At 41.6% G+C, this 144,179-nt stretch overlaps 5 protein-coding genes, 2 long non-coding RNA genes and 1 pseudogene across 11 annotated transcripts; 6 read left to right on the top strand and 2 right to left on the bottom strand.

Moving 5' to 3' along the window:
- The first annotated feature begins 5,690 nt into the window (after positions 1–5,690).
- On the top strand, positions 5,691–10,461 carry LOC148372841 (protein S100-A11-like). Of its 2 annotated transcripts, XM_088327423.1 has the most exons (3): positions 5,691–5,822; positions 9,956–10,080; positions 10,158–10,461. In XM_088327423.1, the coding sequence occupies exons 2-3, from the start codon at positions 9,973–9,975 to the stop codon at positions 10,314–10,316; spliced, it is 267 nt and encodes an 88-aa protein (XP_088183549.1). In that variant the 5' UTR covers positions 5,691–5,822; positions 9,956–9,972; the 3' UTR covers positions 10,317–10,461. The 2 variants fall into 2 exon arrangements, with proteins under 2 accessions (XP_088183549.1, XP_088183550.1); XM_088327424.1 differs by lacking the exon at positions 5,691–5,822 and having other exon boundaries at positions 9,911–10,080.
- Positions 10,462–15,823: 5,362 nt separating this feature from the next.
- On the top strand, positions 15,824–49,457 carry LOC148372838 (uncharacterized). Its single transcript, XM_088327729.1, has 6 exons — positions 15,824–15,939; positions 21,842–21,988; positions 22,065–22,207; positions 26,463–26,475; positions 45,854–46,012; positions 49,110–49,457. The coding sequence occupies exons 2-6, from the start codon at positions 21,872–21,874 to the stop codon at positions 49,455–49,457; spliced, it is 780 nt and encodes a 259-aa protein (XP_088183855.1). The 5' UTR covers positions 15,824–15,939; positions 21,842–21,871.
- On the top strand, positions 26,657–27,326 carry LOC148372840 (uncharacterized). The gene is made up of 3 exons (XR_015849571.1): positions 26,657–26,784; positions 26,853–27,019; positions 27,102–27,326. It is a non-coding gene; the product is annotated as an uncharacterized LOC148372840 (long non-coding RNA).
- LOC148372839 (uncharacterized) lies at positions 36,385–36,946 on the top strand. The gene is made up of 3 exons (XR_015849572.1): positions 36,385–36,468; positions 36,576–36,733; positions 36,796–36,946. It is a non-coding gene; the product is annotated as an uncharacterized LOC148372839 (long non-coding RNA).
- Positions 49,458–63,176: 13,719 nt separating the features above from the next.
- Positions 63,177–82,573, top strand: snx27b (sorting nexin 27b). 2 transcript variants are annotated; one of them, XM_088327421.1, is made up of 13 exons: positions 63,177–63,625; positions 68,832–69,063; positions 70,022–70,214; positions 70,309–70,373; positions 70,467–70,571; positions 70,654–70,732; positions 72,602–72,765; positions 72,863–72,952; positions 74,282–74,431; positions 76,993–77,121; positions 77,213–77,272; positions 79,443–79,491; positions 79,563–82,573. In XM_088327421.1, the coding sequence occupies exons 1-13, from the start codon at positions 63,300–63,302 to the stop codon at positions 79,709–79,711; spliced, it is 1,791 nt and encodes a 596-aa protein (XP_088183547.1). In that variant the 5' UTR covers positions 63,177–63,299; the 3' UTR covers positions 79,712–82,573. The 2 variants fall into 2 exon arrangements, with proteins under 2 accessions (XP_088183547.1, XP_088183548.1); XM_088327422.1 differs by having other exon boundaries at positions 79,443–79,504; positions 79,598–82,573.
- Positions 82,574–90,506: 7,933 nt separating this feature from the next.
- On the bottom strand, positions 90,507–116,114 carry LOC148372835 (neuronal acetylcholine receptor subunit alpha-7-like). Of its 2 annotated transcripts, none has more exons than XM_088328118.1 (10): positions 115,960–116,114; positions 111,130–111,269; positions 108,247–108,291; positions 106,562–106,671; positions 97,558–97,637; positions 97,307–97,474; positions 95,550–95,744; positions 92,069–92,155; positions 91,873–91,982; positions 90,507–91,488 (listed from the first exon to the last, which is right to left on the bottom strand). In XM_088328118.1, the coding sequence occupies exons 1-10, from the start codon at positions 116,009–116,011 to the stop codon at positions 90,685–90,687; spliced, it is 1,791 nt and encodes a 596-aa protein (XP_088184244.1). In that variant the 5' UTR covers positions 116,012–116,114; the 3' UTR covers positions 90,507–90,684. The 2 variants fall into 2 exon arrangements, with proteins under 2 accessions (XP_088184244.1, XP_088184245.1); XM_088328119.1 differs by having other exon boundaries at positions 106,562–106,668.
- On the bottom strand, positions 107,270–107,358 carry LOC148372836 (U2 spliceosomal RNA; annotated as a pseudogene).
- A 3,879-nt stretch (positions 116,115–119,993) lies between the features above and the next one.
- adar (adenosine deaminase RNA specific) lies at positions 119,994–143,728 on the top strand. 2 transcript variants are annotated; one of them, XM_088327418.1, is made up of 16 exons: positions 119,994–120,098; positions 124,093–125,487; positions 126,971–127,293; positions 127,422–127,617; positions 127,688–127,890; positions 129,116–129,251; positions 129,352–129,581; positions 129,667–129,823; positions 131,818–131,986; positions 133,823–133,916; positions 133,990–134,106; positions 136,433–136,560; positions 136,652–136,834; positions 138,339–138,451; positions 138,688–138,815; positions 140,998–143,728. In XM_088327418.1, the coding sequence occupies exons 2-16, from the start codon at positions 124,180–124,182 to the stop codon at positions 141,305–141,307; spliced, it is 3,795 nt and encodes a 1,264-aa protein (XP_088183544.1). In that variant the 5' UTR covers positions 119,994–120,098; positions 124,093–124,179; the 3' UTR covers positions 141,308–143,728. The 2 variants fall into 2 exon arrangements, with proteins under 2 accessions (XP_088183544.1, XP_088183545.1); XM_088327419.1 differs by lacking the exon at positions 119,994–120,098 and adding an exon at positions 120,928–121,199.
- The last annotated feature ends 451 nt before the right edge of the window (positions 143,729–144,179 follow it).

The raw sequence follows: 144,179 nt of genomic DNA, 5'->3' as shown, positions 1-144,179 counted from the left end.
GGGATGGGCTCCAGAATCCCCCCGACCCTACTGAGGATAAGCGGTGCAAATAATGGATGCATGGACTTTCAAACTTCAAATTTCCAAGTGAAATCTGGAAACATTGTTTGTAAAAAAATATCTGGATGGATGAATCCGCTCGGTATATTTCGAGATATGCTATAAATACAAATGGTAATTTTGAGATGAAAAAAAAACATGGACATAGGATGAACAGAGCTTGGATCAGGGATCGATACAGGAAACGGAATCAGAATCAAGATACAGGTAGCCGGGACAGGAGAACGGCGCTTGGATCGGGGATCGATATGGGAAACAGAATGAGGATACGGGTAGCCAGGACAGGAGAACAGAGCTTGGATCAGGGATTGATACAGGTAACAGAATAAGGATACGGGTAGCCGGGACAGGAGAACAGAGCTAGGATCAGGGATTGATACAGGAAACAGAATCAGGATACGGGTAGCCGAGACAGGAGAACAGAGCTTGGATCAGGTATTGATATAGGAAACAGAATAAGGATACGGGTAGCCTGGACAGGAGAACAGAGCTTGGATCAGGGATTGATACAGGAAACAGAATCAGGATACGGGTAGCCGGGACAGGAGAACAGAGCTTGGATCAGGGATTGATACAGAAAACAGAATAAGGATACGGGTAGCCGGGACAGGAGAACAGAGCTTGGATCAGGGATTGATACAGGAAACAGAATCAGGATACGGGAAGCCGGGAAAGGAGAACAGAGCTTGGATCAGGAATTGATACAGGAAACAGAATCAGGATACGGGTAGCCGGGACAGGAGAACAGAGCTTGGATCAGGGATTGATACAGGAAACAGAATCAGGATACGGGTAGCCGAGACAGGAGAACAGAGCTTGTATCAGGTATTGATATAGGAAACAGAATAAGGATACGGGTAGCCGGAACAGGAGAACAGAGCTTGGATCAGGGATTGATACAGGAAACAGAATCAGGATACGGGAAGCCGGGAAAGGAGAACAGAGCTTGGATCAGGTATTGATACAGGAAACAGAATAAGGATACGGGTAGCCGGGACAGGAGAACAGAGCTTGGATCAGGGATTGATACAGGAAACAGAATCAGGATACGGGTAGCCGGGGCAGGAGAACAGAGCTTGGATCAGGGATTGATACAGGAAACAGAATAAGGATACGGGTAGCCGGGACAGGAGAACAGAGCTTGGATCAGGGATTGATACAGGAAACAGAATAAGGATACGGGTAGCCGGGACAGGAGAACAGAGCTTGGATCAGGGATTGATACAGGAAACAGAATCAGGATACGGGTAGCCGGGAAAGGAGAACAGAGCTTGGATCAGGTATTGATACAGGAAACAAAATAAGGATACGGGTAGCCGGGACAGGAGAACAGAGCTTGGATCAGGGATTGATACAGGAAACAGAATAAGGATACGGGTAGCCGGGACAGGAGAACAGAGCTTGGATCGGGGATCGATACAGGAAACGGGTCGGGATCAATACGGGAGCCAGAGTCAAAAGTGCTTGCCTTGCATGCGCTAAGGTTCGCAGAAGGATTGACCAGGAGTGAACGAGAATGATGTGTTTATATAGGAGGAGGACTAATTAGGGAACGAGTGGCAGTTGGGACTAAACGAGAGAGCGCAGGTGAGAGCAATTGGCAAATCATGACATCTAGCCTGATTTAGAGTACAAACAATAATATTACCATTTACAAGAAGAAAGTTTTTTGGCACCTGAGCTCACCAACGATTTGCAACTCATCACCTACCGTAATTGTAAAATAAATGGCAGCTAATAGGGCGTTGGATGCTGAGTCACACACATATGTGCTTGTTTGTGATCTGTATTTTTCTACTGTGGGAACTCATGTACATGAGAACTAATACACGGTTGAAACTATGCGGTTTCAAACCGTAATGTCCATCTTTCCAATGCACACGAACGCAGCATAAATCCAAGTTCTCACTCTCTTTGAAAGCAGCATTTTTTGCATTTTTCTTAGTTTTTAATTGACTCTTGAAAACCGCATACCAGTGGTTTGCTGCTTTTTCTAGTGAATCCATACAAATAATTGGGTAGGGTTACTTTAACTGGATTACTTTCAATTACTTTTGGATTACTCCAATACCAAATGTGCTAATAAAAGACGAAATAAACTAAATATGAATAAAATGACAACATTTTGTCCAGGCTTGGGGAGTAACGGAATACATGGAACGGCAAGATGATGTCGGCAAGCTGTTTGGATTTATTTTCATTTTGTTTCTGTCGCATTTTATGTTAGTTTTGCCGGAGATCAAAGAGATCAAAGCCAGGAGAGAAAGCCTACCACGTGTTGTGAGTCATCATTTCATTCATATTTATTTTCTTTTGTCTTTTATTAGCATATTTGGTATTGGAGTAATCCAAAAGTAATTGAAAGTAATCTAGTTTCAGTAACCATACCCAATCCTGGATATATATATATATATATATATATATATATATATATATATATATATATATAAACATCCAGGATTGGGTATGGTTTCTTTTTTTGTAGCTACTTTTCAATAACATTTTCAAATTTTTTTTTTTAAAAGAAACAAAACAAAATGGGGACGTTTGAAAAAAAGAAAAAAAAAACGGATTCATACGGGTTATTTTGTACATTCTAAATCCATCCATCCATCCATCCATCCATCCATTATCTGCACCGCTTATCCTCAGTAGGGTCGCGGGGGTGCTGGAGCCCATCCCAGCTATCTTCGGGCAGCGGGCAGGGGGCAGTGTCATATCGATATCAGCCAACTTCATGTACAATTGGATCAATACCAAAACTAACAGTACAATAATCCCTCGGTTCCTCACCCGCGAAAACTGAAAATCCGCGAAGTAGCGGCGCCCCTTCAAAAATGCTTAAAAAAACGTCTACAGGTATACAGTATACGCCCCCTGTATACAGTACACCAGATAGAATACTGGTAGAGAGAGAGAGAGTGAAATTCATGTTATACCAAAAAAAAAGTAAAATATGTTGTATGTACACTGAATAGGACTGCGACGAAACCACTACGAACCATTCAGTGTGATTGTATTAACCGCTCTCAACCACATGCAGCCATCGCAGTTTATTTTGCTTGTTAACACTACCGGTTACATACAGTATTGAAAATAAAAACAGTAAAAATGTGATATTTGATGAGTGTTTGTGAAGCGTTTTGGGAAACAACAGTTAAAAAAATGGTCTGTGTTCATTTTAATGAAATTGAAAGAGCTACCTTCTGACAATAACAACATACTTTAGGCAGCGGCATCGAACGGCTTTTACAACAAACAAACGAAACCACACACAATTAGCCGTGTTTAGGTAGTACAAACAACCGCTCGCTTTTGGTATAATAAATTCAAACTTGAGATGAAATGTGACAGAAGAGAATATACTTACGTCGCTTCGCCGAGTTCCTCCATGATAAACGAGCCCCACATAAGAAGGGGGTGGGGTGGGAGGAGTTGAAGGAGGGGGGGTAAGCAAAGCGACAATGTCTAAGCATTATGTCAGGGGCCTTCCCCTCCCCTTCACAATAAGAGTGTCCACACCGTGTCCTCAGTTGACATAAGCTCGCGCTCAATAGCATCAAGTCAATGAATGCTTTTATTGAGAAGGTAAGGTATATTTTTTTAGACCCGCAAAGCTCTGAACCCGCAAAAGTGGAACCGCAAACTAGCGAGGTTCCACTGTATTACCCACCCCTACCAACTACCATTTGGTAGATTACCCTCAAACACTGCTGTATGTACAAAGTTCGTGCAGCCCTCGTTGAAGTCACATTATTTTGCTGGGGAAGTTCAATTGTGTTAAAGAGCCACCAAACACGTTTTCTCAGGTGTGGCAAGAGCAACGTGATCTTTTTTTTATATAACTTTAAAAGGCGGTTATGTCGAACCCTCATAATTGAAAGCATAATTGAAATCCTTTGTCCTCATCTGTCAACCCACGCAAGTAGGTTAACTGTCAAATAGTAACCGGTCGTGGTGGAGACTGAAACTTTTCACCTAGATCAGGATCAAAATAGAATTTTGTTTGGGTGACTGATACTGGGATTGTTGGTATTGATAGGAAGAGTTTGGTAGGATTACTTTAACTTGATTACTTTCAATTACTTTTGGATTACTCCGATATCAAATATGCTAATAAAAGACAAAAGAAACTAAATATGAATGAAATGATGACTCACAACACGTGGTAAGCTTTCTCTCCTGGCTTTGATCTCTTTGATCTCCGGCAAAACGAACATAAAATGCGACAGAAACAAAATGAAAATAAATCCAAACAGCTTGCCGACATCATTTTTGCCGTTCCATATATTCCGTTACTCCCCAAGCCTGCACAAAATGTAGTCATCTTATTAATATTTAGTTTCTTTTGTCTTTTACTAGCATATTTGGTATTGGAGTAATCCAAAAGTAATTGAAAGTAATCCAGTTAAAGTAACCCGACCCAACCCTGTTGATAAGATCCAAGTAAATACAGGGTAGTATCGATTGATAACGATCCCATACTGATACTTATTGCCTGAAAATCTTATGAGTTGAATAAATGAGTATCAATGTTAAGACAATAGCATCGATCCGATGCAATTACTCGTTCAGTATTGATAACATTTATATTTCACTCAACCGCCCACAACTTAATGTTTGGAAATTCAAGATGCAATGAGCATTATACTCCTGTATTGGCCAACTTGCACTGGCTCCCAGTCCACTTAAGACGTGACTTTAAGGTTCTCTTATGAACATACAAATGTTTGCATGGACTTGCACCCTCTTATCTCTCTTATTTGATTTCCCCCTATGTTCCTGCACGGAGTCTGCGCTCGGAAAAGGCCGGTCTACTAGTGACTCCGAGAGCCAAGAAGTCTGCAGGCTCGAGAGAGTTCTCCATCCGGGCCCCGGTGCTATGGAATGCCCTGCCTCCGGAGATAAGATCTGCAACCTCAAGTTTTTAAATCGAGGCTTAAGACACACTCCTATTCCAAAGGTTATGATTGATGCCCACCTCATCTTCTGTATTGTCCTGTCTTTTTCCGACTGCCTGCCTGGTGGTGATACGAAGGAGAAGGACGATTGGAGATGAGTCAGCGGACCAGCATTTGACCTGAAGCATGTGAACTCCTGCATGGACCAGCTGGCAGAGATGGGAAGCTGCGTCGTGGCTGTCATGGACTTTCTGGACTAGTTTACAGGCTGGGGGCGTCGCTGCTGTCATGCACTTTCCGGACAAATTTTCAACATGTTACCTAGTGTTTACTATATTTGTGTATTGTAATGCTAAATGTAATTCACCCTGGTCATCCTGAAAGAGGGATACCCTTCTCAAGGTTTCTCTTTTTCCTCACGCTGAGGTTTTTGAGTTGTTCCTTGCCAGCATGTTGGTTTAAGATTAGGTAATTGTGTCATTGTAATCCTGTGCAGTCCTTTGAGATATGTTTTTGATTAAGGGCTATATGAATAAATTTGACTTGACTTGAAATTCATTTGGAAGTATGCCGCATGCATGTTTGGATATACAAAAAAAACATAAAATCAGGCTCAAGAGCATGTAATTAGTTCGCATGTGCAAAATTTTGACTCATGACAAGCATAACCTCTTGCCTACTCAACCCACAATAGTCATATCAAGGGTATGTCTGCTCTCTGGGTGAAACGCTACGCATGTCTCCTGACATTCCCGATGATTCAGGGCATGGCTATTAATCAGCCCTCTATAAAAGACCGGCTCCGTCAGTGCAGACAACAATCACCGGAGAAGACGAGAATTCAAACCTTTTAAACATACCGTGAGTACATTTGAGGGTTCGATGAGCAGTTGGGTTAAGAAGTTTTAGGTCATCAATGGTAGGTGCATATTGGGTAGGACTGTCGTTATGATTGATTGCATTGGAAAAATCAGAGCAAATGCCATTTACTATCTCAAAGGCAGGGTTGGGTAGGGTTACTTTAACCGGATTACTTTCAATTACTTTTGGATTACTCCAATACCAAATATGCTAATAAAGGACAAAAGAAACTAAATATGGATAAAATGACTCAATTTTGTGCAGGCTTGGGGAGTAACGGAATACAAGGAACGGCAAAAATGATGTTGGCAAGCTGTTTGGATTTATTTTCATTTTGTTTCTGTCGCATTTCTCATCTCATCTCATCAGCCGTACCGCTTATCCTCAGGAGGGTCGCGGGGGGCTGGAGCCCATCCCAGCAATCATCGGGCAGTGGGCAGGGGACACCCTGAACTGGTTGCCAGCCAATCGCAGGGCACACAGGGACAGACAACTCATTCGCTCATTCACACCTAGGGACAATTTGGACCGGCCAATTCACCTGAAATGCATGTCTTTGTAATGTGGGAGGAAACCGGAGTGCCCGGAGGAAACCCACGCAAGCACGGGGAGAACATACAAACTCCGCACAGAAAGTCCGGAGCTGGATTTGAACCCACGACAGGTTCCCATGACATGAACTGTGCCGCACAAGCGCTAACCACTGCGCCGCCGTGCTGCCCTCTGTCGCATTTGATGTTAGTTTTGCCGGAGATCAAAGAAATCAAAGCCAGGAGAGAAAGCTTACCACGTGTTGTAAGTCATTATTTTATTCAAATTTAGTTTCTTTTGTCTTTTATGAGCATATTTGGTATTGGAGTAATCCAAAAGTAATTGAAAGTAATCCAGTTAAAGTAACCCTACCCAACCCTGGTTAGCAGTAGCAGGGAAGCCTCCTGATCTGTCTTAGATACAACAGCTTCAACATATGGTTGCCGTTGTTGATGGTATAAAGCACAGGTGTCAAGCAGGCGGCCCGCGGGCCAGATCAGGCCCGCTAAGGGATTGAATCCAGCCTGCGAGACAACACTCAGAGAAGCGCAAGAGAAAAACAAGCTGCATGTTGAAATATGTCAACTTGATGTTGCCAAAGCCAGGTGCCTCTAACCAAGGCACTGTACTTGTATTTCTCTCTCTCTCTCTCTCTCTCTCTCTCTCTCTCTCTCTCTCTCTCTCTCTCTCTCTCTCTCTCTCTCTCTCTCTCACTCTCTTTCTCTCTCTCTTTCTTTTCCACCCCTTTTCTCCCACTCTGTCTCTGTCTCTTTCATTCTATGTGTCTCTCTTTTTCTCTTCCTTTGTTGCTCTTCGTCTCATTCTCTCTCTGTGTCTTTTTACCTCTTTTACTCTAACTTCCTTTTTTCCTTTTCTCTCTTTTCTCTTTCTCTCTTCATACCCTTTGCACTTTCTTTTCTCTTTTCTCTCTTTCTGTCTTTCCATTTCTCTTTGGATTTCTTTCTTCCTCTCTCTTTCTTTTCCCCCACTCTCATGACTTTTTATCTTTTGTTTCTCACGCTCTCTCCCTCTCTCTCTTTTTCTTTCTTTGTCCCACCCTCTCTCCTTTCCCTCCCTCTTTCTCTTGGTTCTTTATCTATTTTTCTTTCTCTTTAATCGTCCGGCCCCCAAGAGAATGTTTGTTCTATCGTGTGGCCCCCGGGTTAAAATGAGTTTGACACCGCCGGTGTAAAGGGTCCTTCAAAGATGAGTGTGACTATGTTGATTCCAGATTCTAAATCACGTAGGAAAAACTCTTAAGTTCTGAAATTTAGAGTATACCTGTTTTTTTTCATATTCACATCGTAAGGTAGGCATTGCATCACTTGTGAGTTTCATATTTCTTCTTGGAAATTTTTGTGGAACAATGACGTTAAAAGGCTCCAAGGCTCTTTGGCCAGTCAAGGACTTTATTACCAGGGCTGTCATTGGAATGGGGGTTAAATAGACTCAGTCAACTACAAATTGGATCATATAAACTTAATTATAAATCATTATTTGAGTGTGTATGTGTTCGTATGTGTCTTATAAGCTCCAAAACGGCTGCACCTATTTTCATGAAAATTTACACAGTCATATTTTAGGCCTCTGGGAGTGGTTTGGCTAAGTTTAGTGTCAAGGCACCTCCAATAAATACCAACAAACTCAAAAACATGCAGCCATGCTCCGCTTTGGCACTCCCACAGCCCCAACAACCTCGCCCAAGTAGAATGCCCGGCAACACCAAGCCCGGCAACATCGGGACATTATGCTTGTTTTACGATAAATCACAATGACCCAGCACAGTGAGCCATTTTTAGAACTGGTCCACGAGCTTCGCATCTGTCCCCAGGGTGCTACTTGGTGCCCGCGGGCACCACATTGGCGACCCCAAAAATAGAGTATATAATTTTCTTTCATAAAATAGAATGTGATAAAAGGTACAGGTAAATATATGTTTGAAAAGCAACTAAATTATAATAAAAAATTGTCACTTGTAGACAACCAAAAATTAAAGGGAGTAAATTCAAAAAATTAAGAATTTGTTTGATTTTTTTAAACATTTAATTTCCAAATTATTTTGGTAACTGTCAGAACCAGAACAGAGACGGGACGCACTTGCGATGCATTTCTCACAAGTTTTATTGAAAGAAAGAGAAAGGCAGCCCACGATCCGGTCTTCGCTGGACGCGGGAAGCAGGTCGCGATGATACTCGAATCGTACTCCAAACGTGGAAGTGGATCTTCCGTGGCGAGCGATGGCGGTGTCGGAAACGGAAAAACGCGTCAGGAGAGCAAAAACGTGGTCGGGGTTGGAAGCGAGTCGTAAGCCAAAATAGGAGAGAAGACGTAGTCGGGGACAAAAGAGGTCGAGAGCCGGGACGGGCAGACGTGGTCAGGATCAAAAACGGGTTGAAGCAGGGGAACGACAGGAGCAAAAAACAGGACAGGAGAGAGTCAGGGTCGAAAAAGGCTTGCCTAGTGTTAACTGAGGTTCGCAGACAGACTGAAAAAAGGGGACAGACAGGACTGGGTACAAATACTGATTGGGAGCCAATCAGAACCCGCGGAAGTTGGCGCCAAAGGAGCGGGCACAGCTGAGTCACAACAGTAATCATGACAGGTAACCTCCTTAAACATTAACCCATTAAAATAATCCTCTGGTAGTTCTAAAAAGTTTAATTCATTTACTGCAGGCCCTCAGAAAAATGAATCTATAGCTGCCATGATTACCGATATGCATCACCTGTTCCGCTCCTTTGGCGCCAACTGCCCCAGACTCTGATTGGCTACCTGTCCCTATTCAAACCCACTCCTTTCTGTCCTCTTTTGTCAGTCCGTCTGCGAACCTCAGTTAACACTAGGCAAGCCTATTTCGACCCTGACTCTCACCTGTTTTTTACTCCCGTCTGTTCCCCGGCTTTGACCCGTTTTTGTCCCAGACCACGTCTACTCTCCTTTCCTGGCTTACGACTCGCTTACGACCCCGACCACGTTTTTGCTCTGCTGTCCCGGCTAGTGAACGGTTTTTACATTCCCGACACCGCCATCGCTCGCCACGGAAGACCTGCTTCCCGCGTCCAGGAATCACCGGATCGTGAGCGCAACCCTTTCTCTTTTTCCATTTAATCTTGTGAGAAAGGCAACACAAGTGGGTCCTGTCTCCGTTCTGGTCCTGACAATGGCAGTCTAATTGGAGTGAACGAGTCAACCCTAAAATCTTCAAATCAGTAATCTGAAACCAAACAATCCGGAAGATATTCGGATGTAAACTAGTTCAGGGATCCCAATCTGTGTGAGTTTGTGTTCGTATGTGACTTATAGGCTCTGAAACAGCTGAGTTGAGTTTCATGAAAATTAAAACTGGTGTACTTAAGGCTTCCACGAGTGTCTTTAGCTTGGTTTTGTGTCAAGGCACCCTCTAAAAATACCAATAAAATCAATCCAACATCCCATTTCGTGCTATCTGCTTTTGTGGGGTTCTATAACACCCTCTGGTGGCCAAATGGTGTATTGAAGCCCCGGGCCTTTGACCAACGACTACTCCTAGCAGCCGCCATTTGCTCGTTTTATCTAATTTAACTATATGTTCTGTATTTTTCTGTTATTTTTCTGAATATTAGGAGCTGACGTGAACAAGATGCAGTGCGCTGTGAAAAAACTGAGCGATTTCTTCGATGAGTATAAAGGCAAGGACGAGTTTCTGGACAGGGGCGAGTTCAAAACCTTCGTGGACAAAGAGTTCAAGGTATACAAATGATCACGTGGCGAGGCAAAAAAAATTGCTGATCGTTCCTTGAAAAAAAACAAAAACGTGTTCGACAGGGGGAACTGGCTCATGGAGATCTCGATAAGATCTTTGACCGTCTGGACAAGAACAACGACGGCAAGCTGGACATTGAAGAGTTCATGAAGATCCTGGGTATCGTGATGAAACATATCCGTTCAAAGAAGGGGGGCGGTTGCAAGGGAGGGCCTAAGTAAATGTGATAATAGCACGTCTAATTTTACTTCCCTCATTTAGGAGAAATCCGTCCTATTGTCTTTTATATTTCTCCTTATCTTAATTCATTGTCCACACAAAGTTGGCTCAAAAATCTAAATAAAGAAACATTGAGGAAAATACAAATGTGTTTTTTTTTCCTTTTTCTCAACATTGTCACTTGGAGTCTTATTGTAAAATTTATTAAAATAACATTCAACCCAAAATTTGAATTGCTATGTCACTGTCACTGTTGCCATGGCACCCAATTGGCCCCGCCCGTGTGGCACCAGCTGCAGATTGGCTCCCTGTCAGTATTTAAACTCTGTCCTGTCAGTCCCCTTTTGTCTGTCTGTCTGCGAATCTCTGTTTTTATACGGCACCTTTTTCGCCCGTGTTTTTGCTCCTGTTTGTCTCGATCTGTTTTGAGCTAGAACTCGTCTGCTCTCCCGTCCTGAATTACGACCTGTTTTGATCTCGACCACGTCTGTTCTCCCGCCCCGAATAACGATCTATTTTGTATCCTGACCACGTCTACTCTCCTCTCCTGGCTTCCGACTTGCTTCCGATTCCGATCACGTTTTTGCTCTTCTACTGACTCGTTTTTTCCGTTCCCGACACCGCCATCGCGGAAGTCCCACATCCCAGTCTGAGCAACCTACTCCCTGCGACCAGCGATCTTCGGATCGTGTGTGCACTCCTTTCCCTTCTTCCCAATAAAACTGTGAGAAACGTTACGCGAGTGGGTCCTGTTTCCGTTCTGGTCTTGACAGTCACATTCTATATACACGATGTCCCAACAATATATTGACTTTGACTTGAAATAGCCAAATTCCGTTCTTTTCCCAGATTTGTAAGAATGTCAAATAATGGGCTTATGCTAATGCAGAAAAAAATTGTCCTGGAAATATAAAAATTAGGCTGAAGTGCCAGACAAAAGACAAAAACCAGGACAAAATGGGAAACTGAAATGCATCTGTGTGTGGAACTCTTGGCAGTTCAGCTTTAATTTCACATTTCAGATCACTTTTTGTATGAATGTAAGCCCGGTATCCACCATTCTTAGTCCAAAATCATATCTGAATCAGAAAAATGTTTTAGTGGCTTTTTAATGTCAAAGTATGTATATATTCTTGGGGACACTCCGTATATTAATGAAGCAATATACTGTGATTGTAGAATATGAATCAAACCAAGTATTCTAGCTCAGCCTGTAGAGCATGAGACGCTTCATCTCAGGGTTGTAGGTTCGAGCCCCAAGTTGAGCGCCACTTATTTTGGAGAGACTGTTGTTGGGCGTCGCCCCAAAAATATGCAGAGAAAAGATATGACAAAAAGGGAACCCGCTTTATTGCATTCGGGACACGTTCAAAGTTCCAGTAGTTCGACATTGGCTTTTATAGTGTTCTCAAATAAAGTTAAGATATTATGTGAAGGTCGTCCGCCCCGGCTCCATCAGCATATCAGCTTGTGACCTCTTGCTACAACGTCGTCCCACGACCTTCACCAGATGCTACATACTTAACATTAGTTATTATCCACATTCCACAACACTCTTTTCCATCATTTGCTTTAGACCTCAAGAGACATTAAGTATTATTTGACCACCAGCTTTATGGTGTAGTGCAACTGAAAATTAAGTGCTATTAGCAAAAGGAAGAATGCAAACTATGGAGACTCAAAGTAACCAAAACTCACCATTTTACTTGGGAAAAAATGCCCAATCCTTTTGAGGTTTTTTGTCAAGACCAGAATAGGAGGAGGACCCAGATACGTAACATTTACTCACAAGTTTATTGAGAAAAAGAGGAAAAACAAGCGCTAGTGATCCGGTGCTCGCTGGACGAGGGAAGCAAGCCGTTCACAGGATCGGAGCGTGTTCGGAATGCGGAGGTGGAACTTCCGGAGCGGGAGATCGTAGCGTGGTCAAATGGGAAAAAACGGGTCGTTAGCCGGGACGGGGGATCAGAACGTGGTCTGGGCCAAAAAACGGGTCGTTAGCCGGGACGGAAGATCGGAATGTGGTCAGGGTCCAAAAACGGGTCGTGACCGGAGACAAACGGGGAAATCAGGAACAGACGTGTGGGAAACATGTGACAAAATGGGACAGACGAGAGTCAGAGTCAAAATGCTTGCCTTGTGTAAACAGAGGTGTACAGACAGACTGACAAAGGGAGAGTGAAAGCACTGAGCTTAAATAGGAGGTCAAAAGGAAAAAAACGGGTCGTTAGACTAGACGGGAGATCAGGTACCTGTAGCAGCAAAATGGCAAACAAGTGTGACAGCTCCCTTTAGGTGTGGCTCATGTCATTCTGTTTTTAATATTGGACAATTTCAAATAAGATTTCATATGATACCAGTTTCTCATTTTGCTGTCGACTTCAAGAGACAGTGGGTATTATTTGACCAGCTGATGTCGCTGTAGGTGTAGTGCAACCGGAAATGAGTGCTAAAATGCACAAGGAAGAATACAATTTATGGAGACTGAAGGTAACCAAAACTCACCACTCATTATTATACTCACCACTTTATTATATACTTATTATTTTTTTAATGACCAGCCATTTTGAGGTTTTTGAGTACCTGTAGCAGCAAAATGGCAAACATGTGTGTCAGCTCCTTTTATCATGCTAGTTCCTTATTTTCTACTGATTCACCTCAATCCAATTTCCTCACTGATAGACTGCCAGGGGCTCAGCCACATCCCCAGTACTAACCATCAACAGCGGGGTTCCACAGGGATGCGTTTTGAGCCCTTTCCTGTACACAATCTTCATCAATGAATGCTCCAAAATTTCTCTAAGGTTACAAATAAATTACATTTAATCTAATGTACACAATACAGCAACATCTAGTGGTCCAATATTTCACAGTTCCCCTTTAAATTTACATTATTGCTACTCATAAAACAACCAATCACAACTCAGCTTCAGAGAACGAGTTGTGATTGATCGTTTCCAGAGCCTTGTGCAACTGGATTTTATTGATTTTATTAAATCATTCTTTGTTGAAACTAATCCATATTTGCTCAGCAAGTATCGACAATAAAGTTTATGATAAAACAAAAAAAATGATGCAAAAAAAGGAAACAAAAAGATAAAAAATACTTCTAACTTATATTATTCTGATTCATACTTGATTGAGTGGTCAAGTCAAGTCACATTTATTTGCAGGGTTGGATAGGGTTACTTTAACTGGATTACTTTCAATTACTTTTGGATTACTCCAATACCAAATATGCTAATAAAAGACAAAAGAAACTAAATATGAATAAAATGACTACATTTAGTGCAGGCTTGGGGAGTAACGGAATACATGGAACGGCAAAAATGATGTTGGCAAGCTGTTTGGTATTTATTTTCATTTTATCTCATCTCATCTCATTAGCTACACCCCTCCTAGGGTCGCGGTGGTGCTGGAGCCCATCCCAGCAATCATCGGGCAGTGAGCAGGGGACACCCTGAACTGGTTGCCAGCCATTCGCAGGGCACACGGGGACAGACAACTCACTCGCTCATTCACACCTAGGGACAATTTGGACCGGCCAATTCAACTGAAATGTGTGTTTTTGGAATGTGGGAGGAAACCGGAGTGCCCGGAGGAAACCCACGCAAGCCCGGGGAGAACATACAAACTCCGCACAGGAAGTCTGGAGCTGGATTTGAACCCACGCAGGAGGTTCCCAAGACATGAACTGTGCCGCACATGCGCGAACCACTGCGCCGCCGTGCTGCCTTATTTTCATTTTATTTCTGTCGCATTTTATGTTAGTTTTGCCGGAGATCAAAGAGATCAAAGCCAGGAGAGAAAGCTTACCACGTGTTGTGAGTCATCATTTTATTCATATTTAGTTTCTTTTGTCTTTTATTAGCATATTTGGTATTGGAGTAATCCAAAAGTAATTGAAAGTAATCCAGTTAAAGTAACCCTACCCAACCCTGTTTATTTGTATAGACCTTGGTCACAAAATGTCTCAAGGGACTGCACAAACGTGGCGATCCCCACACAAGAGGCAATCCCAAGAGAGCCGGAAAAACCTGACTGTGCTCCTTTACTGTTTGTGGTGTACTTGCAATAGTCATACCATAGACAGGCTGTTCTTTCAGTGAACTGTTTTTCACATGACCGATGTCCAGGGTTGGGTAGGGTTACTTTAACTTGATTACTTTCAATGACTTTTGGATTACTCCAATACCAAATATGCTAATAAAAGACAAAAGAAACTAAATGTGAATAAAATGATGACTCACAACACGTGGTAAGCTTTCTCTCCTGGCTTTGATCTCTTTGATCTCCAGCAAAACTAACGAAAAATGCGACAGAAACAAAATGAAAATACATTTTGGATTTATTTTCAAAATAAACAGAGAGAGAAAGAGTCAAAGAGCAACAAAGGAAGATAAAAAGAGAGACACAGAGAGTGAAAGAGACAGAGACAGAGTAGGAGAAAAGTGGTGGAAAAGAAAGAGAGAGAGACAGAGTGTGTGAGAGAGAGAGAGAGAGAGAGAGAGAAATACAAGTACAGTGTCTTGGTGAGAGGCACCTGGCTTTGGCAACATCAAGTTGACATATTTCAACATGCAGCTTGTTTTTCTCTTGCGCTTCTCTGAGTGCTGTCTTGCAGGCTGGATTCAATCCCTCAGCGGGCCTGATCTGGCCCGCGGGCCGCCGGTTTGACACCTGTGCTTTACACCATCAACAACGGCAACCATATGTTGAAGCTGTTGTATCTAAGACAGATCAGGAGGCTTCCCTGCTACTGCTAACCAGGGTTGGGTAGGGTTACTTTAACTTGATTACTTTCAATTTCCAAATATGCTAATAAAAGACAAAAGAAACTAAATATGAATAAAATGATGACTCACAACACGTGGTAAGCTTTCTCTCCTGGCTTTGATCTCTTTGATCTCCGGCAAAACGAACATAAAATGTGAGAGAAACAAAATGAAAATAAATCCAAACAGCTTGCCAAAATCATTTTTGCCGTTCCATGTATTCCGTTATTCCCCAAGCCTGCACAAAATTGAGTCATTTTATTCATATTTAGTTCCTTTTGTCTTTTGTCAGCATATTTGGTATTGGAGTAATCCAAAAGTAATTGAAAGTAATCCAGTTAAAGTAACCCTACCCAACCCTGGTTATGTTTTATATTCCCTGAAACCGATGCATTATTATTATATAATCAGGGTTGGGTAGGGTTACTTAAACTTGATTACTTTCAATTACTTTGGATTACTCCAATACCAAATATGCTAATAAAAGACAAAAGAAACCAAATATGAATAAAATGATGACTCACAACACGTGGTAAGCTTTCTCTCCTGGCTTTGATCTCTTTGATCTCCGGCAAAACTAACATAAAATGTGACAGAAACAAAATGAAAATAAATCCAAACAGCTTGCCAACATCATTTTTGCCCTTCCATGTGTTGTTACTTAGTCATTTTATTCATATTTAGTTTATTTTGTCCAAAAGTAATTGAAAGTAATCCAGTTAAAGTAACCCTACCCAACCCTGCCGATGTCAGCACATGAATATTAAACAGGCCATTATAAAAGGCGGGCTCTTTCCTCGCACACTGCCATTGTTGGAGAACGCAAGAATCCACTTCATTTATACGCACTGTGAGTAAAATTGGGGTTTTAGTTCAAGGCTTAGAGTTTGTCGAGCGTTTTGAAGTTTACGAAATACGAGTAATGGTGAAGAGTCGTTGTTTTATTTCAAGATTATCAGAAGTTTTATATTGTCTTGCTTGAGCAAATACCATTCGCAATGTCGTCTGAATTGTTCTGATTTACTCTCATTTGGCGCACATTTATGGGAGAAAACATGTTTAATCTGTGGTCTGTCCGTTTTAACTTCAACAAACTTGATTGTCGAGTTTTTTTTACGTGTGGTTTTTAAAATACTTTTAAAAAAGTGGGCCACACCCTCTTTTCAAATGTTCAGGTATTCTTCCATGGTAGAACGGGACGAGTAATTTATATGGGAAAACATCGTTTCAGTTAATAAATTGATGAAAGTCAGTTCGAAGGAGTTGTTTGATTAAAAAAGGAAACGGTCATGATTACTGATGCGACTCAGCTGTGCCCGCCAACTGCCACGGGTTCTGATTGGCTCCTGATCAGTATTTGAACCCAGTCCTGTCCGTCCCCTTTTGTCAGTCCGTCTGCGAACTTCAGTGAACATGAGGCAAGTCTTTTTCGACCCTGACTCCCACTTGTCCTGTTTTTTAATCCCGTCTGTCCCTTGATCTTGACCACGTCTGCTCTCCCGTCTCAGCTTCCGACCTCTTTTTGTCCCCGACTACGTCTTCTCTTCTTTTCTGGCTTACGACTCGCTTCCGACCCCGACCACGTTTTTGCTCTCCTGTCCCGGCAATCGACCAGTTTTTCGGTCCATGACACCGCCATCGCTCGCTACGGAAGATCCACTTCCGCCTTCGGAACACAATCCGAGTAACAGAGCGACTTGCTTCCCGCGTCCGGCGATCGTGGGCTCAGCCCTTTCTCTTCCTTCCAATAAAAACTTGTGAGAAAGGAAACGCAAGTGGGTCCTGTCTCCCTTCTGGTCCTGACAGAAACAAGCGTTTTGATAGACAACATAGTTGAAACAATAAGTTTAAAAAATCAAAAGTTTAAAAGTTAAAATAATACAAATGAAATCTATGTAGAGGCCTAAAAAATGCAAAACGCATCATTCAACTGTAAGTAGTCGATGAAACAGTCGCATTGTCAAGTTTATTGTCAAATATGCTCTATGCACAACATACAGCACACTTTAAGTTATCTTCTTTCACCAAGCATGCAAACATGCAATAAATAAGACACAAAGATAGTGTCAGGACCAGAACGGAAACAAAACCCACTTGCGTAACGTTACTCACAGTTTTATTGGGAAGAAGGGAAAGGAGTGCACACACGATCCGGTGATCGCTGGTCGCGGGGAGCAGGTCACTCTGAATGCGGAAGTGGGACTCAGGGTTAGGGTTAGCTATGGCGGTGTCGGGAACGGAAAAAACGGGATAGAAGAGCAAAAAACGTGATCGGGATCGGAAACAAGTCGAAAGCCAGGAGAGGAGAGTAGACGTGGTCGAGATAAAAAACTGATCGTTATTCGGGAAGGGAGAACAGACGTGGTCGAGATCGAAACAGGTCGTAACAGGAGACAAACAGGAGCAAAAAACAAGGCATACGAAAAAAGGGCTTGCCGTGTATTAAACAGAGATTCGCAGACGGACCGACAATAGGTGACTGAGAGGACAGAGTTTGAATACTGACAGGGAGCCAATCTGTCAACAAGCTGCAGCGTTTCCCTTTTTGTCACATCTCTCATCCGCATATTTTTGGGGCGACGCCCAACGACGGTGTCTCCAAAACTCGCGGGGCCAATTGGGCGCCATGGAAACCGTGACACACGGGTGGAGCCGATTGGGCGCCATGGCAACCGTGACAGATAGATCATACATAAATAACAACAAGGTAAAAAAAGGTGAGCACATAACCTGTGAAAATATATAGAGTTTAGAATGAAAAATGTGCAAAGTATAAGTGCAAATACTGCAGTTTAGCATTGATTTGGCAGTGGGATGGGAGGGGAGTCTACGAGCCAGAACCAGAAGGCCCAAGGACAACAGGCTCATGACACTCAACTCTCTCCCTGTCCAACTCTTTGATGATTAGAATTTACTAAAGGAACATTTTAAAGGGACACTCCGTCATAATTGACAACTAGATGTGGCTGTATTATGTAGTGCGACCAAAAACGAGTGCTATAAAGAACAAGGAAGAATACAAACTAGGAAGAATCAAAGTGACCCAACTGCATATATCTTCTTCTCATTTTACAATGAATACAAATTTCTTGACCTATGATTATTTAAAAAGAGGCTGTTAGTTTATTATAGCTTTATTTTCAAATTACTAGTTTTTTTGTTAGTAGATGAATCATCTTACCACTAGGAAGTGCTAAATAATACACACTGCTTCCTAGTGTTAAAAAAAACCCAATCCATTAAAAAAAAAAACTTTTTTTGATATAACAATCAAAAATGCACAAACGTCCAGATAAACATTTATTTTCCAAAACTACTGGTAGGTTAAACAATTAGCATTTATTTGACACAACATGTGCCTGAGATAATTGTCCGCCATTTTGCTGCTACGGGTACCCAAAAACCTCAAAACAGCAGGCCAAAAAAATGAGAAGTACAATAGTGCGGTTCTGTCATTGTGAGTCTCCATAGATTTTATTCTTTCTTGTGGGTTTTTTTGCACTTATTTTCGGTTGCACTACACCACAGGTGTGTTAGGTTCAAGTCTCCAACATTTATAATAAAACGCTCTGAAATAAAAGACAAAGAGAATGGGTTCTTTAGAATTGGTTATTTTATTAATCATCATTATGAGAGCCGCGGAGACCAAGCTGTTAGAATCTCCTCCTCGCTCGCTCTGAAGACGTCTCCGAACTCTCCCTTCTAATATTAAGGTTCTTGGAGAAAAACAACTTGAGTTATGGCATGCACAGGTCAGGGTGCACCCACTGGAATGTGAAAGAGACAGAAACAAAAACTCATGGCCTTGAGAAACAGCTTAGGCTGAAAACTATACAAAAAGGGCTGAGAACACTTATAACATATTTGTGTCAACTGTAGGATAAATATACGTATATAATCCCAACAAGGTGTCAAACAGGTGGCCCGCGGGCCAGATCAGGCCCGCTAAGGGATTGGATCCAGCCCGCGAGACAACACTCAGAGAAGCGCGAGAGAAAAACAAGCAGCGGGTTGAAATATGTCAACTTGATGTTGCCAAAGCCAGGTGCCTCAAACAAAGACACTGTACTTGTATTTATTTCTCTCTCTCTCTCTCTCTCTCTCTCTCTCTCTCTCTCTCTCTCTCTCTCTCTCTCTCTCTCTCTCTCTCTCTCTTTCTTTTCCACCCCTTTTCTCCCACTCTGTCTCTTTCACTCTCTGCGTCTCTCTTTTTCTCTTCCTTTGTTGCTTTTTGTCTCTGTCTCTCTCTGTGTCTTTTAACCTCTTATGCTCTAACTTCCTTTTTTCCTTTTCTCTCTTTTCTCTTTCTCTCTTCATACTTTTCACACTTTCTTTTCTCTTTTCTCTTTTCTCTCCTTCTGTCTTTCTATTTCTCTTTGGATTTATTTCTTCCTCTCCCTTTCTTTTCCCCCTCTCTCACAACATTTTATCTTTTGTTTCTCACGCTCTCTCCCTCTCTCTCTTTTTCTTTCTTTGTCCCACCCTCTCTCCTTTTCCCTCCCTCTTTCTCGTATTTCTTTATCTCTTCTTTTCTTTCTCTTTAATCGACTGGTACGGCCCCCGACAGAATGTTTGTTCTATCGTGTGGCCCCTGAGTTAAAATGAGTTTGACACCCCTGCACTACACCATGAAGTGACATAGAGTGGTCAAATAATATACACTGTCCCTTCAAAAGTAAATTGGGCCAAATTTGGTTATGGTGTCATAAAAAAGACGATGATACAGTTTTTAATACATAAATTGTTTAGAATATTAGCCAGACCCTCTAATAAACTCACAATTATGTTCTTCCTCCTATTTCCTGCATTTAAATGATCTTTTCTTTTGTATTTCCTCGGGTTGTCTCTGTGTGATATTGAGATCAATGTTCCCTGTAATTTTCCACGGGTCTGAGCGTTTACACAAAGTCGGTGAGCAACGCTTGAAACAACACTGAGCAACAGCAATCCCAAGTGTGGCAACTAAGTCATTATCAAACATGTCCAAAACTTGACATCACGTTACATTTTGCTGAGTTTCCGGCAATGCAAAATTATTTTTCTCTTTTGAATGAATTGACTCTTGAACTATTGCAAAGGTTGTACGGCCGACATACGTCGTTTGTTCTTACAATTCTTTCAGAAGATATCCATTTCTTTGTATTTCCTGATATATTTTGTCGCATAATATTAACATTTTTGGGGGCTTATTTAGTCGGTTGTAAGAAACAGAACTGTACTGATTCACATTTTTTAGTGGAAGTACAATGTTGGCAACAAGATTCACTTGATATAATTGGAAATTATTTGAATGCAACACAAACTTTTTCTTCTTTTTTCTGTGTTTTTTTCTTCTTTTTTTTTAATTCCTTTGAAAAAAATCACATTGTGTTTATTATTTCCAAGCTGTTACTTTTTTCTTTTTGTTCTCTATTTACTTTTTTCCTACATTTCTTTCTTTTCTTTTTTTCTGGCTTTTTTTCTAAATGTTTCCTTCTTTTTTCTCTTTCTTTTGTTGCTTTTTTTCTCAGATTTTCACTACTTTTTCATTTTTGTATTTTTTTCTTTTTTGTTATATTCCCCCCTTCCTTTAAGTATTTTTGTGCATAGTTTTACATAATATTAGGTCATGTTGGGATTAAAGAAGCAAAAACAATCCAAAGAGCCGTTTAGGACCCGAAAGAGCCGGTTCCTTTTAGTGAGCCGAGCCGAAGAAGCCGGTTCCCCGACAAACTCTACTAACTTTACTCAACTTCATTCTCCTTTGACTCAACTTCAAAATACCGCATTTAGGACACAACGTCAGGGGAACCCGTGTATTTTTACCTTCATGCAAACTTTGAGTTGAGTCGCTTCTTAATTAGTAATTATGAGCCCTCATTTTTGTGCGCTGGCTCGATTTTCTTGTGCGCTGAGCATGTGCGAGCAGTGCGCAATTGCGCACGCGCGCAGCTTAGAGGGAACACTGATTGAGATTGGTTTGAGGATCTTCAACCTTTGTGAGTGATTTATATGCAAAAACACAGAAACCAGGACGAGTGCAAATCCTTTTTTCAAAGCACTGTACAGTCAATGCCAAGGTCAGACTACTCTCTGAAGAGTAGGAGGACGATTTACGTCTCAAAATATTGTCATTGGAGAGCAGGGTTGGGTAGGTTTACTTTAACTTGATTACTTTCAATTAATTTTGGATTACTCCAATACCAAATATGCTAATAAAAGGACAAAAGAAACTAAATATGAATAAAGTTACTAAATTTTGTGTAGGCTTGGGGAGTAACGAAATACATGGAACGGCAAAAATGATGTTGGCAAGCTCTTTGGATTTATTTCCATTTAGTTTCTGTGGCATTTTATGTTAGTTTTGCCGGAGATCAAAGATATCAAAGCCAGGAGAGAAAGATTACCACGTGTTGTGAGTCATCATTTTATTCATATTTAGTTTATTTTCTCTTTTATTAGCATATTTGGTATTGGAGTCATCCAAAAGTAATCGAAAGTAATCCAGTTAAAGTAACCCTACCCAACCCTGTTGGGGAGTATGGAGCCAAATAAATTGAGCCGTCACTTATAGACAAACGTTACACTCAAATCACGCATGTAAGCTACTTGAGTTTTCCCTTGCCCTTGTGTAGGTTTTAGATCAGGGGATGGTGTAACAATAGTTTGTAGTTTGCAATATTCTGTGGTCTGTGGAGCCTTTCGAGACTCCTTGTGATTAAGGGCTATACAAATAAACGTGACTTCTTCTCTCCTGTCTTTACAATTTTCAGGAGTTGCAGTCTCAGACTACCAGAATCACCATGAAAGGGATGCGGGATGGCATGCAAATATTATACGACTTCTTTAATGAACACAAGGGCGATGACGAGTTTTTGGACAAGAAGGAGTTTAGAATGCTCTTCGAAAAGGAGTTCAAGGTACACAGCACAAATTCCTGTAGCTGGATATGCTCCTTCATTAAGACAGAAATAAAAGTCAATTTTTGTTGAACAGGGGACCATCGATCAATGCGCTCTCGACGGCGTCTTTGAGCATCTGGACAAAAATAACGATGGCAAACTCAACATAGAAGAGTTCATGAGTATCATTGGCCTCATGATGAAGATTTGCCAAACGAAAAATATGCGGTGTTGCTAGTGACAACTCATTGTAACTGATATGTTTTACATTTGCTTTTGGAAACAAAAACACATTTATAGCTCTTTGTGTCATGGTCGCCGTGGCGACCGGTCTGCCACGCCCCCTGGACACCAGCTGAAGCAGATCAGCTAATTGCGTGGCTGCTATTTAAGGTGGGGCTGTGGGTATTGCGGGTGTTGGCTCATTATACCTTTTCTGTTCTGTTATGCCTTGTCCTGTTTAGTTTAAGTCGGAGGAAACCTGTACCTGACCATTCTGAGTGTAAGAATGTTTTAGTTCTGTTTTGTCCCGGAGTTTTTGGACAACTTTTATTTTGGTAAATAAAAGCTTTGATCGTACGCAATTGAGTTCTCCCTTCCTGCCTCCGTTCTGGTCCGGTCACCCCTTCCACCTCGCGACACTTTGATGTTTTCTCTCCACTGGGAAAAATGTTGTGTGTCTGAAAACAAAACGAAATCCATACAAGTAGACCTGATGGATATTTTACGATCATATAAATTCAGGGATTACCAAGAGTAATCTGTCCAATTTGTTGTCGTCGTCCTCCCACTGTAATAAAATTGACATGCAATAAAATTATTGTGTTTGATTGTGTATTTAGTCCTAAAACGCATGTTTAAGTGTGGCGCGGAAAAACAGGAAGCCAGAGGCCGACGAGATCGATACCAGATACACGAGGAGATACCGGACAGACAGGATCGATACCGGACAGGACAGGACAGACAGGATCGATACCAGATACACGTACAGATACCGGATGGACGGGATTGATACCGGACAGGACGGGACAGACAGCATCGATACCAGATACACGATCAGATACCGGACAGATGGGATCGATACCGGACAGGACAGTGACAATCTGATGTTTATGGTAAAATGTGGGTGGTGGTTTTCTTTTCGTATGTCCCCATAAATGGTATGTGCACACACTAGTGGCTACTAGGAATGCTGTCCCACACAGTCAAACTCTATTCAGAACCTCTTAGCTGTTCAATAATTTGCCTGACATAAAATGACAAATCAAAGAAAAGACACATAACTGATGATCAAAAACATTTACAAATTAAGGAAACCATTATGATCTCAGTCTGTGGTAACTCAAGCTCTACAACAAGATTCAAAATTGTCCTTATTGTCATTTACATACAAGTCTCATGAATTTTTCTTTGCAACCCGAAAACGGCCAGTTATCTATATTTAAAGCGCATAATTACTCGGTCTTAGGAGTTAAAAGATTGTGTTTTTTTCTGGAGCCCAATCACAAAAGGAATTGAATTTTAATAATAATAATAATAATAATAATTTCCTTGTATTGTCATTCTGTGTAACAATGTACACAGAACGAAATGTCGATTGCATCTGACCCGATGCAGCCGCAGCCAAGAGAGGGCGCCGCCGACCACTTTTTAAGTCTTAGGAATGACTCGGCCGGGGCGCGAACCCGAACCTCCCAGTCTCAAAGCGGGCGCCTTACCATCTAGGCTACTGAGCTGGTAACCAGTCATAATTATAAATTTACGGGTGAATTCTTTGTTTTTGTTTGTTTTTTTGGGTTGTTAGTCTTCATTTGAGACATTCATATTCAAGGATACTCATCTTTTTGTTTTTATTTTTTTATGTTTTGATACTATTTCAATACTTTTGTAGTCTTTTATCAAGTCAAGTCAAGTTCCATTTATTTGTATAGCCCTTTATAACTTGATGTCTCAAAGGACTGCACAGGGTTACAATTGCACCATCCCCTGATCTCAAACCAACATGCGGGCAAGGAAAAACTCCTCAGCACGAGGAAGATAGAAACCTTGAGAAGGGGCCTCAGAAGTGGTAATCCCCCTTCCAGGATGACCAGGGTGCAATAGATTTAGCATTGGATATAAGTACACAAAACGTAGTGAACATCAATAAAATAGAACAATAGGTAATATGTTGAAATTTGTCCAGAAAGTGCATGACAGCAACGACTCCTCAAGCCTGTTAAATAGTCCCAAAGGTCCAGGATGGAGAACTTTTTTGTGCCTGTGAACTTCTTCTTGGCTCTTGGAGTCACAAGTAGACCGGCATGTTCCGAGCGGAGGCTCCATGCAGGAACTGTCATGATTACTGACTTGAATCACCTGCGCCCGCTCATTTGGCGCCAGCCGCTGCTGGCTATCTGATTGGCTCCCTGTCCCTTTTTAAACCCAGTCTTGTCACTCTCCAGTGGTCAGTCCGTCTGCGAAATTCTGATGATAAAAGGCAAGCCTTTTTGACCCTGACTCCTGCCTGTCCCGTTTTTTTTCACCAGTTTTTCTACCTGCCTGTTCCTGATCTCCCCGTTTGTCTCTGACCTGTTTTTTGATCCCAACTACATCTGCTATTGAGCACGGCGGCGCAGTGGTTAGCGCATGTGCGGCACAGTTCATGTCTTGGGAACCTCCTGCGTGGGTTCAAATCCAGCTCCAGACTTTCTGTGCGGAGTTTGTATGTTCTCCCCATGCTCGCGTGGGTTTCCTCCGGGCACTCCGGTTTCCTCCCACATTCCAAAAAACATGCATTTCAGGTGAAATTGTCCCTAGGTGTGAATGAGCGAGTGAGTTGTTTGTCCCCCTGTGCCCTGCGATTGGCTGGCAACCAGTTCAGGGTGTCCCCTGCCCACTGCCCGATATGGCTGGGATGCTCCAGCACCCCCGCGACCCTACTCAGGATAAGCGGTGTAGCTGATGAGACATCTGCTCTCCCGTCCTGGCTTACGACCCGTTTCTGACTCCAACCAAGTTTTTGCTCTCCTGTCCCGGCTATCGACCTGTTTTTCCGTCCCTGACACTGCCATCACCCGCTACGGAAGATCCACTGTCTGTATTCGGATCACAATTATATTAATAAAATTAATAAAATGACTCAATTTTGTGCAGGCTTGGGGAGTAACGGAATACTTGGAACGGCAAAAATGATGTTGGCAAGCTGTTTGGATTTATTTTCTTTTTTTTTCTGTCGCATTTGATGTTAGTTTTGCCGGAGATCAAAGAGATCAAAGCCAGGAGAGAAAGCTTACCACGTGTTGTGAGTCATAATCTTATTCATATTTAGTTTCTTTTGTCTTTTATTAGCATATTTGGTATTGGAGTAATCCAAAAGTAATTGAAAGTAATCAAGTTAAAGTAACCCTACCCAACCTTGTTTACGGGATCCACAGACCAAACGTTTACACACCCCTTGAAATCCTAATCAGCCAAATTTCTACTGTTTTTAATGTAAACTGTACTAGCTAAAATGATCCTCACCATTAATTGAGGAAGTTGGTTACCGTAATTTCCGCACTATAAGGCGCACCATGTTATAAGGCGCACCTTCAATGAATGATATATTTTAAAACTTTTTCCATACATAAGGCGCACCGCATTATAAGGCGCTATAAGTGCATGCTGGTTTAAGGTCAGGTAATTGTGCAATTTTGTAATTGTAATCCTGTGCAGTCCTTCGAGACATTTTTGTGATTAAGGGCGTCATAAATAAATGTGACTTAACTTGACTTGGCTACAGTAGAGGATGTAGTTACGTTATGCAACCATTAGATGGTGCCGCGCTAAAGGGAATGTCAACCAAACAGTCAGATAGGTCAGTCAAACTTTATTAATAGATAACAAACACGCTTTCCACAACTCCATTCACTCCCAAAATGAATAAACAGCTTTAACATATTTGAACAACAGCAAGGCATAACATTTTACTTTCCCTCCATTTAGTCACGCAAAAAAACGTCTGATACTGTTATGGTAAATTAAACGTTAGTGCAATCGCAATATAGTGACACTCGTAATGTGCAAAAACAATAACAAGTGGAAAACAATAACAATAAAGCAATAACACAATAACTGTAAAATGTAAAACGTAAACAGCTCATCCTCATGCTTCTTCCACTTCCGCAACATCGATTCATTAATGTTAAACTCTCTTGCTGCTGCTCTATTTCCGTGTTCTACTGCGTGAATGATCGCCTTGAGTTTAAACTCTGCGTTGTAAGCGTGTCTCTTAATAGGAGCCATTTCAGGGTCTTTATACAAACGCAAAAATAAACGAGAATCATTGTTTAATATTTCCCAGTATGCACAGCGCACTTCTTCTTCTACGCAAAAAAATGGAGTCGGTGGCTGCTTCTCTTAGTTGCCAGACCTTGCAATTCAATACTGATCCATATATAAGGCGCACCGGATTATAAGGCGCATAGTCAGCTTTTTTAAAATAAAATCAGATTTTACGTGCGCCTTATAGTGCGGAAAATACGGTAATGAGCATGTTTTGAAAGGCGTGGCCAATACAAAGTGCTGTTTTTGTGTGTTTTTAGTACATTACTTGGCAATACATCAAAATTAATCAGTGAGTGAGACTCCCTTTGTGCTTAGCAATCACACAAGCGAACAGTCTGACTCTCACCTTATGCAGTAAAACCGCAATGTTGAAACCAGTCTAGGTGGAGTCTGAAACATTTCACTCGGATCGCATAAGACTTGGTGTTTTGCACCACATCTCACTCGAGCTCATCGGACATCTACGGAGAGTCTTTCAAGAACTCATCAGGACTTCTAAACATTCTGTAAGTGCTCAGTACACATTTAAGTGGAGAATATCTGGTGATTTTTTTTCTATTATCTTTTTTTTTAGAATACAGGATTGTTACTTTTTCCCAAGTAGCAATGGGACGCATGGATGAACTCGTTACAAAGTTGGTGGACCTCTTTGAGGAATACGACGCTGATGGCGGCAAAAAACTGAATCAAGAGGAAACTGCAGTCTTGCTCCAGAAAGAAGTCAACGTGGACAACTTTCAGGTGAGGGACAGAAGTCCAGAAAGTGAACACAATCATAGCCTATCATGAATCTTCAATGTTTTCTTGATTTGGGGTTGGACAGGGACATGTCACCATGGAGAATATTATGGAGGCCTTGAAGCAGACGGACAAGAGCAAAGAGACTGAACTCAGACTCGATGACTTCGGCTTGGCTTTGACTCACCTGGCGATTTTGTATGACCGCAAGAAGAAATTTGCGCAAGCAGTTTAAAAAAAACCCACTTGAAAGTTATTTAAATGAATCAACTTCATGAATAAAATCCAAGAATTGGTGGGGGAGGTCTTGGTTATTGGAGGAGTTGAAATGAATAAATTTCTACAAATGATACACGACTTTTACTCATTGGGTCACTCTCAGGTAGAAATCCGTATCAATTTTTGTGTAACTAAATATGAATAAAATGATGACTCACAACACATGGTAAGCTTTCTCTCCTGGCTTTGAACTCTTTGATCTCCGGCAAAACTAACATCAAATGCGACGGAAACAAAATGAAAATCAATCCAAACAGCTTGCCAACATCATTTTTGCCCTTCCATGTATTCCGTTACTCCCCAAGTCTGCACAAAATTGAGTCATTTTATTCAGATTTAGTTTCTTTTGTGTTTTATTAGCATATTTGGTATTGGAGTAATCCAAAAGTAATTGAAAGTAATCAAGTTAAAGTAACCCTATCCAACCCTGTGTGCAGAGCTGTAACTTAAGGGGGAGTGGGGGGTGCAAGCTACGGCCCAGGGCCCATTTTCAGACTTTAATGATTTTTCAGTGAAGAGATTTTATACTGTGTACGTATCTTTAAAACACATACCAGTCAAGCTCCAGGGCTCCATGCCCTTACAAACTATTTTATTTTCCCTTACAAAATACAAAATAATCTTACACCATAATTTTTTTTCAAACATGTTTGTTTATGTAGTTTAACATGTTATATTGTACATGTGTTTGGTTAAATCATTTATTGTTAATTAACATTTTGTTGTGAGATACTGAGTTGCTTGGCATTATTGAGGTTTATTATAAAAAAAGTTCAAAAATGAAGTCGCTTGGACATACAAAATACATGAAAATATATTTAAGTAGAATAATACACTTTCTTATTCAAATTATGAATTCATTTTCTGCCTTAAATTATTGTTGGTAATATACTGATTAAAGGGATAACCACAAACCTGTCTTTTTTCATTTTCTCCTTCTATACTTCCTTTTTTCTTAACTTCTTTATACAACATAATAATCGGTAATATAATGCATCAAAGCAAGTGAGCCGTATGAGAGCCGGCTCTCTTTAACGAGTTGAGCCGAAAAAGCCGGTTCTCTAAAAAGAGACGGACTTCCTTTCACTACATAACTACCACATGAAATCCGAGGCGGCAGATGCATGCGCACAGTAGCATCAAACCGCTCGCTTCCGATACCGAGATAGAGGCCACTGCGGCGAACTCCTTTGACTTGATTGATTTGCCGTTTTGTGATAGTCGGTGTATACCGGATGGTACTCATCATTGACAAATTTGCGTTTTTCCGTACAGATTTTCTTGTACGTCGTACACGTCTTAAAATGCATAATAAACGTTCTTTGACAGGTATGAATACACAATACAAAAGATGCAAAGATTTTTGATTAACAATTTTGAAAATAAAACCGTTTTTTTTTTCATGAAAATTATGAAATAATAAAAAGAGTAAAACACTTAACTATCATTATGAAAATATATTTGTTTTCTTTTTTTTGTTTTTACAAAGAGAGAACATTTAGAATATCCCAATATTTATAGGACTGTGCCCGCTCCTTTGGCGCCAACTGCCTCGGACTCTGATTGGCTCCCTGTCCCTATTCAAACCCACTCCTATCCGTCCCCTTTCATCAGTCCGTCTGCGAACCTCAGTTAACACTAGGCAAGCCTTTTTCGACCCTGACTCCAACCTGTTTTTTCCCCAGCTTCGACCCGTTTTTGATCCTGACCACGTCTTCTCTCCCGTCCCGGCGTTCGACCTCTTTTTGTCCCCGGACTACGTCTACTCTCCTGTTCTATCTTACGACTTTCTTCAGACCCCGACCTCGCCTTGCTCTCCCAGTCCCGGCTACCGACCCGTTTTTTCCGTCCCTGACACCGCCATCGCTCGCTACGGAAGATCCACTTCCACATTCAGATCACAATCCGACTTGCTTGCCACGTCCAGCAAACACCGGATCGTGGACGCAGCCCTTCCTCTTTCTTTCATTAAAACTTGTGGTAAACGTTACGCAATTGGGTCCTGTTCCCGTTCGGGTCCTGACATTACATTAGAAAACTCACCACACCACCAGACAACAGAATGTGAGAAAGTCGGTGAAATAATTATGCTGCTGTCTCGACCTACTAATGGGCTGACTGGAATCTCTGCCTGTTCATTTGACCACAAACCAGTTTTTTCAGCATGTGACTGACATCAGGTTAATTGTGTTCCTCCTTCTAGCTTGTTTTGACTTTCACTATACACTGTATTAAACGTGTATTTGACACACCTAGACCTCCAGATTTCAACCATACCTATCACCTAGAACAGGGTTTTCCAAACCTTTCAAAAAGCGGGCCAGATTTGGAAAGCTGAAATTGGTAATCAGTGTCTTGATCTCCTAGCTCGCTTTAGTAGAATTTACATTTGACTCTCTGTGTTTTATTACTTCCCACCAGAGGGGTGCCAAGGAAACGAAATCAGTATTATAACTCTTGCTCTAGGTTTATTTTTCTTTATTGGATACACCAACACCATTCAGTGATTTAGGTAGTCAGTTATGTTATAAACAGGGTTCGGTAGGGTTACTTTAACTTGATTACTTTCAATTACTTTTGGATTACACCAATACTAAATATGCTAATAAAAGACAAAAGAAACTAAATATGAATAAAATGACTAAGTTTTGTGCAGGCTTGGGGAGTAACGGAATACATGGAACGGCAAAAATGATGTTGGCAAGCTGTTTGGATTTATTTTCATTATGTTTCTGTCGCAATTTATGTTAGTTTTGCCGGAGATCAAAGAGATCAAAGCCAGGAGAGAAAGCTTACCACGTGTTGTGAGTCATCATTTTATTCATATTTAGTTTCTTTTGTCTTTTATTAGCATATTTGGTATTGTAGCAATCCAAAAGTAATTGAAAGTAATCAAGTTAAAGTAAGCCTACCCAACCCTGGTTATAAACTTACAATACAATACACATAATTTATTTTACTTACAATAAAGGAGTTATGTTATATATATTGCCCTGAGATTGGCTGGCAACCAGTTCAGGGTGTCCCTTGCCCACTGCCCGATGATTGCTGGGATGGGCTCCAGCACCCCCACGACCCTACTGAGGATAAGCGGTGCAGCTAATGAGATGAGATGAGATGAGATTATATATATTTTAAAGCAACATTCACTATCCCAACTCCCCACACGCGATTAAACAGAACTACTACAATACCCATAAATCACTGCACTGCAGAAGTGCGGTCATGTGACCGTGCCGAGTGTATATATTTGAAAAACGCAAAACTGAACTAAAACAGCGATCACAAAGACAGCGATGTTAAACGGGTTAAAGTAATTAAAACCAACGCGTGCTCACAGAAATCATAACAACAGTAAAACTCGAGCAAAATAAACAAGGACTTACTGGTGTGCTCCAAAGCACAATAACGTGTGCGCTCCAGTTTTAAATTCCGGAAGCGAAGTTGTTTCGGATTTCGGTAAAAAAAAAAATCCAATTTCCACTTGTCCTCACATTCAACTTTCCTTTTTTATTCGAAGTTGCCATGTCAAAAATGGGGACGTGTCCAAAGGGCTGTCAATTTTATGACTGACCAGGAAAAATGTGATCACTGGCCATATGTGGCCCGCGGGCCGGACTTTGGACATTGCTGATCTAGGATCTTTCCTTCGGTTTGTAGTATCTCATGTCCAAAACTTAGGAAGGAGCGATAATCAAGTGGTCCCTCTTGCAATTCAGTTGAATTTTCTGTTGCATGGATTCAATTTAAATTGATTCATCAAAAGTAGTTTAATTGCTGCTTTCCTACAAATCAAAATGAAGAACAGAACAGAATGATTCAGATTTTCTTATGATAGCAACACGAAAAGTTGGGTTGGGTAGGGTTACTTTAACTTGATTACTTTCAATTACTTTTGGATTACTCCAATACCAAATATGCTAATAAAAGACAAAAGAAATTAAATATGAATAAAGTTACTAAATTTTGTGCTGGCTCGGAATACATGAAACGGCAAAAATGATGTTTGCAAGCTGTTTGGATTGATTTTCATTTTTTTTCTGTCGCATTTGATGTTAGTTTTGCCGGAGATCAAAGAGATCAAAGCCAGGAGAGAAAGCTTACCACGTGTTGTGAGTCATTATTTTATTCCTATTTAGTTTCTTTTGTCTTTTATTAGCATATTTGGTAATGGAGTAATCCAAAAGTAATTAAAAGTAATCACGTTAAAGTAACCCTACCCAACCCTGTGTATAAGTAAAAAAAGTGAGTGGCACTACTGGAAGTCAGCCTAGCAACTACATGCCACATTTTTAATTGATTGCAAAAATTCTAGCCTGATCCGACCGGTCTTGATCCAGAATTTCTGAGTCCGCCTTGTCTACAACAGGAAACTGTAAAAATATATTTTAACCTGAGATGAACTACATCAAAAATAGGTCTCTTGGTATTAAGAACTAAATATGCCTTTAAATCCCCCAATATGTAATATTTGACCACTAGCTGGCACTGCATTGTCTAGATCAGGAATGGGCAAACTTTTTGAGTCGAGGGCCGCATTGGCTTAAACATTTTTTGAAAGGGCCGGGAGGAGAAAAAAAATGTTGATTACCGGACTATAGAGCGCACCTGATTATAAGCCGCACCCACCACATTTTAAGAGGAAAACCGATTATGTACTTAAACAAGCCGCACCTGTATATAAGCCGCATGCGCCCACATTAAAACATGTAACACAATCACAAAATTAGCCCAAACCCGGCTTCGAGTCCCGCGATTGTAACTGAAAATAAAGTTCACGGTCCAAAAACCACAGCCGGCAAAATGAACAGAAAATGATACCGGTACTTAAGGTTTGATGCAGATCTGCAGAGTCCGAATACCCGTTGAAACTAATCCAGGGAAAAAAAGTCTATATTTCCAAAGGTAAGAGTGGGAAAAATATATATCTACTATTGTCCGCTGCGACAACAGGTCTCACTCACCTTTACCCCACTTGTCGTCAGCCCGCGTTTGCTGCGCCCCTCTTTTTTAATTCGCAAAACATAGCAGAATAAGTGTCTCAAATAAATACAATACAAAAATATACAGGTGCAAATACATATAATACATCGGTTACACATATTTACAAAGAGAGAGTTTTCAAAGCTTTAATTATAATATTATAACTTTCATCCAAAACCGTGCCTGTGAAGGGTAGCAAAACGCTACTAGCAACACGATTGCAACACAGTAAACGCGTGTGTTAAAAAAAAAAAAACAAAAACATACCGTACTTATAGAAACCCCGGTAAACCGTCCTCATCTTCCTCCTTATACCTGAGGTCTTCAAAGTCCCCAGTAGGGGAAAGAGACTTTGTCATATAGACGTCGTCCCACGCTCCCCTATTCAAAACACGCTAGCAACACGCTCGCAAAATGAAGTTTGCGTGCAGTAGGTCCGTTTCCTTCTTAATCGGACTGCTCGTTTGCTTATAGCTTGAAAGCTACGTCATGTGCCTTTCTTTTTGCAATTTGCATGATGAGGATATGTCTAATTTAATTTGTGCACAAGCTAAGAAGTTGCAGTCTTCCTCGGCGCATATATTTCACCGGTCTAAATCTTACCTTTTGTACTCGAGCGCCGTTGGCGGCTGTTAGAAAAATTACATAAATTGGCCGCATCACTGAATAAGCCGCAGGGTTGAAGGTTTGGGAAAAAAGTAGCGGCTTATAGTCCGGAATTTGCGGTACATTTTTTGTATATAGCGATACGGTCTCGAATACAAACCTCAGATATACCTGAGTGTAGCTCCTATGCTGTTAGACAGAGGAAAGAAAAGCTACTGGACTTGTTCTGGGTTTGAGGAGTGGGAATATTTATTTTGTTAAATATGTTTATTTCGGGCAGCATGGCGGGGCAGTGGTTAGCGCGTGTGCGGCACAATTCTGAGGTCATGAGATCGAACATTCCTGTGTGGAGTTTGTATGTTCTCCCCGTGGGTTGCGTGGGTTTCCTCCGGGCTCTCCTGTTTCCTCCCACATTCTAAAAACATGCATGTCAGGTCAATTGGCCGGTCCGAATTTTCCCTACGTGAGAATGAGCGAGTGAGTTGTCTGTCCCTGTGTACCCTGTGACTGGCTGGCAACCAGTTCAGGGTGTCCCCTGCCCACAGCCCGAAGATAACTGGGATGGGCTCCAGCACCCTGCGACCCTACTGAGGATAAGCGGTGCAGATAATGGATGGATGGATGTTTTATTTATTTTTTAGTTTGATAGCCGGTCATCTACCGTATTTTCCGCACTATAAGGCGCACCTAAAAGCCTTTATTTTTTTCCAAAACTGACCATGCGCCTTATAATACGGTGCACCTTATATATGGATCAATATTAAGTCGCAAGGTCTCGCAACAAAGGCAAGCAGCCGCCGACTAGATTTTTCTTCGTAGGCGATGTGGTCCGCGGTGTATGCTGGGATACATATGCCAGCGTTTCATTTCCCAGCCAATGTGTCAATCATCATTTGAATCGATCACTATTGGCTAAAGTTATTCGGAGGTAAAGGGGGCGGATCCTTTTGATCATTTACAGGCTCGCATAGGCTAAAGGGGCAAAACAAAGCCTGCAATTGGCCGAAAAAGATGAATGTGAATAGCAAGTTTGGTTGTCTACGGCATAGAGGAAACATGTTTTACCATTCTGTATTTGTAAATATTTTACTCTCCTCGATTTACTACACTTACGGATATAAGAGGACCATGGTTGCACATTATTATTGAACGCAACGACTTCGGTGAGCTACTCCGGCTATATATTTTCCCAGTATCTTGTTTCAGAGTGATCTCGATGTTTCTGTGATGGGTCTTTTTTTAAATTAAACTCAATTCCAAGTGTTTATTGTCATATGCACAGTAAAGTTGCGAGCGAAAAAGAAAATAGAAACTAAGGAATGGTTGGCATTTCTTGAATCCCAAGACTTTAACCTTCCGAATGATATTTGGAACGATGCATTTGGTGACATCGTACGGACACCGCATCCGCACGTGTCTACGACACGTATTTGCTTCTTTGCAAGCTTGGGGAATGTTAAGGGGGTAATAAGTTGGACTGAACTATCTGACTGTTTTGTCCACGTTCCCATTGTAGCGCCTTATAATCCGGTGCGCCTTATGTATGGAAGATATAAGACCAAAAACTATTTTTGGGGGGTGCGCTCTATAACCCGGTGCGCCCTATGGTGCAGAAAATACGGTACTCTAATTTCTTTGTTAACCTACTTTGGTAGCAAAATTTACGTATATCTGCACTGATAGGGTTTAGAATTAACAATCAATCTATTTTTTGTCAGAATAAGTTACACGGTAATGCACTTTGAATTTCAATGACAGTTCAAATGAACAGGGTTGGGTAGAGTTACTTTAATTTGATTACTTTCAATTACTTTTGGATTACTCCAATACCTAATATGCTAATAAAAGACAAAAGAAACTAAATATGAATAAAATGATGACTCACAACACGTGGTAAGCTTTCTCTCCTGGCTTTGATCTCTTTGATCTCTGGCAAAACGAACATAAAATGCGACAGAAACAAAATTCAAATAAATCCAAACAGCTTGCCAACATAATTTTTGCCGTTCCATGTATTCCGTTACTCCCTAAGCCTGCACAAAATTGAGTCATTTTATTCATATTTAGTTTCTTTTGTCTTTTATTAGCATATTTGGTATTGGAGTAATCCAAAAGTAATTGAAAGTAATCAAATCAAAGTAACCCTACCCAACCCTGCAAATGAATGACAGGAGGGTTCATTAAATAAGCAAAGAAAACACAATTCCAATGTTTTCCAGTTCAGTGGATCTCAAATGCATGGGTGGAGAAGCACCTTTTCCGTTACTGACTCCATCTAGCGTTAGATAGATAGATAGATAGATAGATAGATAGATAGATAGATAGATAGATAGATAGATAGATAGATAGATAGATAGATAGATAGATAGATAGATAGATAGATACTTTATTCATCCCTGTAGGGAAATTCACACTTCCAGCACTCTACCCCGTTGTTTATTAACAGATTAACATGATGCCCTAGGGGTGCTAGTTGCGGAGTGGATGACGTCACACGCTAGTCCAATAGTTCGACATCCCTGCGGCAGATGGGAATCTTTTCTTGTGTCCAGGGATACACCACCTCGTGTTAGCGAGTCCGCCTCCTCTCCGATTCCCCCAGGCTTTCGTGTCTCTGTAGAGCGGCGCTGAAGCCGGATTGCTCCGGGTAGCTCCGGGTTGCTACACGTTAGCGTCCTGAATGCTAAACGTGAGCCACGTTTCCGCAAAACACAGCAACTGCGCTCCCTGTGCGCTTCAATGTTTTCCACCAGCACTCGTTGGTCTTATTTGGTAGTGAGTTCACATTTACCATGATTACGGATGGTACTGAAGACTTATAACGCCGCTAGCCGCTTAGCTAGCTCCGGTTCTTCTTCCACCATAGGCCCCCTCATCACGCCGGCACGAGAATTCTTCAGGGCAGGGAGTTGATTCCTCGAATAAACGCATTTTTGTGCACTAAAACCCATGTCCATAGGATAGAAAGTCATCCAAAGTGTAGTTGTCAAACGGGAAGAAAAACACCGCAGACAATAAAACAATAAATCCCAAAAAGTGAGAGATAACAGGGCAGCTGCTGGAAAAGGCAAACTAAGAAGTGCAACAGAGTTGAGCTCATGGGCCATGTGCGGGCCATATTCAACTATATTTTCAGAATTTACTGCGGGCCAATAAAAACTGACCCACGGTCCGCAGTTTGCTCGCCACTGGTCTAGACAGATAGATTGCAGATTTGTCACTCGTTTCTGACTACAGGTATGGTAAACCAACTGATGAGTCTGAACCGTCCCAAAGTCTAAATGTTTATTTGTTTATTTGTACTCTGCGACTATAGTTTCCAACTATTTCAGGGTGTACCACGACTCTTGCACAAAGGCACCATGCCAACGACTTGCATGAGGATAAACAGTTTGGAAAATAAATACCGGTTAATGTAGTTTAACTGTCTGGAAAGAGAGACCAGTCTAGGTGGAGTGTGGAGCATTTTTTAAATCACACATAATTGCTCCTGCGCTCGTAGAAAGTCGAAAATAAGAAGCTGTGTTTCTTTAATCCCGTCGCACTTCTTCAAGGAGGATCTCTTCTTTCCTGCTGAACATACGGTAAGCGCTTAGGGAAGTTGGGGTTTACTGGATTTGTGTTAAAAAAGAACAATAATCAAATCTCTTGGGGTGTATTTCTAACAACAGCCTTTTTTTAACAATAACAGAAACAACTTGAGTCGCTATGGGTCGCCTGGATGAAATAATCATCACCATGTCAGACCTCTTTGAGGAATACAACACCGCCAAAGTGGATGGAAAACGTTTAGACAAGGACGAGATTGAAGCCCTGCTCCAAAATGAAGTCAACATTGAAAACTTTCAAGTGAGGGAGCGTAAGACACAATTATGTATATGAAATTACTAGCGCTGTCATGTTTTCCTCAGGGGAACATCACCATGGAGAATATCAAAGAGACGCTGCAGTTCATGGCCAAAAGCAAAGATAAAGAGGTCAAACTCCTTGAGTTTGGCAAAGCTGTGACTCATCTGGCAATTTTGTACTATCGCAAGAAAAAGACCGGGCAGTGAGTGTAAAAATGAAACACAGACAATAAAGAATTGTACTATGCATGGTATCGTACTGCTGTGATTGACTACAATAAAATGATTTAAACGTTGTTAGTCTTTTACTTTTATGTATGATTTGTTTTTCGGACTTTTCTCTTTTAAGTCTTTATTACATACTTTTTGAAGAGTTTTTATGTGAACAGCAGAGCATGTGTAAGAGTAGGGAGTGAGACAAGTGAGTGGTTCCCTGTGTTGACTGGTGTGAGAGAGGGGTGTGTGATGTCACCATGGCTGTTTAATGTGTACATGGATGGCGTGGTGAGAGAGGTGAATGCAAGAATATTTGGCAGAGGTGTAGAGATGATGGATAACAGTGGAACGGTGTGGCAGGTAAGTCAGTTGTTGTTTGCAGATAACACAGCGCTTGTGGCTGATTCTGAGGAAACATTGAGAAGGTTGGTAACGGGGTTTGGAAGAGTATGTGATAGGCGTAAGTTATGTGTGAACGTTGGGAAGAGTAAGGTGATGAAGTGTTCACGTGGTGGAGTGGGCATGACGTTAGAAATAAGGTTGCATGGACAGGTGCTGGAAGAAGTTGAAAGCTTTAGGTACTTGGGTTGTGATGTGGCTGCAGTTGGTGGAATGGAGTGCGAGGTATTGCACAGAGTGAATCAAGGAAGCAAGGTTTTGGGTGCTCTGAGGCGAGTGATGAGCAACAAGAGTATGAGTATGGATGTTAAGAGGGGACTGTATGAGAGTGTGATTGTGCCGACTGTGTTGTATGGTGCAGAGACTTGGAGCCTGAACGCAGATTTAAGAAGGAAATTGAATGTTTTTGAGATGAAGTGTTTGAGGAGTACGTTAGGAGTGACAAGATTGTATTAGAATGAGAAATGAAATTGTGAGAGACAGAACTGGAGTAGTCGTGGTACTTAGCAAGAGTGTGGATAAGAGAGTACTCGGTTGGTTTGGACACATGGAGAGGATGGATGAGGAGCGAACGTTGAAGAGGATCTACAGAGCAGAAGTACATGGAAGGAGACCAAGAGGAAAGCCGCGATTGACGTGGATGGATGGTGTTATTGTCATGTCCTCCACGGTTGTCATAGCGCCCAGCTGGCCCCGCCCCTTGACAGCGGCTGACCTGCATTTCCTGATTACTCCTATGGGTACTTAAATGCACTTTTTGGAACTGCCCTTTGGCAGATCGTTGTTTACCCTTGTTGAAAACTTGTTGATACCTGTTTATTCTTGTTTTGCTTGTTGGACTTTGTTGCACTCCGGTGTAACATTCTGAGAGATTCCTGCAAGTTCTGTTTGAGTCTGAGAAATGCCTGGATTGTAATTTTGCCTGCAATTGTGCCTGCTTTGTTTTGTTTTTGGTCCGTTTGTGTGTTGGACAACTTTTCTTTCTCAATTAAAGTGACAGATCGTCTACGTAAATGATTTCCTACTTCCTGCTTCCCGACCCGTTTCAAGACAGTCCCATTCCGTTTTATGACTGTTATGAGTGCACTGCAGGAAAGAGGTCTAACTATAATGGAAGCTAGAGCTTTTGGTGATAGGAATGAGTGGAGAGGTGTTGTAAAAGGATTGTGGGATGTTTCGACGCGTTCTAAGGGATGGGCAGGGCACCTTTATGATGCGGCAGGGGTAAACCAGTGAAAATTTTGTGCGAGTTTTTTGGTACTTTTTCTCTTTATTTACATTCTTTTTTTTTAAATATTTTTGTCTTGGTCCCCCCTCTTGAGGGATATGACCAGGGTAGATGGATAGATGATTTGTTTTATCATATTTTTCTCTTTATTAGTCTTTATTACATCTTTTTACTGGAGTGCCATGTCTAATCTCATTGTAAACAGTGATCACTACGTTGTTATCATTGACAATGAAGATAGTTGGAATTCCAATGATTCTTTTCAAGATGGATAGTGACTAAAATAACAATACAGACTCTTATCGTCCCATCTTGTGAGAATTCGGAAGGTTTGTTGCAGCCTGGTCATCCTGGAAGGTGGATGACCTCATGTGCGGTTCATTTTCCTCATGTTGACAAAGATTGTTGACGAAAAAATAAACTTAAGTCATTAAAAAAACAATATTTAAATCATAATTTAAAAAAAAATAAAATGCATGAACTATCATAGGAATTGAGGTCCGAAAATCTTTAATAGTTTTTGTCATGTCCTGCATGGTCGCCAAGACAACCGGCTGGTCCCGCCCCTTGACACCGGCTGACACAGGTTGTCCTAATTACGTTTGGGATTCTTAAGGGCTGGTTTGGGGACTGCCGGTTGCTGGTTCATTGCATTGCATTGCTCTGTATTGTTCTGTTTTGCTCTGTTCTGTTTTGTTTGACTCGAGGAAGACCTGTCATGCCCGTTTGTTTGAGTTAGTGCCTTTAAGTCTGTTTTGTGAGTATTTCCTAGCCTAAGTTTCTGATTGCCTGTAAGCCTGTTTTTGTTTTGTTTTTGTCCCTGCGTGTTGGACGACTTTTATTTTCTAAATAAAAGTAACTGATCGTTACGCAATTGAGTTCGCCCTTCCTGCCTCCCTGGTCCGGCTTCGTGACAGTTTTACGTCTTATATAACGTGAGGCTCACATAGAGGGAGCTGACATAATTGTTCGCCATCTTGCTGCTACAGGTACCCGAAAAGAAAAAAACTTGGCAAAAAATGAGATGAAAAAATGCTGGAGTTTGTTCACTTTGAGTCTCCGTAGTTTGTATTCTTTCTTGCGCTTTTAGCACTCCTATTCCGTTGCATGACACAAAACAGCAGCATCTAGTGGTCAAATAATACATATATATTCAACAAACACAGCATTAATGAAAATGTACAAACAACATTTCATCTAATCTAATCTAAATTTATTTATACATCCCTATTTATGTGTGTGTGTGAGAGTGCGCGGGTGTGTGCGTGTGTGTATTTGTATGTGACTTATAGGCTCTGAAACGGCTAAACTCATTTTCGTGAAAATTTACACAGCTTTACTTTAGGCCTCTGGGAGTGTCTTTAGCTAGATTTCATGTCATGGTACCACCAATAAATAGCAACAAAATCAATAAACTATAAAATCTTCATAATACCCATGTTTTTTTAATTGATTGTTTTGTGCATTGTTACCCAATGCTAAATCTATTGCACCCTGGTCATCCTGGAAGGGGGATAACCACTTATGAGGGCCCATCTCAAGGTTTCTTATTTTCCCCATGCTGAGGTTTTTGAGTTTTCCCTTGCCCGCATGTTGGTTTTAGATCAGGGGATGGTGTCATTGTAACCTGTGCAGTCCTTTGAGACATTTTGTGATTAAGGGCTAAACATGTGACTTGACTTGACTTGGCTTTCGTGTATAAGCGGCTCTATGGCACTCCCTAGTGGCTCCCTGGCGCTTTTTCTATCAACGACATCAAAGTAGAATGACCGTCAACGCCTAGCTCGGCAACGCCTGGCCGTTATGCTTGTTATAAATAAAACCAGTTGGCTGATTTCCTTTCGAGGTATTTATATCAATTTTATGACTTACAATCTCTGATTGGCTGGAATCCAGTTCAGGGTGTCCCCTGCCCACTGCCAAAAGTCAACTGGGATCCGCTCTAGCAACCCCGCAACCCACGTGAGGTAAAATGGTTGAACAAATGAATGACTCACAATGCTTCATATTGAATGAATGACTCACAGTGGTTCATACGGTTCTAATTAGTGCCAGCCCAAATAGTAACAATCGCCTAGGCATCAGTTTACGATGTAAACATAGGTATTGGAATTGAATCACAAGATTTTGTGATTTACTTTTTAGGAAATAAATATCAACTTAAACGTTTTTGCTTCATATTCACTGACAAGAATTCTGACCGCAATAAAATAGATCTGTACATTTCTGCACATAGATTTTATTTTGGAGTGAGATTGTTGACAAACAAGATAGCTTGCTTACTTATTTATTTGTGCCTGACCTCAGTAATGCTCAAACTAGCTTACGGTAGCTCTACAGAACCAAAAAGGACAAACCCTAAGTTTTCTCTCAAAATCCTGTAGTAGTGCTTATTGTCTATGTAGTTGCTTACTTGATTAAGTCTATAATGTATTCATAATCAACAACAATCTGTTTGAACTTTAATAAATTGATAACTCTGTTGTCAAATGTATCAGCAGCTATAATGAGATTGTAAGGGCACATATGTGAGAATGTGAGATTTTCTGTCATGATTACTGTTGTGAATCACCTGTGCCCACTCATTTGGCGCCAACCGCTGGGGGTTCTGATTGGCTCCCTGTCCCTATTTAAACCCAGTCCTGTCAATCCCCTGTTGTCAGTCCGTCTGCAAACCTCTGTTTACACAAGGCAAGCCTTTTACGACCCTGACTCCCGCCTCTCCCGTTTTTGCTCCTGTTTGTCTCCGGCTACGACCTGTTTTGATCCCGACCACGTCTGCTCTCCCAATCCCAGGTCCCCACCAGTTTTTCCGTCCCTGACACCGCCATTGCTCGCTACAGAAGATCAACTTCCGTGTTTGGATCACAGTCCGAGTGTGAGAGCAACTTGCTTCCCGCGTCAAGCGAACACCGGATCGTGGGCGCAGTCCTTCCTCTTTCTTTCAATAAAACTTGTGGGAAACGTTACGCAATTGGGTCCTCTACCCGTTCTGGTCCTGACACTTAATTTATAGCAAATATTTAGCATAACAAATTGTAGCGCATTTCTCAAATTAACTCAACCTCGAAGAAATAGTCACCCTCAATGCTGATAAATAAAATATTGGTGAACCATGCTTTAGAGGTAGCCGTGCAATAATGACATATATGATTATATGATTATTTTTTCTTAAATATTACTTGTGTTTCTACTATTACCCTTAACTTATTAATTTGCATTGTTGTATGTATCCATATTCAAGTCAAGTCAAGTCAAGTTGTGTTTATTTGTATAGTGCTTAATCACGAGGAGGGCTGCACAGACTACAGACTATTATGACACCATCCCCTGATCTAAGACCTACATGAGGGCAAGGAAAAACTCAAAAACCTCAGCATGAGGAAATTGAAGAGACCTTGAGAAGGGACTGCACATGAGGTAATCCCCCTCCAGGATGACCAGGCTGCAACGGGTGTTGCAATAACGAATAATACCGGTGTCTGAAATAACGTCTGCCCGGACACCCGGGGCGTGCGTCTTTTACGTCGGGCGTACAACTTACAAAACGTCTCTGCCCGGGTGGCCAACAACTTTCTCAAGGAAAAACAAAAAAAACAAAGATTTTGCTTTATTCCAATTTCGAAGTCTTCATTCGGTCTGGAAATTTCGGAGTTTCGGTTCGTTTGGCAATTTGCATACTCGGCAGCCGATCAGAAGTCTACATCGAATAACTTTGTGCTTCCGGACTCTCCCGAGCGTTATAAGATCGTGCATTTACATATAGTTTTCCAAATGAACACAGGAAAAATGGAGAAGTGGTTAGGAATCAAGCCAAAACCTCAGCCCCAGAAGAAAGATTCAAAAGAAGCTAACACAATTCATGACGCCACAAAACGTAAACGTACATTAAAAGCATCGTGGAAAGAGGAGTTCAGCAGACGACGCAACGCAAACATTGCATGAATGAAGATGAGTAAATACAGGTACATGCTGATGGCGGATGGAAAACAGCGATGTCATAGATAGATAGATAGATAGATAGATAGATAGATAGATAGATAGATAGATAGATAGATAGATAGATAGATAGATAGATAGATAGATAGATAGATAGATAGATAGATAGATAGATAGATAGATAGATAGATAGATAGATAGATAGATAGATAGATAGAGAGATAGAGAGATAGAGAGACAGATAGATACTTTATTCATCCTCGTGGGGAAATTCACACTTCCAGCAGTATCCTTGTGTTGAAAATAAAATAAAAATAAAGTAAAAGGAATATAATACATAAATACCCAATGTAATGTGTTGATATAGAGTATTTAGATAGTGGTACATAAAATACACACTGTAATAAAAATACGGGGGTGTGGTTTAATGTGGGCTTTTACTCCCCCGGGTGGAGTTAAAGAGCCTCATGGCATGAGGAAGAAATGATCTCATCAGTCTGTCTGTGGAACAAGACTGTGACAGCAGTCTGTCGCTGAAGCTTCTCTTCCGTTTGAGATGATGCGTCGTAGTTATAAGTAGATTTATAATAAACTTAATTTTAAAGTGTTGTTCTGTTATGTATTCTGATTATCAATCCCTAATATTTTGCAACAATGGGTTCTGACACTGATAATCCACAGATATTGTCAACATGAAATATGGGTCATTTATAAGCTATAGACTATAAGTGTGTTTTAAGCCCACGTTCAAACAGTTCCACTGAGGTTGCAGATCGAATATTGTAAACTATCCTGCACCTTGAGGATGACACTTTTGAATTCCATGATTCAATGGCAATAAATACATTCTATTCATAACCCAAGAGGATTCAAATATTATGTAGCTGGTAAAAGCATTAAACTACTATTTTATTTTTATTCAGTTTTCAGATCGTTCTTCATTGGAGTGCAGCGTTTTGTGAAAGAACTTACAGTGGAACCTTGGTTTTCTTTTTTTCTTTCTTTCTTTCTTTATTTGTTTCTTTCTTTCTTTATCTCTTCCTCCATCTCTTTCTCCATCTCTTTCTTTCTTTCTTCCTTTCGTTCTTTCTTTCTTTCTTTCTTTCTTTCTATCTTTCTTTCTTTCTTTCTTTATCTCTTCCTCCATCTCTTTCTCCATCTCTTTCTTTCTTCCTTTCGTTCTTTCTTTCTTTCTTTCTTTCTTTCTTTCTTTCTTTCTTCCTTTCTTTCTCTCTTTCTCTCTTTATCTTTTCCTCCATCTTTTCCTCCATCTCTTTCTTTCTTTCTTTCTTTCTTTCTTTCTTTCTTTATTTATTTCTTTCTTTCTTTCTTTCTTTATCTCTTCCTCCATCTCTTTCTCCATCTCTTTCTTTCTTTCTTCCTTTCGTTCTTTCTTTCTTTCTTTCTTTCTTTTGCTACGCTAGGATGCGATGCTGAGCGGCGTACGGGTGTAGATGGCTCTTGTCGTGACCAACTGTTATTGCGTGCGGACGTGCTTCGTTTTGCTTTCGCTTTTAATATAGGTGTACGAAGTGTTTTAACCCCTAATTATGCCTCTGAAGAAAGTCAGTGCAAGCAGCAAAGTTGCTACAGGTGAAAAAAGAAAAGTAGTGCGTACAACTATTGCATTTAAGAAAGAAATAAGAGCAAAATATGAAGGAGGTGTGCGAGTGTCTGATCTTGCCTGCGCCTTCTGCTGACCACCACAAAGGTAAGAAATCCTATTCATAATTCTTTTCTTTATCCTTTTTTTATTTTTACACGTTCATGTTAGGGGAATCTTTCGTACGGAAGATTACGATAACGCGAACGTACGATTAGCCTGGGTTAGCTTTATGTTTACGTTAAACATTCAAGGTAAACATTCAGGGTGTTGGAACGGATGAAAACGATTTACATTATTTTTAACGGGAAAAATGATTTCGGTGATCGAGCAAATCGGTTTCCGAACAGGGTTCTGGAACAGGATTATGGTCGAGAACCGGGGTTCCACTGTATTGCATAAACAAAAGTGGACCGCTTATCTACAAAGCAAAAGTTTTGGGATAAACTTCATACAAGTTCAAAATAAACTTTGCAAGGTCGAGTGCTTTTGAGCCTTTCCCGAATGTCGCCTTAGCACCCGACTGCACAAATAGATACACTCGAACCGGTGTAACCTGTCAAGGTGGAGCATAGCAGACTAAAAATTAAGTGGAATTAGTCATCACGTTGTTGTGTTAGGGATATAAAAGCATTCCTCTTCCTTCACAGATAAACCTCACTGGAAATCCAGACAAGATACCACTTCACATTCTGTAAGTACAGATAGCATTTTTTAACATCGACTCTATTGCCTATGTCTTAGTTTGTCTATGAGACTATCAACATACAGGGTTGGGTAGGGTTACTTTAACTGGATTACTTTCAATTACTTTTGGATTACTCCAATACCAAATATGCTAATAAAAGACAAAATAAACTAAATTTGAATAAAAAGACTCAATTTTGTGCCGGCTTGGGGGGTAACGGAATACATGGAACGGCAAAAATGATGTTGGCAAGCTGTTTGGATTTATTTTCATTTTGTTTCTGTCGCATTTTATGTTCGTTTTGCCGGAGATCAAAGAGATCAAAGCCAGGAGAGAAAGCTTACCACGTGTTGTGAGTAATAATAATAATAATAATGCATTTTATTTAAAAGCGCCTTTCAGGCCACCCAAGGACACTGTACAGACAATGAAAAAATACAATTTAAAAAGTTGTAAGCGAAATAATAAATAAAAACAAGACATAAAATCATAAAAACATAGGAAATGGAGAAGCTATGTGTTGTAGGCAGTCCTGAACAGGTGTGTTTTTAGACGGGACTTAAAAGTGGAGAGAGGTGTGCAGTTTTGGAGGTCCGGAGGTAGGTTGTTCCAAAGCTTGGGAGCAGCGCAACTGAAGGCTCTGGCTCCCATGGTGCTCAGATGGGCAGGGGGCACTGACAGTCGGAGGGAGGACGAGGATCTGAGGGAGCGAGTGGGGACGTGCACCTGGAGAAGGTCGGACAGGTAAGGAGGAGCCAGGTTGTGAATGGCCATATATGTATATAGGATCAGTTTGTAGCTGATGCGATGCTGAACAGGAAGCCAGTGTAGCTCATCATTTTATTCCTATTTAGTTTCTTTTGTCTTTTATTATCATATTTGGTATTGGAGTAATCCAAAAGTAATTGAAAGTAATCCAGTTAAAGTAACCCTACCCAACCCTGTCAACATATGTTGAAATATTTTCCGTAAAAATGCTTAATGTAATGCTTTAATGCTAACCCAAAAACTTTTTCTTCTGTTTCTCCAAAACTTTTTCCAGTAACAGATATTTCACCTTCCCAAAGAAGCCATGCCGTGCATGGAAGAAATTGTCGATAAATTCATAGACCTTTTTGAGGACTATGCAGATGAAGAAACCGGCAGCATGTCCAGGGATGCCTTTATAGAGCTGGTGAACACAGAAATTGATTGCCCTGATTATGAGGTAAGTCTTATCCTCGTAACAGAACACAGCGGTGTGAAATATTTGACCACTAGATGTCAGTGTATTGTGTAGCGAAGCTGGAAAGAAGTGCTACGAAGCAGAAGGAACAATGCAAACTACAGACACTCAAAGTGACCAAACTGCTCCATTTTTCTTCTCAATTTTCTGCAAAAGCTTTACAACCACGGAAAAAGAAAGAAAGAAAGAAAGAAAAGAAGGGAAAGAAAGAGAGAAAGAAATAAATAAAGAAATAAATAAAGAAAGAAAGAAAGAAAGAGGGAAAGAAAGAAAGAAAGAAAGAAAGAAAGAAAGAGAGAAAGAAAGAAAGAAAGAAAGAAAGAAAGAAAGAAAGAAAGAAAGAAAGAAAGAAGGGAAAGAAGGGAAAGAAGGGAAAGAAAGAAAGGACAAAAGAAAGGACGAAAGAAAGGATGAAAGAAAGGACGAAAGAAAGGACGAAAGAAAGGACGAAAGAAAGGATGAAAGAAAGAAAGAAAGAAAGAAAGAAAGAAAGCAAGAAAGAAAGAAAGAAAGAAAGAAAGAAAGAAAGAAAGAAAGAAAGAAATGAAGAAAGAGATGGAGAAAGAGATGGAGAAAGAGATAAAGAAAGAAAGAAAGAAAGGAAGAAAGAAAGAAAGAAAGAAAGAAAGAAAGAAAGAAAGAAAGAAAGAAAGAAAGAAAGAAAGAAAGAAAGAAAGAAAGAAAAGAAGAGAAAGGGGAAAATGGGGGAAAATAAAGAAAAAAGAAAGGGAATATGGAGAAAAAAACACAAAAGGAAAATATAATTGTATTATTTCTGTAGTATTTCTGTATTATGTTTGTCGGAATTTCATAAAAAATTTTACGCATGATATCTGTAGTGTTTTTGTTGTACTACTATAGTCGTATTTTTATAGTATTTTAGTTGTATTGTGTGGCGAAGCTGGAAAGGAGTGCTACGAAGCACAAGGAATAATGCAAACTACAGACACTCAAAGTGACCAAACTGCTCCATTTTTCTTCTCAATTTTCTGCAAAAGCTTTACACCACGGAAAAAGAAAGAAAGAATGAAAGAAAAGAAGGGATAGAAAGAAAGGACGAAAGAAAGAAAGGACGAAAGAAAGAAATAAATAAAGAAAGAAAGAAAAGAAAGAAAGAAAGAAAGAAAGAAAGAAAGAAAGAAAAGAAGAGAAAGGGAAAATGGGGGGAAAATAAAGAAAAAAGAAGGAAAAGAACAAAAAGAAAGGGAATACGGAGAAAAAAACATAAAAGGAAAATATAATTGTATTATTTCTGTAGTATTTCTATATTATGTTTGTCGGAATTTCATAGTATTTTTTTACGCAGTATATCTGTAGTATTTTTTTACGCAGTATATCTGTAGTATTTTTGTATTACTACTGTAGTCGTATTTTTATAGTATTTTGGTTGTTAAAATTCTGTAGAAGTACTTTTGTAGCATTTCCGTCACAATATTTTTGGAATATTATTTTTGTGTTATCGTATTACTGTAGTGGTTGTTTTGTAGTATTTCTGTAGAAACATTTTTGGAGTATTTTCAAAGTAGTATTTTTGTAATGTTTCCATTGCAGCATTTTTTAGTATTTCTTTGGAATTGTTGACATATGACTGTATTTGTGTATTTGTAGTATTTCTATGGATGTATCTTTGTATTATAGTATTACTCTAGAGTTTTTGCAGTATTTATATAGTATAGTATTTTTGTCTTTTCAGAATGAAAGAAAAAATATTTATTAGGTCCCTGTTTTTTAGCACTAAATTTGATATTTAGGTTATGGAGTAATTTGTACTATATTTGTAATATTACTGTTGTATTATTTTTGTTGTAGATACACAAAGGGAAAATGAGGACAAAGTTGGCAGTAAAAAAAAAAATCTTTATTAGTTGTACTTTATTTACCTATCGTCATGAACCACAACAGGATCAGGACCCAAACGCGAGACGTTCTCACACAAGCCCTTTATTTTACGGGAAATGGGGAGTCCTGCTCGTTAGGCAGCGGTCTGGCGTGGAAAGACAGGAAGCCAGAGACCAATGAGATCGATACCAATTGTCCGACCCGATATCGGACAGATGGGGTCGATACCGGACAGGACGGGACAGACAGGATTGATATTGAAACAGCATATTGAAATTAAACAGGGCAAACTAGACGGGAACCAAACTGTAGAGAATAATAAACAGGATAGAGATGGACGTGAACGAAACCGGAAACCAATATCAAACAGGACAAAGATGGACAGGAACGAAACTGGAAACCGATATTAAACAGGACAATATAAATGGGAACAATACCAGAGATGAAATACCAACAGGGAACCAGAACCAAGTCAGAACCAAGTCAGAACCCACATCTTGGGGGCAGAGGTTTGTTGACGGACTGACAAATGGAGAGTGAGAGCCTGATAAAAGAATAGCCTGATGGGCCGTATGTAGCCCACGGCCTGTAGTTTGTCAAGCCCTGGCCTAAAGACTCGCTTCATTTCTTGGCATGCTCAGAAGTATAGGGCCCATGGGCCTTATATTTGACATGCTTGTATTTATGTCTCTCTCTCTTTCTCTCTCTCTCTCTCTCTCTCTCTCTCTCTCTCTCTCTCTCTCTCTCTCTCTCTCTCTCTCTCTCTCTCTCTTTCTTTTCTACCCCTTTTCTCCCACTCTGTCTCTGTCTCTTTCACTCTCTGTGTCTCTTTTTTTCTTCCTTTGTTGCTCTTTGTCTCTTTTTCTCTCTTTTAAACTCTTTTGCTCTAACTTCCTTTTTTCCTTTTTCTCTCTTTTCTCTTTCTCTCTTCATACCCTTCGGTCTTTCTTTTCTCCTTTCTCTCCTTCTGTCTTTCTATTTCTCTTTGGATTTCTTTCTTCCTCTCCCTTTCTTTTCCCCCTCTCTCATGTCTTTTTATCTTTTGTTTCTTGTGCTCTCTCCCTCTCTCTCTTTTTCTTCCTTTGTCCCACCCTCTCTCCTTTTACCTCCCTCTTTCTCTTATTTCTTTATCTCTCTTTTTCTTTCTCTTTAATCTACTAGTCTGGCCCCCGACAGAATGTTTGTTCTATCGCGTGTTAAAATGAGTTTGACACCCCTGGTGCATTTTGTGTCTTCGCAGGGAAAACTCCAGAAGGAAGACGTCGGCGAGGTCTTCGAAGAGCTGGATAAGAACGCAGACGGCCAGCTGACCTTCCAGGAGTACATCTGCGTCATGGGAAAATTGATTGAACGTCAGCGCAAGAAGGAAGGCAAGAGAGGTCGCAGAGGAGGCGGCAAATGGCGGGGCGGAAAACGAAACAAGGGCGGTCGAGGACGGGGACGCGGCAGCGGCAGCGACTCTGAAGACGAAAAAGGCGGTAAGGGAAAAAGGGGTGGTAGAGGAGGGGGCAGCGGCGATGAGGATGAAGAACGTGGAGGAGGCCGGGGTGGCAAAGGGGGTGGCAAGGGAGGCAGAGGAGGATTTTAGCCATCTGCTATTTTTCTTTTTATGATTAACGCAATTATAGTCATGACGAGTCGTTGCTGCATGTTCTTTGTTTGAATAAATAAACAATTACTGATAATATTTGTCATCCTGTCTTTTTGTTACAAATGTCACGGTTGCCATGGCGCCCAACTGGCCCCGCCCGCGTGGCGCCAGCTGCGGCTTATTGACAGATTGACGTTCCGTCTATTTAAGCTCAGTGATCACATTTTTCCTTGGTCAGTCCGTCAACGAACCTCTGCCCCGCAAGACATGGGTTTTGACTCGGTCCTGTTTCCTGTCCGGTATTATGACACCATCCCCTGATCTAAAACCTACATGAGGGCAAATAATACACAGATATTGTCAACATAAAGTATAGGTTATTCATATGCTATAGAATAGAATTGTGTTTTTAAGCTTAGATTTAAACATTTCCACTGAGGATGCAGATCGAATCTCAGGGGGAAGAGCATTCCACAGCACCGGCCCGTCAACGAACCTCTGCCCCGCTAGACCTGTCCGGCATTTCCTGTCCGGTATTGTTCGCGTTTATTTTTGTCCTGTTTAATATCGGTTTCCAGTTTTCGATCCCGTCTAGTTTGTCCTGTTCTATTTCGATAACCTGTTTCATTATCAACCCTGTCGGTCCCATCCTGTCCGGTATCGACCCCATCGGTCCGATATCTACTCGGGCAATTAGTATCGATCTTGTCGGCTTCTGGCTTCCCATCATTTCACGCCAGACTGCTGCCCAACGTGCATGACTCCCCATTTCCCGTAAAATAAAAGGCTTGTGTGAGAAACGTCACGCATTTGGGTCCTGATCCTATTCTGATTCATGAAAACAAACTGTGAAAGACTAAAAATTTCAGTTCCGGCTCTGAAATGTGAAGGAAATAATTGTATTGGGAATACAATATTCAAATTTCTAAATAGATTTCCTTGTTTTTAAGGAGGTGTACGGAATTTTGAACTTTTTTACTTGCTGCCGCCATCTCCTGGCTCGTGCTGTCATCGCAGCCTCTGTTAAGATCCTTACATAGCAGTACATGCATTTCTAAGACATGCTCCAATAAGCTCTTCTTTTTTCATCTTTTTGGGGGTTTTGGTTGACTTTTGGACTCAGGCCACTTCTTACTTTCACCATTTTAATGCCACAAATTAAAAAAATAAAAGAATGTTCAAAAGAAAAAAGAAAACGCTGGTCTGAGCATGACAATACTCAGCACTCTTCCCACTTCTTATTTCTCCTACCTAATGAGTTACGCTGCTAAAAGTAAGATAAAAGCAGTTGAACTTTCTGGAACAAAAAAAATCCAACTTTCAACTTTTTTAAGGAGACTTAAAGAATCCCACCTTTGAATACTACTTTATCATTTTGTTTTTATGAAGATTTTAGCAATGTTATAATTTCCATCTTATGATTCATTTATGAATCTTCAATTTGTCACGATGGGGAACATTTCACCACAGGGGAATTTTCTGGCACATCACCGGCAAGTGGACTGTGCCACAGCAAGAGTCAATTAGCGAGATCGGTGCCGTCCGACACAGAACCCGGGAATGCGGTGGGGGACGTAGTCGATCCAAATCACTATAGCTACACCCGAGTCCTCACAAGTAAAGTAGGAAATTTCCCTTCCAAGAAACGGCTTAAATTCATGAACGACACACAAATTCAGTCAAGTCACGCCACTGACTTTACAGCAATGGTGTCAAGGTCAAACCCATGGAAGTGTCAAGAGCAGAACGGAAACAGGACACACTCACGTAGCGTTTCTCACAGTTTTATTGGGAAGAAGGGAAAGGGTTGCGCCCACGATCCGGGGATTGCTGGACGCGGGAAGCAGGTCGCTCTGAACGCGGAAGTGGGACCTCCGTGGCGAGCGATGGCAGTGTCGGGAACGGAAAAAAACGGGTCAGTAGCTGGGATAGAAGAGCAAAAACGTGGTCGGGATCGGAAGCAAAACAAAAGCCAGGAGAGGAGAGTAGACGTGCTCGAGATCAAAAACGGATCGTTATTAGGGACCGGAGAACAGACGTGGTCAAGATCAAAACAGGTTGTAGTTTGGGACAGGAGAGAAGACATGGTCGAGATCAAAACAGATCGTAGCGCGAGACAAACCGGAGGAAAAAACGGTACAGGCGAAAAAAGGCTTGCCGTGTAAAAACAGAGATTCACAGACGGACCTACAAAAAGGGACTGACAGAACAGAGTTTAAATATTGACAGGGATCCAATCCGTCAACAAGCTGCAGCTGGTGCCACACGGGTGGGGCCAATTGGGCGCCATGACAACCGTGATAGGAAGGGCTAAATGAAAAATAGGTTACAAACTGAGAGCCAAACTGATTAAATATTTAAAAAAAAATGGACATATGCTACTGAACCTACTAAAAAGCTAAGGATTTATTACAATATGGTTAGACAATAAAGCAGTATTTTCTCATTGGCTCTGTCAGTAATCTTTAATATTCAGCAGTGTGAAAATGAAATGAAAATTAAAGAAGCTGGTATTATTCATGCACCATCAGTAGCTTTGTCATAATTCTATCAGTTGGCCGCTAATTGCCCTCATCTGCCCTCACTCCTTCAGCCCGAGCTGCCACTCATTTCCTAATTATCCCTCTCCCTATTTAAGCGCTTCCTTTCCGGTTACTCTTAGTCAGCGAACCTGAGCACATGCAAGGCAAGTACCTTTGACTCTGGATCCTGTAATGATTCCCACCTGTTCCTGCATCCTGCGACTTGCCTGCCCACCTTGTCTTCCTGCCTGATTCCTTCCCCTGATTCCTGCTATCGATTCCCTGCCTCTGGGTTCCCGATCGTCACCGGTTCCCTTACTTGTTTCCGATCCCTGACCACGCTTCGTTCTCTTATCCCGGCTATCCGACTTGCTCCGATCCACAATCAAGCTCTGTTCTCCGGCCTCGGCTGTCCGCCTCGGCACCTGTCACCGGCCGCGATGGCTTCCTGTTCCACCTGCCCAGCAAGCACCAGATCGCTGTTTACTCCTATCTCTCCCGAATCCCCCCGATTCCTTAATAAAGTCTTGTGTGAACGTTACGCATTTGGGTCCCCTGTTTGTTCCTGCCGTGAAAAGCTTATATTTCATCTCATCTCATCTCATCTCATTAGCTGCACCGCTTATCCTCAGTAGGGTCGCGGGGGTGCTGGAGCCCATCCCAGCCATCTCCGGGCAGTGGGCAGGGGACACCCTGAACTGGTTGCCAGCCAATCGCAGGGCACACAGGGACAGACAACTCACTCGCTCATTCACACCTAGGAACAATTTGGACCGGCCAATCCACCTGAAATGCATGTTTTTGGAATGTGGGAGGAAACCAGAGTGCCCGGAGGAAACCCACGCAAGCACGGGGAGAACATACAAACTCCGCACAGTAAGTCCGGTAACTGGATTTGAACCCACGCGGGAGGTTCCTAAGACCTTAGAACTGTGCCGCACACGCACTGACCACTGCGCCGCCGTGCTGCCCGCTTATGTTTCATATTTTAGAAAAAGTGAGTTAGAATAAGTTAAGGAAATAAAAGCAAGTTTCTACCATCCACTAAACGGCATTAAAATAAAGTGGAAGGAGAAATCATGCACATTTAAAACAAATACTCCAAGATTCCTGGTGTATGATACAATAATGAATCAATATCATCTCAGCAGTTGAAAAAATAAACCTTGACATTGACATACGTGCTCTACAGGATTGGGTTTGAACAATTTTTTCGACACTTTTAACAGCAATTAAACACATTCACAATTTCCAGACTTTTCTCCTGCCTGATAACTGTTGCCGACCTGTTTCTGGACCCGTTTCTGAGCCAAAACTGCAAGTTTTTAACAGTAATGTATCCATATATAAGTTTAATTGTCAAACAATTATGAGGTCTGCTAGAATCTTGAGTTTCTCTGCTCTCCTCTGCTTGTTTGTCATACTACGTCATGTCTCATGTCATCTTGTAACATAGCGTGTTGTGTCAGGTCATGTTTTTCTGTGGCTGTTGCTGTAGCAGCAAAAATGCATTCCCAAAATCTGTTGAGGAAACACCTTGAAGTCATGACGGTAATTGATAAACCTGTTTTTTTAAACACTTGGTCTTACTCACTGCAAAAAACAAAGGAAAAAAAAAAGATTATTCTGTCATGAACCGGAATAGGTTGAGAACCCAAATGTGTGACGTTTCTCACACAAGCCTTTTATTTTACGGGAAATTGGTCAGTCATGCACGTTAGGCAGCAAGCAGTCTAGCCCGTAATGACAGGAAGCCAGAGACCGGCGAGATCGATACGAATTGCCCTAGCAGATGTGGGACAGATGGGGTCGATACTGGACAGGACGGGACAGACAGGATTGATATCGAAACAGGATATTAAAATTAAGGACAAACTAGACAGGAACCATATAGGATAGGAGACACAGACAGGAAACTGGACACAGTCAACACCCACGTCTTGAGGGCCAGTGGTTCATTGACGGACTGACAAAGGGTGAGTGAGAGCACCGAGCTTAAATGAAAGGGAAGCCAATCCATCAACGAGCCCGACTGGTGCCACACGGGCAAGGCCAATTGGGCGCCATGGCAACTGTGACATATCCCTATTGGCAGATTTTTTTTTCGATATGCTTTCTTACTTTATCATGTATTTATGATTGTTAAAATTCAAGCTTACACACAATTTTTTGTTTACGATAAGTAAAACACTTTCATCACACAAAACATAATAAAAAACAAAACAATGCTTAGCGAAAGCAATTTTTTCTGCCACTTCATACATATATATATATATATATATATATATATATATATATATATATATATATATATATATATATATATATATATATATATATATATATATATATATATATATATATATATTAGGGGTTGGAATCTATTAAAATAAATTAACAAATTAATCTCAGTTTTTAAATAAATTAATCGCCATTAAGCCCGATTAATTTATGAAATTCAGATTTTACAAATGTCAGTAAATATGACAAATTGTGCATAGAAAAATAAGATAACATTTATTATCACAAAAGGTATAGGCCTATGCCAAGTACAGTTAACGTGCACACAGATTGTAATGACAAAGATATTCCAGTACTTTATGTCAACACTGTTGAACTGTAAATTTGCTGTAAGGCTTTGGTAAATATTTTAACAAAAAATGCATACCAAGTAAAGGAAAAGTGCATAAAGCTTGCGGTGTCATAGACAATTTTTTTTTTATAAACAAAATATTCCATTTCCTTATGTAAACATTGTAGAACACCCATCTCTTGCACTGATCCAAAGTTGTTTGACGTGCTTGGCTTACGAGTGATATATTAGGGAAGAAGTGATCCGATGGTAATTCAATTCAGCTTTGCGAAGCATATACATCGCTCTCGCCTTGTCAATATTCCCAATCGGGCAATGTTTTAAAGCCAAACTGTCCTGCTAAAAGTGTTTCTGTTTTCCATCGCTAGCATGCTACGCCACGTTAGCCTCAGGAAACGAAAGCGACTCTTCGTTTGTTGGAACAGCGCGGCTTGACACCTAGGGGCGTGCCCCGGGCGGAATTTTAATCGTCACGTTAATATATTTTCCCGCGTTAAATTGGAAATGATAACGCAAATCATTAACGCGACATGTTTCCTGTCATGATTGCTGATTCAGGGCACCTGTGACTGCCCAATTGGCGCCAACATCCTTGAGCGCTGATTGGTTCAGAGACTCTTTTTAAAATCCTGGCTTTAGGCCGTTTGCGAACCTATGCTCCCAGCTGGGCAAGCTCATACCCTCCGACATTTTCCTGCCCCGTTTTCTCCTGCCTGATACCTGTTGCCGACCTGTTTCTGGACCCGTTTCTGCCCTGATCTGCCATCCCGACCACCGACCTGTTTTGCCCTGTTTCCTGACTGATACTTGTTGCCGACCTCTTTTCTGAACTCGATACCGTCCCGGCTAGTGACCAGTATCCCTGCTGCCTACGATTTTCCTCGCTCGACACGGAAGTGCCACTGCCGCGTTCCAGTCACCTGCTACCGTGTCTGAGGATCATCGGATCGTGGAAGCGAGCACTGCTCTCCCTCTCTATCAATAAAACTGAGTAAATGAACGCTACTGGGTCCTGTCTCTGTTTCTGGCTTGTGACAGTTTACCATATATATTCAATTATTCATTTATTCATAATCTGCACCGCTTATCCGCAGTAGGGTCGCGGGGGTGCTGGAGCCCACCCCAGCTGTCCTCGGGCAGTGGGCAGGGGACACCCTGAACTGCTTGCCAGCAAATCGCAGGGCACACAGGGACAGACAATTCGCTCACTCATTCACATTCACCTAGGGACAATTTGGACCGGCCAATTAACCTGACATGCATGTTTTTGGAATGTGGGAGGAAACCGGAGTGCCCGGAGGAAACCCACACAAGCACGGGGAGAACATGCAAACTTCACACAGGAAAGTTCGATCTCATCACCTAAGAACTGTGCCGCACACGCGCTAATCACTGTGTAAGTTTGTCAGTTATGATTTTGCTTGTGGTCATTATTAATTCATTTATTTTTAAAAATAAGATTATTAGATATCATGAATTTATTTACAGAAAATTACCTTAAAGGTGGGGTGCGGCATTTAAAAAGGTATGGCTGCTATCATGACTTTAAGCCATGAGATAGCAGCAAAGTAAAACATGATTTGAGTGCATTTCTTAGCTGTGCTCCAATAAACTCTTCATTTTTCATCTTTTTGGAGGTTTGTTCCGCCCCAAACAGGCCTGATAAAAGTAAGTCAGAAGAAGATAGGTGCAATGGAAAATAAAGCATAAAGGCTCTTTGAACTCAGTCGGGCATTGTTAACACATACTTTATAGAGAAGGTATTTACCTTTCAATTTTTTACGGTCACCTTAAACTATGCACCGCATTTCTACATAAAGAGCAGGAATTAAAGACATGTACCGATGACGTAATGTTATCTTTTCAATATCAAAATTTCGGAACAATAGAGTTTATTCCAGGCAGCACGGCGGCGTAGTGGTTAGCGCGTGTGCGGCACAGTTCTAAGGTCTTGGGAACCTCCTGTGTGGGTTCAAATCCAGCTACCGGACTTACTGTGCGGAGTTTGTATGTTCTCCCCGTGCTTGCGTGGGTTTCCTCCGGGCACTCCGGTTTCCTCCCACATTCCAAAGACATGCATTTCAGGTGAATTGGCCGGTCCAAATTGTCCCTAGGTGTGAATGGGCGAGCGAGTTGTCTGTCCCAGTGTGCCCTGCGATTGGCTGGCAACCAATTCAGGGTGTCCCCTGCCCACTGCCCAAAGATTGCTGGGATGGGCTCCAGCACCCCCGCGACCCTACTGAGGATAAGAGGTGCAGCTAATGAGATGAGATGAGATGAGATGAGAGTTTATTCCCAGTGATTCGGGATATAGTATCAGTATTGTCACACAAATGCCTGGGTCTGTCTCATTTCTGAAAAGATGACGCTGTAACGACGAAAAAATACGGCAACCAGATGATAAAGGTGTTGTATCTGAGTCATAATAGGAGGCAAGTACTGTCTGTTTCATGTGGGGGAGCAAATCCATACCCAGAAAAAAAAGGCCTAGAGAGGGATGGTCGCTGCCATGCTGTATTTGCCCCAGACACTCCACAGGATGTGTTGCCCCTACGACCCCGGTAGCTAAGGGATCCGTGAACAATGAGTGATACGTGACAATAATTATAAGATATGATTACTTTTTATAAAATACTCATATCAATTTGGTTTCCTCAATGCATTATTGTTAAAAGTGTTCAGACATTCAAGGGCATAGGCCAGGATAAGATCTGGCTTCTTACCGTCAACTATTTTGTGTTTTCCGTTTTTCTCAATTTGTCACAGTTGCCATGGCGCCCAATTGGCCCCGCCCATGTGGTGCCAGCTGCGGCTCATTGACAAATTGGCTTCCCTTCTATTTAAACTCAGTGCTCTCACTCTACCTTTGTAAGTCCGTCAATGAACCTTTGCCCCGCAAGATGTGGGTTTTGACTCTGACCGGTTTCCTGCCTGCGTTTCCTGTCCGTTATCGTTCCCGTGTATTTTTGTCCTGTTTATTATTCTCTCCAGTTTTCGTTCCCGTCTAGATTGTCCTGTTTAATTTTAATATCCTGTTTTGATATCAATCCTCTCTGTACCGTCCTGTCCGGTATCGACCCCATCTGTCCGCCATCAACTCTGGCAATTGGTATCGCTCTCGTCAATCTCTGGCTTCCTGTCATTCCTCGCCAGACCGCTGCCTAACGTGCATGACTCCTCATTTCCCGTAAAATAAAAGGCTTGTGTGAGAAACGTCACGCATTTGGGTTCTCCTCCTCTACACGGTTCATGACACAATTGTTTTATAAAGTTGTTGAATAGGATTATATTGTAACCTTGTGTTTGGATGAAATGGAAATAAATACATAACAATGTAAATCAATCTAAATCTACGGCTATCGTTAAAATAACTAGACCTTGGTTTGTAATACATAGGAATAATATTGGTGGTGCAATTCCAAACCCCAAAATGAAGTCAGAACACACTGTTACTTTCTCTGTCGTGTTGTTGGGTGTTCCTCCAAAAGCTCATTTGGTGACCTGCCAAAGATACAATTGCTGATGAGAACCTGTTACAGACTTGAACAAACAAGGAGTGCCAGGAGCAAAATGAGTACAAAAACAGAAAGGCACTTATCAGTAACAACAGCAACAGAGCCAGTAAAGGTTATCAAACCACAGGTATCAAAGAGTGCATAAATGTTATTATTTTTGTGGCACAATGACATACTATTCTTAAAGGGACAGTGTGTGATATTTAGTGCCTTCTAGTGGTACAAATCACTTTCATTCAGAATGTTATTTTGCAGAGAATCGTGGTTCTTTACTGTGCATATGAGAATAAACTGTCACGGTTGCCCATTGCCCTCACTTGGCCCCGCCCTTTTGGTACCAGCTGCAGCTCAATGCCTGATTGGCTTCCCTCCTATTTAAGCTCAGTGCTCTGACTCACCCCTGGTCAGTCCATCAAGGAACCTCTGCACGCGCAAGACATGTGTTTTGACTCTGTCCGGTATCCTGCTTGTGAATCCTGTCCGGTATCGATCCCGTCTATCTCATCCTGTTTGATATCTGACTCCAGTCTCCAGTGTCTGGTAACGATCCCGTCTGTCTCGTCCGGTCTGATATCTTGCTACAGTCTCCAGTATCTGGTATCGATTTCTCCTGTCTCATCCTGCCTGATATCCTGCGCCGGAGTACAGTATCCGGTATCGATCCTCTCTGTCTCGTCCTGTCTGATATCAGACTCCAGTCTACAGTACCCGGTATCGATCCCGTCTGTCTGGTCCTGTCTGATATTTGACTCCAGTCTCCAGTATCTGGTATCGATCCTGTCTGTCCAGTCCTGTCTGGTTTCAACCTCATCCGTCCGGTATCTGTTCTAGTATCTGATATCGGTCCTGTCTGTCCCACCTGTCTGATATCAGACTCCAGTCTCCAGTATCTATTTCGCATGTCTCATCCTGTCTGATATCCTGCGCCAGTCTACTGTATCCGGTATTGATCCTGTCTGTCTCGTCCTGTCTGGTTTCAACTTCATTCATCTGGTATCTGTTCGTGTATCTGGTATCGATCCTGTCTGTCCCGCCCTGTCCGGTATCGACCCCCTCTGTATGGTATCTGCTCGTGTATTTGGTATCGATCTCGTCTGCCTCTGGATTCCTGTTTTTCCACGCCGGAAATCGGGCTTACTTCTTCCGCGTTTGTGTTCACGTGCATGACTGCCCCATTTCCCGTAAAATAAAGCTAATGTGAAAACGTTACGCATCTGGGTCCTCCTGTTTAGGTTCTGATAATAAACACTTTGAATATTTGAATCTTTGAATCTTGAAAAAAACAAAACATTGATTTGAATACTGGGTAAATATACAGGAACTATCATACCAATGTAAAAAATCGAAGGTCAAGAAATTTGGATTTCTTCTACTCTCAAGTCACATCCATGTTTGTCTACTGTGTTGTTGCATCCTGTGGCACTGGTTTTCGTTTGCATTAGACAACAGTACCATCTAGTGGTCAAATATCACACACTCGGGCTTTAAAACCCAGTTTGGGGGCAATTGAGTTTTCCTTATACTTGCATTTAAATACACCGCTGTGGATTACCCTTGCATTCATCGATCCATTATCCGAACTGCCTACCCTCCTAGGTTTGCAGGGGTGCTGGTGCCCATTCAAGCTGGCATCGGGAAGTAGGCAGGGGAAACCCTGAACTGGTCTCCAGCTAACTGCAGGGCACACGGAGACAAACAACTTCTCATTCACACATTCATTCCACGAACGATTTGGAGTTACCAATTAACACGCCATGCATATTTTGGAACGTGGGTGCAGGAAACCGGCGCGCCGTAGCACTCGCAAACTACACAGAGAGGCCTGCTTCTGAAATTGACCCGAAGGGGCCCCGGACTATCAGGCTGCTTTGGGTGTGATACTGAAAAAAAAGAAATTAATTAAAGTTACTAGTTACTTAATTCAAAATTAATCCAGTTTAGAGTGAAGTCAGCAGTATGGGACAAATGTTTTCTTTATTTCTCCAGGTATGGTGTATTGCAAAAACATTTTTTAAAGAAAATACCTAAACAGAGCACACTTTTAATGTAAATTATGTTCTGTTCGCCCCATTTGTTTTCTGTTTCTTTATTGTTCCTGTCATGATTACTGATGTGACTTAGCTGTACCCGCTCCTTTGACGGCAACTGCCTCGGACTCTGATTGGCTCCCGATCAGTACTTGTACCCACTCCTGTCTGTCCCCTTTTGTCAGTCTGTCTGCGAACCTCAGTTAACACTAGGAAAGCCTTTTTCGACCCTGACTCCCGTCCTGTCCCGTCTTTTGCTCCCGTCTGTCCCCCGGCTTCGACCCGTTATTTGATCCCGACCACGTCTACTCTCCTGTCCTAGCTTCCGACCCCGACCACGTTTTTGCTCTCCTGTCTACTGACCCTTTTTCGCCATTCCCGACACCGCCATTGCTCTTCACGGAAGATCCACTTCCGCGTTCAGAGCGACCTGCTTCCCGCGTCCAGCAATCACCGGATCGTGGGCGCAACCCTTTCCCTTCTTCCAATAAAACTTGTGAGAAATGCAACGCACGTGGGTCCTGTCTCCGTTCTGGTCCTGACAGTTCCTATATAAGCCACACTTTCTTTCCTACCTGCTATCTATCATTCACTACTGGTGACAACCAACCAAGTATCCGCATTAAGCTGATCCCCTGGTATCAGTATTTTATTTAATACATCTGAATTTTGCTCGGATATGAGTACAAACGGTATGGAGATTATCTCCAGGAAGGAAATGTCATATATGCGAAAATGAGAGTCATTCAGAAGTATTCGGGAATCAGAAAATAATCATTTATGATCTTCAGAAAAATAAGCATAGCAAAAATACCGCTGTAACCCATTATGCTGCAACTGTCATGATTACCGATGTGAATCACCTGTGCCCGCTGATTTGGCTGCGGGCTCTGATTGGCTCCCTGTCCCTATTTAAACCCAGTCCTGTCACTCTCCTGTTGGCAGTCCGTCTGCGAACCTCTGTTGATACAAGGCAAGCCATTTTTGACCCTGACTCCCGCCGGTCCCGTTTTTGCTCCCGTTTGTTTCTGGCTACGACCTGTTTTGATCCCGACCACGTCTGCTCCCCCGTCCCGGCTTATGACCCATTTTTGATCCCGACTATGTCTACTCTCCCGTCCTGGCTTACGACTTGTTTCCGACCCTGACCACGTTTTTGCCCTCCCCGTCCCGGCTTGCGACCTGTTTTTCCGTCCCTGACACCGCCATCGCGCACTACGGAAGATCCTCTTCCGTGTTCGGATCACAATCGGAGTGCGAGAGCGACTTGCTTCCCGCGTCCAGCGAAAACCAGATCCTGGGCGCAACCCTTCCTCTGTTTTTTCAATAAAACTGGTGGTAAACGTTACGCAATTGGGTCCTGATTCCGTTTTGGTCATGACAGTAACAACAGTAGAATTACAATATTTTATTAATAAAGTGTTAGAAGGGGAGACTGGGTACAATTGTAACATATTTTGCTTTCTCCCTCCTTATTGTATGAACTTTTGTGCTAGTCCTTGCAAATCTTGGGCAAGTACAGCCTGGTGGCGCCCATCTCTTTGTAGGCCAACAAAGGTTTCCACCCGGTCTTGAACCAGGGACCTTTTGCATGTTAGGCAGTTTAGATATTGCTTTATTGCTCTGCTGGTTAAACAATGAATATAATCAGGGTTGGGTAGAGTTACTTTAACTGGATTACTTTCAATGACTTTTGGATTACTCCAATACCAAATATGCTAATAAAAGACAAAAGAAACTAAATATAAATAAAATGATGACTCACAACACGTGGTAAGCTTTCTCTCCTGGCTTTGATCTCTTCGATCTCCGGCAAAACTAACATAAAATGCCACAGAAACAAAATGAAAATAAATCCAAACAGCTTGCCAACATCATTTTTGCCGTTCCATGTACAGTGGAACCTCGGTTTCCGAACGCCTCTCAGTTCGAACAAATCGGTTCTCGACCAAAATTTTTGAGAAATTCTTGCTTCGCTTTTTGTTCAAAAAATCGGAGTTCGAACGCCGGTACGCTAGGGGCGATGCTGAGCGGCGTACGGGTGTAGATCGTGTAGATTGCCCCCACCCCTCGTGAAGAACTGTTGTCACGTGACCGCGCACTTCTTTTTGCTTTCGTTTTTAATATCAGTGAACGGAGTGTTTTAACCCCTAATTATGCCTCGGAAGAAGGTCGGTGCAAGCAGCAAAGTTGCTACAGAAAAAAAGAAGAGTAGTGCGTACAACTATTGCATTTAAGAAAGAAATAATAGCAAAATATGAAGAAGATGTGCGAGTTTCCCTCCTTTGGAGGGAATAGAGAATGGCTTCTACAGACCACCACAAAGGTAAGAAATCCTATTCATAAATATTTTCTTTATCCTTTAACCGCTCACCACTTGTTGTGGAGATCCCGGTGCTAAATGACGTGTAAACGACCTGATCTTTTTATTTTTACACGTTCATGTTAGCGTAATCCTTCGTACGTAAGATTACGCTAACGCGAACGTACGATTAGCCTGGGTTAGCTTCATGTTTACGTTCATGGGTTTGGAACGGATTAAATTGATTTTACATTACTTTTAATGGCAAAAACGATTTTCGGTTTTCGAACAGGGTTCTGGAACGGATTATGGTCGAGAACCGAGGTTCCACTGTATTCCTTTACTCCCCTAGCCTGCACAAAAATTAGTCATTTTATTCATATTTAGTTTCTTTTGTCTTTTTTGGTATTGGAGTAATCCAAAAGTAATTGAAAGTAATCCAGTTAAAGTAACCCTACCCAACCCTGAATATAATGTAGATTCATCTATTTGTTAATCTGACTTTGCCGAACCAAGCACGAACTTTGCCGTACGTCACTGATGGAGACCTCATCTTTTTTTCAATTTTTGTTTTTGTAACGTTTTTTTAATGTGGCTGCGCGGTTTGATGGTGAAAATGTTCTTGTTTTTTGGTTATTTATATACTTTTTCCGGTGCTTTCCTACAGTATGAAATGGAAAATGGGTAAATAAACCGCGTCTCCTCCAGTTCACGTGAACGCGCTTGAGCGCATTCCCGACAGACATCGGCTACTTTCGTCAATTTCCGCTCTCCCGGGCAGTTTAACGGTTAAGCTAGCTCAGCTGATTAGCCTCCTGCTAGTCACTTAAAGTCGCCCATTTCCCCTCAAATGGGACTAATGTCACAAACGTCGTAACAAATGGCGGATGTCCAGGGGCACGCTTTTAGTTTACCACTGCCTCCGCAATTGGCGTGTAACGGTAGCCGGTCCGGCGACACGACGCCGGACGCCGGCGGCGGCTTCCGGAGCCCGGGCTCCGACGCGACTTCGGGTCCTCGGCTTATCCGGATTGTCAAGTCGGACTCTGGGTACGGTTTCAACGTCCGCGGCCAAGTTAGCGAAGGAGGGCAACTCCGGAGCATCAACGGGGAACTGTACGCTCCGCTTCAGCACGTCAGCGCCGTCCTGCCGGGAGGTGCCGCAGAAAGAGCCGGGATTTTAAAAGGAGACCGGATTTTAGAAGTGTAAGTGGGTTTGTTTTCATATTTTAGTCTAATACTCAAGAATATTTATTTCCTCCAAAAAACAACAACAACGCGACGGACAGTGAGTGCCAGTGTCCACCGGAGTAGTGAATTGGTTGTTTGTGCCAGGTTCTCATTATAAATTCTTGTCACACTAGTTCCATCTCATCCCTCACATGTGTAAATCCTTTGCCCCATTTTCAATCATCCAAACCTTTTTTTCAACCCATCACTCTCATCAGCATTACCCAACGTGACTTTCCAGGCTCCTAAAATGTGAGGGGATTGGTGGCTGATGTTAGGCTCTGTTGCTATGGAGAGAGAGGAGTGTGCAGCATCCGCTTCAGCATCATCTGTGCATTCAAGTTATGCAGGATGGCAGGAACGGTCATTCCTGATTGGCTTTTCTTTGGCAAAGTTGCCATCTTATTGGGTGGCATCTGCACGCTGCTTGGGCTGGCTTGCAGTAACCTGGCAGTTTGTGACCCCATTATTTCTGGGGGCTTGTGTATGGTTTCAGACTGATTATTTTATCATTTGGTAAATCCAGTGTTTTTTAAACATTTTTGAGCAAAGGCTTACTTTTTCTGAAAAAAAGAGATATACTGAGTATTGTCGCCGTCGCGAATGGCAGCCACTCCAGCAGCTCCCGTGTTATTTTCGCTATTTTTGTGATTTATTGTTTTTGTTGTTGCTTATATCTTCAGTGTTTGTGTCCAGTTTAACAACTACACTTTGGATTACTTTCTATCCTATGGATATAGGTTTTAACGTACAAAAATGCGTTTATTCGAGGAATCAACTCTTTTTTTGTGTGAATTTACCTGCAGCAATGAATAAAGTATCTATCTATCCATCTATCTATCTATCTATCTATCTATCTAGACATCTAGACATCTAGACATCTATCTATCTATCTATCTATCTATCTATCTATCTATCTATCTATCTATCTATCTATCTATCTATCTACTGTTGAAAATATTTTCAAAAGAACTTAATTCCTAGCTCCAGTTTCAGTTTTTTATGCTCAAAGGGAGAGTGTGTATTATTTGAGCTCTAGATGTCACTGGTGGTTAGCGTGTCTGTGGCACAGTTCTGAGGTCATGGGATCAAATCCAGCTACCAGCCTTCCTGTGCTGAGTTTGCATGTTCTCCCCGTTTTGCGTGGGTTTTCTCCGGTTACTCCCGTTTCCTCCCACATTCCAAAAACATGCATGTCAAAATAATTGGCCGGTCCAGATTTCCATAGGTGTGAATGGGCGAGTGAGTTGTCTGTCTCTGTGTGCCCTGCGACTGGTTGGCAACCAGTTCAGGGTGTCTCCTGCCCACTGACCGAAGATGGCTGGGATGGGTTCCAGCACTCCCGTGGCCCTATTGAGGATAAGCGGTGCAGATTATGGATGGATGGGTGCCGCTATAAGGCTATATGGATGTAGTGCAACCAAAAACAGTTCTCAAAAGCACAAGGAAGAGTACAAACTATGGAAACACTAAAGTGAACAAAACATAACATTTTACTTCTTTTTTTTGCCAAGCTTTTTGAGGTTTTAGGTTACCCACAGCAGCAAGATGACGGACAATCATGTCAACTCTCTTTGTTTGAGGCTCATGTTATGAACAAAAAAGACAATTTCTCGACCTGAGAGTATGGATGCATAAGTTGGTTTAAAAATGACCCTCACGGGTTGTTATTCTTCAAAATATTTGAATATTTGAATTTGATATCATATTTCAGGTATCATAAAGCATGTTTATGACATGATGCCATTAGTGTTTTATATTTTTTCTCCCTATTAATATTTGATGCCACTCATAGAAGAGTGTACTAGTGGGTTAAAAAGGGTTAAAAATGTATGTCTTTATGATAGTTATTATTATTCAAATCAATATTGTTGTTAATAATTTTCATGTAAGTAGGGATTGTATTACATTTTAACCTATTTTACCAAGTTTCGTTATATTACATATCAATCCATCCATTATTTGCACTCCTTATCCTCAATAGGATCGCGGGATATATTACATACTAAGTTACTTGTTTTAATACGAGAAAAATAACAAAAATAATACCTAAAATAAGCAAAAAATGTATGCTTACAAGTGGGGGGAAATGTCTCACAAAGTTCTAACTTTTTTTCTGTTTAGCTTTTCATTTTGAAAATAACAAATCTTCAAAATTAAGTGCAAGATGTTTTACTTTAACTATTTCATTATATTAATAGCACAATCTCAGACTGTTTCATCCAACAAAACAAGTTATTTTCTATGTTTCCCTGTACCACCCCATGAGCAGGCAATCGGGGAAAAAAGAAAAAAAATAGTAACATGCTGCCCTCTACTAATATGGATGAATGTTACAGTTCCAATCAGTTACTGTTAACATCTTGTAACTGGTCATATGAAAAAGGCAACTGATCACATGAATCTTTTCCTGAAAACATGCAGAACAACAAACTTCATGACACAGTGGAAAGTGCTGAAGCTGCACAACCAAAGTCATTGCATGAGGTGCTTATGGAGCCGTAAAACTGCAAGACAGAAGTGCTGCCTAAGTGCTAAGTCAGAAGTCTGTGGTGTTCCACGTTTTTTGTCACTAGATCTGCCTACGTCTTTTATTTGTACCTTCAGTCTTCATTTGTTGTCTCCATATAGAATGACGTGGGAGATATTATTAACAGCTGACATAAGATCAGCTGTCAGTCACAAGTTGCACTAGGAATGTTTTCATGCTGATATTACAGTAATTATAAAGACATATGTGCCTCTTCCACTTGGCATCTTGCTCAACTACTGTTAAATGAGTGGTACTACCAAGCTACAGCACAAAACACTATAAGTCCGTTTTTTTGCTATTAACTGAAGGCACATCGGCACCTAAGCCTAGCTCTATATATACATTTAAGGCACGATTGATTACTTGTCCTCACTACAGCATTTTTTGTGTGCAAAATATGTTATATAATCCGACAGAAAAAATAATATTGGTATGGTGAGTGATGTGAGGGTCAGCCAAGAAGAGACATTGCTTTGCATCTTGAGCTTTAATGTGTTCTGAAAAGCTTTGCTTGAGAGTCTGTGGGAACATTTCACTCCACTTTAAGTAGTGGTTTGAGGCTGCTATATGTTATATTAGCGAACTTAGATACAGATCTTGGGGCTTGACCCGAGCACAAATACAGTATGTCATAAAATTCAGTACACCCCTCACTTTTCTGCTGAGATTTTTGACATAATGTTTAACTGAACAACACTGAAGAAACGTCGCCCTGCGACTGGCTGGCAACCGGTTCAGGGTGTCGCCCTGCCCACTGCCCGAAGATGGCTTGGATGGGCTCCAGCACCCCCGTGACCCTACTGAGGATAAGCGGTGCAGATAATGGATGGATGAAGAAACATCACTTTGACCTAATGAAAGGTAGTCTGTGTAAAGCTTATATAGAAGTGTAAATTTATTTTTCCCCTCCAAAAACTCAAAATATAGCCATGAGTAGTTGAACACATGGTAACAAAAGGGAGTACACCCTTAAGTTAAAGTTCCCGATTTTGTGTGGCCACCATGATTTTCAATGCTCCTGGCCATGGATTTCACCAGTCTCACAAATTGCCACTGGAATCCTCTTTCACTCCTCCTTGACAACATGACTGAGCTGGGGGATATTCAAAATCTTGTGTTTCTCCAGCTTCAGCTTGAGGATGCCCCAAATATGTTCTATTGGGTTTAGATCTGGAGACATCCTTGGCCAGTCCATCCCCTTTACCTTTAGCCCCTTTAGAAAAGCCTTTGTAATCTTAAAGTGTATTTAAGGTTATTGTCAGGCTAAAACATTACCCTGCTACCCAGTTTCTGGAGGGCGGGGATCATTCTCTGCTCCAGTTTTTCCACAGTTCATCCTTGAGTTTGTGTTTCCCTTAATTAAATGCATTCCGGTTGCACTCATGCAGCTTTAAACCATAACATTCCCAACACCATGCTTGACTTTAGGCATGACACAAACAGGTTTGTACTCCTCACCTGGTTGCCATCACATATGCTTCACAAAATCTGAGCCAAAAAATAGTAATCCTTATCTCATCAAACTAGAGGATATCTTTTCAGTAAGCCATGGCCTTTGTTGACATACCTCTTTTTATTCTGTCGAAGAAATGTTTCTTCAGTGATGTTCTATTAAAAATTATAATGAAATCTCTGCAGAAATGTGAGAGGTGCGCTCACTTTTGTGACATACTGGAGTTGTTGAAGAATAGTGACTTAAGAATATGAGGAAACACCTTAATGCAGGGGTCTCAAACTCAATTCACCCGGGGGCCGCCGAGGCTTGATGGGGTTGGGCCAAATCAGATTTTCTACAAAAAAGTCTGTAAAAAATACCATTCCCCTCTTAACGATCATTTATTTAATTCCTACACAAAATAAGATTCAAAATAAATAACAATAAAAAAACATTTAAAATTCATATGAAACTAAATCAATCAATCAGTGATTAAATAATGAATAATAAGCGAGAGCTGCGCTTAAAGGGACAGGGTGTATTATTCAGTGCCTCCTAGTGGTAAACTTTTTAATAAAAAAAAAGAATATTGATATATGAATTGGAAAGAATACGTGAACTATCATTTAGAAGTGCTCTTTTTAAATTTTGGTATATCAAAAAAAATCTAACGTGAGCCTCACCTTGAGGGAGATTAATTATTCTTGCTTCTACTGTTAACCCCCCAAAAAACAAAAATCTGGATAAAGACAGAAAAATGGTGCTTTATGGTCAGTTTGAGTGTCTGTAATTGTCACTCTTACTTGTAAATTTGAGCACAATTTGTTGGTTGCACGACAGAATACAACAACATTTAGTGGTCAAACAGTACTCACTGTCCCTCTAATATTTGCATCAAGACAGTGGCTTCAATCTGTCATCCTGAGGGCCTCAAATTTCCCCTGGGCTTCAACTTTGGGACCCCCTGGCTTAATGTGTTTGAATGTATCCCCTTCAAATGCCCCAAAAAATACTGGAATTACAACATTTAAATCCCTGTTGTAGAACAAAGGTGTTCAACACTATCGATATAAAAACATTTAAGAGCCACAAACACCTGCATTTTTTTATATAAAAGCGTATAAAATGGGAATTTTAATGAAGTAGCAAAACAGTAATTGAGTAATAGCTTGTTTTCCTTTGCACGACTCATTTTCTTTTTCCATTTTGAATAGTAACCGAGTGAATGTGGAAGGCGCCACGCACAAGCAAGTGGTGGACTTGATCCGGGCAGGGGAGAGTGAGCTGGTTCTGACTGTGCTCTCAGTCCCGCCTCAGGAAGCCGACTGTCTGGATATCAGTGATGATGGCTTTGCCCAGTCCTGTTACGACTTCTCCGAAAAGCAGGCTGTTCCCATTTCCATTCCCAGCTACAACCACATTGAAACCAACCAGGAGAAATTTGTGGTGAGTCCTAAAGAGGATGATAACGGACATTACAATGTTTTGGTTGATGCCGTCCATTGAAGATTTACCATAAATTCCGGACTATAGAGCGCACCTGATTATAAGCCGCACCCACCACATTTTAAGAGGAAAACCGATTTTGTACATACACAAGCCGCACCTGTATATAAGCCGCATGCGGCCACATTTAAACATGTAACACAAACACAAATTTAACCCAAACCCGACTTCAAGTCCCGCGATTGAAACCAAATGTCCTTCATTAAAGTCCACAGTCCAAAAATCACAGCCGGCAAAATGAACGGAAAATGATACCGGTACTTAAAGTTTGATGCAGACCTGCAGATTCCGGGTCCCGTTGAAAGTAATTCAAGGAAAAAAGTGCATATTTCCAAAGGTAAGGGTGGGAAAAATATATCAGATGAACACATTTACTCACGCAACTCCTTTTTCTTTAACCAACTTTTTACCCCCTCTTCTTTCCTTGTTTGTCCCTCACCTTTAGCGGGCCCCACTTAAACTCGGCACCCCGCGTTTGTTCCGCCCCTCACTTTTCGTTCATCCGTGCAAAACATATCAGAATAAGTGTCTAAAATAAATACATTACAAAAATATACAGTTGCAAATACATATTATACATGGGTTACACATATTTCCAAAGAAAGACGGTACACCGAGAGAGTTTTCAAAGCTTTAATAATAATAATAAAGATTTCATCCCAAACTGTGCCTGTGACAGGGCAGTTGATGGTAGCAACACTCGAGCGCCGTTGGCGGCCGTTAGAAGAATTACATAAATTGGCCGCATCACTGAATAAGCCACAGGGTTGAAAGTTAGGGAAAAAAGTAGCGGCTTATAGCCTGGAATTTACGGTAGTTGCATTTGAGCAATTTGCTTTATAGGTATCTCATTTTGTAGTGTTTACCAACTGTTATAACAATAGTTCTATCCCTCCAGGTTTATAATGTGTACATGGCAGGAAGGCAACTTTGTTCAAAACGCTACAGAGAGTTTGTAATACTCCATCAAAACCTGAAGAGTGAATTTGCCAGCTTCTCTCTCCCCAAACTGCCTGGGAAATGGCCTTTTTCTCTATCCGAGCAGCAGCTGGATGCCCGACGCAGAGGCCTGGAAGAATATCTGGAGCGAGGTGTGGAGGGAGATAGTGCCTCATTTTGATACATTTTTCCAACTATTTTAAAAATTTACTGTTTCACCTCACTTTTTATACCATTTATCCGCAGTGTGTTCCGTAAGGGTTATTGGTGAAAGTGACATCATGCAGGAGTTCCTGTCAGAGTCAGATGAGGTAAAAACAAAAACAAATTAGGACTGTGTGTGAGTACTGTGCAAAACTGTGCATTTTTTTTGCCTCACCAAATGATTCCTTCCCATGATTAAGAACTTCAACGGCATGTGGGACGTGGACATGAGAATAGCCCTTCCTGATCAGACCACGCTCAATGTGCGTGTTCGCAAAAATTCCACCACAGACAAAGTGTATCAGGTAACAACAAAGTCGTTTGTTATTGCCAGTGGCTTGATCTTGATCAAGTTGTATTTGCTAATAATTTCCCATTTTCTTTTAGGCTTTGGTCATGAAACTAGGAATGGACGGCATAACAGCTAGCTATTTTGCACTGTTTGAGGTCATCAACCAGACTTTCTGTGAGCATGGATTGTAATTGTACACTGAACTTCCACTTAAACCGTTTTAATTTTTCATTCTGCCTAAACCAAAGCTGCTTTTTTTTATCATGAAAATCTTTGGTGCAGAAAATATATTACGTTTGATGATATAAAAACGTTTATAAAACTTGTATTAGCCATACATGTATTGTAAGTCTTACCGAAGTTGCAGTGTGTAATTTTTTTTTATTAAGAACTTAATAATTTACTTTTCTACCCTCTTTTAAAAAGAAACCTTGACAATCCTTCTTTTGCATGGGTGTCAAAGTCAAATGGACAGAAGGCTGAATAAAAAGGGCTGTACTGTTCGAATATTGATGTTTTTTAAAATGACGCATATAGCCTAGTGAACCAAGTTAGACTCACTGAAAACCTAACAAATACATTTAAAAAAATATCCAAAAAGATAAAGCAACTATTCTTTCTGGCTCTGACTGTACTCTTGAATTTTCAAGAGACAAAAAAGATAAATTTATACTGTATAAAAATCTCCATTATATGTTATTCTGTCAGGACCGGAACGGAGACAGGACCCACTTGCGTTGCGTTTCTCACAAGTTTTATTGGAAGAAGGGAAAGGGTTGCGCCCACCATCCTGTGATTGCTGGACGCGGGAAGCAGGTCGCTCTGAACGCGGAAGGGGCTCTTCCGTGGCGAGCGATGGCGGTGTCGGGAACGGGAAAACGGGTCAGTAGCCGGGACAGGAGAGCAAAAACGTGGTCGGGGTCGTAAGCGAGTCGTAAGCCAGGATAGAAGAGTGGACATCGTCGGGGACAAAAGAGGTCAAAATCCGGGACAGGGGTCGAAGCTGGGGGACAGACGGGAGCAAAAAACAGGTGGGAATCAGGGTTGAAAAAAGGCTTGCCTAGTGTTAACTGAGGTCCGCAGACGGACTGACAGCAGGTGACAGAAAGGAGTGGTTTTAAATCGGGACAGGGGGCCAATCAGAGTCCAAGGCAGTTCGCGCCAAAGGAGCGGGCACAGGTACACCACATCGGTAATCATGACATATTCAGCCACCACCAGTAGCCTTCAATTTCTATTTTAGCAAAAGTGGGCTAAATTTTCCCCCAAAATTTAAATATCACAATTTTCTATCTTTCACTCAACTGAAATATTTATTTAAGATACTGTCATGCTTGCCATGGCGCCCGCTTGGCTGTGCCCGTGTGGGTCACGGTTGCCGTTGTGCCCAATTGGTCCTGCCCGTGTGTGTCACGGTTGCCGTTGTGCCCAATTGGTCCTGCCCGTGTGTGTCATGGTTGCCATGGTGCCCAATTGGACTCTCTGTTTATGTAAAGCTAAGCGCTCTCTTGCTTAGCTTGACGTCAGCCCGTCAAACGAACTTCTGCCCCACAAGACGTGGGTTCTGACTTGGTCCTGTTTTCCTGTGATTATCTCCAGTCCAGTATTGTTCCCGTTTCTTGTTGTCCTGTTTAATTTCGGGTTCCAGTTTTGTTTTCCGTCTATTTTTGTCCTGTTTGTTAGTTTCCGCTGTTTATTTTCGTTACCCTGATTCATTATCGATCCTGTCGGTGTCTGGCTTCCTGTCCCTCCACACCAGACCGGCTTCCTAACGTGCATGACTCCCCATTTCCCGTAAAATAAAGACTTTTGTGAGAACGTCACGCGATTGGGTCCTGTATCTGTTCACAACACAACAAACACAACAGGTTCTTCAAGGAGAATGAACTTACAGTAAAAATTGAGTGTATAATACAAGAGTGAAAAAAGATCATCTCTAGACCCGTAGAAAACCAATAACAAAAACAAATATGGCCTCAATACATAATGAGAGATATTTTGGACCCGCCAGCTCTCTCAAGCTCTTCTACTTTCTTTTATTAGTACGCAAGCTTGCCCCCAACGAGTTTCCCCACAAATTGTACGTGCAGAACTACAACTCAGCTATCCCTGAAACCTGCCTCACAATGCGCAAGTGGCTCTTTACTACAGAAGAGGAGACCTTACTCAGTGACAACCAACTCGCTGTGTGCTACTTCTTTTACCAGGTTGGTGTTTTATGTGGTAGTTTTTGTCATGGCACATGTGTGCTTTAATTGTGTTTTATTCATCCCCCTCTTTAAATGGATTTATTTAATTTTTCAGGCGCTTGAGGATGTCAAGAATGGTTTCATCAAAGTAGAACACAAGTCCTACCAGCTGCAGAAGGTTGCAGAACAGAAAGATATGTCTTTGGTATGTCTCCTGTATACAGTATAGACACATCCCAGTAGCAGTTTTACAATAGCTCTTCAGTCCACCTTTTTCACAACTTATTACATTTATATATTGTAACTTTAAACAGTGGTGAACACAAAGGAGTGTCTGTCTAGTTTATTGTTTACAGACTGGAGGACTGACACACCCTTAAAATGGACTTGGTAATTTTGTCTATGGCCTGCTAGCCTGGCCTGGTCCAACTTTTAATCACCTCATGTATTTGGACACGAATATTCATTAGTGCAGTTTGCCGTCAATGTGTATAATAAATACTGTACTGTGCATTGTGTTCTGCAAGTCAAGTGAAGTCATTTTTATTTGTATAGCCCTTAATCACAAAGAGGCTGCACAGGTTATTAGACAGACTATTATTTCAGACTATTATTACACCACCCCCTGATCTGGAACAGTAGTGATTAAAAAAATCAAATTCAACAAATGCCTCAATCAAAAGGTTTGTTGGTTTCGGTGTACAGACCTCCTTACGAACGAAATAGGTTCCGGACGATCTTTCGTAAGTTGAATTTGTTCGTAAGTTGCTTCAGTGCAATATTTTGTATGTTTAAGGTTTATATAAGTATGTTTAAGGCTTGTACAGGTAACCTGTATTGTTTTGTACTAAAAAAAAAACATTTCATGAAATAATATGCTTTAAAAAGATTAAATAAAGTTAAGTTTAATTTACTTTTGGAAGATGGGCTTCAACAGGTCCTCCTTTGTGGTAAAAAGTCAAGTCAAGTCCTTTTTATTTGTATAGCCCTTAATCACAAAGAGTCTCAAAGGGCTTCACGGGTTATTACACAGACTATTTTTTCAGACTATTATTACACCATCCCCTGATCTGGAACCAACATGAGGGCAAGGAAAAACTCAAAAAACCTCAACATGACAGTGGCCGAAAAAAAGCGTTCCGACCATTTTCTCAACCGCATCACGCACCCCACGCCAAACTATGAAAAATAACTAGACTTATAGTCCGGAAAATATGGTGCATAAGTTCTGCTTAAAAGCATGAATTATTCTTCAAAGAAAGTCATATCTTTTAAAAAAATGTTTTATCAGACTTTTAGCGGCCACTCGGAATCCTTAACTAGATTCTGCATTTTTGTGTTTAAAGACAAATAAATACTGTACATTATTAACTGATCACTCAAATTGGTCGATCTTCTAAATTTGAAATCCATAGGCACTTTCTAAAAGAAAGGAAACCTAATGTCCTGTTTGAAGCCTCAGAAAAAGTCCGAATTTCTAATTGTTTTTAAGCCATGTTGAAACTTGAATGTCTTCTCCTTTCCCCCCTCACAGTATTTGAGCATTTTGAGAGGCTGCGAGGGTTACAATGAAATCTTTTTCCCTCACTGCCCGTGCGACTCGAGACGTAAAGGCCATGTCATTGCCTCCATCAGCATTCAGCACTTCGAGCTGCATGCTTGCACTGAGGAGGGGACACTCCAGGCAAGGGCAATTGCATCTCTTTATTGTGTCATAAACAAACATGGAAAAAAACTGAAAGAAGATGTTATTGTTTCTTATAAGAAATACTCAATCCAACTCAACTAAAAAAATTTTTATTTTTGCTGCAAAAAAATTCCAAGAGCGATCATCTATAATACTGGATACATATTCCTAAGAATATTCTCATAAAATATTTAGAATATTAGAGAAGGGCCATGAACAGAAGATTTCCAAGATAATAGGGGCTAATTTGAATTTTTATTTACTTTATACTATCAAGAACACAAGTTTTAATTAGATGTATTACTTTTTGTCACGTCCAGAACAGGAGGTAGACCCAATCGCGTGATGTTTCTCACACGAGCCTTTTATTTTACGGGAAATGGGGAGTCACGCACGTTAGGCAGGAGTCTGGCGTGTAATGACAAAAAGCCAGAGACCGACGAGATCGATTCCAATTGCCTGAGCAGATATCGGACAGATGGGGTCGATACCGGACAGGACGGGAAAGACAAGATTGATTTCGAAACAGGATATCGAAATTAAACAGGACAAACTAGACTGGAACGAAAACTGGAGAGAATAATAAACAGGACAAAAATAGACGGGAACGATACCAGACAGCAAACACAGGCAGGAAACCGGTCAGAGTCAAAACCCACGTATTGTGGGGCAGAGGTTCGTTGACGGAATGACAAAGGGAGGGTGAGAGCACTGAGCTTGAATAGAAGGGAAGCCAATCCGTCAACGAGCCGCTCCTGGCGCCACACGGGCGGGGCCAATTGGGCGCCATGGCAACTGTGACACTTTTATCAGATTTGTTTTTTGTTATTATTATTTTATTTTGGTTTGTTTACAGAAATCATCGTTTTCATTAGGGATAGTTTAAACTGTCACAAGCCAGTAACGGAGACCCAATATCGTTCGTTTTACTCAGTTTTTATTAAGAAAGAGAGCAGTGCTTCCATCCACGATCCGATGAGCGTCGGTCACGAGTAGCAGATGGCAGGAACGTGGAAGTGGCACTTCCGTGTCGAGCGAGGGTAGTCGTTGACAGCGAGAAAACAGGTCGATGGCCAGCACAGGGGAGCAAAACAGAAACGAGTCCAGAAAATAGGTGGGCAACAGGTATCATCAGGCAGGAAACAGGGCAAAACAGGTCGATGGCCGGGACGGAGGAGCAAAAGCAGAAACGGGTCCAAAAAAGGTCGGCAACAGGTATCAGGCAGGAAAACAGGGCAGGAGCATGTCGGAGAGTACAACAGCTTGAGAGCATAGGTTCACAGACGGTCTGGCGGCTTCCTTTCGGAAGACGGGAGTTTAAAAAGAGTCCAACAGCCAATCAGGTCCCGCGGCTGTTGGCGCCAACGGGACAGCCGCAGGTGCCCGGAATCAATAATCATGGCATAAACAAAAAGTTAGTTGCTAAATTGTTAATAGTTAGTTTGCATATTTGGATATCAAACAATGCTGCACGATGTACAAAATACATTTATAAGAGCAAATTCGTGTAGCATATGCTGCAGGAAACTGAAAAATAATCGGCAGACCATGGTGTACACAAGGTATAATTCAATATTTTAACAGGTTCATAAATTGTTATAGAACGGCAGTACAACAGATGGCCATTGTGGTTATTCAGCTAAATCTTTTTATTGAGTGTTATGCTGCAGTGGTTCACTGCCTTGCATCATACACACAAAATATTTTAATCTAGTTGCTAAGTAACTAAAATATCAGAAACAGTCTGTCAATATAATACAGTGTCTGTCGTTTTATATACTTTCTCAAATGGTAAATCCATTACAGTGGAACCTCGGTTCTCAACCATAATCCGTTCCAGAACCCTGTTCGAGAACCGATTTGTTCAATCACCGAAATCATTTTTCCCAATAAAAGTAATGTAAATCGTTTTAATCCGTTCCAACACCCTGAATGTTTACCATGAATGTTTAATGTAAACATAAAGCTAACCCGGGCTAATCGTACATTCGCGTTGTCGTAATAGAATAGAATAGAATAGAATAGAATAGAATATACCTTTATTGTCATTGTTACAAAATGGGTTAACATATTGTGACATCGAAATTGGGCATGACACTCCAGTTTTACACATTCACAGTGAGGTATCTTCCGTATGAAACATTACGCTAACATGAACGTGTAAAAATAAAAAAATCAGGTCGTTTACAAGTCATTTAGCACCACAAGTGGCTAGCGCTTCATTGGAAGGGGGGGCTCGATCTTCACCCGTACGCCGCTCAGCATCGCACCCTAGCGCACGCACTCACGCATTACCGGCGTTTGAACTCCGAATTTTTGACCTAAGAGCGAAGCAAGAATTTCTCAAAATTTTTGGTCCAACACCGATTTGTTCGAACTGAGAGGCGTTCGAAAACCGAGGTTCCACTGTATATAGTGTCTCAATGCTAAGGTTTTTCTTTTGGGAATGATGCATGTGGAATTATAAATATTAAGAAATCATGTTCAGCTTTTTTGGCATAAGCTTTGTTCTTTGTGTGAGTTTGTGTCTGTTTTCACGAAATCAAGTGTGCTTTCAGGGCCAGGTTATTTCCTTTAAATGGGAGGAAATGCAGAGGTGGGACACTGACGAAGAGGGCATGGCCTTTTGCTTCGAATACGCGCGAGGCGAGAAGAAACCGCGTTGGGTCAAGATATTCACACCTTATGTGAGAATCCAAATCTCCTTTTGGTCTTTTGATTTTCGGAAAACTGTCGATTCACTTTTCGTTCTACACCTCTTTTTGTATGTCCCTCCAGTTTAACTACATGCATGAATGCTTTGAGAGAGTCTTCTGTGAGCTTAAGTGGAAAAAAGAGGTATGGACTGTTCAGTTTTTGGTGCTATCTTGAATACTGAAAAATGTTACTGCTCCTACGGGAGTCGTGTCTATGGCCGTACATTACCTCAAAATAGGAGCCACATGTATTTTTATACTGTAGACCTGGGATGGACAACCTAGATTTAAACCTAGGACCACTGAACTGTGTGGCTGACATGCTAACTACTTATCCTCTGTGCCGCCCTCAGCCATTCATTCATTCATTATCTGCACCGCTTATCCTCAGTAGGGTCGAGTGGGTGCTGGAGCCCATCCCAGCTATCTTCAGGCAGTGGGAAGGGGACACCCTGAACCGGTTGCCAGCCAGTCGCAGGGCACACAGACAAAGACAACTCACTTGCTCATTCACACTGAGGGACGATTTGGGCCGGCCAACTAACCTGAAATGCATGTTTTTTGGAAAAAAACGGAGTGCCCGGAGGAAACCCACTCAAGCACGGGGAGAACATGCAAACTCCACACATGAAGGTTCAATCTCATGACCTCAGAACTGTGCCGCACACGCGCTCACCACTGCGTTGCCGTTCTGCCCCGCCCTCAGTCATGTAATATTTAAATTTGATACTCATGCATTGAGGGCTAGATCAGAATTGTCAAGAACCTTAACGGGGGAGAACCCAAATGCGTGACGTTTCTCACACAGGCTTTTGTTTTACGGGAAATGGGGCAGTCATGCATGTTAACGCAAACGCCAGTGATTCGGCGATCGTCGGGCAGAAGACGTAAGGCAGCAGTCTGGCGTGGAATGACAGGAAGCCAGAGGCCGACGAGATCGATACCAATAGCACGAGCAGATATCAGACTGATGGGGTCGATACCGGACAGGACGGGACAGACAGGATTGATATCAAAACTGAATATCGAAATTAAACAGGACAAACTAGACGGGAACGAAACTGGAGTCCGATATTAAACAGGACAAAATTGACGGGAACAATACCGGACAGGAAATCCCAACAGGAAACCGGACAGAGTCAAAACCCACGTCTTGCGGGCGCAGAGGTTCATTGACGGACTGACAACCGGAGAGTGACAGGACTGGGCTTAAAAAAGGACAGGGAACCAATCAGGTTGCCCGCAGAGCCTGGCGCCAAATGAGCGGGCACAAGTGATACTAATCGGTAATCATGACAAGAATAAAGTTTTCTTTGCATGTTATTCAATACATTTTTACATCATGTCCCTTTAATTCTTTTAAATACTTATCTGATACATACCAACATACAATATAATAATAATAATAATAAATAAAATAGCAAGAACAGAAAAATGCTCAATATTTTTTTAAATGAGGTGGGGACTTACACTAAAGAACGCTGGGGACTGGAGTGTGACCATAAACATAATTCATATGTTTTTGACCATATTTCCTAGGTCTTACTGTAGGAATTTTGAGAATATAGGGATATCTTAAGAGAAAATTTGTCAAGTTTATGACTTAGGCAGAATTCTTTTTTTTCTGTAATATAGTTGGATAAGGGCAGCACGGCGGCGCAGTGGTTAGCGCTTGTGCAGCACAGTTCTGAGGTGATGAGATTGAACCTTCCTGTGTGGAATTTGCATGTTCTCCATGTGCTTGCGTGGGTTTCCTCCGGGCACTCCGGTTTCCTCCCTCATTCCAAAAACATGCATGTCAGGTTAATTGGCCGGTCCAACTTGTCCCTTGGTGTGAATGAGCGAGTGAGTTGTCTGTCTCTGTGTATCCTGTGATTGGCTGGCAACCAATTCAGGGTGCCACCTGCCCACTGCCCGAAGATAGCTGGGATGGGCTCCAGCACCCCCGTGGCCCTACTGAGGACAAGCGGTGCAGATAATGAATGAATGAATGAATAATTGGATGACCAACGTGGGCATTTGTGCAGCTTTCTATGAGAAGCTGATTTAGGCAGAAATCTCAATTGGGCCCTGAAAAATTATTAGTGTGACGCTGTACTTTTTTATTTTATTATTACAATTTTTGTTGGGCGGCCCAGATTAACAAGCTTGGTGGGCTGTAGTTAGCCCACGCCTGTAGTAGATTATGTATAAAACTGAAATTAATTTTAGAGGTTTCTGCTGGAAATCAACAACATGTGCATGTTTTTTTTCCAATCAATGTAAAAAATGAGCTTTAATAGAAATCAACACACTTCTTTGAATACCCCCAGTTAGAAGAGGAGGCTACAGACAAAGACAACAAGAATCTCTCCCACAATGGTACGTGTGGCAGGTAAATTTCTATTCCAACAAGGAAAAATTTCACATCAACATTTCTGTTTTTTTCTCAGGTCTAATGCTGACCCCATCCTATGTGCTGTCACAGAATATGTTCCAACTGCTAAGGCACCGAAGGGATGGAGGCAAACAGCGAGAGAGCTCATTACCTCTTGACTATCCGTCAGAATCCTCCACTCGGCCCAACCCGGACCTCTTTTGAGCCCCGCGTGGCTTGGCCGTGTGGTCGCTGTCAGCATTTACGCTTCCATCTAACAGATGCTGATTTCCATGCATGCAAACATTTGCAAAACAACTAAGGATGGAAAGAACTTCAATTCTGCAAATAATAATGCATTGAGAGCATTAAGAACAACTTGACTGAAATCTGAAAAAAGTAAGGTAAGCTAACCTTTACAGAGTGAAATGAAGAGATACGTTTTACATAGTCAAGTTCAATGGGACACTTGCTACAGATTTTTAAAATCGTTTTATAATGTGGCAAATAGTGGAAGAAGGTGACACCTTTTGGAAAAGTAAATTAACATGTACAGTGGTGCCTTGATTGACGAGTCTAGTATAATCTGTGATCATGCTCATACCTCAACACTCCAAACTCAAGTTACCTTTTCAGTAAAAATGCTGTAAACCTATTCTAAGAGACGCAGGAAGTTTTTCACAAATGATTCAGTAAGCTGCTATCGGAGTAATGCAGCTCAGTGTTAGATGTGTTTTTTTTTAGGAAGATAAGGAATGCATGCTCAAGTTCGCCTTTGTTTGTTGGTTCTCTGTCAGTGCCTGACACTCCATTGCTTGAAACACACAAATATTGGGAGAGCAATGTTATCATGTAACCCATTTATGGAAATTTACATGTGTTAACATTCAGCTATTGCAAATTTCTGTGACGTGCGATGAGGTTCTTGTCTGGTGAGGCACATTTAGCTTTACAAATTAATGAACCTACATCTTTTTCATCATTTCATTGGCAAAGCAAAAAAAAAACTATTTATAAACTGTAGCGTTAAAAAAAAAATGTTTCATTGTATTACCTCAACTTATACGTCAAGTCTATTATCTTCTCTTTTAGAATAAAAACATAAATTGAAAGGTAATTGTGGGGTCTAAGTAGCAGACCATTGAAGGGTGGGAGAGCTATAAGTTGGCTAACAGTAGAAAATACACCAGGCAAGAGACAAGAGAGAAGTTTTTTAACCAGCTTCAGCCAGGGAGGCAAGCAGAGAGGACAAGCAACTCGCTCGTCCACACTCTCTCACACACTCTCGCTCACCCCCCCGTCTGCCTCTGTGTTTTATTGAAATCACAAGACATGGAAAAGTACTGGTATTTTGAGACAAAGACAAAAGACCACCCCCCTAGAAAAGTACCAACACCTTTAAACAAAGACAGGGAGACTAAGAGACGCCAAAAGGAACATCAAACTGATTAGAAATACACACCTTGAGCAAATACGTTTAGGCCTACTTTACAGTAATCTTTCATTTTGAAAAAAAGTCTATGCAAGGAGAAAAAAAAATACTGGTTCACTTGACTTGTTGTTAGCTTGTGAATGATATCACCAATTCTATTGTTTGGTGCTGAGGTGTGCGCCAAATCGGTATCACTATCGCCCTCTGTCATGAGGCAAGAGAATTGCGAGCCTCCCTCCATATCTGGAGACGCTCAGCATAGTAATACATTACATACTGATTCTTTGGAATAAAAGCATCAATAGATAAATAACACTCTTGTATGAAAAAACTCCACACAAGTAACAAAATTACTGGATGACTTGACTTGCTGTTGGCTAATTCTATTACTTATTCCATTGTTTGGGGTTGAAGTGTGTGCCAAATCAGAATCCTTAGTTTCAGTATCACCCTCTTTGATGAGGCACTAGAATTGCATGACTAGCTCTGCATCTGCAGTCAGCACAGTAATATATTGCATACTAATTGTATCAATAATATTCATAATGTGAAAATCCAAATATTTTGGATAAAAATACCAAAATTGTAAAGTTAAAAGAGGACAAAGTTAAACACTGAATACAAGAAACCACTGTATACGCAACAATACTTGAATGATGTAAACTGAGAAGATTGTGTTACAGAATGACTCGTACCGAGGTCATAAAAAAGTTACCCCTGTTAAAGTAGTACAAGTCAAAAGAGGCTTTGAGAAAAATGTTCTTATCTAAAATATGTACCCATAAAGAGCAATTTATTTGGGAGTGTCGGAGAATCATCCATGCAGCCCGACAAGCTTGTCTCAAGCGAATGAACTGTAAATATTGCTGCTGCATTTTGGGGATTTATAGGGAACTGTCAGCAGCAAGTGCTCCAAATGTGTCAGATTTTGAGGACACAGTCCACATCAGTGTTTGAAACTTGGATCTGAAGAAAAAGATCTTATTGGTAGAAGTATTTTTCAAGCATTTTAACAGTGTGTTTTCGCTCCCTCTAATGTATGACATTTTTGCACTTGATGACTGTGACTAAGCCAGTGTGTATCCTGCATTGATCCATCGCTCAACCCTCATACATTTATATTACAAAAAGCTGAAAAGTCTTTTATCCTGATGAAAAATGACATTTGTGTTGCATGACCCAGAATGAACAGCAGGGGTCCTTACTTCCCGTCCCGGCTCCCCCACTGGCAGTGATTACTTTTGCCCACGAGATTTATAACAGGCCCATAATTCAACCATACGACAATTTATTGCTGCAGAGGCTTCCTCTCTCAGCGTATAAATCCTTCACACTCTCTCAACTCTGTCTGCATTTGACAAATATGTGCAGCAGTACATTGAAGAAAATTGAATGTAAACATACATGCGCTTTTTATACATCAAGGGCTGAGCACTGAGTTGATGTGATTTGAGCAACTGTTTAATTTGGTATTCCATTATTGTTTAGAGTAAACTAATACAAGTGAGCCTGAAATGAGGTATGGCAAACAATAAGAAATGAAGATTGTAATGAAATCGGATCCAATTATTTAAATAAAACATGGAAAATGAGCGTCAGCAAGATGAGTATGTGTCTATATTACAATTATCGATGAAACAAACAAAACTATTTATAAGAATGGTCTTGGGAACCTCCTGTGTGGGTTCAAACCCAGCTACCGGACACACTGTGCGGAGTTTGTATGCTCTCCCCGTGCTTGCGTGGGTTTCCTCCGGGCACTCCGGTTTCCTCCCACATTCCAAAGACATGCATTTCAGGTGGATTGACCAGTCCAAATTGTCCCTAGCTGTGAATGAGCGAGCGAGGTGTCTGTCCCATGTGCCCTGCGATTGGCTGGCAACCAGTTCAGGGTGTCCCCTGCCCACTGCCCGATGATTGCTGGGATGGGCTCCAGCACCCCCTGCGACCCTACTGAGGATAAGCGGTGTAACTAATGAGATGAGATGAGAATCACCTTTTTTTGTATTGCTACAACAAAATTACACATGCATTTCAGTTGGCAAATATATACAATATAAAGACTAATAAATAGTAAAATGTAAATTATTCACCTCTAATATACAATGTTATCAGAACCCTTAAGGGGATAGTTTGTATTATTTAGCACCTCTTAGTGCTAAAAAGATAATGATTTAAATAATAAGCAAAAATACATAGACTACCACATATACCTGCATTTACAAAAATTATCATAGGCCAAGAAATGAGCATTTATTTGACATAATATGAGCCTCACTGGAAGTCAAGTCAAGTCATGTTTATTTGTAATCACAAAGTGTCTCAAAGGGCTGCACAGACCACAGATTATTGCAAACCACAGACTATTATCACACCATCCCCTGATCTAAAACCTACATGAGGGCAAATAATACACAGATATTGTCAACATAAAGTATAGGTTATTCATATGCTATAGAATAGAATTGTCTTTTTAAGCCTAGATTTAAACATTTCTGCTGAGGTTGCAGATCGAATCTCAGGGGAAAGAGCATTCCACAGCACCGGGGCTGCCCGTCAACGAACCTCTGCCTCGCAAGACGTGGGTTTTGACTCTGTCCTGTTTCCTGTTGGCATTTACTGTCCGGTATTGTTCCCGTTTATTTCTCATCTCATCTCATCAGCTGCACCGCTTATCCTCAGTAGGGTCGCAGGGTGCTGGAGCCCATCCCAGCAATCATCGGGCAGTGGGCAGGGGACACCCTGAACTGGTTGCCAGCCAATCGCAGGGCACATGGGGACAGACAACTCACTCGCTCAGTCACACCTAGGGACAATTTGGACAGGCCAATTTACCTGAAATGCATGTCTTTGGAATGTGGGAGGAAACCGGAGTGCCCGGAGGAAACCCACACAAGCAGGGGGAGAACATACAAACTCCGCACAGTAAGGCCGGGAGCTGGATTTGAACCCACGCAGGAGGTTCCCACGACCTCAGAACTGTGCCGCACACGTGCTAACCACTGCGCCGCCGTGCTGCCCCCCGTTTATTTTTGTCCTGTTAATTATTCTCTCCAGTTTTCGCTGCCGTCTAGTTTGTCCTGTTTCATTTTGATATCCTGTTTCATTATCAATCCTGTCTGTCCCGTCTTGTCCGGTATCGACCCCATCTGTCTGATATCTACTCGGGCAATTGGTATCAATCTCGTCGGCCTCTGGCTTCCTATAATTTCACACCAGACTGCTGCCTAACGCGCATGACTCCCCATTTCCCGTCAAATAAAAGGCTTGTGTGAGAACGTCACGCGTTTGGGTCCTGATCCTATTCTGGTTATTGACACCATATAAACCTACATTTAAAAAAAATATTCGTAGGTCAAAAAATGAGCATTTATTTTACATAACATGAGCCTCACCGGGAAGGAAACTAAAATAATTATTACTGGTGTTGTCCACCATCTTGCTGCTACAGATACCCAAATACTACAGATACCCAAAGCCTGAGCAAAAAAATGAGAAGTAAAATTGTGCGCTTTGGTCACTTTGAGTCTCTGTAATTTGTATTATTCCGTGTGCTTTTGAGCATTCGTTTTCGGTTGCACCATACCATACAGCGGCATCTAGTGATCAAAATAATACACACTGTCACCGATTGCAACATTCTCTGCTGTCTGGTAATCCTGAAAGTTGGATACCTCATTTGCGGTCCCTTCTCAAGGTTTCTTCATTTTCCTCATGTTGAGGTTTTTTGAGTTTTTCCTTGCCCTCATGTTGGTTCCAGATCAGGGGATGTTGTAATAATAGTCTGAAAAAATAGTCTGCGTAATCCTGTGAAGCCCTGTGAGACTCTTTGTGATTAAGGGCTATACAAATAAAAATGACTTGACTTGACTTAATCCAGGGATATCAAATTCAGTTTGGCTCCGGGGCCAGATCAATAAAAGAATGTCGACTTTGAATACTTAGCTTTGTTTTTCAGTCGCATCCTACATTAGTAATCTTTCCTTACCTCCATTTTCTAGTCATAAGTGACGGGGGGATATTTTGTGAACACAACACATTTATTTACAGACAATGGTAAAAAAAGATTTCGTGCTTGGCATTGAGTGTGTTAACTGTTTGTTTACAGTTGAGTAAATGCGGTTTTACACCTGAACCAACTCTCTGTATAAACTCAACACTGCTAGTGGCCAGGAAGAGAATTTATTTTAAATTTAATTTAAAAAAAACTTTTGACATACATATTCAGAATTGTAATAATAATTATTTACCGTAAATCCCGGACTATAAGCCGCTACTTTTTTCCCCAAACGTTCAACCCAGCGGCTTATTCAGTGATGCGGCCAATTTATGTAATTTTTCTAACGGCCGCCAGCGGCGCTCGAGTACAAAAGGTAAGATTTAGACCGGTGGAATATATGCGCCGAGGAAGACTGCAACTTCTTAGCTTGTGCGCAAATTAGATTAGCGTAAACTTACCCTCATCATGCAAATTGCAAGAAGAAAGGCACATGACGCAGCTTTCAAGCTAAAGCAATCGAGCAATCGGATAAAGAAGGAAACAGAGCTATTGCACGCAAACTTTACTTTGTGAGCGTGATGCTAGCGTGTTTTGGAACAAGGGAGCGTGGGACGACGTCTATATGATACTGAGGAAGACTACTTTGATGGCGTCAGTTATAAGGAGGAAGATTAGGACGGTTTACCGTGATTCTTAAAAGTACGGTATGTTTTTATAACAGACCCGTCTACTGTTTTGCGAGCGTGTTGCTAGTAGCGTGTTGCTACCTGTCACAGTCACGATTTGAGATGAAAGTCATATTATTATTATTAAAGCTTTGAAAACTCTCTCGGTGTACCGGTGTCTTTCTTTGTAAATATGTGGAACCATGTATGATATGTATTTGCAACTGTATATTTTTGTAATGTATTTATTTTAGAGACTTATTCTGATATGTTTTGCGAATTAAAAAAGAGGGGCGGAGCAAACGCGGGCTGACGGGAAGTGGGGTAAAGGTGAGCGGACAATAGTGGATATATATTTTTCCCACACTTACCTTTGGAAATATAGACTTTTTTTCCTTGGATTAGTTTCAACAGGTACCCGGACTCTGCAGGTCTGCATCAAACCTTAAGTACCGGTATCATTTGCCGTTTATTTTGCCGGGTGTGATTTTTGGACTGTGTACTTCAATGAAGGAAATTTAGTATCAACCGCGGGACTTAAGGTCGGGTCTGGATCAATTTAATATTTGTGTTGCAATTTTCTAACGTGGGCGCATGCGGCTTATATACAAGTGCGGCTTGTGTATGTACAAAATCGGGTTTCCTCTGAAAATGTGGTGGGTGCGGCTTATAATCAGGTGCGCTCTATAGTCCGGAATTTACGGTATTATTATATTAAATCATTATTATCATTATTATTCAATCATATGTATGTTTGAATCAGTTTCATGAATGTTCAAGTCATATAACCACACATATATGCCCACGATCCGGTGTTCGCTGGACGCGGGAAGCAAGTCGCTTTCGTACTCGGATTGTGATCTGAACACTGAAGTAGATCTTCCGTAGCGAGCGATGGTGGTGTCAGGGACGGAAAAACGGGTCGGTAGCCGGGACTGGCAGAGCAAAGCCGGGTCGGGGTTGGAAACGAGTCGTAAGCCATAACGGGAGAGTAGACGTAGATGGGGACCAAAAGAGGCCGTAAGCCGGGACGGTAGAGCAGACGTGGTCAGGATCAAAACGGGTCGTAGCCGGAGACAAACGGGAGCAAAAAATGGGACGGATAGCAGTCAGGGTCGAAAAAGGCTAGCCTTGTATACACAGAGGTTCGCAGACGGACTGACAACAGGGGACTTACAGGACTGGGTTCAAATAGTGACAGGGAGCCATTCAGAACCGCCAAATGAGCGGGCACAGGTTAGTCACATCAGTAATCATGACAATATGACATTCACAAGATCCAAAATCGCAGCTATTTAAAAACTACCTTTGTGAAAATAATAACACTGGAACAAGCATGGTATTAATTACGTAAAATGTTACAATATTTTTGCAATATGTTGTATTTTGATGAAACCAGACTTTTCCTTGCAACCGCACTTGAATTGCGGCGCACTCATTAATGCATTACCCGGAGGGTTGATTAACATTTTAAAATGCCACTTGTTGGAGCTTTCGACTAATTCATTCCGTGTGCAGAAAAAGTGCTTTCAGAATAAACTCCGAAGTCAGCCTCACTATTTGTCAGTCTTTTTAAAGTCCCTGTGAAGTGAAAGTAAATGTATCTTTGACACCCTTACTGAAACGAGAGTGAGTAAGGCCCCCTATCAAGTTTAAATTTAAATGATTACTTTCTTTACTCTTTGTTAAATGCATGCACTCATGGCAAACAACAAGGCACTCTATTGTTACCCTGACAACCCTTTCTGAAACGTTTTTTTAAAACTTCTCCCTTTTGCTATTCTCTTGATAACAAATCTTCACCTAATAATTGACCATGTGGGGCTTTAAAGTAAGCCGTCGGTTGTTTGAAATTACAAGATATGTGTCAAGAACCGGAATTGGAGGAGAACCCAAATGCGTGACGTTTTTCACACAAGCTTTTATTTCTAAAAACCCTACTTTCAGCCTGTGATAATGATGTTAATACACCTTTAATTTGGCATTTCTTTGCATTCAAACTCTAATTTTGATTAGTAGGCTTTAACAGAGTTACAGTGGATGAAGGATAATTAATTGAATGTGATGAGCTCCAGATTGATTGGCTGGACTTTTCCGAATTAGCTTTTTTCAGAACAGGTCTGCGGGCACCTCAGGCGTCCTTAGGGGGCAACCTGGTGCCTGCGGGCACCAGGTTGGAGACCTCTGTTCTACACTGTTGCATTTACTACTTTGCACTTGTTGCACATTCTAGCCATCTTTTAATTTCAATTTCAATTTAATTTCTCAGATAAACTGTTATAAGATTCAAACTTAATTTGGCAATGTTGTAGTTAATTTTGTAATTTTATATATTTTTCTGATTTAAATGGTGTCCAGAGAGCATGTTCAGTCGACCACTTGTACTTTTTTTATTTCAATGTTTACCATTTTATTGGATGTGAATATCAGGCAGGGTAAATATTTTAGCATCTAACTTTGAAAACACTCTTGCGGTTTCGTTCACTCCTTCAGTGTTCAATTTAATCTTGACACGACCAGAACAGAAGGAGGACCCAGATACGTAACGTTACTCACAAGTTTATTGAAATATAGAGGAAAGACAGCGCCAGCGATCCGGTGCTTGCTGGACGCGGGAAGCAAGCAGCTCACGGGATCAATGCATGTTCCGAATGCGAAAGTGGATCTTCCGGAGGGGGAGTTTGTAGCTTAGTTAGACTGAAAAACAGGTCGTTAGTCGGGACGAAAGATCAGAACGTTGTCGGGGTTAAAAAAACGGGTCGTTAGCTGGGACGGGAGATCAAAACGTGGTCGGGGTCAACAAACGGGTCGTTGCAGGAGACAAACAGCGAAATCAGGAACGGACGAGTGGACCGACGGGAGTCAGAGTCAAAAATACTTGCCTTGTGAAATCAGAGGTTAGCTGACGGACTGACAACAAGCGAGTGAAAGGACTGGGCTTAAATAGGAAGAGGACCCAATCAGGTAACCAACAGCAGCTGGCGCCAAACGAGCGGGCACAGGTGAGTGTATTGAGTAATCATGACAAATCTGCTTCTTGATGTAAATCTGCTGTTCACCCAAGTGAAAAATGAAGAATTTATGGCTTCATATGAATGGAAGCCCAGACAAAAAAGAAGTGATGGTTTTAATAGAATAATAGCTTTAGTGTTTACATGCATGGCCAAGTCAGTTTCACTCCCTTCAAGCTTCTTGCCACTTTAATGGCCAATCATTTAAAACTGTAAAGGCCTATTTGCCTCCTCAGCAGGTTTTCCTCCCTTCTCTCTCGGGCTTATTCTTTACTTTCTTGCATCCTCTGCATAGCCCTCCCCCTCCTGTCTTGAATCATCCCCTCTGTCTCATTTATGTCTTATCGCTATGCTCCACTAATCACTCCCTCCACTACCATCACTCTTTGGCTAGTTATCCCTTTACAACACCCATACTCCTGAATCCTCTTAAAAGTTCTATTTGAGGAGGTGAACTGTTCTTTCCATGCAGCCGTATAGGTCTCAGTGGTTATTGTACAAAAAGGTGCAGAATATCTCAATCCTTTTTGTTTTGTTTATCTTGGTCGGGTTCTGAGCATAGCCTACTTGGTTCTGTGCTAGTACACGGTAACGTTAGATCAAATGTTACTAAAAGGCAGGGTTGGGTAGGGTTACGTTAACTGGATTACTTTCAATTACTTTTGGATTACTCCGATACCAAATATGCTAATAAAAGACAAAAGAAACTAAATATGAATAAAATGACTAAATTTTGTGCAAGCTTGGGGAGTAAAGGAATACATGGAACAGCAAAAAGGATGTTGGCAAGCTGTTTGGATCTAATTTTATTTTGTTTCTGTCGCATTTTATGTTAGTTTTGCCGGAGATCAAAGAGATCAAAGCCAGGAGAGAAAGCTTACCACGTGTTGTGAGTCATAATTTTATTCATATTTAGTTTCTTTTGTCTTTTATTAGCATATTTGGTATTGGAGTAATCCAAAAGTAATTGAAAGTAATCAAGTTAAAGTAACCCTACCCAACCCTGCTAAAAGTTCAGCAGATATGAGGTAAAGAGAGATCGGCTCGTTTTGGTTTGGTCACAGCCTATTTCAATCCGGACCAATCAATGTTATTTAAACACAGTCGATTCTTATTTTTACTTTCATATCTGTGATTGAAAATGAATTAAAATTGAGAAATGAAATTGTGAGAGACAGAACTAGAGTAGTCGTGGAACTGAGCAAGCGTGTGGATAAGAGATTACTCGGTTGGTTTGGACACATGGAGAGGATGGATGAGGAGCGAATGTTGAAGACGATCTACAGAGAAGAAGTCGATGGAAGGACACCAAGAGGAAGGCCACGATTGATGTGGATGGATGGTGTTGTGCACTGCAGGAAAGAGGTCTAAATATAATGGAAGCTAGAGCTCTTGTTGGTGATAGGAATGAGTGGTAAAGTGTCGTGAAAGGATAGAGGGATGTTTGGACGCGTTCTAAGGGATGGGCAGGGTACCCCTATGATGCGGCAGGGGTAAACCAGTGTTGTGTCACCCTGACCCGAGTGACATTCATGCTTTCTTGTGTCCCGTTTGATCTGGAAGGACGAAAGCATGACCAACTTAGGTGCCGAGGTGCTTAACTTGTTTGGGTGTTCGGGCATTTGGGTTGGCCATGGTCCAAAAAAATCTTTGGGTGTGTTTTTTGCTAACTTTTCCCTTTTTATAATTTTTAATTTTCTTTATTTTGGTATGTGTTTGTCTTGCTGTTGGTCACCCCTCTTTCGGAATATGACCAGGGTAGGTAGGTAGATAGATAGATAGATAGATAGATAGATAGATAGATAGATTAAAAAAGTATACATAAAACGGTGTGCCAATATATCATGTCAAGATAGCAAGGCAATATTGCGAAGAATCACATCTCAACATGTGAACAGTTTCATTTAATTGTCAATCAGAAAAAATTGAGATCTTGGATGTTATTTACATGCAAAATGTCTGCAAACTTTTCAAACACCTCCAAGTTTCTTTTAGATTTGGTAGTATAGCAGAATTATTTTTGGACAAAGGGAAAACAAAAAAAGAACGAGCAGCAATTGTGCTTGCAAAGAGTCCTTCCTCAGTATGACTCAGAGGAAGTCTTTGGCCAGAGCTTCTCCAAAATTGGGTGCTGCCATGAGAATAGCAATGGTGCAGATAATGTTGAAGACGCTGAATCCGACGAGACACAGACGGTCTATGACGGCTGCGGCAAACTGCCACTGCTCGGCCAGACCCATCTGCCGGTCTTGCTCGCGAACCCGTTCTACCAAGAAATGGACTTCTGTGAGGAGAGCCTGGAGCTGGTTGTCCACTGTCCTGCTTCCATTTAGGACACTGTGAGCCGCCCTCACTGACCCTGTCCCATCTTCTAACACGCATGCGCTTGGTGATGTTGTTGCTGACTCAGGGTTTAGCGACAACTGCGTTTCCTGTGATTTGCCAAATCCCATGTTTTGATGATTCTGCAAATCTCCACCTCCGTCTGATACATCTCCATCTTCACCTGCCGATCCATAGCATACTTTCATGTGACTCTGCGTTTCCAATTCTGCTGCACATGAAAAAGCCTGGAACCCCATGTAAGGCAAGTGACCATTTGATTGAAGATGCAGATTCGGGCTAGGATTTCTGGGGATGGGATGTGGTAGAATGATGGCTTGGGAGATGCACCCGTTTGGTGGTGAATGGTGGAGCTGAGCCAGGCCAGCTCTCAGTGATGCAAGATTTTGGGTTGGGATGGAGGTCACCTGGGTGGCGGTTGTGGTGGAGGGTGAGGACAGGGTATGGCTTTGAGTGTCTGCCTGGCTGTGGTGATGATCTTGTTCTGCTCCCTCCCCTGGACGTTTCATCCGGAGAAACCAAGGAACCCACTGCAGCAGAACCAGGTTTACCTGTCAATAAATGACAAAGTATAATTTCTGCCAGTTGGATAGAAGGCCCTTTGGTAGAGGCCAAGCTGGACATGGTTTAACTTTTCTGTTCCAGATTTGACACATGAGGTTTTACATATATTTTGCACTATATCAGGGGTGGCCAACCCGGTCCTCGAGAGCCGCATGCCTTGCATGTGTTTGGAGTTTCTCTGCTCCAATACAGATGATTCCAATCACCTAGATCATTATGAAGCTCTCAGAGAGCTTGCTAACAAGCTGAAGATTGGCTTTACCTGTGTTGGAGCAGAGGAACTTCCAAAACATGCAGGACATGCAACTCTTGAGGACCGGGTTGGCCACCCCTGCACCATTCTGTTTCAGGTAAGAAAAGATCCAACTCACCCAACCTGGAATTTGTCCATTGTTGGGGTTGTGGTGATGAAACTGAAGAACAATGACTGTAGCCACTACAGACATCCCTACAATCACCATGGTGCTGGCAAAATACTGACCTAAGCCAGTAATGTTCAACATGATGAGCTTTCCTAGAAGATCCAGATCATTGTCAACCTTCGCAAAAAAACTGAAAAAAACTCACCAATGAGTGGTATGGAATCTGACGTTGCGGGCATGATCTCGGCAACCATCAACATGAAGACTGTCAGAGAAAGTAGGACGGTAATGCCTGAAAAAATTAAATACAAATATTCATATTTAGAAAACGACTCATTTTACAGTGGTACATTCAAAGTGGATTTGAAATTTGTATTAAGCAGGACAAGCTGACAAAACTCCTCCTGTGAACTAATTTCACTAACTGTCAAAGGATGAACTCTGCCTGTGTTGAATTTTATTTCGGCTTACAGTTACCAGTGCCTCTTATACACATCTACTAATATTTAAATCTAACTGTGATCTTGTTGATTATTGGGTTTTCAGACAGGTAGGCTCCGATTTTGAAGCAGCTGATTCATTGACCTGAGGGAATATTCACTGTCTTCTCATTGTGTAGGCGAGGACGTCGTTGGGCGTCGCCCCAAAATATGTGCAGAGACGGAGATATGGCGAAAAGGGAACGTCTGTTATTGCAACCGTTCATTCATTCAAGCCACGTTCGAAGTTCATTCAAGAAACGTCCGGCTTTATACTGTGCTCAAAAATATCTCGTCATGTCTTTCTCTGAATCAAAAATGTTTTTTCTGGCCCCGACTTGCTCAGTCAACATCTTGTGGCTTATCTCCTGACTCCCGCCAGATGTCTTCACACAATAGGCTACTGTCAGCTCGAAGGCTGCTGACTTACAGTTAATTCACAACAGTTGACGTTACAATTTCAGAGTAAAATATTTTTGGCTCTGCATTGATAGAAAGTCTCCAGTGTTTTACCCATTAGTCCACGTCAAGTCCAAAGACTATTTTTTCGGGTCAAGATCAGATCTTAATTCTTTAACCATGAATCAATATCAAGTCAGAAGTTTCAAGCCCAGATTTGTTGTTTTCAGGTCAAGTATGAATTCCTTCTCAATGCGAGACACAAGTCTCAGTCCATCTCAGGTTCCTCCAAGTCAAATCACAAGTGTATGACCCTCAATCCCGGATGAAATCTGTTTCTAGTTTCCCGTTCGACTCTCGAATCTCTGACCTTTAGTCAAGTTGAAGTGAAACTTATCTGTTTCCAAGTGCTAGTCATTTCTAGAGTTCCTCCACATGAGTCCAAGTCATACCTCCATTTTTACACATCAAGTCAAACTGTTTGGTTTTGAAGTCAAAGTTCGAGTCCTTAACCACAAGTTCACATCTAAGTAATTGGTTTCCGCATGTAAGTCATGTCTCTAACGGCTAGGCCAAGTTTTTATTAGAAAAAGCAAGTCACGTTATGGGTTTTATCGCACAAAAATGCGTTTATTCGAGGAATCAACTCCTTGCCCTGAAGAATTCTCGTGCCGGCGTGATGAGGGGGCCCTATCGTGGATGCAGAGCCGGAGCTAAGGTGGGGCTAAGTGGCTAGCGGCGTTATAAGCCTTTTACCAAATAAGACCGACGAACTGGCTGTGCTGGTGAAAACATCAAAGCGTACAGGGAGTGCAGTTTGCTGTGTTTTACGGAAACGTGGCTCACGTCTAGCATCCCGGACACTAATGTGGAGCTACCCAGCTGCAGCGCTGTTAGGACAGACAGACACAAGAGCCTGCGGGAAGCGGAGAGGAGGTGGACTCGCGATCTACGTGAACACGAGGTGGTGTAACCCTGGGCACAAAGATTTCCCTCTGCTGCAGGGACGTCGAACTTTTGGCCTAGCGTGTGATGTCATCCACTCCGCTGTTGCTAAACTACAACACAGTCCTGGAGGCCATCCTGTTAATCTGTTAATAAACAACAAAAGGATAATGCTGGAAGTGTGAATTTCCCTACGGGGATGAATAAAGTATCTATCTATCTATCTATCTATCTATCTATCTATCTATCTATCTATCTATCTATCTATCTATCTATCTATCTATCTATCTATCTATCTATCTATCTATCTATCTAAGTCAAGTTTCAAGAGACCTGACGAGGTTAAAATGAAGTCTGGCTTGTTTTACTGTCTATGCTGTCATTAAAAGTCACTCACTTTGCTCGGGTGTATTGAAAAGTAGGAGGCAAGTGTGTTATGTGTTGTCCTTCAACTAAAAATTCTGTTTTGAGAATCACCATTGCCTTGTGATCAGTGTTCCCTCTAAACTGCGCGCGTGCGCAATTGCGCACTGCTCCCACATTCTCAGCGCACAAGAAAATCTAGCCAGCGCACAAAAATCAGGGCTCAAAATTACTAACTAAGAAGCGACTTAAGTCAAAGTTACAGTGCATGAAGGTAAAAATACACGGGTTCCCCTGACGTTGTGTTCTAAATGCGGTATTTTAAAGTCGAGTCTAAGTAAAACGAAGTTGAGTAAAGTTAGTAGAGTATGTCGAGAACCGGTTTCTTCGGCTCGGCTCACTAAAAAGGAACCGGCTCTTTCGGGTCCTAAACGGCTCTTCTGGTTGTTTTTGCTTCTTTAATCCCAACATGACCAAAAATTAAGTAAAATTATGCACAAAATGACTTAAAGGAAGGGGGGGAATAGAACAAAAAAGAAAAAAATACTAACATGAAAAAGTAGTGAAAAGCTGAGAAAAAAAGAAACAAAAGGAAGTGAAAAAAAGAAGGAAAAATTTAGAAAAAAGCCAGAAACAAAGAAAAGAAAGAAATGTAGGAAAAAAGTAAATAGAGAACAAAAAGAAACAGCTCGGAAAAAATAAACACAGTGAGATTTTTTTAAAGGAATTTAAAAAAAAAGTAGAAAAAAACACGGGAAAAAAAAGGAAAGTTTGTGTTGCATTCAAATAATTTCTAATTATATCAAGTGAATCTTGTTGAAACAATGGAATTCCACTAAAAAATGTGATTAAGTACAGTTCTGTATCTTACAACCGACTAAATATGCCCCCAAAAATGTTAATTTTATGCGACAAAATATATCAGGAATCAGAAATGGATATCTTGTGAAAGAATTATAAGAACAAACGATGTTTGTAGGCCGTACAACCTTTGCAATAGTACATGAGTCAATTCATTCAAAAGAGAAAAATAATTTTGTATTGCCGGAAGCTCAGCAAAATGTAACGTGATGTCAAGTTTTGGACATGTTTGATAATGATTCAGTTGCCACACTTGGGATTATGGTGGCTCACTGTTGTTTCAAGCTTTGCTCACCAACTTTGTGTGAACGCTCAGACCCCTGGAAAATTACAGGGAACATTGCTTGTGATTAAACTTGGAGCCGACACACTCTAATACATTATATTTTTTGCTTGATTTAAAAAAAAAAACTGTGCTGAATAACAATACTTTTTCACTCCCTTCCTCCTCTAAGCTGTTCTCCCTTTTAGTATCTTCAGAACTCTTCTTTAAATGTCCTCAAACTTTTACAAAATATGTTCCCTGTCATGCTGACACAGCGAGACCCGGAGAACCTCGAGAGTGTTGAATATGCAGACAGGCACGCATGCCTGAACTTCTCACCCTGGCGCACATTCTCGTTATTCATGTCTTCTCACCCAAGCTGATCTTCTCGCCAGAGCTGGCCGGGAGCAGAAAGACCAACAGTGTCATGGATGAGAGGAGCACGCAGGGGATCAAGAGGTTGAGAGCGTAGTACAGCGTCCGCCGACGTAGAGTGACCACGAAGGTCACGTCAGGGTAGGGCTCTGCGCAACACTCGTAGAAAACCTCATGGCGACCCCCAGGAACTTCTGAGAGATTCACGGAAGAGGGCAATGTTTAAGAGAAATGCTGATGCCTTATGCAAGATTTTGAAGATATAAGTTGTGCAAGTTAAACGAATGTTAGATATCAAAAGCTATCACTGGCAGTCGTAAAGTAAACTTCGTGTCATAAGTTGGGCTGCAAGAAATAGTCGACGTCGTTGACAAAAATGGATAATGGAAATACAGTGGAACCTCGGTTTTAGAACGCCTCTCAGTTCGAACACATCGGAGTCCGACCAAAAATTTCCAGAAATTCTTGCTTTGCTGTTCGGTCAAAAAATCGGAGTTCGAACGCCGGTAATGCGTGAGTGCGTACGCTAGGGTGCGATGGTGAGCGGCATACGGGTGGAGATCGCTCTTTTCTTGACCAACTGTTATTGCGTAATATAGGTGTACGAAGTGTTTTAGCCACTAATTATGCCTCTGAAGAAAGTCAGCGCAAGCAGCAAAGTTGCTACAGGTGAAAAAAGAAAAGTAGTGCATACAACTATTGCATTTAAGAAAGAAATAATAGCTCCACCGTCCACCTGCACCTTCTGCTGACCACCACAAAGGTAAGAAATCCAATTCATAATTCTTTTCTTTATCCTTTTTTATTTTTACACGTTCATGTTAGCGTAATCTTTCGTACGGAAGATTACGATAACGCGAACGTACGATTAGCCTGGGTTAGCTTCATGTTTACGTTAAATATTTAGGGTGTTGGAATGGAGCCCAACATTCAGGGTGTTGGAACGAAGCCCCCTTTCCAATGAAGCACTAGCCACTTGTGGTTGTTGTGGTTACTTCCTCAGAAGGCTGGCCTCCTTCAACATCTGCAAAAAGCTCCTGAAAATATTCTATGAGACAGTTGTGGCAAGCGCCCTCTTCTATGAGGCAGCGTGTTGGGGAGGCAGCGTCACGAAGAAGGATGCCTCTCGTCTCAATAAACTGGCAAGGAAAGCGAGCGATGTTGTGGGCACAGAGCTCGACAACCTGACAACAGTTGCTGAGAGACGGGCACTGGAAAAGCTGCGGTCAATCATGGACAATCCATCGCATCCACTACACAGCATTATATCCAGACAGAAGAGCAGCTTCAGCGACAAACTGCTGTCACAGTCTTGTACCACGGACAGAATGAAGAGATCTTTTCTTCCTCATGCCATGAGGCTCTTTAACTCCACCCGGCGGAGTAAAGGCCCACATTAAACCACACCCCCTACATTGCATATTACCGTACTTTTATTGCAGTGTGTATTTTATGTAGCACTATTTAAATACTCTATACAACACGCTACAGTGGGTATTAGCATGTCACTTTGGGTATTTGTATATTGTATTCTTTTTGCTTCATTATTGTATTGTTCTCAGCTAAGGGATGCTGCTGGAAATGTGAATTTCCCTGCAGGGATGAATAAAGTATCAATCTATCTATCTATCTATCTATCTATCTATCTATCTATCTATCTATCTATCTATCTATCTATCTATCTTTTGAATTAGCATATGACACTTTTGCTTCTGGCTTCAGTTACCAAACCAGACGTCAACAGTCAGCCTCTCACCCAGAAGGTCCCACTCTCCGTTGGGCATGTATCCCGACACGTCAGCCTCCTTCATCTGGATGTCCAGCAGCCAGCCGTCAAACGTCCAGGAGCCGAACTTTAACTCGCATCGTTGGATATCAAAGGGAAACCAGCGTACGTCCACATTGCAGGTGCTGATGAAAATTCCTTTGGAAGGCATTCCAAAGAGAATACGAAGGTTGTTTCTTTACAGTGCCATAGAAAATATTTTATAGATAAATTCAACTCACCTGGAGGTAGATACTCACAGTAGCCACTCGAATTTACCAGCACGTTGGTCTTAAAGGTGCCATCAAACTTGTCATGAGCACTGCAGTGGATTAGCATTCATTAGTGTTCTTGCATATTCATTTTAAGGAACTAATCTGATTCTAAATGAGGAAGACCGCGATTGACGTGTATGGATAGTGTCATGAGTGCTCTGCAGGAAAGAGGTCTAACTATAATGGAAGCTAGAGCTTTTGTTGGTGATAGGAATGAGTGGAGAAGTGTTGTGAAAAGATAGTGGGATGTTTGGACGCGTTCTAAGGGATGAGCAGGGAACGTGTATGATGCGGCAGGGGTAAACCAGTGAAAGCTGTCAGGCCCTGCTGTTTAACATAAGAGTGTGTTGTGTCACCCTGACCTGAGTGACATGGCCGCTTTCTTCTGTCCCGTTTCATCTGAAGGGACGAAAGCATGAACAACTTGGGTGCCGAGGTGCCTAACTTGTTTGGGATTTTGGGTTGGCCATGGTCCCAAAAATTTTGAGTGTGTTTTTTGCTATTTTTTCCCTTTTTTATTTTCTTTTTATTTTCCTTTTATTTCATTTTATTTGTTATTGTATGTGTTTGTCTTGCTGTCGGTCACCCCTCTTGAGGGATTTGACCAAGGTAGATAGATAGATAGATAGATAGATAGATAGATCTAATTCTATGGTCTTATTATGGGAACCCTGGGTCAATATTTGGGAACAGATGTAATAACCTTTCTGAAAAAGATTCTCACTGGCTGGGAATTTGTACGTGAAATTATTGAACTAAAATTCCCAGTAGGTTATGTTTTTTAAATTATATTCATTTAGCAGTAAACATAGTCAAGTCATGTTTATTTGGATAACCACTAATAAGTCTCAAAGGGCTGTCAACATCTCATCTCATCAGCTGCACCGCTTATCCTCAGTAGGGTCGCAGGGGTGCTGGAGCCCATCCCAGCAATCATCGGGCAGTGGGCAGGGGACACCCTGAACTGGTTGCCAGCCAATCGCAGGGCACACGGGGACAGACAACTCACTCGCTCAGTCACACCTAGGGACAATTTGGACCGGCCAATTCACCTGAAATGCATGTCTTTGGAATGTGGGAGGAAACCGGAGTGCCCGGAGGAAACCCACGCAAGCACGGGGAGAACATACAAACTCCGCAGAGTAAGGTCGGGAGCTGGATTTGAACCCACGCAGGAGGTTCCCACAACCTCAGAACTGTACCGCACACGCGCTAACCACTGCGCCGCCGTGCTGCCCGCTGTCAACATCAAATATTGGTAATAACAGAATGTCCGGTTGACAGCTTCCTGAGGTCAACATCATTCATAAATAGAATATAAATGTGTTTTAAGCCTACATTTAAACTTCCACTGAGGTTGCAGATCGAATCTCAGAGGGCACAGCATTCCACAACACAGGGGTCCGAAAAGAAAGCTCTTGAACTTGCGGATTTCTTCTTGGCTCTTGGGATCACTAAAGCCAGTTGATGGTGCTCATTTAGATTCGTGGTGGTAACGTCCGGGCTGCGCAACGGTACTGGGCCGTGGGTCGTTTGGTACCAGGCCGCTCAGAAATTTGTGTATGCAGGCATTTATTTTTCACCTTTTTTTACCTAATTTGCTCAGCATTGGATGCAACAGCAATCAGACCCGGATTGCGACTCTGAGAGCACCAAATCTTAATCACTAGACCAATGGTAGAGTAGACGAAAAATGACACAAATTTGACTCACGGAGCCATGTTGAACAACATTGTAATGGAGCATTATGGGAAATAGTTTAGCCAAAACAACACTGGTACCATGAGATAAAATCTAATGACTTTTACTATTTCATTTTAGATCTCTTGTGGTCTAGAGATTATGCAGTGAATTTGGGCTTATTTATATTATTATCAATAATTTATTAATATTATTGTTTTTATTCCCTTGTACAAAGGGAAATATGACAGGCTGGTGTGTAGCAATTTGAGAGGTATGAGTCTGTTGAGAGAGGTCGGAAAACTTTATGACAGGATTTGTCTGTGGGAATAAGGGCTAAGAAAAAATGATTACTTGGGGAGGAACAGTGTGGGTTTAAAAGAGGAAGGGGATGTACGGATCAGATTTTTGCAGTGAGGCAGTTGTGTATAAAGAACATAGCGAAAGGAAGAGAGTTGTTATGGGCATTTATGGATTTAGAGAAAGCATTTAACAGGATAGATAGGGAGGCATTGTGGCAAGTGTCGAGGATATATGGGGTGCGTGGCAGGTTGCTGCGTACTGTGAAAAGCTTGTATGAGAATAGTAGAGCTTGTGTGAGATTGGGGAGTGAAGTGAGAGAGTGGTTTCTGGTAAAAGTGGGTTTAAGGCAAAGGTGTGTCATGTCAGCCTGGCTGTTCAATTTGTGGATGGAGTGGTACGTGAGGTGCGTGTGAGATCAGGTGTATCGTGTGAGGGTAGGTTGCACATAAGTCAGCTGTTCTTTGCAGATGACACTGCTTTGGTGGCTGACTCTGCAGCAGGACTGAGGGTTTTGGTACTGAAGTTTGATAGATGGTGCAAGAGAAGGAAGCTTAGGGTGAATGCAGTCAAGAGTAAGGTAATGAGGTGTTTGAGAGGTGGTAGATGGTTTTAAGTATTTCGGTTCGTATGTGGTAAGAGGTGGTAGTTTGGAAGAGGATGTGAAGAAGAGGGTGGGTGAAGGGTGTGAGGCCATGGGTGTGCTGAACGGATTGTTCAAATGTAAAGCGCTCCAAATGGATGCAAGGCGAGGATTGTATGAAAGTGTTCTGGTACCAACAGTGATGTAATGCTCAGTGGGGGTCGAGTTTGGGATAGATTGAGCGTAATAGGTTAAATGTGTTTGGAATTAGATGTATTCATAGTATGTGTCAAGTGACAGGACTGGATAGGTTGAGGAATGAGAAAGTAAGGTGAAGAAGTGGTGTGGTGAGAGAGCTTAGTGAGAGGGCTGATGGAAATGTCCTGTGATGGTTTGGACATAAGGAAAGAATGGATGAAGGCCGTTTGACTCAACGAGTTAGTAGAGCAGAAGTGGTGGGAAATGAGGGGAAGACCCAAATATGGTTAGATGGATGTGGTGAAATGTGCACTGGATGTGAAGTTGCTATCGTGATTGCTAACTAGAGTCACCTGGAGCTATCACGTGGACGCCCTCTGATTGGTTTATGTTCCCTTTTTAAGCACGCTACGCCGAGACCTCTTCGTCTGAGAATTACGTTTGTTCCCCGTATGACTCTCCTGATTACCTGTTCCGTCTTGATCTGTTTACCTGTTTCTGCCTGCCTCCGATCCGACCTGCTTCCGTCCCACGCTACGATCTTCTCTCCAGTCCCGGTAAACTTGACCTGCTAAACTTCCGCACTCCGATTGGCTACGTGTTCCGAAGCTGTCTTCACGGCTACACTGCTGACGTCCGACAGCCATCGCGTCTCCCGCTATCCCTGTACGCTTCCCTAAATAAAGAACTGTAACGAACGCTCTGGGGTTTCCTGTTCTGTTCTGGTCCTTCTGACAGTTGCTTAATCTAATGGATGCAATAGTGTGTCTTAGGGATGGATGTACAAGGCTAAAGATAGAGCGGCTGCTATCGATGCATATGATACGGAGGGGGTAAACCAGTGTATGCTGTCGGGTCTCTCTGTTTATTAAGGGTTGCATGGCACAGCAACTCACCCTTCATTGTACTGCGGGCTTATTGTTCGGTGTCAGGTTGGTAAGAGCGAAGGGAACTGAATCTTTGGTGAATGTGAGTGTGTTCTTGACTATAGCCATAGCCCCCAGTACCCCCACCTCCCACCCCCCCACTCGATATGGCCTCAGTATATAGATATCCATCCACTATCTGCACTGCTTATCTTCAGTGGGGTTGTGGGGGTGCTGGAGCAAATCTAACATGACAATATTAAAATTGTTATAACTCCATATTTTTGACACACCTCCGTGTATTTAATATCATCTTTAATGCCTTTGATGACTGAGCGCTGTTATTTTCAGTCTACGTCTTGCTTCACAATTGTGTTCGAAGAGCCACATCATTTTTCCACTGCGTTGTTTTAAATGTACAGCTAGCGTGCAATGTATTCGGTTTTATGTTGCCTTTGACATTTTTATCACATTCAATTTCGAAGAATTGTTTTCTAGCTGCCACACCGCTGCTCTTTGGGAAGTAAGTCAAGTTCAAAGACTCGTAAGAGGGCTCACTCATCTCAAGGAACCACTGGATTCAAAATTAGAAGCAACAAGGTGCAACATACTGCAGTTATTTCACCCTTTGTCAAGTGATTGCTTTCCATAATTCAAATAATTGAAATTGTCATTGATTCAAGGACATCAAATGGTTCCATGTTTCTTCCTCCATACCAGTGTTCAACACTTTCAACACCAGGCAAACATTTGTGAGAACCATTAAAATTTACAGGGTTTTAATGTGAACTGGTCTGGAAAAATTGATACAGAAATAATTGGTGGCACCTCTAATTTTCCAGGGGTCTGAGCGTTCACACAAAGTCGGTGAGCTGCGCTTGAAAAAACAGTGAGCAACCATAATCCCAAGTGTGGCAAGATAATTCATTATCAAACATGTCCAAAACTTGACATCAAGTTACATTTTGCTGAGTTTCCGGCAATGCAAAATTATTTTTGTCTTTTGAATGAATTGACTCATGTACTATTGCAAAGGTTGTACGGCCTACAAACGTCGTTTGTTCTTACAATTCTTTCACAAGATATCCATTTCTTTTTATTTCCTGATATATTTTGTCGCATAATATTAACATTTTGGGGGGCTTATTTAGTCGGTTGTAAGATACAGAACTGTACTTAATCGCATTTTTTAGTGGAAGTACAATGTTGGCAACAAGATTCACTTGATATCATTGGAAATTATTTGAATGCAACACAAACTTTTTCTTCTTTTTTCCGTGTTTTTTTTCTACTTTTTTTTTAATTCCTTTAAAAAAAATCTCATTGTGTTTATTTTTTCCGAGCTGTTACTTTTTTCTTTTTGTTCTCTATTTACTTTTTTCCTACATTTCTTTCTTTTCTTTTTTCTGGCTTTTTTCTAAATGTTTCCTTCTTTTTTCACTTCCTTTTGTTTCTTTTTTTCTCAGCTTTTCACTACTTTTTCATTTTGGTATTTTTTTCTTTTTTGTTCTATTCCCCCCTTCCTTTAAGTCATTTTGTGCATAATTTTACATAATATTTGGTCATGTTGGGATTAAAGAAGCAAAAACAACCTGAAGAGCCGTTTAGGACCCGAAAGAGCCGGTTCCTTTTAGTGAGCCGAGCCGAAGAAGCCGGTTCTCGACAAACTCTACTAACTTTACTCAACTTCGTTCTCCTTCGACTCGACTTCAAAATACCGCATTTAGGACACAACGTCAGGGGAACCCGTGTATTTTTACCTTCATGCACTGTAACTTTGACTTAAGTCGCTTCTTAATAAGTAATTTTGAGCCCTCATTTTTGTGCGCTGGCTAGATTTTCTTGTGTGTGAGTGTGCGAGCAGCTTAGAGGGAACACTGGTGGCACGTCATCATGCTGGTTGCCTTTTGCATATTTTCATTAAAAGTATACTTGCTTTTGATGATAATGGTGTAGAGCAGGGTTTTTCAACCCTTTTTGAACTAAGGTACACTTTTATTGATAAAAAAGTTCTGAGGCACACTGTCTGTTGAAAATGTTTGAAAATGAAGTTACGTCAAAGATTTCACTGTACTACCTCATAAGCAGATAATTAGTATATAGAAAGAAGAAAATAATACTTTAAATAAGAAAGAATGTTGTGTTACGGTTGCCATGGCGCTCAATTGTGGGCGCCAGCTGAAGCTTGTTGACAGATTGGCTCCCTGTCAGTATTTAAACTCTGTCCTGACAGTCCCCTTTTGTTGGTCCGTCAGCGAATCTCCGTTTTTACACGGCAAGCCCTTTTTCGCCTGTTCTGTGTTTTTGCTCCTGTTTTTCTCCCGCTACGATCTGTTTTGATCTCGACCTCGTCTGTTCTCCCACCCCGAATAACGGTTGGTTTTTTGATCTCGACCACGTCTATGTCATGATTGCCGAAGTGAAGACACCTGTGGCAATCGTTTGGCGCGCTGGAGCGCGCTCTCTGATTGGCTGACGTTCTCTTCTTAAGCGGTGAGCGTCCAGACCAGGTCGTCAGAGCGTACTTCTGTGTTCCTGTGTGTTTCGCCAGATTACCAAGTACCAAAGACTACTCTCCTGTTTTGATTCCTGCCTTCGGTTCCGTCCTGTTTCTGCCCCGTGTTACGATCTACTCTCCTGCCCTGGCCATCGATCTGCCCGCTAATACGTATTGATTTTGCCTACCTGTCACGGAACTGCCGTTCCGTCCAACGCTGCTAGCGACCGACAACCATTGGCTCCCAAAGCCAGCTCTGTCAGCTCAATCCAATAAAGATTCCTTTAAAACGAACGCAATTGAGTCCGAGATTCCATTCTGGGTCCTGACAGTCTACTTTACTCTCCTGGCTTTCGACTTTTTTTTGTTCCCGACAATGCCATCGCTCGCCATGGAAGGCCCACTTCCGCGTCCGAGCAACCTACTCCCCGCGACCAGCGATCTCCAGATCGTGTGTGCGCTCCTTTCCCTTCTTCCCAATAAAACTGTGAGAAACGTTACGCGAGTGGGTCCTGTTTCCGTTCTGGTCCTGACATGATGTGCTTTATGTTTTACTTTTTTACAGTGCAATCTTAAACCGCTGTGTTAAACAAATTAAGTTATTAAATGTACTGTGCTACCTTGTTAGCAGATAATTAGTAGAAGTATATAAAAATCTACTGCCACCTACTGATATGGATGACTATTACAGTTCCTCGTCTGAAGATAGCAAAAATACTGAATAATGGCCTTATTTTTTGGAAAGATAAAATTGGGCAAATTCCAGCGGCAAACTAGATAAGGTCTCACGGCCAGGGTTGGGTAGGGTTACTTTAACTGGATTACTTTCAATTACTTTTGGATTACTCCAATAGCAAATATGCTAATAAAAGACAAAACAAACTACGTATAAATAAAATGACTCCATTTTGTGCAGGCTTGGGGAGTAACGTAATACATGGAACGGCAAAAATGATGATCCGAGTGCATTTTTATTGCGGCGGGGGACTTTAACCAGGCCAATATGAAAACAGTTCTCCCGCATTTCCATCAGCATGTAAATTTTGCTACAAGAGGTAGGAACACATTAGACCTGGCCTACACAAACATCAAAGGTACATATAAAGCAGCCCCCCGCCCCCACCTTGGCTCATCAGATCACCTTTCTGTTATGCTAATTCCAGCATACAAGCCCCTGCTGACCAGAGAAAAACCTACAGTGAAGCAGGTGAGGGTGTGGTCTGAGGGGGCAATGGAGGCACTACAGGACTGCTTTGATTGCACTGATTGGGACATGTTTAAATCGGCTGCCACTTACAACAACAAAATAAATATAGATGAGTACGCCATTTCTGTGTCAGCCTATATCAGTAAATGCGCAGAAGACGTCAGCAATACCAAGGGGCACCATAGAGAGTATCCTGACCAGCTGTATCTCTGTGTGGTGTGGAGGCTGCAGCGCTACCGACTGGGGTAGTGTGAGGAGGGTAACGAGGACAGCAGAGAAAATAATCGGGACTACACTTCCCTCCATTCAGGACATTGGCCAGAAGCGCTGCCTATCCCATGCTAAGAACATTATCGGGGACCCCTCTCACCCCCATCATGGACTGTTCACTCTGCTAGCCTCTGGGAAGAGGTACTGCAGTGTGCGGTGCAGGACCACCAGGTTCCGCAGTAGTCTAGTCCCCCTGGCCATTAGACTGTTAAATGGTCAATCTAACATATAGTTAACCTAAATCTAAACGGCTGCTAATCTGACTTTTTGCACTACTGGCAGTTCTTTATAGCTTGCCACTCCTTGCACATTTGCTCTCTGCACTATTGTACTTACAGCGTTACTGTTACAGTGTTAATGTTACTGTTTACCTGACTTGTTAACCTGAATGCCCATTTTGCACATCTGGTTAGCTACTCCTCTTGCACTATCGGCACTATGGTAAAATACTATACGTAACCATAATACAATACAACTTACTTATATCTGTACATTCGAGGAAACTGTGCGGGTCAGATGTATCGACATTTCGTTCTGTATACACGTGTACTAGAATGACAATAAAGTAGATCTGAATCTGAATCTGAATCTGAATGTTGGCAAGCTGTTTGGATTTATTTTTATTTTGTTTCTGTCGCATTTTGAGTTAGTTTTGCTGGAGATCGAAGAGATCAAAGCCAGGAGAGAAAGCTTACCACGTGTTGTGAGTCATCATTTTATTCATATTTAGTTTCTTTTGTCTTTTATTAGCATATTTGGTATTGGAGTAATCCAAAAGTAATTGAAAGTAATCCAGTTAAAGTAACCCTACCCAACCCTGCAAAGACACTGTACTTGTATTTCTTTTTCTCTCTGTCTCTCTCTCTCTCTCACTCTTTTCCACCCCTTTTCTCCCACTCTCTGTCCATCTCTTTCACTCTCTGTGTCTCTTTTTCTCTTCCTTTGTTGCTCTTTGTCTCTTTCTCTCTCTCTCTCTGTCTTTTTAACTTATTTTGCTCTAAGTTCCTTTTTTCCTTTTCTGTCTTTTCCCTTCGCGCTTTCTTTTCTCTTTTCTCTCCTTCTGTCTTTCTATTTCTCTTTGGATTTCTTTCTTCCGCTTCCTTTCTTTCCCCCTCTCTCACGACTTCTCTTTTTATCTCTTTTGTTTGTAACGTCTCTCCCTCTCTCTCTTTCTTTGTCCCGCCCTCTCTCCTTTTCCCTCCCTCTTTCTCTTATTTCTTTATCTCTCTTTTTCTTTCTCTTTAATCGACTAGTCCGGCCCCCGGCAGAATGTTTGTTCTATCGTGTGGCCTCTGTCCTAAAGAAATGTTCAGTCATTCTCGATATTCATCCTACATTGAGAGTGTGTGCTTATGACGCGTTTCACATACCTGTTGTATAGCAATATATCCGGCGTCCACACTTGATCTGCAGTGAAGCGAAGATTTTTAACTCCAGGGTACTCGGACTGGTTCCACTGCAGGTAGTGATCGTACCACTGCTGGGGTAGGGGGGGCACCAACGTCCATTTGCCGTAAATTCCGGACTATAAGCCGCTACTTTTTTCCCAAACATTCAAACCTGCGGCTTATTCAGTGATGCGGCCAATTTATGTAATTTTTCTAACAGCCGCCAGCAACGCTCAAGTACAGAAGGTAATATTTAGAACGGTGGAATATATGCGCCGAAGAAGACTGCAACTTTTTAGCTTGTGCACAAATTAAATTAGCGTGGAAATATCCTCATCGTGCAAATAGAAAGGTACATGACGCAGCTTTCAAGCTATACGCAATCGAGCAGTCGGACAAACTCTACTTTGCGAGCATGTTGCCAGCGTGTTTTTGATTAAAGGCGTGGGACGACGTCCATATGACAAAGTAAGACAACTTTGATGACGCTAATTTTAAGTAGGAAGATGAGGACGGTTTACTATGGGGTTTTGTAGAGGTTTATTGTTCTATATTCTTTATCTATTATCCATTATCCGTTATCGGTCAAATCATAATACACTACAAAGCCAAAAGGCCGAGACACTTGCTTCCAGCCAAGAGGCTGAGTCAAGGTCCTAGCCACAGGGCCAAGCAGCGATCAGTGCGAAATAACCGTTCCCGGAGGTACTGCAATACCGGGCCGATGCGTGGAGTGGACAGAGCAAGCTCTTATTCCATCTCCCAATTGCAAAAATCAACAAATCCACAGTGGTTTCGACATGTAAAGCTTGTTTTTTATAACAGACCTGTCTACTGTTTTGCGAGCGTGTTGTTAGTAGCGTTTTGCTACCCTTCACAGGCACGGTTTGGGATGAAAGTTATAATATATAATATATATAATATATATATAATTATTATTAAAGCTTTGAAAACTCTCTCGGTGTACCGTCTTTCTTTGTAAATATGTGTAACCCATGTATAATTTGTATTTGCAACTGTATCTTTTTGTAATGTATTTATTTTAGAGACTTATTCCGATATGTTTTCCACGGGCGAATCAAAGAGAAGTGGCAGAGCAAACGCGGGCTGACGGGAAGTGGGGTAAAGGTGAGTGAGACCTTTTGTCGCGGCGGACAATAGTGGATATATATTTTTCCCACCCTTACCTTTGGAAATATAGACTTTTTTTTCTTGGATTAGTTTCAACGGGCACCCGGACTCTGCAGGTCTGCATCAAACCTTAAGTACCGGTATCAGTTTCCGTTTTTTTCTGCCGGCTGTGGTTTTTAAACTGTGTACTTTATATTCAGTTACAATCGCGCAGCTCAAAGCCGGGTATGGGTAAATTTTGTGATTGTGCTGCATGTTTTAATGTGGGCGCATGCGGCTTATATACAGGTGCGGCTTGTGTAGGTACAAAAGCAGGAATCCTCTTAAAATGTGGCGGGTGCGGCTTATAATCAGGTGCGTTCAACAGTCCGGAATTTACGGTAATTGATGATGAATCCCATTCTCAGCTCAGCATCACATGCATAATTTACCCGGCAGTCACATTTCAATTATTCAATTGTTGGTTTGCGTTGCACCTATTCTTGCCATCTGTTGCAAGATGCGCTATAATAACTGATCATTTATTCATTACTCACCATCTGCAGCCAGATATTTGTAGTGAGTATCTGGTTCTTTTCATCCTTGGCAATGCAAAAGTGAGCAAAACGAAAAAGCGATTCAGTTTGTAAAGTGATTAAGACACACATTTTTTTTTATCAGTCAACCTTGGCAAAGCCTACCGAGTAGCGGCGTAAAGCTTGTTGGGTATCGATTGGTTTAATGGGAGTAGTTAGTATAAAAAAGGGCTATTGACATTGTGTAAAATGATATTCATGCATTTTCTCAAGTTGAAAATTGAACCAGCTTCCTTTATTACTTAAGTCGTTCTGAGTAAAACTGGCATTTTTAACACATCACTTCATATAGTAGTCGTAAAGAATCGCAATTTATTATTACCGTATTTTCCGCACTATAAGGCGCACCTAAAAGCCTTTATTTTTTTCAAAAGCTGACCATGCGCCTTATAATACAGTGCGCCTTTTATATGGATCAATATTAAGTCGCAAAGTCTTGCAACTAAGGCAAGCAGCCGCCGACTAGATTTTCCCCCGAAGGCGAAGTCGTCCGCGGTGTATGCTGGGATTTATATACCGGCGTTTCATTGGCTAACCAATGTGTCAATCATCATTTGAATCAGTCACTATTGGCTAAAGTTATTCGGAGGTAAAGGGGGCGCATCCTTTTTATCATTTACAGGCTCGCATAGGCTAAAGGGGCGAAACAAAGCTTGCAATTGGCCGAAAAAGATGAATGTGAATCACACGTTGGGTTGCACTACGGCATAGAGAAAACATTTTTTACTATTCTGTATTTGTAAATATTTTACTCTCCTGGATTTACTACACTCACGGTTGTAAGAAGACCACGGTTACGTATCATTATTAAACGTGATGGCTGCAAGAGAACTTAGGTGAGCTATGCGGCGTTATATTTTCCCGGTATCTTGTTTTAGAACGATCTTGATGTTTCTGTAATCAGTCTATTTTTAAACTCAATTCAATTCAAAGTGTTTATTGTCATATGCACGGTAAAGAACCCCGTTTCCCTGCACAATTAAATTCTTACTTTGCTGTCCACACAGTTGCCAGCAAAAAAAAAAATGGAAACTAAGAAATGTTTGGCATTTCTTGAATCCCAAGACTTTAACCTTCCGAATGAGGGAACGATGCATTTGAGTGACATCGTACGGACACCGCATCCGCACGTGTTCTCGACTCGTATTTGCGTCTTTGCAAGCTTTGGGAATGTTAAGGGGGTAATAAGTTTGACTGAACTATCTGACTGTTTTGTCGACGTTCCCATTGTAGCGCCTTATAATCCGGTGCGCCTTATGTATGGAAAATATAGGACCAAAAACTATTTTTTGAGATGCGCCCTATAACCCGGTGCGCCTTATAGTGCGGAAAATACGTTACTTAAAGCAAGTACCACATGTGTTGTTGAAATTATCAAATAAGTGAAGTACATTTGACATCAACCATTGATTGTATCATTCATGCTTAGATCAACACTACAATTGTTTGAAGGTGTTCACACCTATTAGTGTTAATTCAAGACTTATTTTCACTGTAGGGTGTTAAAGCAATTGTAAAAAAAAAACTCCCCCGAAAAATGAAGCAATCACCGGATCTTGGGCGCAACCCTTTCTCTTTCTTCTAATAAAACTTGTGGGAAACGCAACGCAAGTGGGTCCTGTCTCCGTTCTGGTCCTGACAAGTTAGTGTGTATAAAAAAAATCATTTTTTGGTTTATCAACTGAATTGAGTCTAGTTAGCCGGTCATTAACCTGAAATATAAATAAAAGAGGGTTAGTTAACCTAGATTAAAAGAACTTAGAATTTCATTCATCTTGTAGTTGTTGTTTTTTAGTGTACTGCACCAAGAAAAAGGTCGGACCTCGGCAACACCGGACAGCGGCGTTTGTGTGAATACCGATACTAGATCCTATATCTGTCATGTCCTGCACGGTTGTCATGGCGCCCAGCTGGCCCCGCCCCTTGACACCGGCTGAGACGCATTGGACTGATTGCTCTTGGAGTACTTAAGCGTGCTCCTTTGTACTCTGCGTTGCTGGAACGTTTGTTAAACCTTGTTAAACTCTGTGAGACTTCTGTTAAAACCTGTTAAATGCCTAGTTCTGTGAATCTGCCCGTATTTGATCCTGTTTTGTTTTTGGTCTGATCTTTCTTTCTCTACTCCCGGAACTGCTTCGGCGACTTCCTGAATGAGTTGGGCAACCCAAACAGCTTCACCATTTTCTCCATGCGTCTTTGCTCCAACCACCACGAGATTTTGCTTCCTAGCCTCCCTTGCCAGAATTTCCTCCATTAGGCTAGTCGACATTTTGGCCACTTCTGGCATCATCTGCATCATAATTTCCCGGACAAGAGTTGGAACCATGGCCTTCACGGTTTCACGGACAGTGGAGACCAAATCAGCAGCGTTCAGGGTACCGGACAGTCCAGATGACCCGGATAAGGGTAATGGAGTGCTATCCACATAGGTGAGCACCGTTCCAGAGTTACTCAGAGAGGCGTAAGAATCCTTATCATCAGCAGATAAACCGGGGACGCAGGACTTGCAGATGTAAGTAGCATGTCTATCTTGAATGGCGAGACTTAGGTCTTGACACTGACACCCCAGAGCACTCCGTTTGTTTGTTTTTGACAACTTGTCTTTTGTTTGGATTTCTAATCCACTCCGCGACCATCGATCCCCGGATCAAGTGTGCGCACCCTCCTCATCCTTCCCCCATTTATTGTGAGTACGTCCACGCGAATGGGTCCTTTTTTCCGGTTTTCCGCTCCGCTTCATGACAATATCACTAGGGAAAAACTATTTTGTTCCGCACCTCACCTTTAAAGTCAAGTTTTTTTTTTGCAATATCTGTGTCATGTTAATCGTGTGGGTGGGCTTACCACATCCATGACTTGCATCAGAGTAATAGAGAAGTAGACTGTTAGGCTGTGAGAGTCGTTGGCCACCGGCCTCTCCATGGGATTGTAATCTCTCAGAAGCTCCTTGAGCAAAAAGCGTTGATGGGGTCCCTGCATCGTCCCTTCGGGGGTCGATATGTGGGGACGGAGAATCGGGAAAGTAACGATTACGTAGAGGCAATGAACAAGAGAACGCTGTGTCGGAAGAAAGCGGAAGAGTAATAGAACTTGCTACTTCTAATCAATTACACGCCCTGATTAATTACCGGTCGGCTAGTAAGTCTCTTCCCTCTGTTGTAAAGATGTCCCCTTCGTTTCAGGCCTTGAAGGCTGGGATGTTGAACGCAGAGATAACTCGGGACCCTCGGTATTCACCGGGACATGAGCCTCTACGCCGCGGCCCATAACTCCCGAGGAGGGGGCTTCGATTGAGTGATTTCTCAAGAGGGCCATGACAATTACAGTTTGTGGACACAAGGGTTGTTTAAGAACTGCGGTAAACAAAAGAGCCTATTTACCGCAGGCCACTCCTGTAATGTAGTGTTCCCTATAAGGTCAGAAGTCTCATCTCATCTCATTAGCTGCACCGCTTATCCTCAGTAGGGTCGCAGGGGTGCTGGAGCACATCCCAGCAATCATCGGGCAGTGGGCAGGGGACACCTTGAACTGGTTGCCAGCCAATCGCAGGGCACACAGGGACAGACAACTCGCTCGCTCATTCACACTTAGGGACAATTTGGACCGGCCAATCCACCTGAAATGCATGTCTTTGGAATGTGGGGGGAAACCGGAGTGCCCGGAGGAAACCCACGCAAGCATAGGGAGAACATGCAAACTCCACACAGGAAGGTTCGATCTCATGACCTCAGAACTGTGCCACACACGCGCTAACCACTGCGCCGCCGTACTGCCCTAAAGTCAGAAGTTTTCAAAATATTTAAAGATTTTGTGTATATAATATAAAAGTGATGCAGGATGCAGTTACTGCCCCATAAAACACCCAAATTCAAATCACCAATGTTGCACATGTATTGCAGCCATAAAACCTACACTGTGAAAACGACCGAAATAGAATTCCCCCATTTGGGAGTTGCTCATTTGCGTTATCCAATTTTGGATGAATGTAATAGATGTAATAAATAATTCAGGTATTTTCATAATGTAAATTCTGTGTAGAATGAGGCTCATAGATCACATCGAGCTCTACAATCTGCAAATAATAATGCCAATAATTGATTTATTTTGAGTATTACATTGAACTCGTTGTTACCAAATCATAGCTTTGATTTATTCATTCATTATTATCTGCACCGCTTATCTTCAGTAGGGTCGCGGGTGTGTTGGAGCCCATCCCAGCTATCTTCGGGCATTAGGTAGGGGACACCCTGAACTGGTTGCCAGCCAGTTGCAGGGCACACAGAGACTGACAACTCGCTCGCTCATTCACACCTAGGGACAATTAAACTGACATGCATGCTTTTGGAATGTGGGAGGAAACCGGAGTGCCCGGAGGAAACCCACGCAAGCATAGGGAGAACATGCAAACTCCACACAGGAAGGTTCGATCTCATGACCTCAGAACTGTGCCACACACGCGCTAACCACTGCGCCGCCGTACTGCCCATCTTTGATTTACTTATTATTTATTCATCGTGCTCTTGGGGTATATATGTACCGCACTTACTTTTCTCGCACTTGATCATAAGGAAACCATCGAAACTTTCCTTAATAAAATGTTTTGTTTCTCCAACGGACTGTGAAGCATTCAAGAATTAAAATGAGTGATACCGAGCGTCGTATCAAAGAACAATGTTAGGAAATTAAAAAAATATTTATGTAGTTCATAGAACTGGGTTTGGGAATCTTTTTGACCCAAAGAGCCATGAAAGCAAAAATATTTGGATTTTTTGGGGGGAGAGGGATTTTTGAGAGGGAGCCAGATTATATTTTAAGACAAATGTCAACAAAACCAGCAAACCAGCTCTCTAGACAAAAGCTAATTACTCATGCACAATTTATTCCACTGTATGATGTTAGATTATTTGATGAAATGTATGAAATAAGAATAATGCAAGAGCCTGTGTCCCATATCAATATAAAAATACCTCTTAAAATGTGTCTTCCTCCCTCAGTTACTTAAAGCTATTGCCTCTTATTTTGACTGTCATTTTTGTCCTAAATAATGTTTTTGTCACGGTTGCCATGGCGCCCAATTTGCCCTGCCCGTGTTGCGCCAGCTCCGGCTCATTAACAGAATGGCTTTGCGTCTTTTTAAGCTCAGTGGGCTCTCTCTTACTTTGTCAGTCCGTCAACGAACCTCTGCCCCGCAAGACGTGGGTTCTGACTCGGTCCTGTTTTCCTTTGGTATTTCCAGTCCGGTATTGTTCCCGTTGATTTTTGTCCTGTTTAATATCGATTTCTAGTTTTGTTCCCGTCCATTTTTGACCCGTTAATCGTTCTCTCCAGTTTTCGTTCCCGTCTTGTTTGTCCTGTTTACTTTCGATATCCTGTTTCATTATCAATCCTGTCCGTCCATCCCATCCGTTATCGACCCTTCGGTCTCATCGGTCTTTGGCTTCCTGTCTTTCCACGCCAGACTGCTGCTTAACGTGCATGACTCCCCATTTCCCATAAAATAAAAGGCTTGTGTGAGAACGTTAAGTGTTTTGGTATAATCCTGTTCTGGTTCCTGACAGTTTTCAAAATAAGGTGCGCGCAATACCGGCGTATATACCCTCGGTGCAGACGGCGAGGGGTAAGGGGAGAAAAAGGAGTGCGTACCCTGTGTAACAATGCAATGAATAATTGTGCATGTTCAATTTTAGCTCCGGCCAAATGTACTCATGAAAAGAGCAAAGTATGGCTTGCGAGCCATAAGTTCCCAACTTCCTGTCATAGATCATGAATGTTAGGAAATCTGCTCAAGTGAACTGATTCCTTCATAAATTCTTACCCTTCGTAGAGGCATTTGATTGTAATTTTGCACTTTCAATTTCCAGTCTTCAAGAGCACTGGATTAGAAGGCGCACCTTCGAATTCCTGGCACATTTTGGTGTTATAGTTGTGCCCTATGTTTATCCATCCAACCATCCATTGTCTTAAAAGGGAAGCCCAAACGTCCCTATCCCCAGCCACCTCTTCCAGCTCATCCGATGGGATCCCGAGGCGTTCCCAGGCCAGCCTAGAGACATGGTTTTGGGTTAGTCTCTCCAGCGTGTCCTGGGTCGCCCCCGGGGCTTCCTGCCGGTGGGACATGCCCGGAACACCTCCCAAGGGAGGCGTCCAGGAGGCGTCCTTTTCAGATGCCCGAGCCACCTCAACTGGCTCCTCTCAATGCGGAGGAGCAGTGGCTCTACGTTTATAGAGAAAAATAATGATTAGATAGCTTATCAAGCATACTATTATGTTTACTATCCCAACAGTTTGAGAATTGCAAAATGAATCCTTGTATGTCAAATTGAGACTGTTATAGTGTCCTCACAGGTTTTATTTTTATATACATGTAAGGTACTAGTTAATTTATTTTAAGTTATAAATTAAACTACCCTTAATAAATTAGCCAGATTGTTGTTTATAGTCATTTATTGAAGGTTTTATGGAATTTTTACTCCTAATCTGAATTTATATTGAGTATAAAGATGGCATAACTCTTCATATAACTTTCAGACATCCTAACTGTTGCTATGGTAACACTGCAGTAATGTTAGTTTTAAGTGTTTGAAAATAGAGGCGTCAAGCTAGTGCTAGTACTGTTTTAAGAAATCTTTTGGGCAACACGCCATACAGTCAATGTCCAGATAACAAATTTTGGTTAAACAAAACTCCATTGAAATGAGCTTAACCTTTATGAATAAGATGAAGTGTTTGCACCCCTGCCCATAAAAGTCAAGTCATGTTTATTTGTGACACCCTTAATCACAAGGAGTCCTAAAGGGCTGCACAGACCGCAGATTATTACAGACCACAGACTATTATGACACCATCCCCTGATCTAAAACTGACATGAGGGCAAGGAAAAACTTCAACATGAGGAAAATGAAAAAACCTTGAGAAGGGATGGCACATGAAGAAACCCCCCTTCCAGGACGACCAGAATGAACAGATGTTGCAATAACAAACAATACACATATATTGTCAACATGAAATATCGGTCATTCATAAGCTACAGACTATTAGTGTGTTTTAAGCCTAGATTTCAGGACACGGTAATCTGTGGTCTGTGTAGCCCTTTGAGACTCTTTGTGATTAAGGACTATACAAATAAACGTGACTTGACTTTTGCAGTGCAATCTTAAACAGCTTCTTTAAACAAAATAAATTATAAAATATATCTCTTTGTACTTCCTCATGACCAGATAACTAGTATATAAAAATAGAAGAAAATAGTAATCTGCTGCCACCTACTAGTATGGATGAATGTTACAGTTACTTGGCTGATCAACTCAAGGGAGCAAAGTTACTCAAAAATTAGCATGCTTTTTAGCAGAGAAAAAAAATGGAGCAATTCCCTGCGGCACACTAAACAAGCTGACACGGCGCCCCAGCACACTGGTTTAAAAACACTGGTTTAATGTACTCTCATGGAGAGGCAAAGTGTAATATCAAGTCCAGAGGGTCAAGTAATCACTGTCACTTTATTGCAGCATGGTTACATGAATACTCTCATCCTCTGCTAAGCTATAATGAGATGAAGCTATCTCACGCATGTCTCTATTTAGTGCAAAGCGGCCGTGGCAAAAACACGCAAGGTCACATGCACAAATACCAAGCAACACCAACAAAACCACACTTGCAAGAGTCCAAGTCACTCACCGGGCAGTCGGGAGACAAGTGTCAAAAGCCAAAGTCCTGCAGCCTGCAACATGCTGCATGCATTCCCCCTTGAGTGTGCACTGAGAAAGAGCGCTAGAAGATGATGGATTGATCCAGATATGTGGATAGCTTGAGTGTGAAATCAACAGCGGCAGAGCAAGGGAAGAAGCAGGTGATGGGGAGAGGAGGAAGACGGGAGAGAAAATGGGGGGTGTTGGAGTGAGAAAAGCCCGAGTGTGATGAATGGGATGTTCTCATTCACTTGTCAGGTGCCTTGCGGTGACATGAACGCATGTAACAGCGGTTTATCATGGCACTTCAGGTAACTTAGGGACATTTATGTTCATCGTTTGCTTGGACTGTTCCTATCAACTTTGGACAGCATTACGTTTTGCAAAGAGGGAAAGCGGCACACATCGAGTCAAGTCATGTTTATTTGGGACAACCTTAATCACAAGGAGTCTCTAAGGGCTGCATAGACCACAGATTATTGCAAACCACAGACCATTATGACACTGTCCCCTGATCAAAGCGGCGCCGCCATCGAGCGGCTGCCTTTCCAGCAGCTCCCCTGTTATCTCTCACTTTTTGTGATTTTTTTTGTTTTATTGTCTGCTTCTATGTTCAGTGTTTTTCTTCCCGTTTTGACAACTACACTATGGATTACTTCTATCCTATGGACATGGGTTTTAGCGCACAAAAATGCGCTTATTTGAGGAATCAACTCTTTGCCCTGAAGAATTCTCGTGCCGGCGTGATGAAGGGGCCTATCGTGGAAGAAGAGCCGGAGCTAGCTAAGCGGCTAGCGGCGTTATAAGTCTTTGGTAACATCCGTAATCATGGTAAATGCAAACTCACTACCAAATAAGATCAACAAGTGCTGGTGGAAAACATCGAAGCGCACAGGGAGCGCAGTTGCTGTGTTTTGCGGAAATGTGGCTCACGTTTAGCATTCCAGACGCTAACGTGTAGCCACCCGGAGCTACCCGGAGCTTTCTGGCTTCAGCGCCGCTATACAGAGACACGAAAGCCTGGGGGAATCGGAGAGGAGGCGGACTTGCTAACATGAGGTGGTGTATCCCTGTATTTTTCACAAAGAAAAGGGATGTCGAACTTTTGGACTGCCGTGTGACGTCATCCGCTACGCTACAAGCACCCCTAGGGCATCATGTTAATCTGTTAATAAACAACGGGGTAGACTGCTGGAAGTGTAAATTTTCCTACGGGGATGAATAAAGTATCTATCTATCTAAAACCTACATGAGGGCAGGGAAACACTCAAAAACTTCAGCATGAGGAAAAATGAAGAAACCTTGAGACGGGACCGCACATGAGGTCATCCCCCTTCCAGGATGACCAGGCCGCAACGGATGTTGCAATAAAAAACTATACACAGATATTGTCAACATGAAATATAGGTCATTCATAAGGTATGTGTCAGAACACGAACAGACGAAGGACCGAGATGCGTGACGTTTTCACACAAGCTTTATTTTATGGGAACGGGGCAGTCATGCGAGGGAACACAAACGCCAGTAATTCGGCGATCGCTGGGGAGAAGAGATCGAAACCGGAGAGGACAGACGGGATCGATACCAGATACAGAATACACGAGCAGATACCGAACAGGGCGGGACAGACGGGATCGAAACCACATACTGGAACAAGATATCGGACAGGACGAGACAGACGGGATCGATACCGGATACACGAGCAGGATACCGTACAGAGTCAAAATACAAGTCTTGCAAGTGCAGAGGTTCGTGACGGACTGACAAGGAGCTAATGAGAGCACTGAGTTTAAATAGGGGGTAAGCCAATCAGGCAACAAGCAGCGGTTGGCGCCAACAAACAGGATCGATACTGGAGACTGCAGCAAGATACAGGACAGGACGGGACCAGTTACAACAGCAAGATACCGGACAGGACCTATACCAGATACACGAGCAAGATACCGGACAGGACGGGACAGACTGGACCGATACCGGATACTGGAGCAAGATATTGGACAGGACGGGACAGACCGGATCAATACCAGATACTGGAGACTGGAGCAAGATACTGGACGGGATGAGACAGATGGGATCGATACCGCATACATTTGAGACCCCTGCTCAATGTATAATTAATCACATGGGTGGATCATAACCACTAAAAACATATACTATTCCGCTGTCATAAATATTGGTCATTTGTGGCGATATGAAGACATCTCAGACCCTTGTGGTAAAGTCCTCATTGTCCCTCATCCTTGCACCCCTGAATCAAATGATTCACACTAATGATAACTTTTGCAAAAGTGTGAGAACATTCCCGTCTATCTGGTTCAGGTGTTTTATAGGACGGAGTTATAAAGCAGATCCATAGGAGACCACCAGGTCCAAACGTGGAGATAGATCCCTGCGACCTGTACAGTGCAAAGAAGGGATATTGCCACCTAGCGGATGATACAGTAAGTATCATATTGGAAACTTCCATACACAGTACGCGTATTTCCACTCATTTTGTGAAATTATCATTACATCTAGTATTCGTGAGTAGGATCACGAAGAAATAAATTCTTGTGTAAATTAACACATTTTTAGGGGTTGATTCCACCAAGCAGATGCCCACTTTAAATTTTAGAAAAAGAATAATAAATAGATATAATTATGTATTCCACTCCGTACTAATAGATAATAATATAAAAGGGCAGGCAGCCCAAAACTAATATCATATACCCGTTGAATACGTTGAATAAAATTTACTTTTTACACAAGTATTTTTAGTTTGTATCTACTTAGTCCGTCTCATTGTGAGTAAATAGGTACGGCGTGGAGTTCGTTATGTTTATTATAGCTTAATAAAGATGATTTAAACTCATTAATAAGGGGAGCAATTGGCAGAGGTTGACAGGTAAGTGTTGACATTGTTATATTTGATTTTAGTTACATTGTTTGGACTGTCTTGATTTTAGTTCTAAAAAAGTTGTAATACGATTATTCATATTTGTATTGTTCATTTTGGCGTTGTAGTTATTTCAAGCGACAGTGTGTTATACTTTTTGCCTCCTAGTGGTACAAAAAAACTTTCATTCAGTAAAAAAAATATATATATTTGAATACTAGGTAAAACACATGAACCATCATACCAATTTTTCAAAGCAAAAAAATGATGTGTCGAGAATTTTGTATTTCTTTTACACAGTAGAATATCTGCTTAGGTATCCGCCATATTTGTTCAGTAGGATGCCGCTACACTGTGCTCTGAGGCACTGGCCCTCTCTTACACTACACAACACACTGCCATCTAGTGGTCAAACGTTACGCATGTGGGCTCTGATAAAAAACGGCATTTTGATTGGAATTGTAATATTTTAAATGGGAGCATTTGGCTGAGGTTAACAGGTATGACTACTCAAGGCGTATTTTGGGTGATAACATGGAAAAGGGGAAACAATACCCTGGGGGCTGTACCAGAGTTCATGGTGGGTTTTTTTTCTAACGTTTCCAGGATTCCTTTTTTTAGATGTATTGTATTGCTTTCGTTGCTGTTGTTCTGTGCCTTTGCTCTGAAAATGCTGGGCTACTAGTGATCCCGAGAGCCAAGAAGAAATCCGCAGGTTGAGAGCGTTCTCCATTCAGTCCCCGGTGCTGTGGAACATGCAAACTCCACACAGGAAGGCTGGTAGCTGGATTTGATCCCGTGACCCCAGAATTGTGCAACCGAAGCGCTAACCACTCAGCTGCCGCGCTGCCACTTACCAAGGAATATCATGTTAAATGTTTTTTTTCACAGCCAAATAATTGGAAAATAGTTGGAACGGAAGCCGAATTCACAAAGCGATGTCGTCACAAAATATTGAAAAGCTTCCTTTCGTTCTTTTTAAAAATTATTTATTGAATAATATCAGACATTAAACGTGGTGAAACAAAATTTTACAAGCTCATAAAAACGTATTTTGTATTTTGTCAAAGTCAAAACCCCAAATAATCAATTAAAAGCTGATGTTGATACGTGACGTCATCTTCACGCGTCACGTACACGCTCTCGTCGCAAAAGGATTCCGTCACCATTCATAGTCTAGTCCGGGAGATTGTTGTATCTCCGCAGTAGGCTTTTCCCAAGTAAGGGGACGAAACCGTTGCCCGAAACAAAGGGTGAGTTTTGTCGCCGTTTTATTGAACAGTTTGAGGAATTATGAAAGAAATTGTGTTCCAGATGTCTAAATAGTTGATTATTTCTGTACCAGGCAGCATGTTAAAAATGGTGCAGTGGCGTTGCGGTGACCACCGCCAGGATGATTAGCATCCTACTAGCAACCATTAGCATGAATACACGTTTCGCACTTTTTGTCCACAGTTAGCATGACGCTTGAGAAGTTTCAATCAAAACATTGCTTTCTGCATGTTTGATAGAATTTAAAGCAACGTTGTTATTATTAGACCATGCATGATTGTCCTGCCTTTTGTCTCACTGCGTCTAATAATCGAGATCGACTCACATGAAAAAGCTCTTTCATTAAATATTATCACATGTGATCTCCGTTACTTATGAAGACAAGTGTATGTTATTACCTAGCTCCTACAGATGCCCTAATTTTACTCGCATGTATACGAATCTACTGCTGCATTTAAATTTAAACACGTTAACAAGTTGCACATTTTACATTTGCGTGCATACAGTATTGGATTATAAAGGATATTCCAAAAATGGGCGCGTTTGTGTTTAATGTTGACTGTAAATATATTCAGTCTCAAAGTGAAGGAGGTTGTGGATTTGTGCGTTTTGATTGCTTGGGCTAAATTCGGTTGTGATCGACCTTATTTTTATTTGTGCTGTCGCGGTTTTTTTTACAATCGACTTCTAAATGAAAACTGTTGTTGTTGTCGTTGTAAACTACAACTACCACACAGCATCACTCTACTTTCCGGTCACGTGACTAGAGCAAAATTGAACTCTATGTGAAGAAAAGAAATCGAAACTGAATTGTCTACTGGTTGTTTTGTTCCTCGTCCTTTTGCAAGGTTCTTGGAGATTTTGGTGGTAAATTTAGTTGTTTGATTAGACATTTTTGTTTACCAGACCGAGATCCCCATTGATGTTGTTTTAGCTCAGTGAAAGCATCTGAAAGCTATTCTGCACTTTGAAGAAGCACAGCCGCAGGATTCGCGTTCTATTTTTTACTTGTATTTTTGCTGCCACACAGTTTTTAACTTCTCTCCTTTATGCTCGTCAATTTAGCCACTTCATAGAACAAGGTGAGAGTGAATTGATTTGCATCCATTGTATATATAATTTCTGATATTTCAGATAGTGTGTGTAGGTGAATCTTATAACGAAATTGTGAATATGCTTGATTGCTGTTAAGATTGTCGAGAAGGGTTGTTCAAACCTCACATTGTTTGTTTGCTGTTATTAGTGTCAATAAATTTGTTCAAACCGAAAATAAATAAATAAATCTTCATGTAGATTATGTTTTGGAAATGCAGGAAAAATAAAAGAACATTATAACTTCAACCTGCTGGGGTAGTTTTCTTTTCCAGGGTTTAATTCATGTGATATCGTTGTTTTTGTGTCTGAAATGCAATAATCTCAAACTTCAGCAAAACAAAAACTTACAAGTTCCCAAAACGCTCTTCGTAAATGCTCATTTCATAAGACAATGGTGTTTTGCATTGTGTATTAGCCAATTAGCTTCTGCAAGACCGCATTTAAAGTACAATTAGCGAATGCATTGTAATATTTAAAAAGATACTCAATCTTAGATGTTGTATATTTTTTGTTGGGGTGATACTTGTAAGTCCCCAAGCTTCTATCTATGTCAGTGTCATTTACCCTGAAGCATCAATTTATAGTAATATATGTTTGTTTTAGCAGCATCCAGGCCCGTTCACCTCACTGTAACAGGTCAGATCTGATGACTGAAAAATAATTGATCCTTAGTTTAGTGGTTCGTTGTTGGACATTGTATATGCTTTAAGCAGGGTAAATAGTACATCAGTCTTGTGTTTTTAAGTAATATTTTTGGTAAATTTGTTGTTCAGTACAGTTTTGTGGGGTTTTGCAGGTATAAATGTGTGAGTACTGCTGTTTCTGAGAAGTGTCAATAAAATATGTGATTCTCAGCCATCAAATTGATAGCCCAGAATATAGAGGAATAAACTGAAGAAGATATAAATTATTCATCACTGTCCTTTTACGCAGGGATTAAGTTTCCGTGTGCAGGCGACCCAAATGCTAAGTCAAGTCACCTTGCCTTACACTGTGTTTCTTGGGTGACAAGGTTAGAATTGTCTAGTTGTGTAAAAAGTCAATGGTTTTGAAATGGTACACAGACAGAAATTTTAAATAAATTTTGCTTTTTTATAGTCATATATGGTAAGTCAAAATGCTTGAATGAAGTTTGTGTTGCAAAATCTAACATTGTAGAGGTTGCACAATGGACATTCCAAAGAATAGGGATGAGAACAAGTGGTGCCACTCAGTGTTTTTCCATAAAATAGGTTTGTGTTGGGTTATACATTGTGCTCAGAGGTAAAATCAGGCCTAAAAAATCCAACCTAACCAGGCCAGCGGGTATATAAGCCCGAACCCAAGCGATTAACTTGATTTGAGTTAATGAGCCTGAATTAAATCCAGAGCTTTATTTCGTTTTGGGGGGAGAGATTTTTTTAATGCTTTATTGAACAAGTACATGTACATTACCATACAAAACTCTTACAATGTTGCGCAAACAATACTGTACAGTCAAACTGTACAACAAACCAAAATAACCCGAAGCTTTATTTTGGTGCCGAGTTCTTCAAATCAAGTGTGCGCATCTGAAGCGCAGTGCCAAAATGAACACTTTGCGCCAAAGTGCCCATTTCGGCAAAGTACAGCTAAAGGAAACTCAAAGAAATGGCACCGAAAAGAAAATCATATTCTGCAGATTACAGGCTGCTAATGGTGAAACGTTCATTTTAAAAGCAGAAAGTAAGTTTGTAAAGACAGTTAGTTCTTTGTTCCTCTTTCTCTTTGTTTCCTTATCCTCACTGTAAATGTGGAACTGGAGTCGTCCAAGTTTGTTGTCACAGCACATCCCATGTTGTAACAATGACAATAAAGGCATATTATATTCTTCTAAAGCTTGCACGCTTTTGCGAGAAGCAGAAATGACGTTTGACTTGAGGGACACAGACGTGGAAAAAGCAGGCGGTCCTTTTTTTTTTTAACACCGAGGATGAAAATATCTTTGGATTTAGTGATTTGGAGTTAAACTGATAGTTTGGTAAGCATGTTCCTCATCCATCCATTATCTGCACCGCTTATCCTCAGTAGGGTCGCGGAATTGCTGGAGCCCATCCCAGCTGTCCTAGGGCAGTGGGCATGGGACACCCTGAACTGGTTGCCAGCCAGTTGCAGGGCACACGGAGATAGACAACTCATTCGCTCATTCACACTTAGGGACAATTTGGACTAGTCAATTAACCTGACACGCATGTTTATGGAATGTGGGAGGGAACTGGAGTGCCCGGAGGAAACCCACGCAAGCACGGGGAGAACTTAGCACAGGAAGGTTCATCTTATGACCTCAGAACTGTGACGCACACGCACTAACCACTGTGCTGCCGTGCTGCCCAGCATGTTTTTATGATAAATGTAATCTTAATAATATAACTTTGGTGCCAGACTGCAGCGCCAAAGTGTGTTACACAAGTAAAAGTATTGAGTTGCTTCAGAAAAACATTACTCTGAAGTATAAAGCAATCATCTAAATAATTACATAAGTAAAAGTAAGCAGATCCTCCACAATGAAAACAATTTTTTTTTAAAACGCAAAAAAGAAGCCCGGCCTGGCTTAATCATTAACATTTTAAGCCTGAACCCTGCCTAAAATTTCGGGCCCGGGTTCTATTAAACAACAGCAAGGGATGGGCGCTTTCCATCCTCTTAAATATATTAATGTCCTCTGTTGAGATATTGATATCATATATCCTATGTGCTGCACAGTGCAGCACTTTACTCCGAGACACTTGATAATGTCAGGTTGAAGGGTCATTAGAAGGGTTTCAACAGGAAATGGCATATTCTTCAGTATTATTCTGTTCCCCTAATAGTCATGTTACCTTCAATCTAATTCTTGTTTTGTTTGTATGTTTTGTCTTCTAGGTGGACTTTACTTTGCAATAGGTGTGCACAATTTGAAATATTTTGCATCTAGCTGCTTTAGCCCCTTTCTTTCTAGACCCCTGCGCTATGAGCAGAGGTAGAGGAGGGCCTTACAACGACCAATTCTACAGGCATCCTCCGCCTTATTTACATGCAAGGTCAAGTTACGAAAGATCGGAACCATTCACTTCCTTCCCGAGGGGCGGCTCGCAGCTTCATCAACCGTTTCTTAATTGCTCCAATAGACATGTTAGTCCTGTAGAACCCCTGCAGGATCCTCCCACCCTTAGATCCTCTGCCCAAGATAACCCAAGCCCTATCCAGAAACATCCCTTCCCCAGTATACACTCACATAGTGAGAGCAATGTTCCCCACTCCGTGTCCAATTCCTTTCAACATCTACAGGTCCAGTTTCTGAGAGGCCAGCGCTCCGAAGCACCACAGTTTAAAGTCCTTCCTCACAAACCTGGCGGGGTGATAAATCCCTCTAACCAATATCAGTCGAATTACAATAGATTTCCAAAGCATCATTGGGATACAGGTTATCATAGCCAGTCCCAAAACATTGCCGGACACCTTAATCAGGCAAAAAATAGATACTGTGTCCCTAGTAGTGAATGTAACGTGCATGCTAATGATCTGTGCGACATTTTTCACAACTTGTCCTTCTCAGGCGTTATCACTCTAACTCCAGAAATCCAGAACCAGGTTCTCAGGGCCTTAAACACCAGCAAAGGTGTCTCTGCAAAATTCTTGTGCAAGAAACTTCATCTTCCCAAAAAGATAGTCAACCAAGCTCTCTACTCTTTGGAGTATTCGCAAAAAGTTTCCAAGCATGGACAATCTCCTCCCAAGTGGACTTTATACATAAAGCCTATAAGGGGTAAGGAACCTCCACTGTCTTTTTCAGTGAACACGCTACCCACTGTAGTTAAGCTAGAGCAAGAATTAGAGCTAGGGGAAGACGACTCTAATTGCTCTTCCTCTGAGTCGTCTGTTTCTGCAATATTAACCACACCTGGACCAAGTCCACAAAATCAAGATTTCACAATGACAGAACTCAAAGAGATGATCTTGCAGTGCCTTCTCAATATGGCGCCGATAACATCCCTCGTGCTGGCCAAAAACATGGGTTTGAAGAGTTCCAATCAAGTCGGTCCCACCCTGTATGCCCTGGAGAAGCTCGGGGATGTGGTAAAGAACCAGGATGTCAATCCTCCCACCTGGGAGCTGTCGGCCCACCGCAAAGAGAGGATGATGAGGACCCGCAAAGCCGCGGCGAGCCATCCAATGGTGAAAGTCGAAAACCAGGGGAAACCTCCCTTCCTATCCGAACCATTGTCAGAACTTGAGCCGCTGCCGTTTGACGAATGCTGGATTCCAAAGACTGAAGTGGTAAGTCCTTTTTCGTGTTTTTTTTTTATTTTTGTTTTTATAGTTGTTTTGCATAGAAATGAAATGATCTGCATTTATATTGCGCTTTTCAAGTCAAGACTTCCCAAAGCGCTTTACAGTGTGCTTCACATTTCCCAATAGCAGCCGTGCAGCCATGTAAGGCGCTAACCTGCTTATTAGGGGCATTAGGGGTTCAGTGTCTTACCCAAGGACACTTCGACATGTAACACGGAGGAGCCGGGATTCGAACTGCGATCTCTTGATCCTAAGACGAGCGCTCTACCTCCTGAGCTAATGCTAATGGCTCAAATTGGATAATTTCAAATCAGATATGACCATGAGTAAAAATCTTGATTTTTTTTTTTTTTTTTTTTTATGTATCACTCAATCCGAGCAAAAATGTCTCGATTGATTTTGAATCAAACACTGATCTTAACCTAACAACCGTCTAATGAAATTTGAATTTCCAAACCGGAACACTTGAGTCGCACCCTTGATTTTATGATTCAAAAATTGTATTGATTCTTAAATTGCGGAATTAATCAAATTAAGTTTATTGCCCAACCTTATTAGACTCCTTGAAGTTTGTATTTTGTTTTTTCACTTAATGTATCATACCTGTCAACTTGAACGTTTTTGCCGTACAAAGTATGTTTATTATGCATTTTAAGACGTGTACAACGTACAAGAAAATCTGTATGGAAAAACGCAAATCTGTCAATTATGGGTAGCATCCGTTATACACCGACTATCGCGAAACTGCAAATCAATCAAGTCCAAGGAGTTCGCCGCGGTAGCCTCTATCTCGGTATAGTTTTTTTCCGTTGCAAACGAAGCGAGCGGTTTGATGGTACTATGCGCACCCATCTGCTGCCTCGGATTTCACATGATAGGTATGTAGTGAAAGGAAGTCCGTCTCTTTTTAGAGAGACGGCTTTTTCGGCTCAACTCATTAAAGAGAGCCGGTTCTCAAACGGCTCACTTGCTTTGATGCATTATATTACGAATTATTATGTTGTATAAAGAAGTTAAGAAAAAAGGGAAGTATAAAAGGAGAAAATGAAAAAAGACAGGTTTGTGGGTATCCCTTTGATCAGTAAATTACCAACAATAATTGAATGCAGAAAATGAATTGATAATTTGAATAAGAAAATGTATTATTCTATTTAATTATATTTGCATGTATTTTTTTTTCTTCTGCAGTGAACGTCCAAGCTACTTAATTTTTGAACTTTTTTTACAATAAACCTCATTCATGTCGAGCAACTATATGATATAACGAAATACATCTACAATATTACATGTTAAACTACATAAATAAACACGTTTGGAAAAAAAATATATGGTGTAAGATTATTTTGTAAGGGAAAATACGACACTTTGTAAGAGCATGGAGCCATGGAGGTTGACAGGTTTGATGTATGCAAATTACTTTTTAAATTTGTTACACCAAAGTCTTGTTTTTATTTTGTTTTACTTGCAGCTGTCTCCTACAACAGTTCAACCTGTACAGTCCAATCGAGAACAATTGGCTGTCGAAGGTCAGTGGGCTTGCGATGAGATCCCAGAATTTCTGAACACCATTCGCAAACAGACGGACATGGAGAAGTTGTCCGCCGACAGCGCAAACCCGGTTGGAACTGTGGCCGTGTCACTAGCGGCGCCGCCACCGCAGAACCTTTGGGCAAAGCTGCAGGAGGTTCGTCTGAAGAACCCTGTAAGCGGATTGTTGGAGTACGCACAATTTCTGGGCCAGAGTTGTGAGTTTATACTTTTGGACCATTCGGGACCATCTCATGACCCCAGGTTGGTCCGATCATAGTGTAGGTTTAATGTATCGCCATGCTGCACTTGAATCAATAGCTTTTATTTTTATGGAGATGTACATTCCTAGTTGCCCGATACAGACTTCTAAATTTGCCCCTTTTTGTTAGATTCCGTATGCAGGTGATGCTAAACGGCAGACTGTTCCCAATAGTCGAAGCCTCGGCTAAGAAGGTTGCTAAGAAAGACGCTGCGGCCGCCACTTTGCTGGTTCTCTTTGAAGAGATGCAGGGAGGTGCGAGTAATGGGAATGAAGGGAGTACCACCGGTACAAAACAAACATTGGGCATGCACGCCAACTCTGATGTAAGTTGTAACAGGTGTCATAGGTTTGTTTTATCATCAAAAATGATGATACCCATCTGTTTATTTTTAGAGTACCAACGAGGGATCGGGGGGTGTTTTCGGAGGAGGCACCGTGGAAGTGATGGGGATGTCGGACGGCCCTCACCAGCCGCTGTCCCGCTCACTCTCCGGGGGGAAAAATCCCGTATCTGTTCTGATGGAATACAGCCAGCGCAGTGGATGCCCTATTGAATTCATCGTCACCGGACAAGTTGGCCCGCCACATGATCCAAGGTTTCTTAAAATGTTGCTATCATACAACACTGTTCTTCTATAAATTGGTTTCCTCTTGAGAGGTTAACAAAGGAAACTTTAAAAAAAAAACACTAGTTTTAAAATAAGCAGCACGGCAGCGGAGTGGTTAGCGCGTGTGCGGCACAGTTCTGAGGTCATGAGATCAAACTATCTGTGTGGAGTTTGCATGTTCTCCCCGTGCTTGCTTGGGTTTCTTCCGGGCACTCCAGTTTCTTCCCACATTCCAAAAACATGCATGTCAGGTTAATTGGCCGGTCCAAATTGTCCTTAGGTGTGAATGATCGAGTGAGTTGTCTGTCTCTGTGTGCCCCGCTACTGGCTGGTAACCAGTTCAGGGTGTCACCTGCCCACTGGCTGAAGATATCTGGGATGGGCTCCAGCACCCTACTGAGGATAAGCGGTGCAGATAATGGATGGATAGAGGTTTAAGATGAAGAAATTTTGGGGGGAATTGACTGATACTTCAAGTTGGAATAAAAAGATATATAAGACATGCTGGCTTTAGTACAAATAAAGTTGTTACAGCCAAATGATTGTTTCGTTGTGTGTGGTTGCTTTCCACTTTATTGCAACCCAATATCTTAGGTTTTATTTAACATATGGCACATTTAGGGGGGTGCTTAGAACAACACCACTCCGTTGTTGGAGCTGTTCTGAGCAAAAAAATGTGTGTATTTTGTTTTGTACAAAAATCATGTTCAAAACAGAATTAACTTATCTTTTGGGTTGTTTGAAAAACGGCCCAATATTTTGTCTTTTTGTCTGTTTGTTTGTTTCAAACACAATTTTTAGATTATTTGTATACTACAGCCCTGTTTTTTGTTCATCCTCTCCATTTTTGGGTGAGCTGGTCCCTGGTCGCACATGTTTATTCTTGGCACCATTTCTGTCACATAGTCTTGGATGGCCTCTGTAAGTTCAGAATTTTAATGGTCTTCTGCCTTGTGGCAGCCCTTCATATCAGCTGACTGGGACACACAGAAAGCTTATATTTTCTGAACATGCCACAAGACGTAGATTGTATACTTCTGCATTGACTCCACTAGCAGCTCCTCTTAATGTCCCAATGTATTCACAATGCATGAAAGCAATATTCAATGTAATGGAAGACTCAATTTTAAATACCATGAGGGGAAAGGTAGTGTGATAATCCGTCTAGAGACCAACCAATTTAGTGGATGTCAACCACTTCCCTTGTCTTCAGGTTCATGTACAGAGTGAAGGTGGGTGAAAACTTGTTTGCGGAGGCCTCAGCTGCGAGCAAAAAGGTAGCGCGCCAGATGGCAGCAGAAGAGGCAGTCAAAGAATTGTTGGCCGACGGTAGGCTGCAGTTCAACAAGGTGAGGGGCGACCTAATGAGCTGAGGGCTCAAGGTTTTCTATTCTCCCTTTCTTTGTTTGTCCTGTAAAGTTTTCTCCTGTGCTTGCCTTTTTCCCGCAGCCCCAGTTGCCCTTAGGCTCCTCCAGCGACAGCGATAATTGCGGGACCTGCCCCTCCTTGCCACCTCTGACAGCCGACGAGTTGCGGGCAGCCCACGAGGCCGGGGTCGGGGATCTCATCAACCACCTGAACAACAACGCGGTTTCCGGGCTTCTGGAGTACGCCAGGGCAAGAGGATTTGCTGCGGAGATCCGACTGGTTGGCCAGTCTGGGTCAGCACACGAGCCTAAGTATGTGCGTTTTATCACTCTCAATGGAGGAATTTTGGAGGAATAAAATAAGCATTAAGTATCACATTTCTTCTCTTGATTTCAGGTTCACCTATCAGGCTAAGTTAGGCGGACGCTGGTTTCCACCAGTTTGCGCATCAAACAAGAAGCAGGGCAAACAGGAAGCGGCCGACGCTGCTCTACGCGTTCTGATTGGAGAGGCAGAGAGGGCCGCCCGCACTGGAGAGCTGATCCCCGCTGAGGTTTTTTTTTCCCAGACTCTCAGACATATGTTGTATTGGCTTGGGTAAGATCGGGTCTTTAAAAAATCCAGACTTACATTGTTGTCCCTAATGGCTAGGGTAGAATCTGATCTAAAAAAAAAATCCAGCCATCCCCGAGGGATTAATGCCTGATCCAGCCCAAGGCTTTGATATGCAGGACCGAGCCCAAACCAAACCCAAATTTCAAATTTTGCTTGTAAGGACTCGGGAGGAGAAGTGGTGATTAATGATTAAAATTAAAGGCAGTCTTTTTGTAACAGAATTTACAAAAGTTAAACAAGAATGTATAAACATTTACATCTTTAATATATCGGTCTGCATCGGTTACAATTACAATTTTTTTCTCATCATTGACAGGAAAATTTTAAGGCAGTCTATCATTTCTGTAGTTTGAAAAATGGGCCATAAACCACAGCAGCAATACGTTCTTAAGACTCTAGCGAGAGAGAGGATGAAAGACAAAGAACAATGACTGTTGAATAATAAATAATACAAAAACAGATAGTGAGAGAACAGCCCACCTCGACCCAAACGTAATGATTGACATGATAGGCCCGACATAGACCGAAATTGGGCTCAAGAAATTTCTCCTGCTAGTAGCTAACCAGAGTGCTCATTTCATTCAATCTATAATACTGCTTGTAAGTGGTCAGCACGTTCCTGAGTATACAAAAAAAATGCTCACTGTCTGTGTCTGAATGGACCCAGCATTCACAGATCGTTATTACAAATTTCACAACAACTTTTCTACACGAATAGCTAACAAAAGCAAATTCTAAAAATCAATAAATTGCCTATATTTTGTCTTTAGACAACAGTGTTACAAAATTGGAGGGCTTCTCCTTTCAGTGCAAGTAAAGCAAATTCAAAAAGATAAAAATGTGCCAACTAATGCGAACAATATATTAATGCTGTACAGGCTTAATAAATGTGTGCATATGCACAGTCACTCTTGTACAGTATATTGTGCTTATGGATTTTCGGGGTTCAGGGTGGTATTGGCTATTGCAAAGAAGCTATTCCACATTTTATTGGTTCTTGTCCTGAGAAGCACCTGTTGCACTTTCCAGGTGAAGGACCAATATTAAATTTAAGAGAATAGAATATACCTTTATTGTCATTGTTACAAGATGGGTTAACATATTGTGAAAACGAAATTGGGCATGACACTCCAGTTTCACACATTCACAGTGAGGTAAAAAATCCAAAAAGATAAAGGAACAGAGAAGATAAGGTTATAAAATACGGAGGATAAGGTTTTAGTTATAATTTACACAAAATTTACCCAAGAAATGTCGGCATATAGGATAGCACAGAAACAACCTGGAGAAGAAAAAATACAAATTGTGTGGTGTTGCACAGTGAAACCCTGTTAGGAAAAACATTAAATCTGTCATGATGGCATTACATTGCGTATCAAACTCACTATTGCTTAGCATATTCCCTTCATATTCAAGTTTTATAATGTTGCTTTTCTGATGTTATCCAAATCACTCCCTCTTTCCAAATAGGCGTGTTAGGTTCATTGAAGACAAGCCATTCAATAAATGAGTTAAAATTATTTTTCATATTAAAAAAATTGTTATGCAAATGTGTTTGCGCAGACCACCTCTCCAGCAAACATCGGTTTGTGTAGTTAATTGAATTGTTGCCCAGGGCCATTATTTAAGAAGAGTCGTGAGGGCTAGTGGCGTTTTTATATTTACTTACTTTGGCACCAGCCAATTAATTTTCTGTCGAGTATGGTAAACATCACAGTCCTGTGTAGTTCATACTAATCATCGCAGTGGATTTACATTTTCGACCAGGGAGCAGGCGCATCAATAAATCAACAGAATTGCTCATCTGGCCCAACAGTACAACCGTCGTAAACAGCTTTTATGTGTCCTTACAGTACACTTACCAGCACAACTCAGTAACAGGCTGCAGGATATTGCTTTTGTGTAAAACCAGCCATATTCAAATCTGTCTAGCTTCCTGTGAGTGGCAGCACATTGCACGACCAGATTGCCATGCTCAGCCACCAGCGCTTCAACGCTCTAACCACACGCATCCAGCACAGTCTTCTGGGACGCAAGATCCTGGCCACGATCGTTATGAGGAGAGGGGAAGGCCTGGGGACCGTCGTCAGCCTGGGGACAGGTGCGTGCAGCTCAGGTTTTCCAGAAACTCCATCTTGATTCGTTGCATATTTCGAGGATCTGCAAACAATAATTATTTACAGTTACTCGTTATAGATAGATAGATAGATACTTTATTCATCCCCGTAGGGAAATTCACACTTCCAGCAGTCCACCCCGTTGTTTATTAACAGATGAACATGATGCCCTAGGGGTGTTTGTAGCGAAGTGGATGACGTCAAGCCAGTCCAAAAGTTCGACATCCCTGCGGCAGATGGAAATCTTTTCTTTGTGAAAAATCCAGGGATACACCACCTCGTGTTAGCAAGTCCGCCTCCTCTCCGATTCCCCCCGGCTTTCGTGTCTCTGTTTAGCGGCGTTGAAGCCGGATTGCTCCGGGTGGCTACACGTTAGCGTCCGGAATGCTAAACGTGAGCCACGTTTCCGCAAAACACAGCAACTGCGCTCCCTGTGCGCTTCGATGTTTTCCACCAGCACTCGATGATCTTATTTGGTCGTGAGTTCGCATTTACCATGCTTACGGATGGTACCGAAGACTTATAACGCCGCTAGCCGCTTCGCTAGCTCCGGCTCCTCTTCCACGATAGGCCCCTTCATCACGCCGGCACGAGAATTCTTCAGGGCAAGGAGTTGAAATTCCTTGAATACACGCATTTTTTGTGCGCTAAAACCCATGTCCATAGGATAGAAGTAATCCATAGTGTAGTTGTCAAAACGGGAAGAAAAAACACCGAAGATAGGAGCAGACAATAAAACAATAGGGCAGCTGCTGGAAAAGGCAGCCGCTCGTGGCAGCACCGCTTATTTCATTTATGAAGTAACTCGGTTACCTCCCTACTTTACTGACACAAAAAAGCAGCGCGATACTCTGAAAATAACAATCTAGTTGACCATATATACTCGCATGGAGGCTGGCCCCCTAAAACCGATTTAAAATGGCCACATAAAGAAGAAATATAATAGAATCTGTACACCACCCTGTGGAAGCAGTGAAGCCGGCATATTGTAATGCTTGTGCAATCCTGAGAGCTTGCAAACGAACACTTAGCTGAGACACTCATTATCCATTTTGTCTATGGGCTTCAAACCACTCGAGGATGTCCTTCTGGGTAATGTCCAAGACGTTGTGGTTTTTTCTCCAGGCATAGTGTATTGCAAAAAAAAAATTTCTAATAAGACCAAATTCAACATACTTTTACAGTAATTTGTGTGCTTATGATCGCCCCGTTTATTTTCGCTTGGTCTGTTATTCTTGTAGAAGCCATGTCCCCCTTCCCCACGCGCTGCCTACCATTTGCTACACACAGCCAAATATGCGCATATAAGCTGACCCCATGATTTGAGTATTTTATTTTGCATCCCTTTGAGACTCTTTGTGATTAAGGGCTATACAAATAAAAATGACTTGACTTACAGTTGTAAATGTGGCTTGGATGAGAGTCTATACCGTAGGGTGAATATCTCAATGGTGTAAAATTCACAGTCCTCTGTGCTAAAGATGCCACCGTAACTGTGTTCAGTTTAACTAAGTGTGGAAATATAATCATGTCCGCCTTTCAGAAAATGTTGCCAGGCGGATGAAGTGTTTTATGTGACAAAGTGAAAAATGTAGTAGTGTTTAACACTTAGGGGACATTGTAATACATGATCTTAATTTAATGAGTAGCAGAATTATGCAGTAATGCACCATGTAGTAATGATAGTGAAGTTAGAAAGTTTATTAATAACGCATTAAAATACTTGTTACTGAGAAAAGTAATTGCGTTCCACCTAACACGTTACAGAGGAACACTGTCAGCAGTATTGACTGCGTTACCTTTTTATTTGTCAATTGCAGGCAATCGTTGCGTTAAAGGGGAAGAGCTAAGCCTCAGAGGGGACACTGTGAATGACGGACATGCTGAAATCATCTCCAGGAGAGGGTTTGTCAGGTACAAATGGATTATTTTTTTTCACGTTGTGTAACGTAACTGTGCAGTACTTATAAATCAATCTTCCTCTTAGATTTCTCTATAGTGAATTGCTGAAGCACTTTGAAGGTACAGACAACAGTATATTTGAGGTGATGGAGGACAAAAAATTGCAGGTCAAATCTGACATCACCTTTCATCTCTACATTAGGTGAGCATATGTTTCTCAGGCTTCATATATCCCTAGCACCTAGAAATCATGTCACATCTCACTGCTAGAGCTGCAACTAACAAGTAGAATAGAATAGAATATACCTTATTATCATTGTTACAAAATGGGTTGTGACAACGAAATTGGACGTGGCACTCCAGTGTCACATTTAACTGAAAGGATAAAAAACAATTAAAAAAGATGAAAAGCTAAATTACACAAGAAAGTTTGGGCATGTAGAGGCAGAAGATATTTACATTGGGTGTTTACTTACAGTTTTAGGATCGTATTAGTGCAATATGAGGTAGTGCAAAATAGGCAACATTGTGCAAAGTAAGCATAGGCATGAAAAAGCACTTTAATAGTCACCGACTTTTAAAGGATTAGTCGAATAATCCGATAGTTTTTTATTCTGAAATATAGCATTAATTAAGGGTAAATGATAATAAAAACAAGAGCAATTGGTACGATGAAAAATAGATATTTTATTTTATCACTCTGTGAACTCATGCAAAGATTAAAAAACGCAAAAACCAATAAGACACAATGGTCAGTCAGTAGAGCCATAAATCCATAAATAAACATCTGTCAATTTTTAGGTAAAGGCAAATGAATACTAAATTACAATCAAGCTAAGAACAGGCTCATTCGTAGCTGTGGAACAGTAAATAAAAAATATTATTTGTATTTTGTGAAATACATCCAGTAGCCAACTTCAAAGTCTGTAACATTAGTACCTAACGATTTTTAACAATTTGATATCAAACGGTTTTAACAACGGATGTTTGTCATTCCTAACATTTTATCAACAGAGCGCAGGGTTTTGGACTTTTTTTCAATACAGTCTGGCGTAAAACTCAAGCTTTGGTTTATGTGTGTATATAATCTACAATGGATTTCGTCAAAACTGCATTGGCTTGAATCTTACCGGGGCGAGTCAGACTTTGTTTCGTTCAACTGTCTGGCTGATATCTTTAAATGTTCGTGCATCACCGAGGTACTGCCATAATTCGCAAGGTCTGCTTTGCAAACTTAGCAAGTAATCTTTTTGTATCTATGCTAAAATTCTCTTAAACTTTATGAATATTTGGTACGCGTTTTTTATTTTGACGCCATCGTTTACTGCAGGGGTCTGCAACCTATGACACTTGTGCCAGCAGTGGCACGCGAGGGGTTAATCAGTGGCACGCGAGGTTATGGCAAAATTATAATGATTATATTTTAAAAATGCGCATTTCTACCTGAAATTTAGACATTTTCAGTTGCACGCAGTGTTATTTAGAGGCTTTACGTTCGCGCCCCTCCTCCTCTGCTTTGTGTCAGTGTGTGTTTTTGCGGCGCATAGCAGAGGAGAGATCCGTGTTTTAACCCAGCCAACGAAACACGCGCGCGATAAATGAACGAATCATGACGGCTCCTCAAGCGAAAACATCTCGTTCTTTTCAGCCAGCCTGGACAGATGAATGGGGCTTTGTTAAAAAAATAACGGTGCTGTTCTGTGCATTATGCCTCGAGAGCGTTGTACCTCGCGCAGCAAGTGTTAGACGTCATTACGAGACGAAACATGAACATTAATTCAAGTTTGACATGGCGGAGACATTAAAATGCGCTGTGTCCAGGTACGGCAAACAAACACAGACCTTGAAGACCTTTGTCACTGCTAAATACGCCACCACTGAAGCAAGCTATCACATTGCTCACTGCATAGCAAAACACAGAAAACCATTTACTAATGGAGAAAATTTTAAAGAAGTGTGTGTATGCGTGTGTGCGCGCATGTGCCTTCTGCTTTGCTGCTGTTATTTCAAGTTTTTATATTTTCTGCAACAAGATATCATTGATGAATGGTATGGTAGCTGTCCATAGCACTTGTTTTTGATTGTGATTCATTGTTAATGAAGAATGGTTGATTCTGGTTAATTCTTGTGGCAAAAAGTTGAAGTCATGGATGGCTACAGGCCTTTCCACTTGTTATTCACATTCATTTTTTAGTTGATTGATGAAATCGATCAGTTATACGATTAAAATGTATATCCATGTTGTATATTTGGACTGGTGTAAAATGACAGCTCTGTTGGATATTAAAAAACTGTTGTGCGAGTCATTAATCTTGGTGTGGCACACTGATTTACAGGGAAATTTGAAAGTGGCACTCCACACCAAAAAGGTTGACCCCTGCTTTACTGTATGTTACTGCTCGTGACAGAGAGGCAATTGCGCTTAAAGACTCATCAGAGATGATAATCATGTACGATCTCTCACTCTGTTGAAAAAAAAAACGTGTCAAAAGTCACTCACCGGTCTTCTCTTTTTATCGCAATTGAAGCACGGCGCCATGCGGCGATGGCGCTCTTTTCGACAAGTCGTGCAGCGAAAGGGGAGAGGAGGTAGGATGTCACCAACCTCTGTTTGAAAACGCCAAGCAGGGCAAGCTGCGCACCAAAGTGGAAAACGGTGAGACCTTTGAAACAGGCCAAAATGCTTGTAGTCATCTTCAGAAGCGTGAGACCTCTTTCTTATTTTTTTGCTTTGCTGGGGTTATAAGGTGAAGGAACGATCCCGGTCGAGTCCAGCGCCATTGTGCCCACCTGGGACGGCATCCAGCACGGAGAGAGGCTGCGCACCATGAGCTGCAGTGACAAGATCCTGCGCTGGAACGTGCTTGGCCTACAGGGGGCGCTGCTGACTCACTTTTTACATCCCATCTACCTGAAGTCGATTACACTTGGTAAACCATTTTGAGACACGTTTTTTTAAGAAACAATCAGGGTTGGGAGATATAACTGAAAAATGTAATCCGATACCAAACCACAATATTCAGATTTACTAAGATGTCTATTGATCTCAGATTGACTGGTGTCCTTATTAGTCAGATGCAAGTGTCTTAGATGCCTCCTCTAAAACACACAAAGTCACACACAAAAACTCCCTACACCAATCTATGTGTAACGCCAAAATAAGTTATTTTTGTTGACTTTGATCACTGAAATAGAATTGCTATCTTGCTGCTTGCACATACTTTGCGCTTATTTGAGATGAGGCTATTTACAATCTAATGTTTTTCTATTAATCTGCTGGTATTAACTGAACATGTATTCAGCTGTTCTGTCCCAAACAATGCAAGCACAGCTTGGCTACATCACAACGATGCAAAGCAGTCCATATGTTAATATAATATCAAATAATTGAATCCTGTTTTTTAAACCTGTAATTTAATTACATCTTTTTTTTTCTGTAACTGCGACAATACGATTACACGTTTTTGCATCCTAATTACTTTGTACGTTTTGTACCCCAGATGCTAAATATACTATGTTACTTAGCTCACGAGGTAGAGCCCTCGTCTTGGGATCAAGAGATCGCAGGTTCGATTCCCGGCTCCTCCGTGTTATATGTCAAAGTGTCCTTGGGCAAGACACTGAATCCCTAATGCCCCCAATAAGCAGGTCGGCGCCTTGCATGGCTGCTATTGGTGTGTGTGTGAATGGGTAAGTGTGAAGCACATTGTAAAACGCTTTGGGAGGTCTTCATTGACTTGAAAAGCGCTATATAAATGCAGACCATTTACCATTTATTTTAACTTACAGTAGGTTTTGAATAATATAATTAGTTGTGAATTCTTTCACATATAAGCTAGGTCCACCTTGCCTTCTTGAAATACAAAACTTGTCTCCACAATGTTTGACACACACCATCAAACTGCAAATATTACAGCCGTTACTAATATTTTGTTGAATAATTATGCTTTCGAAGTTGTTTTGTTTGGTGTTCCGGTCCGGAGCCTTCGCTCTGGAAATACTGGTCTGCTAGTGATCCCAAGAGCCAAGAAGAGATCCGCAGGTTCGAGAGCGTTTTCCATTTGGGCCCCAATCCTGTCAGTGGAACTATTTTAAATCTAGGCTTAAAACACACTTCTATTCTATAGCATCTGAATAACCTATATTCCATGTTGACAATATCTGTGTATTATTTGTTCTTGCAACATCCATTGCAGCCTGGTAATCCTGGAAGGGGGATTACCTCATGTGCGCTCCCTTCTCAAGGTTTCTTCATTTTCCTCATGTTGAGGTTTTTTAGTTTTTCCTTGCCCTCATGTAGGTTTTAGATCAGGGGATGATGTCATAATAGTCTGTGGTTTGCAATAATCTGTGGTCTGTGCAGCCCTTTGAGACTCTTTGTGATTAAGGGCGTCATAAATAAACATGACTTGACTTGACCTCGCCTTTGTTCAGGTTATTTGTACAGCCACGGTCACTTGACCCGGGCTGTGTGCTGCCGACTGGCCAGAGACGGTGACGCATTCAACCAGAGTCTCCCTCCTCCTTTCCAGCTGAACCACCCTGAGGTAAGAGCTCCATCATAAATCACTTTGTGTGCTTGTCGCTAATTGAAGCCCTCCAGTTGTGTTCTCTATGAACGTATTGATCCGCTGGCCCCAAAGAAGCCTTTTTTTGTTTTATTTATTTTAACTTTTATGAGGTGAAATCTGAGTAGTGTTTGTTGTTGAAGTGTTTATTTATCCAGCTAGTTAATTATTGTGGAAACAACAAGCTGTTGCATGAATTATTTGCTTCTTCACAGGTGGGCCGGGTCAGCGTGTATGACTCCACACGTCACACAGGCAAAACTAAGGAGTCCAGCGTCAACTGGAGTCTTCCAGATCATACCAGTGTAGAGGTTCTGGATGGGACCATAGGCAAACTAGACGGGTAAGTCACTAAACTAGTAATGCAAGAATCTAATCAGTGCTTTTAGTTTTGAGCACAAATTAGTGATTCCCAAAAAAATTTAAAAAACGAATTTCGGGTTCCCCAAAAACTTAATGTAATGGTGATCAAATAAATGAGAAAAACTTTGAGTCTCAGTAGTCTTCTGTATACTTTTTAGCCCTCGTTTTTAGTTGCATAAAACATTGGTCACCATCCTTTTTGAAGCTGAGGCCTACTTTTTGTTACTGGTTAGGTTAAAGGGCTACCAGTTTTATGCTCATCTCTTAAGTACCAACTTGTCTTAATACTAGGTTTCAGGCTATACTAGGCCCAGTTAATAAAAACATGACAGTTAAAAATCTACCTTCTTGGAAAATTCCAATGACCCATCACTGGTGAGCTACTTTCAGAACCTGTCTGTGTCATGATTACTGATGCGGGGCACCTGAGTCTGCTCCTTTGGCGCCAACAGCCCCGGACGCTGATTGGCTGCCTGTCACGTTTTAAACCCCCGTCTTCCTGTCACCTGTTGTTATTCCGTCCACGAACCTCAGCTCACGCTAAGCAAGCCTTTTCGACCCTGACACTCTCCTGTCCTGATTTCTGTTTGATTCCCGGCTCCGACCCCATTTCTGAACTCGATTACGTTTTTGCACCCCCGTCCCGGCCATCGATCTGTTTTTCCCCGCATTCGACACTGCCTTTGCTCGCCACGGAAATACCACTTCCGCGTTCCGAGCTTTCTGCTACCCGTGACCGACGATCACCAGGTCAAGGGTGCAAGCCTTTTCCTCCTTCTCAATAAAACTGAGAGAAACAAATACGTTTGAGACCCCTTGCACTTCTGAGTACAGCAACAGCTAGTGGTTAACTATTACACAGTGTTCCTTTTCAAGCGTTTCTAATCCACTTTCATTGTTGACATGAATAATGCTAAGGGCCAAATCAATATTACTATCTGCATTAGCATCTTTGGCGCTTGTTTCCTAGCATTCGTGTCAGCTTCCGATTTCGTTAAAGGTGTTTGACGAGAACCTGCAAATACAAAAATTTCCGTACAAGAGTTTCTTTTTTAACTAAACTATACTCGCTCTACGAGGGAAAATCTAAGCAGTGCCAGAGGCTACCATTATAGACCACTCGTGACTGCTTATGGCTAGCATCAGCTTGTCTAGTTTGCACACGCAAACTACTACAGGCAAAAAAATAAAAACCCGTGCTGTAAGAATGCTTTGTGTGTGTATTTCTTTTTAAAGTTACACTTTGACTTTAAGTGTACAGTAAGTGCCTATGTATCATCAACTGTCTCTCAATCTCATACCAATCAACCTACGCCATTTGCACTCCTTAGTACTGATTGCAATTCCTCTTTATTTAATAATAAATAAACCTTACAAACACAATGTGGCACCTACTTACAGCATAACAGAGTATGTAGAATATCGCAGCAATATCAAGAATGTACGATGACGATCTGCTACCCCTGTATAAAAACTGTTATAAAGCATACACAATGTGAATGGATCCATCAATAAACAAGTAAAATACAGGGAAACCTGTATAATTTGACAGATATGCAAACTCTTTGACTTTCGCACCCAACCCTACTTCATCTGCACCCTGTGCACTAATTTGTTAAGATGCTCATAATTAATTTGCATTTTATTAAGTTAATATCATCCCATTAATCTTACCACTGTATTTTTTTTTGTGTTTAATTACTTTTTGAATGTTTTTTTAGTCATCAGGAAGATTTGTTATGTAAATATTTAGGGTTCAGGAGTAGATCAATTACCGTATTTTCTAGACTTTAAGTCGCTCTGGTGTATAAGTCGTACCAGGCAAAAATGCACAATTAAGAAGGAAAAACCATACATAAGTTGGAGCATTTTTTGGCATAACAAAACATGGTTGATATTATCAACACCATTCTAGAGTGCCCTCTTGGGGTTAAGTGGGTAAAAACATACAGTACATAATTTCACAAATAAGTTTCACCAGAGTATAAGTCCCCTATGATAAAAACTGCAACTTGTAGTCCTGAAATTATGGTAGTTAATTTCAGGAAAATTCGAGTAACAAGAACGCATTAAGCTCATAAGAAGACGTACCACTGTACTTCAAAGTTAGGGTCGTAAAATATGTTTTCTTAATCAGCTTCTTCTAAATGTGACACCTACAGGAACAAACTGGCGGTGTCCCGCGTGTCCAAGTCCAACCTGTTCTGTCTGTTCCGCGTGCTGTGCCAGCGCTGCGACCGCACCGATCTTCTGGCCATGAACTCGTACTCTCAGGCCAAGATGGCGGCCAGCTCCTTCCAGCTGGCTAAGCACCGCTTCTTCCAAGCCCTCGGCGACCACGGCTACGGCGCCTGGATCGGCAAACCGCAGGAGGAGAAGAGTTTCGAGGCCAGGGAAGAACCGGCCGGCGCGTCGGCCGTATTCGGCACCCGCAACGGCGGAGCGACGGAGTACAACCAAGCCGAGGTTTAGCGCGGGGGGTTCGTGACGCTCGAAGAAGGAGAAGCAAATTGACAATCAAACCCCGCTTAGCCACTGGCCGCGCATGTGTCGGATGATGGAAACGTGGCTAAGGGCTATCAACGGACGGGTGAGTAAAGGACGACTGGATGATGAGATTAGAAGCCTGAAGGTGGAAGCGATTTGAAAACGGCAGTGGAAAGGGAAGGAGAGGGCCAAACAAAGTTGGGAGCTACGTTAGCTTAGATGCGCCTCATTTTTTGTATGGCCACAACGGTCTCAAAATCATCACCGTCCTCTCTTGTCGACCATCAGTGAGGTTCCCTTTCCATTATTTTCAATAAACAAACGACATTTTGTGATTTAAACCAGCTTTACAAAAAAACGACGTCAAACCGTGTGTAGTGGGCGTGGTTATTGTTAGCACACCACAGTTCTATGCGCGTCTGTTCAGTCCAATGCTCTTTTATATTTACACAAGATGTCATGGCTGTGCATGAAGTGTTTTGGCCAGCATGTATTTCAGTTTCAGTAACGTATTCGTTCCTGTATAACGCGCACCCCTAATTTCTTGTATTAGAGATCGTTTTGAACTTCACTTTTTCTATGCTCCAGTTGGATGCAACAAAAAAACCCAGGTCCCGAAAAGTCCGATTTCATCTCCATCACACTATTATTAGTTATGGTACCAGAGACAAACATTATTTTCACATGTTGTAATGACGATAAATTCCATTCTTCTTTTCTAAGCATTGTAAGTGAAATGTGCATCAGAACGTCTGTCTTTGGTACCATGACTACAGATGTGTGGTAATGAGATGAAAGCCAATGCCTTTTCGCATGTAATTCATATCACTCGCCCAGTGGTCATTAGAGTCTTACAAGCCTGGGTAATTCAATTGGTAGAGCATCAGATTTTTAATCTGAGGGTCCAGGATTCAAGTCCCTGTTCAGGTGTTCGTATTACCAAAACAACAAGTGTTCACAGCAGCTACCCGGGTTCGATTCCCTTATACCTAATGTCTTGCGATAACACCTCGTGTATGACATTTACTTAGAGTTCATTTTTAGGTTAAAAAAAAAAAGCACGTTATACATGAATAAATATGTTTTTTAAATTTTTTATACTCCTCCTGTGTTTCTATTCAGTGAGAAACATTCATACGCTACGGTCAACAAAATTATGGTCCATAGATATTTGTATCTTCGTGTCTGTGGATGTTTTATTTGTTTAAGTTCATTTAGATCAAGGGTCGGGAACCTAAGGCTCGCGAGCCATAAATGGCTCTTTCTATGAGTATCTGTGGCTCAGAGACCAATTTGATTGCATGCATAATTTCTCCATCTTGTTCAAAACCTGAAATGTCTATCCTATCCAGGTACACGCAAAGCCAGACCTAAGCTAGATATCAGGGTAATACTTCGCAGTATATATAGGGCACGTTTTTCACTACAATTTACAGTCAAGGTGTCACACAAAAAAAAGGGGGAAAAAACTCGTTTTGGCTGTACAACGCTAAAGAATCCTTTATCTAAAGGTTCTCTATATAATCTGTGTTCAGTGTTCAGATACCTTATGATGAATCCACAGAACTGTAAATACGCCAAAACACCGAAAGAGAACTTAGTCATTTGATTGGGTGAGTGGGAGGGATGGGTGGAGCTATGCAAAAAGTGCAAGCACTCCCTCCCATCTCTCGCCCTACGCCGTATGCGCCAAAAGTGAGCTCATCAGGCTCCCTATTTGCAGAATGTTGTGACGTTTTTACACAATAACTGCTTGCATCTGGTTTTGAAACCAATATGTATGAAAAAAAGGGTCAAAAGGAGTTTAACCGATCTTGAGTAATTGCAAGAAAGAGACAAGTTTAAAGTGGTATGTTTGTTGATTTTGGGACACAGGCTCTGGCATTATTTTCTTTTCATAATTTTTATCAAATCATCAAAAATAAATGTGCTGAAGACTAAGCTTTTGTCTGGGGCGCGGGTTTAGCAATTTAGTAAATTTGTCTCATAATATATGGTGTGGCTCTTTCCCAAAATAAAATTAATATTTTTTGCTTTTATGGCTCTTTGAGTCAAAAAGGTTCCCGACCCCTAATTTAGATGATGCAATATGTAATCCAAATACATGTCCAGTAAAAAGTAGCCCAACTCAGATTTTATTTTGTCTCTCGTGCGTTCAATTTACAAAATTCACTCTTTCCTTTCAGTAGATTTTTAGTGTTAACCTTTTTATGGAGTTGTTGCGCTTGCAAAATCCGTTTGAACATTGTGTTTTAATTTGCAATTTTTTCGCTTTTTTTCACTGTTCAATGGCTCTCTGGACCGTTAATAGCAATACAGTTTGTGTGTGTTCATGCGTAATCTTGTAAAATGTATTTTTTTATATACATACAAAAAAAAAAGAATAAATTGAGCCCGTTCCCTCAGTCTGTTTGGAAGTTTCTTCCCATTCATCATACAGAATTCATACAATCATCTGCTGCTTAGGCCCAAGGCTAGGAGGGGCTTTAGTTACCTCCAGGCTGAATACCAGATAGCAGAGAGATACTGTACTCTATGTAACCTTCAGGGGTTGCCCGCCTTAGTGGGAAATCTGCACGCTATCCCTTCAATGCCACAACATGACTGAAGGGTGTGATGCTTCCATACCAACGGGGGACTTGGGCTAAAAATGGCTTCACTTTATCGCTTGCTGGGATCAACAGCTGGGGCTTCGCTCAATTCAGGTCCGTAGGAGGTGTGAATGTCGGCGAGACCTTGCGGAATCGGGTCCGGGTGACCTGTTAGTGGGCCGTTAACCAGAAATGCTCGTATGGGGTTTTTTTGTTGTGTGGCTTTCGACATCAAAACAAAGTGTGGGTCGTTTATGCTGTGTAAT

This window comes from Urocampus carinirostris, chromosome 2 (assembly GCF_059441175.1).
Source record: "Urocampus carinirostris isolate Australia breed hairy pipefish chromosome 2, RoL_Ucar_1.0, whole genome shotgun sequence".
NCBI lineage: Eukaryota > Metazoa > Chordata > Actinopteri > Syngnathiformes > Syngnathidae > Urocampus > Urocampus carinirostris.
Note: the sequence above shows the minus strand (reverse complement) of the source record. Positions and strands in the feature narration are given on the sequence as shown.

Excerpts from the sequence above, each read along its gene's own strand:
- LOC148372841 (XM_088327423.1), top strand. The coding sequence starts at position 9,973 with ATGCAGTGCGCTGTGAAAAAACTGAGCGATTTCTTCGATGAGTATAAA. Across the intron at positions 10,081-10,157 it reads TCGTGGACAAAGAGTTCAAG|GGGGAACTGGCTCATGGAGA; the intron begins GTATACAAATGA and ends CGTGTTCGACAG.
- LOC148372838 (XM_088327729.1), top strand. The coding sequence starts at position 21,872 with ATGAAAGGGATGCGGGATGGCATGCAAATATTATACGACTTCTTTAAT. Across the intron at positions 21,989-22,064 it reads TCTTCGAAAAGGAGTTCAAG|GGGACCATCGATCAATGCGC; the intron begins GTACACAGCACA and ends TTTGTTGAACAG. Across the intron at positions 46,013-49,109 it reads TTGATTGCCCTGATTATGAG|GGAAAACTCCAGAAGGAAGA; the intron begins GTAAGTCTTATC and ends GTGTCTTCGCAG.
- snx27b (XM_088327421.1), top strand. The coding sequence starts at position 63,300 with ATGGCGGATGTCCAGGGGCACGCTTTTAGTTTACCACTGCCTCCGCAA. Across the intron at positions 69,064-70,021 it reads CCAACCAGGAGAAATTTGTG|GTTTATAATGTGTACATGGC; the intron begins GTGAGTCCTAAA and ends CTATCCCTCCAG. Across the intron at positions 77,273-79,442 it reads AGCTTAAGTGGAAAAAAGAG|TTAGAAGAGGAGGCTACAGA; the intron begins GTATGGACTGTT and ends GAATACCCCCAG.
- LOC148372835 (XM_088328118.1), bottom strand. The coding sequence starts at position 116,011 with ATGTTGCAGGCTGCAGGACTTTGGCTTTTGACACTTGTCTCCCGACTG. Across the intron at positions 111,270-115,959 it reads ACTTGTCTCCCGACTGCCCG|GGACGATGCAGGGACCCCAT; the intron begins GTGAGTGACTTG and ends CGACCCCCGAAG. Across the intron at positions 92,156-95,549 it reads TGGCGAGAAGATCAGCTTGG|GCATTACCGTCCTACTTTCT; the intron begins GTGAGAAGACAT and ends TAATTTTTTCAG.
- adar (XM_088327418.1), top strand. The coding sequence starts at position 124,180 with ATGAGCAGAGGTAGAGGAGGGCCTTACAACGACCAATTCTACAGGCAT. Across the intron at positions 131,987-133,822 it reads CGTCGTCAGCCTGGGGACAG|GCAATCGTTGCGTTAAAGGG; the intron begins GTGCGTGCAGCT and ends TGTCAATTGCAG. Across the intron at positions 136,561-136,651 it reads GCGCACCAAAGTGGAAAACG|GTGAAGGAACGATCCCGGTC; the intron begins GTGAGACCTTTG and ends TGGGGTTATAAG.